Raw genomic sequence first — 107,820 nt, forward strand, 5'->3', positions numbered from 1 at the left:
ACAGAGCTTGCAGAGTCATTGTGTGGTGGGCTCCTGCTCTTTTCCCTCTGCCAGGAGAACATGTTTCCCAGAGAGGGGCTGTTCCTTCAGCCTGGCTGCCGGATGCTAAGACACGTGGAGCAGAGCTAAAGCAGCTGGCCTGCAGCCACTGACTAACATGAATGAGAAAGAAATGTTTGTTGTAGTAATAAGCACTGAGATTTGGGGGTTGTTTGTTACTAGCAAAGCTAACTAATACATCATTAAACTGAAACCAGCTGCTGTCCTTAAGATAGACTCCTTTGGGGTTTGGTGCTGTGTCTTTGAAGGGCAATTTGCTGTGGAATACTCACAGAGAACCAGGCAGCTTTTCTTCCAGGTGCAGGCCCCTGCCTGTGGCCGGGAAGCTGAAGTCCAGCCTCCATCCTAAGCCTGGCTTAGGCCATGCTGAGGCCATCCTCTCTCACTTACCAGCTAGACTCGGCACTTTGTGCAAGAGGCTCACGTTTGGCTCACAGCAATCATGACAGGTGCTGCAGGTTTTCCTGCAGCAGCCACCACGCTCCCATGGGACAAAGCAGGTTCCAAGTTGCCGCCATATTCATCTGCAACACAGACTAGTTACCCTGCCCCCTTCTGGACACTGTGAGCTGGGGTGAGATGTCAGATGAGGGCAAATTGTACGTTCAAAACTATATGCACCTGAGAGTGGTCCTTATGTGACTTTCCTCCCCGTCACCCAGCCCTTTCTTAAGACTCCTGGCAGCCAGGTCCTCAGCCGCTTCTGCTCCGCCTTCTCTTCAGGCCCTGCCCCGCTCTGGCTGGGGTGGGATAGAGGAGGAAGGGACTTGGAATGGCAGTCTGTTAGACCACAGGTAGGATCCTGGTGATGCTGACTTGCTTTGACTGTGAGTGAGGGACTGTGTGCAGAGCCTACTCCATCTGTAAAATGATTCCCTGTTCCCCTCTCAGGTGTCTGAAGCCCTTTTATGCAGATACTGTGTGCAAAGTGCTCAGTGCAGTGCCCGGCATGTAATTATTCAATAACCAGGTCTTAACTCAGCTATACCCAGGGGCACACCCACGCAGACTGGTAGCACTAGACCAGTGACTCTCAACCGAGTGTAGCTCTGCACCCAAGGGGACACTTGCCATTATCTGGAGACATTTTTAGTTGTCACAACTTGGTGGAGTGCTACAGACACCTAGTCGGTACAGGCCAGGGATGCTGCTGACCATCCTACAGTGCACAGAACTGTCCCCACAACACAGAATTGTCTGGCCCCAACTGTCACTAATGCTGCGTTAGAGAGAGGCTGCAGTAAATCTTCCAGAGGGCGAGCTCTTAGTAGGCAGGGGCCAGGTGGGGACTCAGTGTCCAGGCCTGACACACAGTGGGAACTCAGGGTGTGTGCTGATGAGTGGATGGAAGAATGAAGGAGGAAACTAATGAATGAGAAAAAAAGAAGAAAAAAGCCACAGCCATAAAAAAGAATGAAATAATGCCATTATAGCAATATGGATGGACCTAGAGATTATCATACTAAGTGAAGTAACTCAGAAAGACAAATACCATATGATATCACTTATAATATGGAATCTAAAATAAGAAACAAATGCACTTATTTACAAAACAGAAACAAACTCACAAAGAAAACACGGTTACCAAAGGGGAAAGAGGGTGGGAGAGGGAGAAATTAACAGCTTGGGATTAGCAGAGACACACAACTATATATAAAGTAGATAAACAACAAGGTCTTAACTGTATAGCACAGGGAACTATACTCAGTATCCTGTAATAAACCACAATGCAAAAAAAATGTGTGTGTCTGTATAAAACTGAATCACTTTGCTGTACACCAGAAACTAACACTATTGTAAATCAACTATACTTCAATTTTTTAAAATTAGGGGAAAAAAAAAAAAGGAAAGCCAGAGTCCTGTCCCAGGGCCCCACTTGCACAGGCACAAGCATCAGCAAAGGCGTTCCCAGGCTCATGCCCAACATGGCCACCTTATACCTCCTCCAGGAAGTCTCCTGGCCTCCCCAGCCTATGGCTCTGCCATCATCTATGGGTTGCCAGGAGCGTGGATCTGGCTCAGACTTAGGAGTGGCCCATGGAAGTTAGGATAAGTTGGCTGGGGTGAGGAGCAGGGGGCCCTGTGGGGCCCACAGGCCTGGCACTTGTGCCTACACCCCCTTGTGGAGTGCAAGGCCAGGTCCAGCCTTGCCTGCCTGCAGTGGTGGGCGGCCCAGCCCAGCTGAGCACAGCCAGGAGCATGGGGGGAGGGCCCTAGACACTCTTCTTAGGGCGGGGCCTGAGGGCTTGGGGACAGGTGGCCCTGGAGGTGGATGTGTGTAGTGGGGCCTGTGGGCCTGGCCCTCATGCAATGCCTCTGTGGCCACCTGCCCGAGCATGGAACTCTAGCAGAGCCAAGTCAGAGCTCCCCACAAGGACTTAACCCTCCCCCACCTCATTTTACAGATGAGGAAACTTAGGCCCAGAGAAGGGGAGACAAGGGCACAGCCAAGAAACCAGCATCCTAGGCATCCTGGACTTGAGGCGGAGCCTTTCACACCATCCCAGGGCCCCTCCTCCCCTGCAAGAGGAGTGTGGACCTTCCCAAGGCCAGGGTCAGGGATGGAGGAGACCCTCCACTCTGGTTACCTCTGGATTTGGGGTGGCAGCTGGAGAATTGAGTGAAGGGACAAAACCCCCTTAAGCCACCCTGATGAAACACTGCTGGCAGGCGCACAAGAACAGGCAGGGAGATGACTGGCTGTCAACACCGAGTTCTGGCACTGCGCAAACCGTGTACCTGAATTCTCATTTCACTTAGCAGCCACATTTTCAGGTCTATGACCTGATTTTATAAATAAGGAGATGGGGGCAGGTAGCCTCACCAGTGAGTGTCAGAGCCAGGATCTGAACCCAAGCATCTCCCTCCAGAGCCCACCTGCCTCCTCTCCTGTGTTCCTTTTATTCTGTTTGCTTTACAAACATTTAACTGGCACCAAGGGCAGGGCATCAAGGCCAAAGAGCATCAGGCAGCCCCTGCCTTCAGGGTCATGCTGTTGAGTAGGCGTCATAAACCTAAGTCTGGGCTGGAACTGCTCCAGCGAAGAGAAACCAGCCACAACAAGCAAGTCTGTCCACACCTTCTCTCCCCGTTCCCTCATAACACTCTTGGTGTGGCATTCAAGGCCCTTCAGAGTCAAGCCCCCTACCACCTCCTCGGCTCCCTCCATTTCCAGGCTCCTTAGCCCAGCCATCCTGGACACAGTTCCGCTGTGGGGCAGGCGGGTGCAGTGGCGAGACCATCAGCTCTGGAGCCAGGCTGCCTGCCTTCCAACTCCAGCCCCACAACTCACTAGCTGAGTGGCCCCGGGCACTGTGCCTTAGTGTCCCCGTCTGCAACATAAGGAGCAAAACAGCACCTACTTTACGCAGGTGCTGTGAGGATTAAATGAATTAATCTATGTGTAGCAATGGAACACAGCCTGTCTCAAACCAAATGTTTAATCTATGACACTTACTTTTTATTCTCCAATCTTGCCATGCTCTTCGCTTTGGGCCTTTGCACATTCTGTTCCCTCTGTCTAGAAGATTTACTCCCACTTGTTCCCATTCCTCCACCCTCAAGGTTCCCCCCTTTACTACATCACACCTAGTTTTCAATCAGGCCTGGCTGCCTCCTCCAGTGAGTCCTCCTGGCCCCTTATCCACACGTCCCATGACACCTGCAATCCCTACACTTAGCACACTGCACTGTGATTGATTACCTGATGGTTGCTCCTGCTTCTCTGAAAACTGGGTCAGGGACCCTGAACTGTGCATTTTGTACTGCCAGGACCTAGCACAGCACCTGCGCAGCATATAGTTGGTGCACAACAATTACTGACTATGACACAGAGGAATGATGAATTCTGAACAGATCGGGGGTGGGGGGAGCCACCACACATGATGGATGTGGGCCATGAAGCTGAAGAAGGGACTGGTGGGGGGTGGGGTGAGGTGCGAGGGCCTTCGAGCAAAGGCGAGGAACCTTGAAAGGGCGTCTTTCACGGGTAGTGCACATGCTGGCCTGGCTTGGAGTAACAGCCGTCACCTTTGGAGCACTTGGGCAGTGCCAGGTAGCATTCCAGGTGTTTCACGTGGACTGGCTCACTTAATCCTCGCAACACCTCTGGAGGTGAGCAGCTTCACAGCACCACTTTACTGATAAAAAAAGTGACATTAAAGAGGGTAACTTGCAACATCAGCTAACTAGAGAAGCATGGGGCCAGAATTTGAGCTCAGAATCTCCCTGAAGCCCCTCAGACAGCAATAGTAACAGGTTGGCAATAAATCCAAAGGCCCTTGCCGGCTCACTCCGAGGTTATGGTGGACTTGGCGCTCACTGTGACCTGCAACGTCCTGGACCTGTCTGCCTGGGCAGAGGATCCAGTCTGTAGAAACCCCTGCTAGGGCCCACAGATGGATCCCCACAGTGCCCGATACCCTGCCCATGGCGCTCCCGTCAGCCCCGAGCTTTCTGGGTGTGCTGGACAAGTCCTATCCTTGGACATGAGGCGTCCTCAGTTACCACTAATGGGTAAGCACCGCCACCTCACTCTCCCAGCTGACACGGTTTTAATTAGCCAAAGGCAATTAAGCTTTAACCATGGAAGCTCACTAGCAGTCTTGGGAGCTGCCAGCTTAACAGGAGTGGACACCATCCCCACACTGAGATGGTGCCTGAACGAGGGAGCCCAAAGATGCCACCCTGCTGTGTTGGCTCATGTGCACCACCCACCCACTTGCTGTGTGCAGGGGGCTAACTGGCCCTCTATAACGGCAGCTGCCACTTCCCAGGCACCTCTGTGAGCAGGCACTGCTGTCCCCGTTTTACCGATGAGGAAGCACAAGGGGTGTGAAAAGTATCTTGCACAAGGTCACATAGCTACCAAGTGGCCCAGGCAGTCTGACGCCAGAGTCTCTAGTCCGGGTCACTATGATGTAAGTCATTATTTTAAATTAAGTGAAATACCTTGATTTTTTTTTTCAAATGTTCCCAAAGTCTGCAATAACATCATAAAAATCTTTATTTTCCCATTTTCACATTATAGAAAACTTAAAAAAAAAATCCTTCTCCTAACTCTAAAACAAAGCCGTGTGTGCCCTTAAATGTGTGACAATCCTTTCTAAAAAGCAACTGGCACCTCGCTGTAGAAATGGATGGTGGGAACTCCTTGAAGAGGCCTAGCACTCAAGTAGTTAAGGAAATGACAATTTCAACAGATTTCTGCAAAGCTCCTTTATTGACAGCCCAGCAGGTGTTTATTCCATTAAAACACCGAATATTAATGGAGCCCTTGATTTACATTCTAAGCTTGATTTACATGATGGTTTTGTTATGCACCAGACTTTGTCCCCAAGTATTAATTCTGCCAAATATTTCCCAGCCAGTTGCTGCTCCGACTCCCTGAGGAATGAGCAATGATAACACAGCCTGTACCTGTTATTTTGCCAGCAACCCCATTTCATCAATTTATGGTGAGAGGTAACATGGGAAAGTTTAGAAAGGAAAGAGGAAGGTACAAGATTTGAATATTGTCTCTACAGAGATGGAACCATTCCACAGGCGATACCTAATTCTTGCTCGTGGCATTCTCCAGGAAGGCTGTGAAGCATCATTTCCAGAAAACGTTAACAGCGGGACCTGAGTTCCCCATGGGGGTGTTTACTAAGTTGTCCCATGTAAGGGAAGGGTTTCCTGAGAGCACACTAAAGGTTAAGCATTTCATGTAAGTCAGCTCAGCCAACCCCAGACAACCCTAGGAGGTGGGTACCACTATCCTGAGTGCATCTTATAGATGAAGAATCTGAGATGCACAAGTTATTCGTCTAAGGTCATATTCCTGCTAACTGGTGGATTTAGGATTGTCTCTTCAAGGTTGTGATCTCTCCACCAAATTATACTGTCCCTGGCTAATGGAAGGAACACTGGCTAAGTAGTCAGGACTCCCGGGTTTCAGTTCAGCTTGGCCTTGGGCAAATCACTGAGCTCCCTGTATCTGTCTCCCTTGGAAAATAGAGGGCATGTATTTGTTTTAAACCTGTAGGGCTTTTTGCAGCTCAAAGGCTGATCCAGCCAGACATCTCTCCCTGCAAAAAGATCGACCTGAGGTAGCCTAATTTAGGGGACGTAGCACCTGGCCTGCAATCAGGCATTTTGCCAGTCTGATGGGATGCAGCAGGTTAATTCCCACTCCAGGCCTGTCTCCCATCTGTGAAAGGAGGGTTGGACAGGCAGGCTCCAATTCTAACGGTCCACAGTTCTACATCACCGTCAAATCACTCTATAATGTACACATTTATGAAGAGTTTTAAATTAATTGGTTCTCGATTCCTTGAATCTGGTTTTTAAAAGCGCTTACATTAGGCTAGCCTTCTATAAATACGTAAACTATGGAGCAAAAATTTAAAATAAAAAAAAAGAACTTCGTTTGCATAAATACTAATTTCTCAGCTATTTTAGGCCAACTTGAATTAGACAGATGTAAATAATCCGGTTTTATTTATTGGAATCATTTCGCCTAGGCAGAGGCCAAGCAGTATAGTGGGAAGGGCACAGGTTTGGTCAATACTCAGATTCCAGCTCTGATGAAAACAGCTGTGCATCCTTGATGACGTTGCTCAAATGGAGCTTCAGGTCTCCTCATCTGTAAAATGAGAATTTCACAGCACCTACCTTGTACAGTTTGAAGGTCTAAACATAGTATATAAAAGTACCTCACAGACAATGGCACATGCAGGCCCTCAACAAATAACTGACCGACCACTGAAAGCAGAGAACTCACATCAATCTAACGCACAACCGAAACCGCTCAAACAGTCGCCTGCAACGGAGGCTCAGAAGGCGGCCACCCGTACCTTGAGCTCTCCATTGACTTCATGCATTAGAATCATCTGGGGAGCTTTAAAACTGCTGATGCCCAGGCCACAGCCTGGAAGAGAACCTTGGAGTGGGACCCATGGGATTCCCACTGTGCAGCCAAGGGTAAGATCCCTGCCTTATAATCCAGCCTTTCTAGGTCCGCTCTCAGAATCCCGCCTCCTGGCCTGAATGCTGGCTCAGAGCCCAGCGGCAGGCCTGGGAGTCATTAGGGCTTGGTGTCTACATTCACTAAGAAACCCGATGGTGTGTGCTGGGGGCAAGGTTACTCTGGCAGGTACAGCAGTCACCAGCTACTGGGAAGCTGTTTGGAAGGCAGAGAAAAGAACTTCAGTGCACTAGGAATCAGCCTAGGGCCCTGGCCTCAGGGAGCTGATCATCCCATCAGCGACAAGAAGCTGGACCACCCCACAGCAACCTGTGCGCCAAGCAAGAAGTGAGGCTGACTGTGCTGAGCAAGGGACAGCGCCAGGAGCTGGAGGGGGAAGGCTGCCAGGAATGTCGGACATGTTACAGGAGGCAGTCGCTTTGAGCTTGGCCCTGATACTCTTGTTAGGTTGGACTCTTGTTAGGCGACCCTAGGGGCCAAGGACAGAGAACCTGATTCTGTTCCTAACCTGGGGGGCAGGAGCAATGAAAGCTCAAGCCTGCTCCCAGTTCTCCCCAGGACTCAGGCAGAGACCTTCTCTTAATATTCACCGCTGTGGTGCATGGCTCTAGGCTCCAACTCTGCACCCAGGACAAGGTCGCTACGGCACTTGAAGCCTGCTGCCCCTGATACTTGTGGGAAGAAATGGTTTAAAACACATTTTCCCAGCCACCCAATTTTCTTTTTTGAGTGGAGAAACGATAGAAAAGGAAACAGTCTCCAGGCAGGAAGTCCTGCGCTGGTAAAATGTTACCACTGGTTCCAATTAACACGCAAGGCTCATCCCAATAGTTTGACTTTATTCAATCAATACAACATGATCTCAGTGCTAAGCCGCCTCAATAGGGCCATGTCTCTGGAGGTGGTTTTGAGCCATTAGCTAATTGTATTAACTTTCTGGGTAGCTTAGATGATGGTGGAACAGAGGGACCAGATCTGCCTGTCACAAACCTCTCAGGGAACCAGCCAGTCACACCTGTGAGGGTCTTACAGATCTAGTTCCATTTTCTCACATCACAGATGGGGAAACTGAAGCCCCAGCAGGGGAGGGTCCAAGTCACCAGTCAGTCGGTGGCAGTCAGGTGTCCTGATTCTTCTCCCCAGACCCTCAGCCCAGCTTCTTAATGGAGGAGAGCTGGACTGAAGGCAAGAGGCCCATGGTCAGACTTCCGGAGCCAGAAGGGCCTCAGCCGTCGGCCACTCCCATCCTACACGTGGGAAACTCCACTGAGAGAAGGGAAGTGACTCGCCTGAGGGCCCAGATGGCAGCTTGGCTCCTTCTTGCCACTGTACCTCGAAACAGAAGCTTCCACAATGGAATATCAAAGGAATGGCATGTGGCAGCTGGCCAGTGCAGACAAAGGGGTCAAGTTAGCAACTTTAAATACAAATAGTCCAAACAAATGACTGAGTAACAACTGGTTTTCCTAACTTAGTCTCACCTTCCAGGAGCGGTCCTGTTTCTGGAGAGGACCAGCCCCAGAAAGCAGTATAAGAAATGCAGCATTAGAACGAACACCAAGGCTGCAAGATGGAGTGGGACAGGCCTGGGGTGGGGGTGGGGGCGTTCAGATAACCTGCACTTGGCTCAGCAATTCCAGGACTCCCTCTCTGGTGAGGAAGACCACCTCTCCGGTGTTCTGGCACCAAACCTCAAAGTGTGCAGGGTTGTCCAGGGCCCTTCTGCCCACAATGATCACAAAGGGGTAGCCGAACTTGTTGGCATCCTTCAGTCTGTTTCCGATGGTCAGATGGGTCCTGTCGTCCAGCAGGACCTCCCCGCGGAGTTGCGGCACTGCTTCTGTGATGTGGTCATACAGGTGCCCCGTGAGCTCTGTGGCCGCCTCCTCCTTACTGCCCTTCTTGGGAGGGATGAGGCAGACTTGGTAAGGGGCCAGGAGGCCGGGCCAGCGGATGCAGTCTTCTGTAGAGAGAACTTCAATGGCAGCAGCCAAGATCCGTGTCACACCCAAGCCATAACACCCCATTTCAGCTAGGGATGGTCTGCCGTGGACATTGGTGAACTGGGAATTGAAAATGGAGGAGTACTTGGTGCCAAGGTAAAACGTGTGCCCCACCTCGATGCCTTTTGTTTCGGTCAGTGGTCCCTGGCAAGCAGGGCAGTTTGTCTGTGCCGAGCCCAGAGTCTCCATGTTGGCTGCGAAGTTGCAGCTGGGACAGATTGCAAGCCGGTCCTCCCCGACGTCCACCGGCAGCTGGAACTCGTGAGACATGGTGCCCCCGATGCTGCCCACGTCTGCCTGGACCTTGACGCAGCGCAGCCCCAGCCTGTGGAACAGGCTGTCGTAGGCCCCACACACCAGGTGGTAGGTCTGCCGGGCGGCCTCAGGGGAGCAGTCAAAGGTGTACATGTCCTTCATGTAAAATTCTCGGCCACGGAGAAGACCAAAGCGGGGCCTGGGCTCATCCCGAAACTTCCTCGTCACCTGGTACAGCAGGAACGGGAGCTGCTTGTAGGACAGTGTCTTCTGGGAGGCGACCAGGGCTGTAATGGCCTCCTCGTGAGTTGGTCCTAGGCAGTATTCCTTGCCGTGTCTGTCTCTCAGTCTCAGCAGCTCCTTGCCCATCAAGTCCCACCGGTTGGTGGCTCGCCAGAGCTCTGCTGGGCTGAGGCTGGGCATGTTGACCTTCTGCCCCCCAATGGCCTGCATCTCCTGGTCTATCAGCCGCACGAGCTTCTCCATGGCTCGGACAGTGTAAGGCAGGAGGTGGTAACAGCCGGAGCTTGCCGGGTAGATCAGGCCCACCTGCAGCATCAGCCGCTGGCTCTTACAGGTCAGGTCGCCAGATCTGCCCTCGAGAGAGAGCACCTGGTCTTCCCGAAGGTTCTGGGGCTGGAACATGCGGGACAGCACCAAGCGCTCCCTTCTCCCTGGGGTGCGGTGGTGAAACCTGTGAGGGACGTACCCAGAGAGCTGGTGGCTGCAGGTGGCCAGGGCGGGCAGCGCTCTGCATCTTGTCAGCAGCCCTTCCATGATACCCGGCACAGGGAGGCTCTTGTGTCTGAAGAAAAACGAGCTGTGCAGAACTAAGTGTTAACTGTGATCGACACCATGAAGGAGCCAGCACAGGCTGGTCTCCAACAGGCTTCGATGGCAGCTAATGATTTTGCAGATGCAAATCCTTTCTTTTCTGATATCCTAACAGATCCAAGTACGACTTCTCTCACCTCTTACCGCTGTTTAACAAAAATCAGTATTTTCCCATTTATAAAAATACAACAGCATAGTGTGGAGACACCAACGCATGATGACCCCACAGGCTCAGGCTTCCCACCGACTGCACCCTGTGTAGCTTGAGACATATGACTTAACCCCTCTGTGCTGTTTCTTCATCCATAAAATGCTATTACAGCAGGACCCACCATGTAGATTTATTGTGGGAGTTCAGAGAAAAGTTATAAAACGTTATCAGAACAGTATCTGGCACATTCTGTGAGCTGAATCCATGTTTGCTAGGAAAAACAGAAACAAATAAAAAAGGAAATCAACTACAATCTCTCGGCCCAGAGACAATCGCTGCTGATGATCCCTTGTCTCTTTTGCCAACCTTGTCTGTCCACGTACCCCACCCCACCCACGTTTTCAACGTCCTTAAATGCTGTGTGCCTCATCCCCCCTCACAGCACACAGTACCTGGCACGACCAGATGCTCATGACTCCTAGTCAACATCTCCATTCTGTATGTGCCTCTTAAGCTTCAGACCTACCCATCCGACTGCCTCCTGGAGAACACCCCAGAAGGAGCTCAGCATCTTCCCCTCAAACCCGCTCCCCCTCCAGTGCTGCCTATCACTCTGAATGGCACTACAAGCCACCCTTTGTCCAGACCAGAAACCCGGGTTCATCCATGCTGAGCTTACCCTGCCATGCACCACCTTCACCAACCCACTGGCCCCGGCATTCCTACCTCTTCACTTGCTGCTGACTCTGTCCCTTCTCTCCACCTCCACAGCCTCTACCCAGGTCTAGGCCACAATCATCTTTCACCTGGGCTATTGCAACAGCCTCCTCACTTGGACTCCTAGCTTCCAGGCCCACCCCATTCTCCACGCTGCAGCCACAGGCAATACTTCCAAGACACACTTGACAACAGCTGCGGTCCCTGCTGGCCTCCTCTCACCATTACCCTCTCCGGCTTCAGCAAGGTCACTATTAAAACACACTGTCCCCTTTGCATAGAATGCACCTCTCCCCTTCACATACCAACATCTACTCATCCTCCAGGCCTCAGGATTGCCACCCTGTCCTCTAGGAGGCCTTCCTCGTCCCCCACCCCATACTCCAAAGACCAGCTTTCCTGCAGCAGCCCCTATCAAATACCAATCATTCTTTGGAGTTACTGCTCATTTGGCTGCAGGTCTTCCCCCAAGCACTCAGCTCTGCATAGGCAAGGACTAGATCTAACTTGCTCATCACTCTGCATGTAGCAGAGGCTTACTACACATTGTCTCATGAATGAGCATGATGCTTTCAGTATGATTTTATAAAATATTCACACATTCCTAAGGGCAGTACAACATTCCACTGATTGACTAGATTAAAAACGATTCTCCAGAGAGCTGTCAATTTTCTGCTATACGTAATCTACAATAAATTTTCAGGAGATTTTCAGGAATGGAATTACTGAGTCAAAGGGTATAAACTCTTTCATGGTTCTTAATTTATCCTGCCAGACTTTGTAAGCACCTCAAATCTTCAGCATATCGCATGGGGGTGCTCCCCGGCAGTACACTGAGAATGGGTTACTGACTCCTCTCAGTTCTAGGAAGCTGGAATCCCCCAGGTGGCTCCCGCCAGCTTTCAGTAGCCTCACAGCCTCCAGCTGGTCCCCTCCAACCTCAAGCAGCGTCAGCCCTTTCTCCAGGGCACTGTACAAATATAATTATTTCCTATGTGGCCTGTGACCTGAAAAAGGGTGGAAGGCACAGCCACAGAGCCCTGATGTGACTGCGTGGAAAAGTGCAGGTTCACATTTGGTGCCATTACTTAAGGTCCCACCTCAGGCCCATGGCCCAGGCCAGAAACTCCTTCATCCTTGACTCCTCCTAAAACGAATAAGTTTGTCTCCAAGATTTCTCTCAGGTCCACCCTATCCTTTCTGTCCCTTACCTTCTCCACTTGGGTTGAAAAGCTCCATTACAGCAGCCCAGTGGTTCTGAAATTTAAGCAAGCATCAGAATTGCCCAGAGGGCTTAACACACTGACTGCGGGGCCTTACCCTCAGAGTTTCTGATTCAGTAGGTCTGAGTGTGGGCAGAAAACTTGTATTTCTAAAAAGTTCCCAGTCACAACGACCCGAGGCAACAAGGGAAGTCCTGCACTCATTTCACAACGTTAAGGAAACAGACTAGGAGACGAGTGTTATCCAAGAGTTTGTGATTGAGACCCCTCCCCAATACCAGGACAGGATGCACATGGGAAAACGGACACCAGGGTCCTCGGTCTCTGCGCCCAGAACCAAGCCCTCCTTCACGCCGCAGTCTCCCGCCAGCCCCTCAACCCTCACTGTCACCCACGCTCACCGACTACAGCGCCAGCCAACGCCAACCGCGCTCCGACTTCCGCGTCGGACCAGTGCGCTTGCGCCAGGGGTGTGCCCGCAACAAGCCCCGCCCACTGCCCTCCCTGCCAATCACAAAGCCGCACTCACTGGGACTGGCCCCACCCCTCTCTGCACGCAAGTGAGAGGTTTGCCGGAAACAGCCAAGAAGAGAGAACGTGATCATAGATTGGTCTGGCAGCCTTGAGTAAATCACCGTCCCGGAAGTGCCCTCTAGGATTTAGGGAGGTTTAACTCTATGATCAAGGCCGATCTCCTGGGTTTTGAAGCTGGTGTTCCGTCTCACTGCCAGGGCCCTGCCCACTCTTCAATAGGTAAATAGATGGTGATAGGGTAACTATGACAACGATAGGCAATGCCGTTTAGAATCTACCCTATGATTTTACAGGCTTTCAATTTAAATAAATTTTAAAAATTTAAACAGTTGAAATAGGGCACCTTTCTTTAGTCTTTAAGACACTAAATCAAACTTTAATTCACAAAATATTTTTTTGAGCAGCTACTACTACCAGCTCCTTGTAGATAGTCAGATGGTGAACAAAATAGACAAAGTTCCTTAGATTTAGCGTAGCTTACATTCTAGTCAATAAACCAATACAGTGAAATTTAAAGGGAGGCCAAAGATCAAGGTAAATGATATTTTAATGCAATTAAAAATTTTTAAATAAAAAATAAAATCATACAAAAACTCCATGGTGAACAAATTAATCAAAATTTTATATAGGGGGTGGGTAGGTATAGCTCAATGGTAGAGTGAATGCTTAGCATGCAAGCATGCATGAGGTCCTGGGTTCAATCCCCAGTACCTCCATTAATTAATTAATTAATTAATTAATTTAAAAATTTAAAAAATTTTATATAGACAGGATCTATTAAACAGTGTTAAATGCTATGGAGAAAAATTAATTAGGGAAGGGATGGGGTTGGAGGTCAAGTGGTTGCCGTTTAAAATAGAAGGATCAGGTAAAACCTGGTGGAGAAGGTGACATTTTAGCAAAGACCAGAAAGATATGAGAGAGCCTTGAGGGAAGAATGTTCCAGACACAGAGAACAACAAATGGGAGTGCCCTGAGGTGGGAGCTGCATATCATATAACTCTACCTAACTGATAACATCCATAGTTTATGCAGCACCTAAAGTGTACCAAACCCAGTGCAAGACACTGGGGATTCAGATACTGACCCCAAGAGGCTCTCAGCCTTGCAGGATCTGCCAGGAACAACACTGTGTGATCAGCGATGTACTGGAGGCTGAGAACAGTCCTGTGGGAGTGTAGGGAAGGAGGGTTTCCCCAAGGAGGAAGCTGATCCTGAAGGATGAGTGGGGTTTCAGCACAAGAATGGCAGGGGGAGTGGGGTGGAATGTCCAGGACACTCACAGACATAAAATTAGGAAGCAATGAGCCTGTGTGTGGGAACCATGGGGTGTAGTAGGATTTACATCTTGATTTCCCACAGCTCCCAAAACAGTGCCTGACATACAGGCCAAAGCAGCAGTTCTCAACCTTGACTGCACTAGGAATCATCATATGCGCCCCCTCCTCCAGCCCCAGCTTCGAGATACTGGTCATTGATCTGGGGTGGGGCTGGGCATCAGCACTTTGTAGTCCCTCAGTGATTCTATCGTGCAGCCTGGGCTAGATTTGCTGAGCTGGAGGAAGGGCACCAGGCAACCTGGTGGGAAGCGGGGGGATGATAGATGCATGTCATCATCATCCCAGTCCTACAGTTGAGAGAAATACAGCTTGATGGGCCCCACAAGGGGCATCCGCTCATCAGCTGGAAGGCCAGGCAGACCTGGGCTGGACTGGAGCCCTTTTGCTCTAAGAACATCGCTCGGCCTCTGCAGCCCAGCACTGTGGTTGGGGCTTTCTCCGAAGAGTGCAATCCCAAAGGTTTTACTGGGGCAATAGTCTCCATGCTTCCTCTCTAGGGGCAGAACGTGAATAATCATCAATGTATTTCGGGATCCAAAGTAGCCCTTACATTTCTCCCTGCTCTCCCTGCACGTTATTACATCCCTTCCAATCCTGGAAAAGCCAGGCATCCGTCCTCTGCACCCTGAGGTGTTAATTATTTCTCAATTAGCAGTTCCTGGCTGTAGAGCAGAGTGGTGTGGAGAGGCCTAATGACTTGCCATGTTTATATACCCCCACATCTTCAGAGCACTTTACCAATGGTAACTAATTAATGCTCACAACCCCCTTGGGAGGCAGGCCGAGAGCTGCTGCCTTTTACTGCGAATTTGCAGGAGACTCTGCAGCCAGGAGCTTCAGGGTCTGCTCAAAGCAGCCATGGTCAGGGTAGATTTGCTCCCCATTGAGAAAGTCCAGGGTGGTGGAGACCAGAATATAGCCCTATTGCTGCTACCAACTTCTTGAGTGACATTTCAATCAATTAATTGATCAGTCATTTATTGGGTGCCTTGTTTTAGAGTTCATTCAAGGTTAAAACCTCACAAGTTTCCTAGAATAGAAAAAGAAAACTTCATTCATTCATTCACTCATTCATTCATTCATTATCATCTGCAACAAAGCAAAAGCAAAGCACCCCACCCTTGCCTTGGCACCCAGTCCCCCGGACTCACTATGCTCTTGGTGGTTTCCACCGGCCACTGGCCAGACTGGGAGTCCCTTGAGGGCAGGCACAGGTCTGGCTCTTTCCTGGATCCTCAGCCCTAAGCAGAGGGCCTGGCCCAGTCGAGGCTCAGCTAAAGGTTTTGCTTTTTGTTTGTTTTAATGTATCAATCAATAAATGAATGGATGGTTTGTCTCTCTTTCTGGTCAGAATGCCTCTGAGGACACGTTGAGTCATCCCTGTACCCAGAACCCATGGTCTGGCACAGAGAGGGGCTCCGAGTGTGTGTTGAATGAATAGTGGAGGCTGAGGTCATGGTGAACTCCCTGACCCTAACTTACTCATAACCTCCTAGAGAGGCCATCTCTCAAAGTGCTGGTCCCAGCAGCCTGTGGTAAGAAGCTGTGCAGAGGGGAGAGCAAGATGCCAAGTGAGCAGCATTACAAGGAAGGGGTGGGATCAGGGAGGGCTTCTAGGAGGAGGGGACATGAAATTGAGTGGGTATAGCTCTGTGGTAGAGCACATGCTTAGCATGCATGAGGTCCTGGGTTCAATCTCCAGTACCTCCATTAAAAAAAAAGAAAGATTACGAGGAGATTTCTAGGCTAAAAATGGAGAAGGGAAAGACATTCTAGTCAGAAAGGCAGTAAGTCACACTGGCTATAAGGAAGACTTCAAGACAGTTATGGCTGGAGCACAGAGCACACCCAGGCATCTGGGGAGCACAGCTGGAAAGGCAGCGGGTGCCAGTGTGCCAGGGTTAGCTGGCTTAGCCCCAAACAGCTCCTTCTCTGAGAAAAATCCCTGGACATTTTACATTCCAGTCTTCAGCATATATGTGTTATAATTTGAAAATAAGTGTAATTGTCACTGCAGGAAGATGGCTGCCTCCTCTGCTGAGGGCACTGGCCAGTGTGAGAGCAGGCCTGTGGGCAATGGAAGGCTTTTACCCCAGGGAAGGACACGGCCAATTTCCCTGGTGTGTCTTCGCCTGAGTGAGGTGTGAACTGAGACTGGAGGAAGGGGATGGGGAGAGAGGCCGGATGGGAGACTCCTGCAAGGGCTCAGAGTTGGGCAGTGAGTGGGAGAGGAGAGGACAGACTCCAGAGAACCACTGAGATAGTCTGCCCATTGGACTCCTGAGCCGACCCCTTAACCTGTTAGTCCAGCCCGGCCCAGACACTGGACTGGAGGGAAAGGGGGCCTTGCCTCAGAGTCCTGCCCAGCCAATTCCCAGCTCTGCAACCTTGGGCCAGTTACTTCCTTGCTTCCTCATCAGTAACACGGAACTCGTAACACACCACATGGGGCTGCTGTAAAGGGTCTGCGAGAGATGTAACCAAAGCATTGGCTCACCCTTCAACCCATTCCGACTCTGGGGACCCCAGGACTGCCCTCGCTCACCACAAGGAAACAACCAACCAGCATTCTGTTGCAGCCTCTGTTTCCTACACACTCCCCACTCCAGCCACTGTGTGGGATGCCACTACCCTTTGGTCTTCAGGGCCCTCTTCCCTGGGGCCCAGAGTGCCCACTGGTTCAGTTGTTCAGTGCTCAATCTAGGATGATTAGAGCCCAGAGAGGGCTGGGAAGGTGGACCTCTTTTTTAAATCAAGATTCCTCAGAATTGAAGAGTGTGGCACCGATCATCATCACCATCACCACTGTTCACATCTGTAGAGCCCTTGCTGTGTGCCGGGGAACAGTGTTAAACATTTTACACACATGTCTGATGAAATCCTTGCAATAAAACCCCATGAGGTAAAATATCACTGTTATGTCCATTTTACAGATGAGGCAACCAAGGCTAGGAAAAGGTTACCTTGTGCATGGTCAACACAACTAGTAACAGGGGCAGAAAAGATTCATCTCCAGGTCTGTTTGATTCCCAGCCTGATCTCCCCACTGGGAGCCTCCAATGGCAACTTTTTTGTATCAAACATACAACCAAAGTTGTGGGAGCTGTCACCCAAAGAGACCTTTTCTGTGTGTTGGGGTCCCTTCTGCTGGAGGCCTGCTTTCCAGGGGCTACCTCAATGGCATCTTCTTGAGGAACCCTTCCTGGAAGCCCCCACTAGCAAGGCCTGCCCTTATCTTGAGACCCCTCCGAATTCTGTCTGGGTCTCTCCTCTGGCCATTTCTCTCTCCCAGGTGTGTCACAGCTGAGTGTGTACAAGCGGCAGGGCAAACAGACCTGAGTACAAATCCTTGCTTTGTCACCCACTGAGGATGTGCCTGTGGGTGAGATACTCGACCGCCCTGAGGCTCGGATGCCTCATCCTGAAGATGGTAGTGACATCTTCCCCGTGAAGTTGTTATGAAGATACCAAGGAGTTAGCCCAGGTCAACGGCTTAGCCTGGTGTCCGGCACACAGTCAGGGTTCAAAAATGTTTGCTATCATTACTATTATTTTTAATGATGAAAGTGCCCGGCTGGCACAGTGCCTGGCACACAGTCGGTGATCAACCACATGCAAAATGTCAGTCTCCTCACCGCAGTAGAGACTTTGAGCTCCCAGAGCAGGGAAGGCCCATGTCCCATTCATCTCTAGTCCTGCTGTAGTAAATCTGCTCACTATGTAGAAAAGTTTTGCACATAGTAAATCTCAATTTGTTTGCACATTGTAATTCTCAGTACGTATTTGCTGAATTAATGTCTTTCTGAAGAATTCCCTCCATTCATAAGAAAGGCTTGCTAAACTGCAACAAAACAAAATCTCAGCAATAGCTGATCTGCCAAACACTCTCTTTTGAGCTTCTGCTTTGGGTTTGCTCTGAAGAGCACTGGCATAGCCAGAAGCAGCCTGGGGCACAGTGTAAATGCCCCAGGACAGAGGGAATGACATGTCTGTGAATTCCAGGTGTGACTGGAGCAGTTCATCTGGTCACTCTCACCTGGAAGGATGATGGCAATCTAGTTCCTTCCAACAAGCCTTTGCATTTACTGACTGTGTGACCTGGGGCCAGGGACTTACTTGACCTTTCTGGTCTTCAGCTGCCCTACAGTGGGGTCGGTAATCTCAAAATGCTATGAAGAGCAAGCAAACATTACGAAACAACTTTGTAAACTGAAAGTTCTGTGTTAATATTAACAATGGAAATATATCCAGATCATTCTTTTGTAAGATTAAGTGTGTAATGAGAGGATGACTTGTAAGTAATTAAATGAGATTATGTATGTAAAGCATTTGAAGGGCACCGGGTACCTAGCACTCAATATAGGATGAACTATTGTTAATCCTCCAGTTCGGGCTCCCGCCTGCTGCTCCACTTCCTGGTGGCTCTTCCTGGCCAAGTCCACATGGCTCACTCCACCTCCTTCATGTCTTTGCTCGAATGTCACCTTCATAGGACTTCCTGACACCCTAAGTTTCACCACAGTCCACACCCCTACACCACAGCACTCCTGATACCCTCTCTCCCTACTTTCTTTTCTCCATAGCATTTAGCACCATTTAACATATTAAATATCTAGTTTTTGGTTTATTGTGTTATGTTACCTCAACCAACCCCTGACTCCACCCCAGTAGAATGTAAGCTCCATCCAGGAGGGCAAGGGTCTTTGTTTGTTTTGTTCACTGTGGCATCGCCAGTGCCTATCCTAAGGGGCACCAAACTTTTTCTGCACAGGGACAGTCAATATTTTATGCTCTGCATTCCATATGGTCTCTGTCACAACTACTCAATCTGTTGTTGTAACATGAAAACAGCCATAAAAATATGTAAACAAGTGACCATGGCTGTGTTCCAATAAAACTTTATTTACAAAAACAGGCAGTGGGCCTAATTTGGGCTGTGGACCATAGTTTGCCAACCCCTGGCCTAGATCATTGTCTGGTACATTGTAAATGCTCAATAAATATTTGTTGAATGAATTAATTAGTGAATAAATGAATGAATGAGCACCTGGTACATTGCCTGGTGCACAGCTGGTACTCAATAAATGCTTATTCCTTTCTATTTTATATGTAATAAATACAAGGTAGGCCCTGATGTATTGTGTTAGAGGCATAAACAAGGTCCCATGGAAGTACTGGAAGGTGGCAAAGTCCTCCTCTTGGGATGAGGGAGGACTTCAAGTGTGTCTAAAGCCGGCCTCCTTGAGAGGCAGACCTCAAAGCAAGGATTCAAGGGCAAGCAGTTTATTTTGGAGGCGATCTCAGGAAACACTAGTAGGAGAGTAGGGAAGTGAGAGAGAGAAGGGGCAGGAAATGAATAGAAGGTGTGATAATGAATGAGCAGATTCCTACTATAGGCCACTGGACCTCAGTCTCACATTCCTCTGAATTATCCTACACCCCCACCCCACCCCTGCTTATGAGGCTTGGGTATTTATCCTCCAATTTCCACTTCCCCTTGGTTGAAGTCTACTCCTGAGGGCGTCAACTACCCAGTGCTTCCAGCCAGGTGGAGAGTGGCAGGTGCTTGCAGCAGGATGACCTTAGCAGGTACCCAGTGGGTGAAGGGAGAGGGGACATGGCGGGCATGGAGGTGATACTTGAGCTGGCCTTGCAAGATAAGCACACACCATCTTGTCTGAGATACTGTTTTCAGGTCTCTGATGCCCACAGCTAAGCCTAATCCTAACAGGGATGGTCACTAATAGCTGTTCCAGCAGACAGACAGAGAGCATCTTCTGTCCCTTGCATCTAGTTGGGAAACTCTCCGGAAAGGACGCTGATTGGCCCAACCTGGGTCATATGTCAGCATCTGCAGTCAGGGGGCGGGGTATTATGATTGGCAGCCCTCTGCCACCGCTCGGACTAGGGAAGGAGCATAGAAGAGGTGCCATTCCCCACAGGGAGAGGTGCTGGGCAGATGGAAGCAATAGCTCACCACCACAGTAAGGGTTCTTCTGTTTGTTTCTTTTACTTTGTGGGTGACAAGTAAAATTCACAGTGGAGCTGCAGTTTAATGAAACAGTTTACATGCCAAAATAGAACAAGCCCCATCACAAAGCTCTTAACTGGTTTGGAAACAGAAAAATGAAAAGTGCATTCAGATCTTCTAAGCGTGCAGTTTATAGAGCAACATACGTGAAAGAAGAGAAAGTAATCTAAACCCCAAATAGTTAAAAAGCCATTCACTACTACTCTTTAGCCTGCTAGCCACTCAGGGCAGTGGAAGGACCCTGGGAAAGTTATTTAACCTCTCTGAGCCTCAGTTTCCTCAACTGTAAAATGGAGACAATGCTGATACATAGCTCCTGGGCTTGTGAAGATTAAAGAGAGTGAGGTGTTTGAAACATGGGCCATGGGGACTGGCCCATGGCGAGTTCTCAGTAAATAGTTTTGATGATGATAATGATGATGATGATATTCTTTGACTTCCCTGTGGAATCCTGCCTGCTCAAATTGTTCTTCTGTGGCCACCTAGAGGCCGGCTGGAACTTTTCCCAAGCTCCACGGGAGTTTTTGCTCACCACTGTCTCTCCAAGCACAACCCCCACCTCCACTCCCCCTCATCTCCAAACTAGGGGAGGTCATATTCTAAACAGACCTGGGGGGATAGGAAAGGTGCTCCATGTAGGTGGAACAGGGTAAGGAGGGGCAAGAAGCAAGAAGTGGGGATGTGCAGTAAAGATGTGCAGCCCGGAGTGGCTGCCCATGGGAAGAGCGGGGGCAGGAGGGATCTGGCTGTGTCCCTAACCCCATCAGCAAGACTTGCCAGTGATTTCAGCCCCCTGGAGCCAGAGCCAGAGCTGGGGAGGGTTTATTGCTGGAAGCATGCCCACGATGCCGGGGATCTGTTTCCATCTGCTCATTTTACTGCTGAGTTGTAAAGTGCTAAATGTCATTATCCTCCCCTTCCTTAAACAAGAAAAAAAGTTAACAGCCTGAGAAAAGGAGATATTTCACTTCATTTGGCATCCAGCCACCATCATCCACACAGGGTGCTCCCCTGGGGCCTGATTAGGGACGGGGAGAAGCCCTGTTTTGTTCAGCTTTCAGCTGCTGGCACTCACTCTGTGCAGGCTCCAGGCTGGGCCCCGGCAGAGCTCAGCCTGGCTGCAGGCAGAGTAGCCAGCCATCCTCTGAATACTCGAACGCTGTAATAGGTGCCATGACAGAAAAAGAGAATGAGGGCCAAAGTGACTTATTCAAGGTCACTCTGCTTATTGGGGTCTGCTCTGTGTGGCGAAGGTGAACTTGAGTCGACATAGAAATCATATAAAAGAACGTTTCAATTTAATAGAAAGACAAACTCAGAAGACTTAGACTGCTAAAAAATGGATGGATTCCTTCAATAGGTAGTGAGCTTCCTGTCTGCCTGAGGCATGCAAGTGGTTTAGATACTCCTTTCAGAAGACTCACCGTGGAGAGGAGTTCTGACTTAGATGGAGAGGCTGGAAGAGGTGAAGACTAAGCGTCTTTTCAATACTGAAATTCTACAAACCGAAAACTGAAAAATCTCACTTGTTTTCATGATCTTTAACATGCCTTGCTCATGCTGGCCAAACAGGAGTTTCTAACTAACTGATGTTGGCTTCTAGACACAGAGGAAGGAATAGGCAGGCAGCACAAGGTGTGATTCATCTTCATCACTCTGATTATGGGGTCATTAGGGCTTTTTACACAGCAGTGCTCCCCTAAGGAACTACTGCTGCGTAGCTGTGTGACAGACATTGTCCCCCCAGCCGCCCAGTAGGCAGGGGTATTCCACAGGACTCAAAGCTGGAATTAAACAACAATCACCCAGCCCCTAGCCTTCCCCTACCATGGTCCTGGGGGACTGCCTGGCCTGGCCTCAGCAGCGGTTTGCTGAAGAGGAGTGGCCAAGGCCAGGTCCCAAGCCCCAGGGACAGCCATTTTCTCCTCCCCACCGGGCTGGGAAAAGGCCACTAACACAGTGTGAGAGTGACTGCTGTAGAGGGTGGGGTAGCCAGCTCTGAGAGCTAACACCTCCAGAACTCCCCATTGGGCTTCCCAAGTCCCTACTGTCCCCACGAGGCCCTGCATAACCCGCTCTGCATGCTCTAGCCTGGGAGCTCCCTGAAGGCGAAGGGCAGGGTTATTTCCTTCTCCATGGTAGCCCCACAGCTTGGCACTAAGCTTGGCACTCGGCTGGGGCTCAATAAATGTTTGTTGAGTGAGTGACTGAAAGGCCTATGGCCCTCCTGGAGTTGGCAGAAGTAAACTTGGCAAAGGAGAAGTAATCTCTATCCAAAAGTGCAGAGAACACTGACCCAAGAGTCTGGAGGTGGGGTTCAAGTTTGTAACTGTCATCGATTCATTGCTTGACCTTGGCCAAGTCCCTCTCTTGTCTCAGTTTCCCTACCTGGGCCTCAGTGTCCCAGCTGCAAAACTGGGGACTTGACCTAAGGCTGGAGAGGAGGTGGAAAGAAAGCGCATGCTTTCTGGTTGAGGGCTCTGCTGCAAAGGCCCCTGGATGGCAGACCTGGCCCCACCCTCAGCCCTTGGGGACCTGGTGATGGAGTCACCTGCTTGGGACTGAGGCAGCCATGCCCCTGCTTTGAGTTCCCTCAGTTCAACAACCAAAACTGAGTCTGCCTGTGTGCCAAGCTCTGTGCAGTATCATGGGGCTGAATCAGATGTGGTCTCTGTTGAAAAGAACCAGAGTTGGGTGGGGACAACAGACATGCTGACATCATTATGATACAAGGACAAGGGACTACATGCAACGTGGTGAGACACAATGCCCCAAGAGGGACCTGTGCACAAAACAAAGTGATTAATGACTGCTGGAGATTTGGCAAGTCTTTCTGGAGGAAGCACCTTTGAGCTGAGCACTTGGGATAGAAATTATAGGAAAAAAGCCAGCAGAGGAACAGGATGCACAAAGGCACAGAGGTAAGGCGGTTTGGGAGCACAGAGACTAGTACACTGGGGGCAAGAAGCGGGGTCGTGCTGTGTTGGTGATCACAGGCCCAACTCCAGACTACCCGTGACACATCTCCCAGGAAGCGCTGTGTCCCAGGAGGCTGCACACAATGGGGCAGGTCTGGTTCAAATCCTGGCTTTTCCCATGTTTATCTGTGACCTCATTCAGTGTCTCAGTGTCCGCACCTATAAAATGAGGATCACGATGCCGACTCTTCAGCACTGGTGAGAATATTGAATGAGTTTCCATGTATGAAGTGCCTTGCACATGGGAGGCAGTCCTGGAAATGGGGTTTCCTTTCTCTTTTCAGCTCCTGGCCAGCATGCAGAAACCCCTGAGAGAAGCTCTAGTGGGTGGTGGTTAGTCGTTCATACAATTAATGTGAATGAGATTATCAGAAAGAAAGTTTATTGAAAAGGTCTGGCAGGAGTAGGAGGCAATGGAAGGGGAATTGCATGACTCTGAGGGCAGGGAAAAGCAAGGAAGGAAAGAAACTGGGAAGCCTGGGGAAGGGACAAACATCAACAACTTTCCAACTTCGCCAGCAAACCACATTGAATTCAGTTTGTCTGGGAAAGCAGAAGAAAGAGATGGATTCCTGTCCTCAGGGAGGTCACAGGTCACAGTCACGGGTGGAGAAGGGATGGGGGAGAAGCGGACAGGGCCGTGTATGCTGCGTGCTGTCCAGTCACCTCCTGGCTTCTGCTGGAATGGAGATGAGAGGAAGGAAGGAGGCAGAGATCACACCCAAAGTGATGAGCCATGATGAGCTGTAAGGTGGAATTCAGGGGCCTAAGGGTGGTCTCACTGCCCAGGTTTCACAGGTGCCTGGAATACCAGCATTATCCCAGTGGATGTCAGCGTGCTCCAGGTGACAGGTGACACACAAACCCTTAATACATAAACACTTAATGCTTTAGTGTTTCCAGTTTATTAGCATTTTTCCAAACCTGAAAAGTGCTGAAAATTGGAGGGACGGGGGAGGGAGGCTAGGAAGTGTGACTCTGAGCAAGCCACTTTCATTCCACCGCTCTCAGCTTCTCCATGTGCACAGTGAGGGATTGGAGTGCGTGATCTCCAAGGACTGCACTTCTCAAGTCTGTTCTCCATCTGTCACTTGGGACATGAGAAGTGATGCAGGGAAGCTGGCCTACCCCTAGTACAGTCTGAGCATCAGGAAAATGAGCAAAGCAGTGAGTATAACTCTTAAAAAAAAAGTCGGGGGAGGAGAGTGCAAAATAAACCACAAACCATTACTGCAGCAAGGAGTCTTGCCATTGCGGTTATGTACAACCAGCATTCCTGCAGTCTGGAAAGAACTTAATCTGGAGTTTCAGGTTAAGTTCGCTCTTGTAAGTAGGGCCACAAGAATCCAGCTTGGCCATTCTAAGATTTGCTGGCAATCAAAGCCTAAGTCTTTGACAATAAAATCCCACATCTAAAATTCTATAACTACGATTCCAAGGGTGTAAAATGCCAAGATTTTCTTCATTCTCTTGTAGGTTTGAGACTGGCTGCAGGTGACACTTCCTGCTGGGTGGGGCCTCTAGGTTCTGCCAAGAACAGGGAAGTCAAGCAAAGTTTCTATTGATAGGCTTTATTTAAGGGAGTTTGGGGGCCTTTCAGTCTAAGCTGACCGAGGATGAGGCCTGCTGGAAGTGCTAGAGAGGCAGGAAAGGGCCCTGAGCAGCCAGGTGTAGACCACTGCCCTGCCCTTACCTGCTCACTGATGGCTGTGCCCTCTGCTCTAGCCACAGCTTCTTCGGCTGCAGGACTTGACACCTACTCCACTCAACTTAAGTAAAGGGAGTCTTATGGTAAGGATGGAGAATGACTCACGGGAATCCAAAGACGGGCACTCGAGGACTAGAAAGTTGCCAAAATGGAGCCAATTATCTTCTGTATCTTCTGAGAGACTCGCAGCCATCTTGTTTTTTCTGCGTATTTGCACAGTTTAGTCCTTCAATTTGGCAGTTTCCCAGTGGCCCCTCGCATCTGCCTCCAGCCTCCCTTGCTCTCCTGAATCAGGCCCTTTCGCCTCTGTGATGACGTCAAACCGCCCCAATGTCTCAACTTCCCGGTTCCAATTCTCGAATCTGATTGGCTCCACCTACCTGCCAGCCTATGGCAGCGAGAGCCGGTTTCCAGCTCCCAGACCAGGTCCAATCATTTGTGGGCGGGGCCCCGGCGGGGCGGGGCCTCAGAAGGAGTAGGCACGGCGGCCCCGCTGCGGGTCTGTGCTTTCGCCCTTGCGCTCCATGGTCTCGAAGAGCAGCCGCACCAGCGCTGGCCGTCCCTGAGCCACCAAGGCCCGGGCCAGGCCCAGCACCTCGCCCGTGTGGCCGCGCCACACGCGCTGCAGCTCCTGGCGCAGGCGCGCCGCCGGGTACTTGTCCTGGGCACGGCGCAGCCACGCGTCCACCTCGTGGCCCAGCTCGGCGTCGCTGAGCTGCGCCTGGCTCCACTGCGCCAGCAGCGCCTCGAGCAGGCAGCCGAAGCCGTCGGTGTGGCTGGAGCCCGCGTCGTCCAGCTCCACGGCGCGCTTGAAGCAGGCCGCCGCGTTGGCCTCCTCTCCCTTGATGCGCAGGCACTTGCCGCGCAGCAGCTGCAGCTCCGGCAGCATGGCGCCCAGCTCCGACTCGCCGGCCTTGGCCAGGAAGACCAGCGCCTGGTTCAGCGCCGCCTCGTCCACCGCCAGCAGCTCCTGCACGGCGTCCACGCCCATGTAGTAGTAGACCTGGGGTAGCAGCGGCGGGGTGAGCCTTTCTCCCCTGCCATCGCTGCTCCCCGCTCATTCCATTCCCACACTTGCTGTTTCAAAATTTCCATGCATTCATTCCCACCCTCCTTCCTTCGACAGTTACTCATCATAAATGTTGGTACTGCTGTCCTGGAGAAGGAGACAGTACTCCAATTCCAGTTCCAGCCCCATGGCTCTTGGCATTATAACCTTGAGCAGGGCAATTTCTGGGCCTCAGTTTTTTCATACCTAAGATATTGTCATCTCTTGATAATCATTCCCTGTACACAGAAGGCACTTCTGGATACGGAATAATGGTCCACCCTTTCTGAGTGCTTAGAAAGAACCGGTCCCTGTTCTGGATGCTCTAGGTGTATTATATCCTATAATCCTCACCATGGCTGCAGGAGGTGGGTACTATCCGGTATTCCTCCCTGTGTCCTCAGTGCCCAGGCCTGGCCTGGCAGAGAGTTAATAGGTTTTTTTAGTAAGCCATGACTATCCAAGCCAAGAGGCTGCCTTACCTGCCCAATGTCCAGGTAGGTCCTGAAGCCTGGGCACACCTTGACCACTTCCTCGAGGTCGGCCTTGGCGCAGGCCAGATGGTTCCTGTCAGGTATGCCTCCAAGCCCCATCTTGCCTCGCTCCAAGTCGTGCAAGTAGGCTCTGATGTGGATCTGCCCAAAGAGTGTCTGCTCAGAGAGGATGCTCCAAGCAAGGACCCCTGCCCTCCTTTCTACCTCCCACCCCAAAAAGCCTGTTTTTTCCTCAGCAGCAATCAGGGAGGTTCTATGGTGCAGTGGAAAGCCCCTGAGACTGGGACTTGGGAGTCCTAGGTCCTAGTCATGCGCCAACTTGGGCTAGCCACTCCCCTTTCTGGGCCTTAGTTTCCCTCTCTGTATGAGGAGGGGGTTGGATGAAGTAAGAGCCTTTCATTCACTCACTCATTCATTCAACAAATGTGTATTGAGTGCCCACCATAAGCCAGGCCCTGTGCTAGGTATTGGGGTGCAGTGGTGACAAGGCAGATGAGGTCCCTGTCCCTGGCAGAACTTAACCTTCTAATCAGGGAGATGATCATAAACAAGTAAACAGTACCATTTCAAGTGGTGACAAGTGCTGTGAAAAAATAAATAGGGTGATGGGATAGAGGGCACTGGGGGAGAGGGGTTATTTGAGATGAGATGGCAGCACTGATTTTGTGGGAGTCTACATAAGCAAGCAGTGTGAGAAGAATGGCAGGGGGCCCCAGCTTACAAGCATCACGTTACAAATGATCCTAGATCTTTGCTTTCATCACCACTTCCTCCCTTTTCCTCACATTTATTTGAAGCATTCAGAAAATCTAGAGATTCAGGAGGGATTGTGAAGAGGTGGAGAAGGAGAAAGGAAAATCGGGTCATTCTGTCCTTTATGATTGGATAACTACATTCTGTTGATTCTTATTTTGTGGTTGGCTATATTCCTTTGATAACTATGTAAGTTTAAAAAGCTAAAGCTCTAATCTGTTCTTAGAAACAATGATAAGTACACATATGTAAACTAAAAAAAAAGTGCAGTATATTGTATATATGTATTTACATGCAATATATATGTACAGTCAAACTGTAATAATTCTACCTAATAAAACTGAAAAAGGAAAAAAGATGAAAAAAAAATTTTTTAAATAAACAAAGAAAAAAAGAAAAAAGAGGTCATTGTTGAAGGTATTAGTGCTTTATAGTCATCTGGGGGCTCTGGTTCTAAGACAGCTTCATGGGGCGGGGGTGGGGTGTGAGTGGGACACTCTGGCTTTGGAGCCAGTTGGACTTGGCTGAATTCCAGCTCCTCCCTCTCTTTATTAGCTTGACCTCTGTGAGCCTCATTTCCCACATCTGAAAAATAAGTACACTAAAATCTTCCTTGAGAGTTACCATGATGTTGGAGAGAACATATTCTAGAAAGGACCTAGCACACGATAGGTGCTCAATTCCTTCATTCATTCATTCAACAAATAAGTCATCGAGAGCCTGCTGTGTGCCAGTTTCTGTTCCAGTTACTGAGGCTGGAGTAGAGAGCAAAACAACAAAATCCCCTGTCCTTACGGAGCATGTATTTTAGCTGAGGGGAGAGACCATAAACATGCTGAATCAGCAAGTTGTATGTTAGGGAATGATAAGTGCTACGAATGAAAAATCAACCAAGACAGGAGGACATGAAGTGTTGGCGAGAGGTTGACATTTTCGGTAAGATGGCTGCTAGGAGCTGCCTTTTCTTCAAGCCCTCAAGAAGGGAGGGAGGAATTGGATATTTGGGAGAAGAGGTTCTAGGCCCTGAGGCCTTAGGAACAGCAAGGACCCCCATGGGACTGGGAGAGAGGGCGCTGAGCCAAGGGTGGCTAGAGGTAGTGGGCAAGGTAGGGCCTTAGGGTCACAACAGGGATTGAGGCTTTTACACAGAGCTCCCTTCCCTTCTGTTCCTTCCTTCTCACTATCCCCTGCCACCATCCCGGTGCTAGTCTGGTCATCTGAGTAGTAAGCATGACCTTTGGAGGTACAGGGAGGCAGTGAGTGTAAGATACAAGCCAACCTATGATGGGGGGGAGGAGAGTGAGGTCTGAGTTCCCACTAACTAAATGCAGGACCCGGGGAAGGTCACTGCCTCTCCGAGCCTCTGTGCCCTCCTTAGTAGAATGACATACATCTGGCCTCTCACAGGGTCTTGTGAGGATTAAATCAGACCACAAACGTGAAAGTGCTGGGTGAAATGCAGAGTGTTATGGAAAAGTGTTATTAGTTACTAGTAGGAGTAATATTACTATTGATAATGATCACATCAACTACAATGAGAGAATTGACGGCCTAGTACCTGCTGGTAAAGTGATTGTGTCATATGGACCAAGACCAGGAGAGCAGATTCACCACCATGTCTCATGAAAGGGAGTGGAGAAGACTGTTTAGCCTGGAGCAAAGTAAACTCAGAGCTCCAGGGCTCCATCCCCAAGCAGATGGGAACTGTGGGGGCTCCAGAGGGCAGATGTGGGACCAGTTGGGGGCAGCCAGAGGGAGGCAGCTCTCAGTTAAGTTAGTAATCTGCAGAACTGAGCGACCATAGTGGACACCTTGAGAGACAGTGAATCAGTTACAAATACACCTAATAATAGTACTAAACTGCTTATGAACTCTATGTGCTTAGTGCAGAGTTTTACACACAGATTCTAATTTAATTCTCTTAACAACTCTGTGAAGCAGGTACAATCACCTCCAGTCTACAGATGAAGAAACTGAGGCTCGGAGTTTGGGCAAGAGTATTTTGTCTATGGTCTGGTAGCATGTAAGTGGTGATGTGAACCAAGACCAACAGTGTTCAGAGCCAGAGCTCTGATCTACGACATTAGACCACCTCTAACACACCCTGTGCCTTTCACAAGCACTTCCCGTGCTCTAGGCACATGCTTTAGATGTTACTTCACTTAGTCTTCCAATAACTTTTTAAGATAGATGTTATTATTTGTATCTTTGGGAATGGAGGTTTGGAGGGGTAAGTGGCTTGCCCCAGTCCCACAGCAGTAAGTGGAGAGGCAAGAATTCCACCGGGTTAGTCTGACTGCCCTGGCTGCTAATCCAGGACGAGGCTGGCGGGCCGCTGGCCAGGTCATTGTGGAAGGGATGTGCAGTGGGTGGAAGCTCCTTCGTTCTCTCACTCAGCAATCTTAGAGAACACAAACTGTGAGCCTTCCGACGCCTAAGCCCCCTTCCACCATGAAGGCTCTGTGACCCATGGGCTCTGGCCACAGGGTCTCAGCCCCTAGCCCCTGTTGTCCGATTCTTGATGGCAGGGTGAGGTGGAGCTGTGGGTCCACTCACCTTGGCCCTTGTGCAGTATGCCTGCCAGTTGAGCTCTGGATCTCGTAGGATGTCCAGGGCCATGTTGCAGGTGCCAATGGCCATGTCTTGCTTTCCGAGGAAGTGGAAGATTTTGGCCAGGCGATTCAGGATAAGGGGTTGGTCCTTGGCAATCTCGATGGCCTGGGTAAGGGAGGAGGGTAAGAGCAAACCATTCGTCAGGTTTGCCAAAACTGGAACCTGGTCTCTGGGTAAAGCCATATCACCCCAAGGCTCTTATTCCTCAAATCCACCTGCCAGTATGTTGGGTCATATCATCGGACCCAACATTTGGGAGTACAACTCACTGGCACTTAGCTCCTAAGTCCCTGATTCACTGCTATGCTCTCTGCCAAGTTCATGGGACATGGCCAGTGAATCCCTCCAGACCCCAGGCAAACCCCTCTTCCTCACACACATCTGGTGCATGTCCCCCTCATTTTCCCAGGGCAGGTGGGAAGAGGGGCGAGAATCAGCCTCTACCTCCCCCATCCTCACACAGCACAGTGTTTCTTCTGGACACACAGCACTTCTCCCCCCAACACTGTATTGTTACTGACAGCTGCCTGCCTTGTGTTCGTTGCTGCCCCTGAGATGGTGAATTCCTGCAGGGCAGGGGCCCCATCTTCCACCAAGGAGGGGCAGAGGCAGTGTGTTAAACTGGACACAGCTCTCGGAACACACTTGAACCAGCATTTATGCTCTGCTCTGTTCTAAGATCTCTCATCAAGAAATTGCTCACTATTCACCAGCAAACACTAGGGGCATGCCCCATGCAGGGCATCATGCTGAAAGTACAGGGGAGTGAAAATGACAGGGTTCTTGGCCTCCAGGAAAGACTTCAAAACTGAGAAAAGAGTGGAAACTGCCACATAAACATGGTGCCAAGAATAAGGCTTGAACAGCTCTTTATAGTTTACAGTGAACAGTTTCATCCACCACATCCTTTGAGTCTCTCAATGTCCTACAAGGTAGACAGATCACATAATAGATAAGGAGGTTCGGAGATGGAAGTGATTTGTCTTAGGGTCTTGTGACCTTTGGGTAGAGCTGGCATCTGGACCCCAGTTAAACCCATCTTCTTTCCACTGTGCTCCTGGGGATGGGGAGGGACATGTGAACAAAGACCTGAAGGAGAAGAGCCTGAGGATATATCAGGGAAGTTATGAATAGTTTAAAAGTAAAAGCCTCGAAAAATGGGCTGGGGCCAGACTGGGTGTGGGGAAGAGCTGATTCATAGGCAAAGAGGACAAGGGAGCACTTTGGTTTTGTTTGGGCGGATAGAAAGGTCTGGAGTAAGAGCACTTTCGGAGTAGGGGATGGGTGCGGGGATGACACTCAGAGAGGCAGCCGGTTCTGGGAGAGGAGGCTGGGGTCCGTCCTGGTTTGGAGAGTGGGTGTGGCTGGGGGCAAATACCTTGCCAAAGCAGTCCAGGGGGTCGGTCCCTGAGAAGCCGCAATCGTGGATGCCCATGGGGGTGGTGGAGAAGGTGTCCTTCCTCTCTAGCAGCATCCCGAGGTAGCACCAGGCCAGAGCTGGGGGCGAGGGCAGGAGAGGGGCCTCAGGAAGCAGCGGGGTGGAGAAAGGGAGGGGAGCCACAAGGAGGGAGGGGCCGGCTCCCCTCCCGGGGTCAGCCCCCTGGAAGACAAAGGGAGGCTCAGTAGCCCGAAATCACCACGGGCCACCCAGGGATCGAGAAAAACAAAGGTGGGGAGAGGATGAACCATTTCAGTGCTTATTCTGTGTTTACTGTGTCACTTAGGGGACCTCACTTAGGATGCCTCCCTTTCTCCTGCCTCCAACTCTCCCCCAGCTCTGCAGTTCTAATCCCTGTGAGAAAATGACTCCTCTCCAACACAGCCTTCATTCCCCCAAACACAAAATGGGGAGAAGAGACTGGAAGAGGGAGAACTCTCTCTCTTACCCTCTAGGTCACAGACACAGACAGGCCTGGACACATGCGCTTGTAGTCAGCGTATTCTGCAGTCGGCACGCTCACCTGTACCAGATGTGTGCGCTCCTTGAGATGAACAAGTGAGTACAAGAGATAGAGGGTGCGGAGAGAGAGAAACAGGGTCCAAAAAAGGGAGACAGTGCTAGAGTTGGGGACAATGACAAGACCGGCAGGGCTAGTGACGGAAACAGGGAGTGCCGGGCAGAGGCTGCCCACCTACCAGTCCCCATGGGCCCTACCTCGGTGGTGGGGTTCCGAGGACTTGAGGACTTGGCGGAGCAGGGCCACCGTGCGGTTGAAGGCCGGCAGCCTCTTCTGCTCCTCACTGCCCAGCTCCAGGAAGATGCCATCTAACCTGTGGTGGAGAAGGGGATTCGGCTGGTCAGCACCCTTCCAGCTGTCCCCAGCAGGGCTGCAAGTCCTCCCCAGGCCGACGTAGGGAGGGGAACTTGGGGAGCCCTTGCCATGAAGATGGGCTCAGTCATTTCTCCCCTGGGTTCCAGGCCCCACCTCTCCCCCTCTCCCTCCCCACCTTCCATCCCCACCCCCCAGCCTGACCTGATGAAGAGCGTTGCCATGGTGAAGTACCAGCCCCTTTTCTCCTCCATTGGGATCTAGGGAAGCAGAGAATGGCTCGTACTGCTGTTATTAGGGCATTTGGGACATTGTTCATAGATCCCCACCCTTTCTGTGAACCCTGTGTAGCAGCAAGTATACCCTTGATCATAGTCCTGGCTCTACCACTGGCTGTCTGGGTGACCTTGGATAAGTTACTTCACTTCTCTGGTCACAGAGGATTTGACAAGATGACCTGAGTAAATGCTCTGAGCAAGGTGCCCATTACCAAGCAGGCATGGGTTACATCTCCTCCTTCTCCCGTCTTGCTTTCCAGGCTAAGGCTCCCCTCCCCTTGGCTCCCAGACCTGTGCTCTGGATCCCCCGACCACAGGGCCCCTACTCCAAGGGTCACTCTCTTTCTCCCCCAACCATCTACCCGCTTCTTCCCTTTGGCGCCATCCCTTAGCTTCTGCCTTCCTGAGAAAGCCCCTTTGGGCCTGTGAGTGAGTTCGGCTGAAGCCCAGGACCGCCCTGAACTGTTTTCCCATTGTTATTCTTGCCAACTTTGCTGTGCATTTAGACTGACTGGGGCACCAGATAAAATATTTATGCCGTTATTTATGGGAGTAGCTGCTCCTGCCTCGGGAAGGAATTTTAATGAAAACCAATAAAACCCCCAGTGCATCTCAGCGGCTCTGCCTCAGGCTCCAGCCCCTCCCTCCGCATTCATCTCCCTGGTTGATCTCTGTCTCCATTCTGCACTCACCCCACCCCCAACCCGTAATGGCCTCCTCAGCTCAGGGACCCCATTTTCCCTCCACCCCCACCCTCAGCAGCTAGGATGAAGCCTTCAGTCCAGCCAGCACTTCTGGGCATCTGTGCTGTGCAGCCCTGTGTTGGGTGTTCTGGGGCAGTGGTACTGAATGGGTCCTGCACCCTAGCCCACATGGGCTCACAGTCGGGCTGGGGAGACAGACTTAGGCATAAATCACAGGGTTTGACAGAGTGTCTGCCACTTGCCAGGATCCTGACACCCATCATCTCAGTCTCACCACAACTTATGAGGCAGGTGTCATCCCATTTTACAGGCACATAGGTTCAGAGAGGTAAATTGACTTGCCCAAGGTCACATAGCATGCACAAGTCTGAGCTGGGATTTGAACTCCATTTATTAGTTTCCAGAGCTCAAGCACCCCTCATGGCACTGGCTTATCAATAACCATAGTATGAAGCAGAGTTTGATCAAGGCCACGAGGGAGATGCAGACAAATGCCACAGGACAGAGATGCCACTTCCAGCCAGAAGACTCTCAGGAGGTCTCACAGAGGATAGGCTGTAAGGTGGGTCTTGGACAGCAGTGGTAGTTCAGAGGATGGGGTGGGGGACAGGGACATTCCAGACGAGGGCTCAGCATGGCGACGTGTGGGCAGCTGGTGAGCATGGAGCACGGTGAGTAGGAATGGGGGCACATACTGTGAGCAGGTGGGGGGATCTAATGCTGGCAAGTTAGGCTGCGGCTGCTCTGGGGCGGCCTTGGATGGTTCAGAGGAAGAGAGGAAGGGAGACCTGTAAGTAGATCCCACTGAGTGGTGTGACTGCCCATAGGGGCAAAGTCTTGAATCCAGGCCCAAGCCTGGTCTGGAGGGAAAGCCAGCTGAAAGACACAGAGCAGAAGGAACACCAGGAGCTATGGGAGAAGGTTTCCTGCATGATCCGGGGGGGGGGCCCCCCCAAGGCTTCCAGAGGAGGAGGACGTACTGGAGCAGGGTTCTCAAGGGCAAGTAGGAACCACCCAGGTGGATACAGTGAGAGGTGGCATCAGATGGAGGGCACATCATGTGCAAAAGCTCAGAGATGAGCGAGCAGGTGTGTCGGGGCTGTAAGGGGTGGGGGATGAGCCAGCAGGGGCACATCAGGAGGGGCCCCTGAGTGGCAGGGTCAGGACCGGGAGGTCATCTGCAAGGCAGTGGGGAGCCACAGAAGGGGTTAGAGCTGGGGAGTGCTAAGATCCAGTGTGTTTTTGCAACCACACCACCTTGAAGAGTTGTCCTCTTACTTAGGCGGCAATATGTATATGGGGGCTTTAGCTGGGAACAGGGCTGTCTGGAGGGGAGAGCGGCGGGTCCTAAGGATCAAAGGGCACCCTTGAGAGCTCAGTGGGGAACATCGGCCAAGGCAAAAGGCTGGGATGGGCTGCCAGATAACCTTACCTGCTATACCTACACAGGGCCTGGGATGTGGGAAAGGGACTCAGATTCATGGGGCAACTACTGTGGGCCAAGCTGGCCAAAGACCTTGATATAAAGTCAGGACCTGACTGTGAAGGACCAAAGGCATGTGTGCCTCAGGCTCCCTGGCCGCCTGTAGGTGTGATCTCATGACCTCTGGCCCCCTGCCTGCTTTGAGGTTGGCCAAACTGAGTCATAGTGGAGAGACACAGAACCTGCTTCCCCTTTCAGGCTCCTGAAGAAGAGGTGTGGCCACAAGGACAGCAGGTGTACTAGACCAGGGCGGGCTGCAACGCACACAGCAGAGGCTTGGGTGGCCAACAGGCCTGGCCACATGAGGCAGGTGACCCTGGGCAGATGCACTGCCCCTCAGATGCTGTGTCCTTATTGGCAAAGGGGCATTGTGAGTAGTGCGCTACAAATGTTGCCCCCTTTCTCCTAGTTTGAGTCAGAGCCAAGAGGGCTTATGGGGTCTAGGAGGCTGCTTTGCCCTGTTTCAGTTCAAGGTGGGGCAACAAGGTCTCAGGCCCTGGAATCAGAGCCACCCTGCCTCACCCTGATCTCCAACCTCTGCTGTGCTCCCAGGGCCTCAGGTCTTCTGTGGGGCCCCAGGACCCTGCACCCTTCTCGTCTCCATAAGTTCCCAGTGTTGGAGAGCAACGTGGTGTCCAGGGCTGTCCCTGGTTCATAGCCACTCCCTTGTTTCGTATTCAAGATGCAAGAAATTCTGTGTCCAAACCACACATTTAGTACATGACAGAGCTGGGATGTACAAACACATGCCTTTGTAGTCCTAGCCCCAAGCCTTGTCCATAGCACTCAGTTATCTTGATCAGTCTCCCTGTTGTATCTCTGAGAACACTGAGACTGCAGAGGTGAAGCAACTTCCTAGGGCACACACTAGTTAGTACCAGGACTTAAAACCCAGTGGTTTCACCACCACTCTTGAGTCTTGAGTAATTCAAGAGGTGGTTAGGATTTGCACTAAGCGAGCAATACTACCACCTGGTGGCAAAGTGCCTGAATTGCAGGGGCAACCCGTATAGGTTAACTCTCCTTCCCTTCATCTTGAAGACGAAAACTGTTTTTGGAGAAGTAGCTACCTGAGTGACATCTCCATGATTATTCCCAAGTGTGGCCCCTCCTCAGATCCCACTTTAGAGTACCGTTTTCAGGAGGGCTTATGAGGTTGCAGCTTCAGAATGGAGTTAATGGTATAAACAGACCTGGTTTGAGGCCTCACTGTGCTTGAGTTCTAATCCTCTATCCCTGTGATGAAGCTGGTGGAGACCATTCACTCCGCTGTGCAATTCTGGTCCTCAGATGGGCTGTCTCTTTAAAAATCCGTCTGGTTGTAACTGAAGCAGTAGCTGTAGCTGTTACCAGGGGCAACCTGGCAAGCCACAGTGCATTAAATTAAATTAAACAGGACTCTGACTGCCCCCTCCCTTCCTAGAGAAGGGAGGGGCTGTTTCTCCCCTCTCCTAGAGAATGAAGTTGCTGTGAAACCTCTTACTGCTGCAAGGAATTCACTTCCAGAGTTGATGACTCCCAGAGGCAATCTGTTTGGAGGCAGCACGGGAGGGGCTGACAGGACCACTGCCCGGAGAGGGATGTGGACTGAAGGCCTGCCCTGTGTGGGCTCAGGCAGGACACCCCACCCTTTCTCTTGTTCATCCTCATCAGGACCGTGAGCCGGGGGCTCCGGGTCTGTGAGGGGCACTGGCCAGCATGTGAGTCAGCCCAGGGTCCAAGCTGGAGGGGCTCACATTCGGCTGCTGCTCCATGGGAGCTCTGTGGGAGGGGGCGGGGCAAGACCCAGGCACCAGCACTGACCTTGACTGGCTGGCTACATCCTGGTGCTGGCTGAGGGGGATGGTGAGGCACAGACCTCAGGTGAGGGTTCTCAGGACATTTCCCAGCTCCTCTGAGGCCCTGACTAGGCATACCCTCATTTTAGAAATGGGGAGACTGAGGCTCAAAGAGGCAGAGACATGCCAACTTCACCTGATATTTCAGGCCAGGTCTCTCTGACTTCATGTTATTTCCCCAAAACTTTGCTGCAGGTGTTTGCACAGCACTTGCCACAGACAAAGTGCACTCACACAGATGCCATGATTCTGACAGCCCTGCGTGGAATGTAAAGTGGGTTCTCATCTCTGTCTTAATACAGATGGGAACACTGAGGCGAGATGATGTCCTCAAAGTCACATGGCCAGTGTTAAAGCCCAGAATGAAACCTGGAAGTGCTACCATTGTTTTTTTTTTTTTTGCTGTACTAATAATAGCACATTTTATTGAGCACTTACTATGCACCAGGCACGTAGTTTACAAGTGTTAACTCCAGGGTTACCTAAGAGGTGGGGGTTATGATTATCCCAATTTTACAGAAGAGGCAACTGTGGCCTGGAGGGGCACAGCTAGAAGGTAGCAGAGCTGGGAAGCCAGCAGCTTAGCCTCAGGGTCCCTGCACTGAACTACCCTAGACGAGTGGTTCTCAAAGTGGGGTCCCCCTACCAGCAGCAGCAGCATCACCTGGGAATTTGGTAGAACCGTGGCTCTTGGACTGTGGAGAGCTGAGTGAAAATGGCAGGCCAGTGTATCTCTTTTTAAAAGAGTGAAAGGATCAGCAGTTGTGATCCTCGGGGAAGACTGAAGATCCAAGCTGCTACAGCTGGAAGGGTAATTCACAAAGGTGGGTGAGCTGGCAGAGCCTGCAGAGAATACTGGGATCAGGACTGGACATTACAGAGAGGTCTGTGCTAACTCGGCAGATAAAAGGATGGGTCTCGGCTGGCTACTCCACTTACTTCAAGAGGTGGTCCCCAAAAAAGGAAATGTTGTGGGGGCTTGGCTATTTTAGAAGATTTCAGTGGAAGATCTCTTACTATACTAATGGCTTACAAATCTCTGTGTCTGCCATACAGAGTCCTTATTGGTTCTTAAGGAAAATATTCGCCTTGCAGTTCAAACTTTGCCCCTGGTGACATTGTACTTTGCCTTTCAGAATCAGTTGCTGAGAGCTGACTAATTGTCTTTCAGGGGAAGGGGGAAGAGAAGGAGGAAAGAGAATGAACATTTCTCGAGCATGGACTGCCTGCTGGGCACTTTACTGCATCGTGATACTGAATCAGCACAGCGGCCGTCAAGGAGTAATGCGCCCTCCTCCTTCCATAGGTGAGGAAACAGCGGCCAAGAAAAAAGCTGCACAGCCAGCCCCACAGCCCAGGGGGAGGTGCCAGGATTCAAGTTCAGATCTGCCTCCCCTCAACATCCTTGCTCTTTCCACTTCATCACACGACCCTGTGACTGGCTGATGCTGCAGAAACAAAAGTCACCAGGTGGCAGGGCCTCAGGAATATGTTCTTCCTGCGTAACTGGAATGTCCTCTGATGACACAGAGCAGCCTCTAGGCTCTGCACACGGAGCCCCACCCACTCCCCACCTGGCTGGCCTGCCAACCGTGGGGGCAGGCACCAGAAAGGCTGGGCAGGGGTTTCTCTTCCCCCATCCAGCTCCTGCTTGGCTGGGGGTGGGGAGTAAACAGAGGGAAGGGATTGGAGTTCCACCCCTGCCTCTACCTCCCCCAGGGACCCAGGAAAGACCACAGGACCAGCCTGGACCTCAGCTTCTGCATCTACAAGTGGGGATGATCCCCTTGGCCTGCCTGTGTCACAGGCTTGTTGATGGGAGTGGTCAGTGCGACTGGGCAGAGGGCATTGTGGGGACGGGTGATGTGCCATGGAGGTGAGTCAGCTATTCAGCTCCAGCTCGGTTCCCTGAATGGTCTTCAAAGATTTTAAGATTGGAGAAGATCGACTGCAGCTCCCCTTTGTCACCCCTTTTCTGGTCCTAGGTCTGATCAGACACACTCATGGCTGTGTGCCCTTGAGCAAGTCATTATACCTCTCTGAGCCTCAGTTTACTCATCTGTAAGATGGGGTTAATAACAGTTCTGATTCCCTAGCATTTCTATGAGGATCAAGGGAGATAATCTGAGAAAAGCAGCACATGAGTGCACAGGGCCGAGCTCATCGTCCAATGTCACCCAGCTCCTTTCCTAGCTGAACCGAATCAAACCACTCAGATTTGTGTTTTGTGTGTGTGTGTGTGTGCATGCATTTGCAAGCACCATGGAAGGATAAACCCTGCCAATGATCTCAAAAGTTGGAGATCAACTCCAAAGCCCTCAAAACACTGTCCCCAACATTCATTCCCCAAGTGGTGATTTCCCACCTCCCTATGTGTGTTTATGTGTTTTCTTCTGTCAGAATGTTCGTTCCTTCTCCCATTTCTCTGCTCTCAAAGTCCTTCCTGAACCTGAAATCACTCCAGCCACCACTTTAGTCCAATAACAGAGGAGAAAATGGGTAACAGGGAGGGGAGGTGACTTGCCCAGTGTCCCACAGCCAGTTGGGGCAGGGCTAGGAAGGAACCCAAATCCTAGTCCTCAAGGAATTCCCAGGTTCTGGAGCTGGCCTCCCTGCTGGTGACAGAGCTGTGTGTGTGTATGCCGGGGACCCTGGGGTGCTGACCAGTGGTGAGCCCTTCCTGCTAGGTCCCCACCCACTGGGTGCGGCAATTGCTTGGAATGTCCACACCTTTGTTTGTGAGGCTGGCTGCCGCCTCCCAGCACTGCCTCCCTCCCCGCCCGCCCCAGCTGACCAGCTGAAATCTAGATGGCCTGTGTGTACTGGGTCACCTTGGGCAAGTCGCTTCCCCTCCCTGAGCCCCATTCTGTCCTCTGTGCAACAGGGAATCACAATACCCAACAGCAGCCAGTGTGTGAGGTTGGAATAAAAATCAAATGCACTAATGAACGTAAATCTCTGATCTCTGTGTCTCGTGCACAGGCTGGATAAGTGGGCACTCACTGTGGTGGTGGTTCCTATTGTTGCCCAGGGTATGCCCCAGACCAGGAGCAGGGGTGAAGGAGCTGCATGTGTGTGTGTGTATGAGTGTGCTTGTGTGTACAGTGCATGTGTGTGAAGCCACCAGCATTCCGGGTAAAGGGAGAGACACTCAAATAACTGAGTTAGTGTGGGACAGAGATACTGTTTCTTAGAGAAATATAAGTTTGAGTTACCTTATTTTAGAAAAATAGTGAGGGGGGAGGGTACAGCTCAGTGGTAGAGAGCATGCTTAGCATGTACGAGGTCCTGGGTTCCATCCCCAGTACCTCCGTTAAATAAATAAATAAATAAAACCACCCCGCACGAAAGTCAAACAAACAAAAAATAATAGGGATTTTAAAACTAAAAAAACAAATTAAATTTAGCAATAGTCACAGACTCCTCTTGGGTGTCCAACACCGTGGCGGACACTGCTTGGTAGAGACAGAGGAACGCCCAGGACAGACAGCTCCCCTGCTAGGGGGCAACACAGCATCCCTTGGAGACAAGTCAGAGGCTGAGAACAGCTCTGCTAAAGAGGGAAGCTGAGTTCACTGGGGCGGAGGGAGGGTGGGGCAAAGGGTGGACCCCAGCGTGGTCTGCACCCTGCCTGGAGCCTTCTGTGGTCTCTGGCTTAATCCTCACAGCAACCCTGTGAGATGATGTGAGAATCCCATCTTGCAGATGAGGAAACTGAGGCTCAGAGAAGTGAAGTGACTTGCCCAAAGCCACCTGGTGATGGAGGCGGAATTTTAACCGAGTCTATCTAATGCCAAAGTGTTTGCTCTTAATACCCACTCAGCCTTGAGACTCCACCAAGAATCCATCTGTGAGTGTGTGTAGAGGGGGGCTGGGGGGACGGGAGGAGTGACCGATAAAGCAACCTGCCTCATCGTATTTTTGTAACTTGAGGACGGGGAAGGGAGGGAGTGAAGGCTGAGGAAGGAAGTCACAGATACTCTCCCACGCGCACGCAAACTCGCTGCTTATTTTTGGATCGTGGTCTGAATGACTAGCTGCTGTGATGTTTTCTCTTGTAACTTTAGTTGGCAGATGAGCAGCTGTCATTGACTCTTTGGCTGCTCTTAATTCTTTGCACTCTGGGAGCTCCTCCCTGCCTGGGATGGTCCCAGCCCCCTCGGGATGGAGAATCTTTTGGAGCTGCAGCATCTGGTGGGTCAGAGCCCCGACCGCCACACCTCAAGCTGTGCTCCTGTGGGTGGCGACTGGGGGATCCCGTGGCTGTGACTTCACTGTCCTGACTCCTCCTTCCCCAGCCTGACTCTGACTTCACCTCTGCCCTCATCCTTCCCAACCCCCTAATACATGGCGACCCTCTCGCCATTTCTTCACATCTTCCACCCTAGATTTCCAGGAGACTGCCTGTGTCGGGGCTCCCCTCACCACCCCGCCAGACATCTGCACTCCACTGACCGCACCCCACTTCTCCGACCTCCCAGAAAGAGCAAAGGCTTTGAAATCAGTCGGAGTGGCGTAGAATCAACTGCCACTTACTGGCTCTGTGATCAAGTTACTTAGCCTTGCTATGCCTCAGTTCCCACATCTGTAAAATAGGATCAGAGGGTTCTTGTGAGGACCAGGATAAAGTCTGGAAGGCACCCAGAGAAGAATGTTCATGAATATTACTATGTGATGGTGTGTGCTGTATGAAGGAAGGTTTCAAGGGGGAGGTGATATTTGAGCTGAGTTTTGATGGATGGAGTTTGCTTTCTAGGCAGAGGGGAGGGTACATGCATAGGAAACAGCACGGCATGTTTGGAGACGTATGGGTAGTTCAGAGTTGCTGGGATGTAAGGCTCAAGGGAAGTAAGAGGAAGTGCGGCTGAGAGAGGGCAGGACCAGACTTCAGAGACTCCATCAGCAGTTCTTCAGGGCTACCCTGTGCTCCTCCCCGTGAAGCTTCCAGCTGCCCTCTCTCCAGGCCTCGTCCTTTGCTCCAGTTCTGCTGTCACTAAAACCCTCAGGCTCTGCAGGCCCCCACTGCAGGACCTTCACACACACCACGCCCCGGCTGGGACTGTCCTTGCCCCATTCTTGCCAGTACACTCCTGCCTCTCCCAGAAGCCTCCCTTAGTCACTTGTGCTGGAAGGAAGTGTTCCCTCTCTGAAGCTCCGTTACTGTCATTCTATCCCCAGGACCTGGACTTGCCAGGTCACTGCTGATGCCAACATTGGTCCTGATGCCTCTGAAGTGCACTTCCCTTGTCAGCCTCTGGGGGTCCTGTTTTTGGTTTGGAAGCTACAGTCTCTGGTGTACAGCACTCAGAGATGACTGTCACCTGTCACAGGCCAAGTAATGAATGCCTGTGGCCTCAGCCAGTCATAGCACACCACTCCACGAGAGGGGGCTCAGGGAAGGCTAGTTAATGAAGGAACGAGCGTTTGTTCCTCCCTCTGTCCATGAGCTTCTAAAAGGAAAGAGTTCTTAAAGATAGGGCCTGACACAAAGTAGGTGCTCAATAAATGTTAAGATGCTGAGCATGTGCCTCTTGGACACGCCCAGAATTTACCAGTTTATGCACTTTTACCTCAAGATTTGATTGTATAATTGCAGTAAGCTGAGGCAGAGGTCACCACTGTTGACTGTTTGTAAAGCAGATACTGAGAACAGGGGTGGAAGGTGACTTGCCCAAAGCCACACAGCAAAATATAAGAGAGCTGGGAGCTTGAACCCAAGCCTCCTGCTCTAACTAAACAAAATCATCGCTGTCATTCTGATTGTGACTATTTCCTGAGCATCTACTTTGTATCAGTTACTTCATAAGTATGATCTCTCCTAATCCTCAGATGATGACATGGGGGGCTCAAATCTCCAACTTTCTCCTGGGATTTGAGGAGCCAATCAGTGCAGACCTGGGGAGCAGCCGCTGGGCCAGACTCAAGGACACGGCACAGGGCCTGGCAGCCACCTCCCACATAAGGCAATTAATAGTTCCCTCCCTGGAGTGCCAGGTAGTGCCCTGCTTGACACTCTCTCCTCTAAGTGGCGACTAGTGGGGAGGGTGTGGCCCCGTTGTGGCTGGGCAGACCAGCGGCAGGGAGGGAGGAATCCATTCTACCCCTACTGCCTCCCTGCTCACCTCCTCCAGGAAGCCTTCCCCCTGTGAGTCCCCTCCTGAGAGCAGTAAGGGACCTCAGAGACCATCCAGTCTCCGTGACCACCCCCCACTTCACAGATGGGGAACCCTCAGCCCAGACAGGAGCAGGCCCCGCGGCAAGTGGCACTGCAGCTGAGATGAGAACCCCTGCCTCCTGGCCCCTAGTCCTGGACTCTTCAGGCCCCGCTCTGAGGCTGTGACCAACATATACTAAGCCAGCCATGCCTTCCACTGAGGGCAGCTGCATTCAGGGCCTTGGGTTCAGGCTCTGAAACAGGAGACCTGGGTCCCTGTTGGCCCCACGTGATGGCCACAGCTACACCCAGCCTGGGGTGGAGGCGGCTCTCCCAGGCCGGGAGAGGCAGGGGTCATCTGTGACCCTGCTGTCTCTGCGCAGGCTCTATTCTATAGAGGTGCTTTCCCCAAATATCAGCTCTTAGTTATGATTTCAACCAAATGATGATGTCCCCATTTTACAGATGAGGAATCCTAGGATACATGTATCACTATTATTCCCATTTCATAGAAAGGGAAGCTCAGCAATGCTAAGGACTGATTAGAGGTGAGAGCATGGGGGACTGGGGTTTGGACCTGGACTGTCTGACACAAAGCCTACTGTCTTAACCTGCACCCTGCACTGTTCCGCTTAAGTCAAGTCTGTGCCCTCCACTCAGCACTCCCTGAGGTCTTGACTCCACATTTCCTCTTTCAGGGGAGCCGAAAGCTTTGGTGGAAAAGGTTCCAAGGGGATGTGCAGACACTTTGTGAATGGAGCCATCCTACCCGCATGTGAAGGCTTGTCATTTATACATCACAAATCTACACCATTATTAAATGTTATTATTATCAGCTCAATTTTGCCTGTGCTGTGCCTTCAAGGAAAAGTTACGGTATCTCTCTGAACTGTGGTTTCCTTTTCCGTAACAGGAGGATAATGCCCTCTACATCATTTGTCTGTCATCCAATGCAAGCAGCCTTTGGGATGGCCCCTAGTCATTACCCACTGCCTGGTATCCATGCCCTTGTGTAATCCCCTCCCTTTGCATGTGGGTGAGACCTAGTGACTTGCTTCTAATGAACAAAATGTAGCAAAAGTGATGGAAGGACCTGAGGGAGGCCTCTGGCCAACAGCCAGTGAGAAACTGAATCCTGCCAACAGCCATGTGCATGAGCTTGGAAGCGGATCCCCCGCAGCTGAGCAAGCCTTCAGACAAGAACACAGCCTAGAGGTACCCAGCTAAGCCACGCCTAGATTCTTGACCACAAAAACTCTGAGATAATAAATGCTTATTGTTCTAAGCTGCTAAGTTTTAGGGGGCATTTGTTATACAGCAGTAGGTAACTCACAACCTAGTATTTGCCTACACTGCACATACATTCATTCAAGATACATTTGTTGAGTGCCACTGTGTCCAAGCACTGTGCCAGCTATTGGGTTTACAGTGGTAAACCACATAGATGTCCCCACTCTCAAAGACTGACCTCAGGGTTGATGTGGGGAGACACACTTGTAAGTGGACAGTGTGAGCAGTGCTATGGGTGCCCAGGGGTGGTGCCTGACCCAGCCTGAAGTCAGTGGAGGGGATGTGTGAGAGAAGAACCTTCTAGGCAAGGGTGGAGCAAAAGGCACCTCAGAAAGAGGCCAAGAGAATGGCAAGGCGGGCTGTAAGGAGCCCTGGCCCACGAAGGAGCAAGGGGAAGTAGACTGTGGCAAAGGCCTGGCTGGAGCGGGGAACATGGCAGAGGGAGGGAAGAGAGCAAGATCACAGAGGGTCTCCAGTGCCCACCAGAGAGCCTTGGACTTCTCTGCCAGGCAGTGGGGAGTCACTGGGGGTTGTAAGCAGCCAAGGGACACAGCCAGCAAGACTGAGCAACATGACACTGGCAGCAGGGTGGAGGAGGAGGCAGAAGGGTCAAGCGAGAGGACAGGAATCCAGGCAGGATGATGGTGACCACACCAGTACCGGCAGGGAATGATGGAGGCTGGAGAGGAGTGGATGGACCTTAGCAGTAAGAGGAAGCAGAATGGATGCGATCTGGGGTCTGAGAGGACAGGGGTGGGAGATGAGGGAGAGAGAGGAGGTAAGAATGCTGCCTGTTTCTGCCCGGTTGGAGGCTGTGCCTTTTACTTAAGTGGGTGTGCACAGGTGCAGGGACAGGTACTTGCTCGGAGGAGCAAGATGAGAGAGATGAGTTGGCCTGTTGAGTTTGCGGTGTTGTCAGAAAAGAAACTTAGGCAGGTTAACCCGCTAGGAAAGGGCCGCCCCTAGCCCAGCTGAGAAAAGCTACAGTCGTGGTCTGAGACCCAAGGAGGGATGCTGGAGAGGAGAGGCACACTGGAAAGTTATTCTGGTAGCCAACGGGGCAGGGTTTGGGGATAACCTGGGGGCCGGGGGCGTCCCTGCAGACGTTAGGAGCCATGACCCCGGACCCCTCAGCCTGAGGAGGGGTCACCCACCTGCTGTGCGTAGCCCAGCGCCTTGTCATAGAGCGCGATGCTGGCCTCCAGCACTCGAGCGCGCTCCTCCGCGGTGGCGCAGCCTACGTCGAAGCCGTGCGCATAGCCCTGCTCCGCCAGGCAGCGCGCCGCGCGGAGCTGGGGGACCCCGGCGGCCCCCTGGTCCCCCGCCAGGCCCATGAGTCCAGCCAGCCTCCCGGCGCACGCCTCCTCCTCTTCCTCCTGCCCTAGCCGCCCATACAAGTGCGCCAGATTGGCCCAGGCGTTGAGGTTTCCGGGGTCTTCGCGGGCCACCTCGAGGAAGCACTCGCGGGCCTCGTCCAGCTCCTCCAGGTAGAAGGCGAAGGCGCCCAGGAGGTGGCGCACAGCGAGGCGCTGGGGGGCTGCCGCCAGCTCCAGCTCCTGTCGCAGGCCGTCCCGCTGCAGCTTCAGGTCCCTGGCGCGGAGCGAGGCCGGCGAGCGCGGCTCGAAGTTCAGCTGCATCTCCAGGTGGAAGTGGCCCGGGAAGTAGTCCAGGTCGTTGATGAGGGCGTCCAGGTTCTCGGCCGCCGCCTCAGGCTCCCCCATGGCTGCCCCGCGGTTCCCCGGGCCTCGCGCTGGCCCCGGAGCCTGCCTTGGATGGGGGCGCCCCTCAAGCAAGCCCGGCGCGGGAGGCGAGTGTCAGCGCGTGGAGGCCCGCTGAGGCCCGCTGAGGCCCGCGGAGGCCCTCGGAGGCCCCAACGGCGCCGCCCGCCGGTGGGTGGGTCAGAGCGTCGACTCCGGAGCGTCCTGCGGGTGTTTCAGCTTCCGCTGCTCAGCGACTTTTAGACGCCCGCATTGCACAACCAGGTGTGCCAGAAAAACAGGTGTAGTGCCAAATACGCGGCGCGCAAACCCCGTACATGGCAAAAGGAGTGCTTTTTTTTTTTTTTTTTACTCTCTCTGCTCAGCAGTTGAGGAAACTGAAGCTCAGACGAGGAACAGGACTTGCCCAGGTCACAGAATTGGGTGTGCCCAAGTAGGCCTGGAATCCAGTTTGCTGAACCCAAGCCAAGCGCTGCTCCACCCTCCCTGTGAGCCCGCTGACTCAGACAGTCAGGACTGGCCCTTCCAGCCGCGCACAGAAGCCACCCTCACTCCTGCTGCTGTCCCATCTTCTCCGCAGTCCCTCAGGGTTCTCCTACCTCTGAATGGAGCCTGCCATCTCCTGCGGCTCTTCCTTGGCCATTGTTTATCAGGCTTCCCCACTTGGGATTTCTCTGCTTCCTCTCTGCCCTGCACTGGGTCCCAGTGGAAAGACTATGGGGCTCCATGTGCTGGTTCTAATCCCCAATCATGTGTGACCTTGAATGAGTCACTGCATTATCTCACACTTCATTCTTTCCTCATCTGTGACCTGAGGGTGCTATTCCCTCCTCCACGACTGGGATAGATGTCACGGATAAACCTGGTAAATGTCACTCTGGATGACTATGGCCTCGCACTCTTCCTGCACTCCACCTGGGGCTCAGTTTCCTTGCTCTGGCATCAGTCCCCTACCCTCTGGAAGACTGGACCATGCTCTCTGCCACAAGGCTTCTAGTCCTCCAGGACCTGGGCTCTGTAGCAGGTCTGAACTCTGGAGTCCCTCCCGCCTCTCATTCCACTGGGGCTGAGCTCCTGAGAGCTTGGTGCTTCATCTTCTTAAAAAACAGACTAGCATTTTCAGAAGAGGAAATAGAGCCAATTCATAAACTTGGGAAAAAATATTTGACTTGAGCAATTAAAAGGTAAATTAAAACAACAGTCTGGAGCTCTTTTTCACCTGTAATTTTAAATGTAAAATTTAATAAAAATTGTTACTATAAATTGCTTGTGGTCATGAGATGAAACTTGGGCTCTGACCTGCTTAGGAGGATTGGGGATGGAGTCCCAGGGTGTTTGGCCTTTTTTTTCTTTTTGTCATAACATATATTTTACATCAAATTTACCATTTTAACCTTTTTTGGGGGGGTAATTAAGTTTGTTTATTTATTTTTAGAGGAGATCCTGGGGATTGAACCCAGAACCTCATGCATAATAAGCATGCAGCGCTACCACTTGAGCTATACCCTCTCCCTCCCTGCTTTCACTTCTTTTGAGTATATACCCAGAATGGGATTGCTGGATCATATGGCAATTCTATGTTTGTTTTTTTTAAACTACTATACTTTTTTTTCCACAGGAGCTGCACCATTTTATATTCCCATCAACAATGCACAAAAGTTCCAATTTTTCTATATCCTTGCCAACACTTGTAATTTGTTTCTGCTTTTGCTTGTTTGTTTTCTGTTTTTGTTTCTTTGTTTTTTATAATGGCCAACCTAATGGATGGCTTTGACTTTTGATCTGACTCTGAGGAGATGAATAGGAGTTGGATGGGGAGGATAGGTTTATTTCAGCAGCAGGAAAGGCATATGAAATTGCTAGATCTTTGCCAGTGCAGGGTATGCCTAGGGGCAGAGCAGCCCCCTAAGGCTGAAACTTACAGAGCATGGAGAAGAGATGGCAGTGGATGAGGGCTGAAGGCAGTGACCACAGTCCCATCACAGAGGCCTGAATCCTGGCTGAGAAGCCTGACTTGACTTTGTTGAAATAACATATGGCTCCAGAATCTGGATGGGTTAGAAATTCTTGCAGACTTAGTTATGAGCTTCATATCTGCAGTGGGATGCTTACTAGATGTGACCAGGGCAAGTTACTCTCCCTATCTGATCCTTAGTGTCCTCTTCCATATAGTAGGGGTTGGAGAAAATTGCAATGGTACCTACAAGAGAGAGTCGGTTGCTGTGATTAGTAAGTTGCTGTGATGGGGAGGCTTTGGGCTGTTAGAGCAGACTGCTTTGCTGCAGAGCTGACACACCCTGGCCTGCTCTGGCCTGCCTGGCAGCAGAACTCCCAGCCCAATGGACCTTGGCCCTTGGCCTATATCCTGTGGTTATTCCTCCATGAATCTCAGAGCCACTCATACTGGGAGAAAAGCAAAGCAGCCCCAGGCAGGGCTGGGCCTGAGAACCCCTGAGCAGACCCAGAGCTGGTTGCAGGGCCTCCCCAGTGCACTGGATGTGGTAGTGTACACAGCCACATCTCACTGATTCCTCAATACGGCATCTCCAGGAGACCACAGTCACATGTCACAGACAAGGAAATTGAGGCGTGGCCAAGGTAACTTGCCCAAGGCCACCAGCTAGGAAGCAGCAGGGCCAGGATCCAAACATGATTCTCTTTGAGGACTTATGCATTACTGGAAAGTTGGACTAGATTCATTTATTTGTTCACTTGTCACTGAACAAATATTTACTGAGCATATACTATGTGCCATGTACGGTACCAGGAGTGAATGAGACAGTCTCTGTCCCTGGACCTTCTTTAAGGCCCTTTTCCAAGGACTGGGAATGATCTCTTCTTGTCCTTCTGCTCTGTGCCAGGAGCATACCTAAATTAAGTCATTTAATCTTCACAGCAATCTGGAGATATAGAGATTATTATCTTTATTGTTTTGTATTTTTAAATCCTATTTCTCTATTTTCTCCTTTAAAATTTTTTTTTTTTTTTAATTTAATGGAGGTATTGGCCATTGAACCCAGGACCTCCTGCATGCTAAGAATGTGCTCTGCCTCTGAGCACCCTCTCCCTCCATTAGGTCTATTTCACAGATAAGAAAGCTGAGACTGAGAAAAGGAAGTGACTTGCCCAAGGGTGCACTGCTGGGAAGGGGTGCGGCCTGTGCTTGGCTGACCTGGGGTGGCTGTTCTGTATGTGTCCCCAAAGCCTGACACCTCTAACCTTCAGCTCAGCAGTGCAGGGTGGATGCTCTGCCAGCCATGGCCATGTGCCCGCCCAGCCTGTGACCCGTGAGTCCGGCTCATTCTCTCAACTCTTTTCTTTACTTAGCAAGTCATACACACTCTTCAGTGTTGAAGTTTGGAATTCTCCTCCACCAGGAAGCCTTCCCTAACCTACCCACCTACAGCCTAGGACAGAGGCCTCCTTATCTCATAGACCTGGCCACTGTGTATCTTTGTTTTCCCCCACTAGACTCTCAGCAAAAGTTCCACATGTGGGTCCCAGGCATCTGCACAGTGTCTGCGAGGAGTGGGTGTGGGGGTATCTGGGGGAGGAAGGAGTCCAGACTCCATCCCTGGAACCCTCCCTCCTTCCTGGCCTCCTTATTCCTGCCCTCCATGCTCTGGCACTCTGGCTCTCCTTGCCGGTTCCCTCTTTCTCCTCCTTCCCTCCTCAGTCGACAAAGAACGGGATGCCCTTTGCCCAAGTCAAGCCCTCTCTGTGGACCTCAGTGCTCCCACCAGCATAAGGTGCACATTAAGAGGCCTTTCCGCTCTACCAAGCCCCATGCCGAGCGCTGGGATAAAGCAAGAAATCAGAAACAGTTCCTCAGCAAATGATATAAAACCCGATCAAATGGCATCCGTATTAACCACCATGGGGGCCATTAAGTCTGCAAGCCTCAGGGAGATTTCTGGCAACGGTAGCGGTGAAAATTTGCATAGCCAAATGGAAAAGTCCAGGGATCCTGCCGCGCACTAGCAGGGACGCCAGGAGGGCAGGTACGCAGCGCACGGTCCTCTGGAGGGTCACAAATCACAAGGCCCTGGTTGCCGTGGCAGCGGTAGCAAGGTGGCGGTGGGGCAGCGGCCAGCCCGCCCTGCGGGCGCGGAGGAGTCTGGAATCCCCCAGTCGGAGTCCCCCAGTCGGAGTCCCGCGAGGACCACGCTGCGGTGGGACCGGCGAGCGCCATGGCCACCAAGTGGTTCACTGGGGCGCCCTTCGGGGTGCAGAGCCACAGGTAGGGTGCGGCGGGGGTGGGGGGTGGGGAGAGAGCGCCCACCGATGCGGGGGCTGCAGCCTAGGGAAGGGGGAGCCAAGGGAGGGGGAGGGCTGGCAGTGAGGAGTGCGGGGGCAGGTCTTTCTCTGCCCCTCCTGCCTGCTGCACTTCCCTGCCCAGAGTACTTTTACCATCGTTATTAAGTTATTTAAAACCATTTTAGGAGCACCTACTATGTGCTGCTCAGAGAGGCCAAGAGGCCTGGCCTATAGGAGGTCACTCAGCTCGAAAGTCATGCGCAGGATTTCAGCCCAGGTGTCTGTCTTCATTCATACATACAAATGATACACATCCTGTATATGTATACCACCTGCGATATACATATAATCACCTACTGTGTGCCAGGCACAGCTCCACCATCTGGGAATAGAACAGTGAACAAAACAGCAAAACCCTTGTTCATGAGCTTGCATTCTTGTGGGAGGGGTGCTTGGAGTAGATAATAAAAAAGAAAAGTATATAAAATGTTGGATAGTGATGAGGGCTATGGAGGAAAAGGAAACTGGGAGGAGGAGCTGGCAAGTGCTGGAGGGCAAGGTGGGGGCTGCACTGAGAAGGTGACTTTTGAGTCAAGGCTGCCAGCAGGGGGTGACGTGACCAGGCAAGGGTGGAATCTAGGGAGAGGGAACCTGGAAGGATGAAGACCCCAGGGTGGAAGCAGCCCTGCTTATCCTTCATGGGCCAGCTCCAGAGTCACCTGCCCTAGAATGCCAACTCCCCCACCCGCCAGAACTGCCCACGCCAGGGCTGGGTGCCAAGCATTGCCCTCTCACGGGGTGTCCTTCCATCCCAGGTTTGATGTCTCCGCTGTTTATCCCAACCAGAAGAAGTTCAGCACCTTCACAGAGGCCCCGTACTCCAGGGCTTATTCCATAGACGTGGTGAGTTTGTGGACCTCCCCTGACTCTCCCAGTGCTCTGGCCACTGCCCCTCTAAGTGCCCCCCACCATGGTGGATGAGCCATGCCCCACACCCCTCTGTGCCCTCAGTCCACAGCCCAGAGCTTGTGGCCTTGACGTGTTTGATAAACGCAAAACTGCCGTGAAAACAGCATGGGTCGGGGCCACAGAGACCAGGGCTCCATTTCCAGCTCTTGCACTGACTGGCTCTAGGCCCTTGAATGGGTTAGTACCCCTCTGTGAAATGGAAGGTGCCCAAGGATAGGGGAAGTCATGGTTGCACCTTGAGTGCCATGCCCTTCGGTGCCAGGCTTGGTGCTGGGGGATGGGATCCCAGAGGGGCATTGCCTGTCCATCCCCAGGCCAGGGTGACAGCTTGGTAGGGACTTGCTCTGTAGGTGGGCTGGTGGGTGTGGCTGGTCCCCGCTCTGACTGTGCTCTGACGCAGTCCCACATAGGACCTGGGTCCTATGGCTGCAAGGAGACCTGCTTCAGCAAGAAGAAGCTGAAGAAGGAGGTGGGCACAGGCTGGGCCAGGGCCCAGGAAGCCACCCGGCTGACCCAGCTGCCCCACTTCCAGTACCAGACCATCATGAGAGAGAAGCAGCTGCAGGTGAGGCCCCCGGGACCATGCCCCACCCCACCTCTGGTGCCAGATCCTTCTGTCCAGTCCTAGCTGCCCCCAAGGTGGCCTGCAGTGCCCTCCCAGGTCCAGGTAGAGCTCATCCTTTAAGGAACACATCATCCCCTGGGCTCTTCCCCACATGGGCATTCCTAAGTTTAAAGTTTTCACCTCTGCTCTCTTCTCTTGGGGCAGAAAGAGAAGCTGGGGCCTGGCTCCTACAACTTCAAAGACTTCTTAGAACAGCTGCAGCAGAAACCGGGCAGCACTCGGGGGCTGCTCAGCTCTGGGGAGATTCGCTTCCGAGGACTCATTGGGGTAGGTGGTCTCATACACGGACTGGAACCCCTGCCCTACTGCCACTCTCTGTCCCAGGAGCATGCAGCCTGGGTGGTACTGGAAGCACCCTTCCTCGTGCTGTCTCCCTCCCAGTCTTGGCCTAGGCTCTCCTCTGGGACTCCACAGCCCCCTGCTTTCCAGGGCCACAACTTTGAGCCCACTGGCTGTTCCTGCATCTCCTCTACCAGACCAGGACTCACTGCTGGCAGCGATGGATCTGGTTCATCTTTGAGTCCCTAGTACAGAGCCCAGCATGCATTAGGTGCTCAACATACTCATCCATCTATATAGCCATCCATTTAGGCAGCAGATAATGGTTGAGCGCCCCCTAGTGCCATGTACCAGGCCCTGGGGATCCTGCAGTGACAAAGACAAAGTCTCTGCCCTCAGGGAGCTGTGGTCCTCATGGTAGAAACAAGAGCACAAAGAAGCAACTCGAATATAATCAGGGCCATGAGGAAAAATGAGACAGGGAGAGATGGTGAAGGATGGTGGTGCTATTTACAGAGTATTCAGGGAAGACCTCTGGGAGGAGGTGGCATTTGAGCAAAACCAGTGGTAGGTGAGCCACAGAGACTCAGAATCTGAGGGTGAGGGCAGGAAGAGGAGAGAGCAGAGAAGTGTGGACCAGGGCACGAGGACATTCGGACAAGGTGGGAGCCTCGGGTTGGATGCCAAGTGCTGTGGGAGGACAGTGGAGGGTTTTGACACGGGGAGGGCTGACATACGCGCTTGTGGAGGTAGGGGTTGGAGACGTCCAGATGGGAGGCAATAGTGCTGAGAGGGACTGCAGTGGCATTGGTGTGGGTCAGGATGGTCGTCCTGTGTGTGGAGGGCACTGAGTGAGTTTCAAGCTCAGTAAGGTCACGGGGAAGGGGGCAGGACTCACACCCACATGGAACAAGCTCTGCTGTTTGCTGACTGCCCCTCCTCCCCTGGCCCTGGTGCTCTCCACCGGACAGCCTTGTCCTCCTACTCCTCAAATGCGCCCTCAGTGCCTTCAGTGGGAGCTTTGCTCCTGCTGTTCCTTCTTACCAGGAATGCCACTCCTCCCTCGGTGACCCCTTCACCTAAGGACCTACTCATCCCTCGGCTCTCAGCTCCAAGGTCTGACCTGACCCCATAAGGTGACACCTCCCTTCCCAGGAGTCCCGATTGTGGTTGTGTGTTTGGTGTCTCTCCCTGACGGCACAGAAGCCCCTGAGGGTGGACCACACCTGCCCGGTTCGCTCACTGCAAAATTCCCAGGTCTTAGCAATGTGCCTGGCACAGAGCAGAGTCTCCGTGGACCAAGTGCAGGCCTGCCTCCTAAGTACCAGGTATTCCAAAACATTCTAACTTTTTACAGCCACTCCAGACAAGGCCCTGGAGCTCAGAGAAGATAAACATCTTGCCCCAGTGGAACATCCTACCCAAAACCAGGGCCTTTCTCCTACACCTCACCACCTCCAAACCTTCAATGAAACCTGGAAATTACTCCTTGCCATGTTCGGGGGACAGGCGCAGGCATCCTCAGGTGCAGAAGCTGTAACTGCGCTGTAGCAGGGAGTGCCTGGAGGCATTTAAAGATGAGTCATGACAGCTAAAGTAATGACAGCTGACACTTAGCACCTACCATGTGCCAGACACCCTTCTAAGCACTTGAGTGTACTAATTAATGTAATCCTCACAACCTAACCCCCTGAAGCAGGCACTATCAGCCCCACTTCACAGACGAGAAAACAAGCACAGAGAGGTTTAGTGACTGCCTAAGGTCACAGAGCTACTAAGTGGCAGAGGACGGATTTGAATCCAAGTTGTCCACACATAACCATTATGTTTCACCCATAGGCTTGACTCACTTGGATTTTGTTCCTTGACAGTCTGTGGGGGGGCAGGGTCTAAGGTCAGGCCCAGCCCCGCTGATGGTGGAGGGGTTCAGGGAACAAATCAGATGCTGTCTGTTTCCTCGTGTGCCCCGACCCCCAGCTCTGGGGCATCAGTGAGTGTTGGCTGTGCAGAATGAAGGTCCCATGGCCTGTCTCTCCTTTCCAGCTCTCTTCTCCCCTCTGGTCCCCATATCTGCCCCTGCAGTAACCTCACTGGGCCCTGCGGGATTTCTCCAAGCCACTCTCCCAGGCTCAGGGCTGGACGGTAAGTTCAAGGAGGTGGCACTGCCCTTGTGGGCAGAAGACAGCCGCTGGGGAGGTCACAGCCAAGGCCTGGTTTTCTCAGCCGCCATCTTGCTGTGAGACCTGGGCTGGGAACTTGATGGCCTCCTCTGGTCTCTGCTCCCTCCAGTTGTCCCCCTTGCTGCTGGGACAGGCCTACAAATGCCACCTGCGTGGGGTGCTGACTTCTCCTTGGGAGTCTCCCCAGTGCCAATGCCAAAGCTGTGGGTGCCTGCTCCTGGGCTTGGTGAATCCTTCCCCAGGGAGGAGGGGGCTGTTGAACCACACCCTTGCAAAGCCAGTGCCCTCTCCTCTGGCACTGGGCTCTGCCTCCACTCCCTCCCTAGTGCCCTCTGCCTTCTCTTGGCTCTGAGGATGCTGGGCTCTGCAGCCCTGGAGTTCCTCTGCCAGTCTCCCTCCAGGGCTCCTCTCTCCCAGCCCCGTCTTCCCTGCCACTCTTTGGGGGGGATCTCTCTTGCCCAGCCAGGCTCCATGCGCAGAGCTCCAGATCCCTACCCCAGGGCCCCCCAGGACCCTCAAACTCTGCCTGCCTCCCTGCCCCCAGGTCAGCGTCTCCCTCAGGCCTGCTCTTCCCAGGGAATGGCACCACCCAGTGGCCAGAGCCAGAAACCCAGCGGCACCTTGTTCCCGCAGTCGTGGGGATCTGCCTCCTGTCCTCCTTCCATTCCCATGGCCTCCACCCAGGCCTAGGCAATGCTCCCCTCCCCACTTCCAGCCCAGCCTCATGACTGATTTCCTGGTCGCCTACCATTGCCCAAGTCACCTTCCTTAGCACCCGCACATCTCAGAATCAGGTCTGGACTCCCCAGTGCAGCCTTCAGGGTCTTCCTAACTCCTTCCCACCAAACCTGTCTCAAGGGTGCTGCTGTTCTGGCCCCCTTGCCTTTGCCCCTCTACCAGGGGGGACCTGCCTCTCTCTCACCTGTCTTCTGGGATCCTTGTCTTTCTTCAGAGTCCTGTTAAAACAATATCTTATGCTTTGTTGACAGAGCGCCCAGCACTGGGCTCCACCTGGTCTGTGAGCTCCGCAGGGAGCAGCGGCTGCTCTCACCCCTTTGTTATAATCCTCACCTCTAAGGTCTCCGGAGATGAGCTCATTGCCCTCCGGCCCCCAGTGCCTGCACAATGCCTGGCAATCAGTAGAGGCTCAGAAAACTCATGCAGGGATTTTGCAGTTGGAACCCTTGTGCTGCCCTTTTCTGGAGGTGGGACCTTGACCGGAGGTTTGCCTCTCTGAGACTCAGTTTTTCCATCTGTTGATTGCGAATGGCACTGATTTGATCTCATCAGGTAGCCTCCAGGACAAAGATGTTAAGTAACGCTTGTGAAGCACCTGACACCTGATGCCCGGACCCACCTTCCTACATTGGGGCTTTTCTCCTGAACACACCTGGATATCTCAGGCCCTGGAAGGAGGCAAGGGAAGCCTTCTTCCTCTGAGAGCAAGCAAATCTGATGCCTGCAGTAGCCTGACTCTCCCCACCTCAGAGTTCCATGCCTCTTCCTGCAGTCCTGGGCAGCTTCTGGAGGTGGGCAGGGTTGAGCCATCCATGGAGAGGCAGCGACCCCATGTGGCTAAAAGGTGCAAAGCAACAGCAAACATCCTACCAGGTCTTGACCCAAAGACCCACCCACCCACCCAGCTACAGTGCAGGGTGGAAATCCTTACCCCACGTACAAAGGCTAGATTTCTGACCCTGGCAGTTGAGGCCCCAGGTGATCATTCCAGCCACAGTTCTCAACCTCTCTTACTTCCTTCTTCTGCCCCCTCCCACAAAGACAGCCACCCCACCCTAACTTATCTGGCATTGGTGCCCACTATGGACTGGGCACATGCAGGCAGCTTTATAACATTATTTCATTTCAGCCTCATTACCCTGGGAAAGTACAGCTATCCCTATGCTAAATATATGGACCCATGGGGCTAAGAAAAATTAGGTGGTGTGCCTGAGGCCACTCAGCTAGGAAGAAGCAGAGTCAGGATTTGAATCTGGGACTTCAGATCCCTCCAGGCCACAAGCACTGCTCACAGCACAGGGAGAAACCCATTCATGTAAATGCAGGGCTGTGACACAGGGGTGTCGTGGATGGGGTTTCTGAGACCACCAAAGTAAGCAGCTGTCTGGAGTGAGAGGGGAAGGAGGACTTCATTCCCAGGAGAGATGACATTCACGCTGGTGTTGCAGGGTTAGCAGAATTTTCCAAGGTCAAGAAGGCAGGAAGGGCATTTTGGGTGGCAGTAATGGCAGAAGCAAAGGCAAGGAGGTTGGCAGAATGGCATGTGTTTGGGGACCAGCATGGAGCCCACTTTGGCTGAAGTGTCAGATGTAGGAAGGGAGCAGGTGGGATAAGTTGGGCAGACAGGTGGGGCCCCAGTAAAGAGTCTGAACCTGGGACTGAAGGTCTGAGCAGCGGTGGAGGCTCAGAGGCCAACAGTGCAGTGCTGGGGGCTCTGACAGTCCCAGTCCCCTCTGCAGGGCATCTCTTCCTCAGGTGCACTCAGCAGCACAAGGAGTGGGACTAATGGCCTTTATGTCCCTTCCTTCCCCGGCCAGAACTACTATCCAGGCCCTGGAAATTACGGGGAGAAGGGCAACCCCTACACGAAACTGGAGGAGAGTGCCTGGAACCGGTCTCATTCTGAGGGCCTCATGTGCAGGATGACCAACAAGCCACCCCCCTTGGCTCACCAGGTATCACCCTACCTGGCCAGGCCTCACCTGCCTTCCTGTGAAGCCTTGAGGGGAGACTCCCAGGGCGCATGGGGACCCCGCAGCCCTGAGGAGGGGGCGACGGACCTGCAGGGATTGTCCTCTGTGCTCCCTTCCAGGGGAGTGGTCTGGCCCCTGGCACCTACACCATCAAAAGTGGCATCGAGGCGTACCTGGCACAATCCACGGGCACCCGAAGCCTCTATGACACGTTCTCTGGTGACCGAAGCAAGCCCCAGCCTTTTGGATATCACTCTGTGCAGGTGTGTACCCGGGGGGCTGTGGGAGTGCATTCCCCAAAGGAAGATGGGCCTCTCTTTTCCGCACCACCCTGTGTGCTAGGCTTTGCGCAGGGCCCTGGACAGAGCCGGGACTTGAACCCCAGGGTGTCTGCATGACTTCACTGCCAGTTCTCTCTCCTGTGCACCAGCATGAACTGCAGAGAAGCTGCAGGTGGCCGCAGTGTGAGGCCTGGAGGGGAGACTGGCCGCCAGGCCTGCAGGGACCTCTGCAGCGCAGGCCTGGGCATCCTGCTGTTTTGGAGACACTTCCCAGGCACCGCAGACCCAGCTAAGCTGTCTGGGTTAGTGGCAGTGCTGTTAACGAGGCAGAGAACTGGAGGGCCGGGAGGGGTCCAATTTTAGCTCAATGCCCCCTTTCCTGCACCCATCAAGTTTCTGTTATGTGATCTCTAGCACTTTGTGCTTTGCCTTCATAGCAATGGAACTTTAAGTATTTATCTCACTACCCGTCTGTCTCCACTCTGCATTCGCTCATGTATACCTTGGGCCAGATCATTGTCCAGGTGCAGGGGAACCTGCCCCCGTGGTGCTTACATTCTAGTGGAAAGGTAAACATAAACATGAATGAAAACAATATAGAGTGTTAACAGGGAGTTGGTGCTACGGTAAAGGGCATTGGGAGTGCTAGGAAATGGGGAGGTAGAATGTTGAAATACTTCTGGACCAGCTGGTAAAATGCCATTGAATGAGTCCTACAACCTGGCTCCTCCCCGGGGCCTCCCAGGCCTCCTCATGACCAGCTACTAAGGTGTCCTGCCCAGCATAGCAGGGGCCTTGGACCCTCCTCAAGCCCTACAGCCAATGCCCAGGCCATATGGTAATTTGTGTTATCTAAAACTTAATAGACTTTTTTTTTTTTTTAAGAGCAGTTTTAGGTTCACAGCAAAATTGAGCAGAAAGTAGAGTTCCCATGCATCCTCTGTCCTCGCTACACACCCAGCCTCCCCACTGTCAATCATCCGCCCCAGAGCGGAACATTTGTTACAGTCGATGAATCTGCATCATTACTGTCCAAAGCCCATCATTTACATTAGGGTTCATTCCTGGTGGTGTACGTTCTGTGGGTCTGGACAAATGTAAAATAACAAGTCCCAACCAGTATGGTATCACACAGAGTAGTTTCACTGCCCTAAGTATCCTGTGGGTTCCTGCATCATTCTGGTTTTTAAATATTTGGACTATCGTGCTCCTGCTTAGAACAGCACCCGGCTCAGTAAATGTCCATGAAACGAGAGAAAGAAACAAGAAGTAGATGAAGCAAGCTGGTTGCAGGGTGTGGCACGCAGAAGGGGCTGTTAGAGATGCTGTCAGACTGGCCCCACCCCTTCCTGGGGGGCTGTATCTCCGTCGCCCAGGTTGGGCTGGGCTGGCCTGGCCATGGGACACTGGCAGACAGGAGAGGTTGATGCCTCACTGGACGACCTGCCTGTCTGATTGCTGGTGAGGGTCCAGAAACTCGGCTCTGCTCTTGCTTTTCCTGGCATAACAGATACCTTTTTTTCCTCTGTTTCTCAGAAAAAAAAGCCCAGGGAACTGATGAATTTCAAGAGCTTCGTGGAAGAACTGAACTCACGTCACAATAAGAAGCGTGGAGTTTTTTCAAAACTTCCCCGCAACCCAGAAACCCCTACAGAAAGAATTTACTGGGCCACCCTTAGCCAGTGTCCCCGAAAGCTAGTTAGTGCCCCCCAACCATGGCCTGCCTTCCTTATTCTCTTGGAAGAGGGCTCTCCTGCAGGGGCAGGGTTGGGGGGTGGCTATTTCAGGGGAAAGCTCCGCCTTGGGTGTCAGACCTACCTGCTTCCCAGTTCTGGTCTTGCACTTACTGGTCACACTGGGTCAGTCTCTCTTACTCTCTGAACCTCAGTTCACACGCTTGTCCCAGGAGCGAAACCTGGTGTCTGTGAGAATTCAGTGAGGTTAAGTCCTAGAGCCTGTGGCATGGAGCCTGGCACCAGGGGAGAGTCCAGCCGCCACTAATCTCTGCCCCCGCCCCCTCCCCCGCAGAGAGGCCAAGGGGAAGACTGCTGCAGGGCGGAGTGTGGATAAGGTGCATGCCCGGACAGAGGGACACACACCTGCTCTGTCCATGGGACTGGTGGGCTCCTCTCTGGGGGCTCGGCAGCCAGTGGTCTGAGTAGGCCCTGGGCTTTTAGTCGGCCCTTCAAGCAGGGTCTGCCCCACCTCCTCGGGAAGGGGAGTGGGGAGCTGCTAAGGGCTTGGGAAGGGGTTGGGTCCAGAAGAATGAAAAAGGGTTCCAACGTTTCCTGAATGCCTGCTCTGGGCCACTGAGGAAGGGATCATCATTTGCATTTCACAAAAGGAAACTGAGGCCCAGGGATAGGAAGGGATTTGCCCAGGCTCCCCAAGGGGGAGAAGGAGGCAAGATTAGAACCCAGCTCTTCCAGCTCCTAAGCCTGTGTGGCTTCTGCTCCTCAGGATGGGGTCTGGAGCATTTCTCTGGACCCTGACACACTGGGAGGGCCCTTGGAAACCTGGAAAGAGGTGTCAGGCTGATGGGTGGGGGACAGAGTGGGTGGCATGGGTCCTGAGGGCACCTCTGGGCCCCTTCATCCCTGGAGAATGGGCTCCTGGTGAGTTGGGAGGTGGCTGAGTACCTTCCCCAGTCCTTGGCTCAAGACCCAGGGCTGCCAGGTGGGTGAGGTCAGCTGCCTGGAGCCCTCACCTGCCCTGGCCCCAGACTGACCATCAAGACCTCTCCAGCTTTCAGCCTTCGTTCCTTACCCCTAGGCCACGTCTGGTCCAGGTATGTGGCTTCCTCCAGAGAAGGAATGCAGACACATCAAGCAGCCACCATTCCTGCTGTCCTCCAAGCGGATAGGCATACAGGACTATCAGATGATTTTGGGAAGCTGGGTGAGTGGGTCTGGGTGGGGCATACATGGTGATGAGCAGGAAGTTGTCTCTTGCCTCTGCAGGCAGCTCCCAGGCCTCCTTCTCCCTGGGAACTGATGCTCTCAGGGAGTCGGATCCCACCTCCTTTCTCTGCTGGGGACTAACACCCACTCCCGCTGTCTCGTTTCTCTAAGGCAGTGGTTTTCAAACTTGAGCAGGCATGAGCATCATCTGGAGGGCTTGCTAGAACACAGGTGGCCGGGCTCCATGCCAGAGCTTCTGATTCAGTACGCCTGGAGTGAGGCCTGGAATTTGCATTTGTAACGAGTTCCCAGGTGATGTGGATACTGCTGTTCCAGGGACCACAATTTGAAAATCACTGTGCTAAAGGGACATCACCCCAGAGCCCTTCCACGCTCTTATTTTCCTAGGGGAGTGCTCCCTCCATTCTCTTTGTGTTTGTCTTGGGGCCTCAGGGGCAGCGGGGAGAGTTGGCCCATTCCTCATCCCTGGTTGAGCAAGGACTCCTCTGTCTCTTCCCCTCTTCCCCACTCCCCAGAGGCAGCCATCCATCCTGAGTGTGTAATGCAATCTTCAGTTTGTTGGTGTTCTTGTAAGACACCAAGTTCTTGGGTTCCTGTGTCTGCCTTCTTCATTCACCAAATGGCACAGGGCATCAGCCTCATCCTGTTTCTTATTCCTACCCTTCAGTTTGTAAGCACATCTTTTATTGCGGTCTAATAACCACACAGAAATGTTTGTGAGTTCTAAGTGAACAGCTTCATGAATTATCACAAAATGGGCCCACAGTGGAACCACCCCCAGAGCACTGAAGAGCACATTTCTGGCACCCTAGGGCCACCCCCGACCTCTCTCCCTGTCCTGACTTCCAGTAACACAGGTTTGTTTTGCCTGGTTTTGAACAGCTGTGTAGTTTTAAGCTGTGTATTTCTCCTGAGTTCCCTAGGAACATCTTGCTTATAACCTGACTGCCTTCCCACGAAGCTCCCCCTGCCCTACCCCCCCCCCACCCCGAGCTCTTTCCATTCCATTCCACTTCCTCGCTTCCCGAGCAATGACTTGGCCCCAGTGTGCCCACACCCTGCCTGCCCTACTCGGTTCTTATGAGGTCCAGCTGCTCAAGTCTCCCGTACCTTCCCTTTTCCTGCCTCCAGCCTGTACCTGCTGCAGGGGAGAGGATCTTCGCTTGGGGACCCCAAATAAGATGTTTAGACAAGAGCCAAATGACCATGTCGCTACCACAGGGCTAGCCACTCCAAAGTGGGAGGGCCGATGTGAGGTCCGGTCCAGAGGCTGAGTTCGCCCTATTCCAGGGCAGGAGTGTCCCTCTGCCTGCACACCCTGGCCAGGAGCCTGCTCCCTGGCAAGACAGGTCTTTCCCTTGTTGGTGGCAAGTCTGGCTTCACATTGGACTAGTGCCTGATTTCTAACGTCTCCCAGTCTACCCTTGGGACAGATCCTGTGCAGATGGCCGGTTCCTGCATCCTGTCACTCTCCTGTCTTCACTGGTCACCCTGGGCAGGCTACATCTCCTCTCTGGGCCCCTCCGTTGGTGCCTCTCATATGCACCACCTGGGTTTCTGGGTGGGCTGGTGTATTGATTTTCTAGAGCTGTCACTCGTTACACTGGTTACATTGGATTAAGGGCCCACCCTACTCCACTATGACCTCATCTCAACTGATTACATCTGCAGCTATTTCCAAACAAGTCCATTCTCTGAGGTACTGGGGGTTAGGACTTCCATATATCTCTTTGGGGAACATAATTCAACCTTTAACAGATAGAGCAGGGAGGAGTCTGTGAGGAGGCAAGGAGGCTGAGATCAAGTCTCCAAGCCAGGCATCTGGTTTGCTAATGTCCTGTCTCCTCTTCCGGTGCAGAACCCCGTAGGTGTGGGTCGCTACCTCAACACCAGGCTGTTAGAGACAAAGGACCATCGGCAGCGGTACCGGTCCCTGTTCATGGGCGGATCCAAGCGCTACCCCTCGGACCCTGCCCGGGACAGGTTCATGCAGTGAGTGCCGCTGGAGCTCCAGCAGAGGGGCGAGGGCACAGAGGGGCTCACTCTGGGCTGGGCTGGGGAATCCCCCATCTTGTGCTTGGTTCCCGTGGGAACACAGATGCTGCCCCTAGTGCCAGCCAAACACCTGTCTGTAGGAAGAGTTCAGATCCTGGCTCTGATGCTTACTGGCTGTGTGAGGTGGGGCACGTTACTTAACCTCTCTAAGCCTCACTTCCCTTAACTGTCAAATGAGCAGAGGACTGTGGAGACCCAAATGAGATACTCTTGTTTAAAGCTGATGGTAAAGAGAAAAGGAACTCAATAAATGCTAACACCTCTACCCACAACCCACACAGTCTAGGATTGCCTCGTGTGGCTTCATCACAGGGGATCTGTTTCTTGGCATTCAAAACAGGGTTGGTAAAACTCATCTTATAGGGTTGCTGTGAAGCCTAAAGAAAAAATACGTGGAATTCTGTGGCTAAAACAGCACGCAAAAATTAGCTGTGCCATGTTTTATTGACCTAAGTTGCCATCAGTTGCCATATAATCTCAATTTCAGAAATGTTAAAATGCGAATAAGCACGCACTATAGAATGGGAAACTCTGTCATTCCGTCACTGGAAATTCTGGTGAGGGCCTGGAGACCAGATTCTGGGGGCCAGATCTCTCAGGGAAAACCAGCTTTTAAATATGTTTTATCAAAGTAGTCCTGTATCTTCTTTCTTGATCAACACCTTTGTTCTGGTGGATTCCTTAGGAGGTAACGTTTTTGATAGACAGCAAGCCAGAAAAAGATTCTTTTTTCTCCCTGCACAGCTGATCAGTAGTCTGGTTGGAAATAATATTTTAGTTGGAAATAATTTTCCCTGGGAATTTTGAAGGCTTTGCTGCATTGCCTTCAAGCCTCAAGCATGGTTGTTTGAGAATTCTGATGCTATCTTAGTTTCCTGTCCTTTGTATATAAACTGCACCTTCCTCTCTGGAAGCTTGTAGGATCTTCTCTGTGTCCCTTGTGTTCTGAAATTTCATGACGATGGGTGTTACTGTGAGTCTGCTTTCCTCCATTGTTTTGGGTACTTAATGGATTCCTTCCTTCTGGAGACTCAGGACCTTCTATTCTGGGAAAATTTTTTGTGTTCTTGTGCTTGGTGGCTTCCTCCTGTCTGTTTTCACTCCTCTCTTTGGTTGGTAGACATTCTGGTTTGATGCTCTGGTTTTCTTTTTTTTCCCCTTCTTTCCTATTTCTGCTTTTTCTATCCTACTTTCTGGTAAATCTTCCTCGTCCTTTTATTCGAACCCTGCTATTGTCTTTTGAAAATTTGGCTTTCATCTTTTTTAGTTTCTGAGAGTTCTTTTGTGTTGTGGAGTGCATTTCCCCCGCTTAACTAGCCTCCAGTTCCGTGCCATGTGTGCACTGTGTTCATTCATCTAGGGATGGCAGTGACAGTCTTCCTTCAGTTTCCTTCCACTTCCCTGCATTACCTCCACTTCTTCCCTGTTCCTTTTCTTCTTTCACTTGTTCATATTTGAGAGGAAATCACTAAAAAATGCTATGAGTCTGGGTAGGCCTTCACTGGTGATGAAGGAAAAATGGATGTGGGGCTTGTGGGGGGCCATGTCCCAGGTCTTGAGTCCCTGGGATGTGCCCCACCAAGTGTGGGTCCTTGGCTTCGTGCAGGAAAGAATTCAAGTGTGAGCCACAGTTGAGTACAGGTAGATTTATTTAGAGAGATACATACTGCATAGGGTGTAGGCTGTTTCAAAAGGCAAGAGAAAGGCCACGAGGTGTGGGGGTTGGGTGCTCGGGTTAAAGTAAAAGTAGGTACACACTCCATAGACAGAGTACGGGGCCGTCTCCAAAGAGGAGGGAGTGAAAAAGGGCTGCTAGGTGTGGTGTTGCCAGTTTTTATGGGCTCAGTAGCTTCACCCCCCTGCAGGTGGGACCCTTCCAACTACCCTGGGGGAAGGGGCTGAGATTCCCAGGAACTGGGCTACCACCCACTCTGACCTTTTGTGGCTAGCCTTGGGACTGTCATGGCACCTGCGGGCATGTTATTCACCATGCTAATATGTTACAATGAGCATATAATGAAGCTCAAGGTCTATTAGAAGTCAAACCTCCTGCTATCTTAATCCTCAAGGCCAACTGGGAGTTGACTCTTCCACCATTTTGGTGTTAATTGCTGTCATTCCTTGAATGGCTGTGCCCTGCCCCCTTCTGTCCTGTCTCACTGGGAGTGAGGGGATGGGGATTCTGTTGGGAGACCCTCAATGTCAATGTTTCTAGGTATTTTCTCTGGGACCATTCAACTTCTCTAGAAAAGGATCCTGCATCCTGGGGGGTAGGGGATGGTGGTGAGTGGGGTTGCTGGTGTTTAGGGGAAGGAGGTTGGGAGTCTCCATCAGTATAGGGACTTCCACCTCCTCCCTCTATTCTCACTATGGTGCCTGTCTGCCCACCTTCCACTGAGCTGGTCTCCCCACCCCCAGCCTCTCTGAATACTAGTCTCCTGCTGGGTGGGTGAAGAGTGTGTGGTGGGGAGTGTCTAAGTTTCCCCTTGTTTTCAGTCATCAGTCTTGTGCCTGCTTTTTGAGATACTGGTGTCTCTACTCCAATTCCTGGGCCTTCCCTGGGGCTTGTGGCAGGAGCTGGCAAGCTTCTCTTTGGCTCCCCTACTGCAGGCAGCTTGCTCTTTGACTCTCTCAGCTCTGCTGACGGCTCCCTGCACTTTGCATTTCCCCTAAATATGTTAACACCCTTGTCCTTTGATATTTCCCCTCCTTTTCTTGTGTGTCTATTTAAAAAGAATTCCTTTATAGTGCTTTTACTGAATTACAGGAAGGAATAGAGGGAACAGAGGTAAATGCACGAATTCATCTGCCTTGTTTGATTGAAAACCATATGGACCACTTTTAGTGTGCAAAAGCATGTTCTTTGCCTTTTGAGCCCAAGGTGGTTAGCCTTCTTGACTAGTGTTCAACCAGGACCAGAGAGAGGAGCAGCTTGCCGCAGGTCACACGGCTGGTAGTGGCAGAGCTGGAACTAGAATCCCCTAGAACTTCCCCTCCTAGAGCAGGGGGCTTTCCCCACACCAATGCCCACGTGAGGATTTGGAAGGTTGCTGGGAAGAGTGCCATGCTCTGATTCCTGCAGGGCCACCCCTCCCCAGCCACCCTGTCAGCAAAGCCCCATCCTATATACTGTTTGCTCAGTGAAGGGCTCTAGGGAAGGGAAGGATGCCCCACCCACATTGGACCTTCAACTTCCTCCCCCTGAACATCTTACTCCCCCTTGGGTCCAAACTGCCCCTTTCACTGCTGTTAAAACATCCAACACTCAGGCTTGTGAGAGTTACAGGATTTCTCTTGTGACCTGGCTTAGAATTCTGTGTCTCCTACTTAGCTGTGTGACCTGGGGCAGGTTGCTTGGAGACAGATTTTCTCCTGAAAAGTGAGAGTAAACAAAGTAACCACCTTGTAGAGTCTGCTTTGAGGACTAAAGGAGATTATGCATGTAAATGTGCTCTTTCCTGTGGATGGTGTTTTGTAGGTATGTTGTACATGCTGGCTCCCTGACCCTTTAGCAGCTGCTATGCCTTGGCAGAATTCTGTCTCATTAATATAAGGGATAAGTTCTTTCCAGAGGCTTAAAATGCACATCATCCAGGAAAGAAAATATATTGGCTTAAATCACACTTTGTTGTCAAAGACTCAAGGAAAAGCCTCTACTAAGATGGAGATTCAAAGACTCAAGGAAAAGCCTCTACTAAGATGGAGATTTGATAGGGACAGGGGAGAAAGAGGAGGGCATTTGAATCCTGAGGGAGGGTGGGAGCTTTGAAAGAGGAGGCCCAAAACAAAATGTGATAGTGAAATACTAAAGGTTTTTCATGAAGTCAAGAACAAAACAGGTATGCCTATATCACGGGCATTATTCAGCTAGCAAATGCAGTAAGACAAGAAATTAAAATGTTGGTAAGGAAGAGCAAAATCATCACAATTTATAACGATATGTGTGTTTACCTAAAGAAATCCAAGAAGTTTCATTTTAAAACTGTAAAGCTAAGGAAGTGAGTACAGTGAAGTGTGTTAAAAAAAAAAAAAGTTTCCTCTGACACTGCAGCCACAACAAATAGATAACTTCATTGAGAAAAAGAAAAAGATTCCATTCTTAGCCACACAAACAATAAAATACATTGGGATAAACTTAATAAGGTGTATTTAAGGCATAAATGAAGAAAAATATAAACCTTTACTAAAAGGTGTTAAAGAAGGCCCAAATAACTGGAGAGAATACTATGTTCATGGATGGAAAGACTCAGTGATCTTCCTCATCAGTATACACATTTAGTGCCATTTTTATCAAATTGTAAGGGGGCTGGTGGGGGAATCTGATACATTTATTATAAACGTTGTCTGAAAGAATAAATACATATTAATATTAAAAATAGAATAACAATACATTAAAAATACATAGCCATATGCATGGACAACACACTATGGAAGACTAGGCTGCACACTGTTGACCATGGTTACACCTGGGGGGTTACCAAGGTCTTTTGCATTTACCTGGTTTTATTTCTTAAATGTTTGAATTTTTCAAAATAAACATATTATTTTTATAATCAGAAAAAAAAAGCAAATAAAAAAGGACAAGACAGACTGCACAAATTATAGGTTCTCCTTGTACACCCACCTCCAGCCAAGAGTCACCCTTTGTCTTCCAGACCTCAGGTTTCCCATCTGTAAAGGGGGAATAATGTATACCCTGCAGAGACATGGACATATATAATTAAGGCTTATGAATGATACTGAATGGAAGCTAACCACAGGTGCCTGTGGTTGTCTGTTGGTCAGGCTGGTGCATGATTCTCCCTGGGGCTGAGGTTCCTTGTTCATGAAGCCCTGATTCAACTGGGCCCTTGGGTCAGGAGGACTGTGCCGCGAGGCACAGAAGGTGGGTCATAAGTTGGGAAGGATTTCCTTATACACTCTTTCATTGATCGATTCATTTGAGAGACCTGTTCTGTGCTTGGTTCTGCCCTCGGTACTGCTGAGCTGCTGATCGTTTTTAGGTGAAGAGGAATGTTCTCTCATTCACTGAGTTATTCATTTCTGGGCTCATATTTTATTTTCTAAGACTTATTTTTTGTTTTCTGAATGTTCCTTTTAGTAACAACGTGCTCCTATTTCATGGATACAGTGCTTCCTCATCCTTTGAAGGTATTATTAGACAAGCTTGCCTGACATTGTCCTTTCCCCCCTCAAGATTTCCTTTGTGTGTGTATGTGTTTGTTTTGGCCTCAATCTTCCGTATTAGCAATTTTTCTCAAATATCTAGTGATCTTTGACTACGTATTCATGTCCAACTAAAAATCCCACTAAAGGCCCTGGGACACTTACTGACCACGGGCTTCAGCATAGGATGACCAAGCTGGGTGTTTTCCCTGGGGGAATTTGATGTCAGTGATGTTAGATATTTTTCTCTTGGCCTTGTTGTGGAGAATGCTCTTCTGGGGGTTGCAAGCCTGACTGCTGGGGCTGTAAGGGTAGGAGAAGAACCTAGAGGTCTCCATATTTAGGGACTGAACTCCCATTTGATTCCCTGCTTTTTGTCTTTAAATTTTTTTTTAATGGAGATACTGGACATTGAACCCAGGACCTTGTGCATGCTAAGCATGCACCCTACCACTGAGCTATACCCTCCCCAAACCTATGCAGTATTCATAGTTTTAATTGCTTTAAATATTAAACAAGACAGATTGAAACCAAAAGAAGCAATCATTCAACTCTAGAAGTTTTTTAAAAATCAAAATAAAGGTTTTAAAAAGCAGGAGTGAAGAGTTAATAAGAACAGTTGGAGTCTGGAGGGATGAAGGCGTTCTCATTGGAGCCTCACAATTCCTCCTTGTTGACGTGCTATTTTTAATCCCTGCCTTGGGCTTCAGGGTGGTGGCCACGATCCAGTGTGGCTGTGGATGGAAAAGTGCAGAGTCCGCAAGGTGTAGAATACTAGCGTCACCTCCAAAAGTTTCCTTGTGCCATTTGTAGTCAGTCTCCACCCCCTCCCCCTGCCCCTGGCAACTACTGATGTGATCAGCACCCCTATAGTGTTGCCTCTTCCAGAATGTCATATAAATGGAATCATGCCGTATGTAGAATTATGTGCGTTTCATTTTGCATGGTGTTCTTGAGATTCATCCAGGTTGCTGCTTGTATCAGCAATTTGCTCCTTTCTAGTGCTGACTTGTCTTCTGTTGAATGAATGTACCATGGTTTATCCAGTTCCAAGGAAAAGGACATTTGGGTTGTTCCCAGCCTGGGCAATTCTGAATAAATTGGCTATAAGCAGCCACACGCTGGTCTTTGTGTAGACATATGCTTTTGTTTTTCTTTGGCAAATATCTAGAGTAGAATTTCTAGGGCGCTTGGTATGTGTGTGTTTAGCTTTACAAGAAAGTGCCAAGTTATTTTCTGAAATGGCTGTACGAGGTTATAGTCCCACCGGCAATGTATTTGGGGTCTAATTGCTTCACATCTTTGTCAGCATTGGTGCTATTAGGTTTTTTTCCTTCCAACTTTAGCCATCCTAATAAGTGTATTTCCTTGTGGTTTGGATTTGCATTTCTCCAACGACAAAATGTGGGGCATCTTTTCATGTACTTCCTCTGTGTCTCTTCTTCTGCACATTAAAAAAAATGGTTGCTTGTTCTCTTCTATTAAGTTTTGAGAGTTTGTTATATATTCAAGGCATCTATCCTTTATCAGAGATATGTTTTGCAAACATTTTCTTGCAGACACTCAGAAAGGTTTAACGGGAAGTAACTCTTGTGTTTTAAGGACGTGTTCTGTGGCATTGTAAGGTAGGGGTATGGGGTGGGGCCAGATAGAGACCAGGAGGCTGTCTTGGTGTCAAGTGAGAGCGGAGGCTTTGAGCCAGGCCAGGGGCAGTGGACTGGGGAGGAGTGAAGGGCAGAAGGCATGGAGATCCAGCAGATGGCACTGAAGGGCTCTTTTGCCTTGTGAGCCCTCCCTCCTGCCTGCCTTCTTTTGACAGATACTTGTGAACACCACCTTCCAAGCACAGGGACAGTCTAGGTAAAGGGGAGATATCAATAAATAAACCAAAGTCTTGTTTAAAAGGCAGGCAATGAACAAACACATAAATATGTGCAACATAACGGCTGGTAGATGCTGTTGGACACACAAAGCAAAGGGGTTTTTATGAAATGCCATCTTCCAAATGGCTCCTGAGATGGAAGCTAGAATCCTCACATGTCCCACTCTTAGGAAAGAATCAGAGCAATGGGAGGGACACCAGACTGTGGGCAGGGGCTCTGGGCTGGAGTTCTGGTCATCGGGGTGACCTCAGGCAAGTTCCCTCCTTTTTCTGGTCCTCAGTACCCCTCACAGGGTGGCTAGGTGATCTTTCAGGTGCTAGGATTTTGTATTCAAAGCTCTTTCAAACCAATGTGGGGGCTCTGATGAGTCAAACCAGGTGCAAAGTAGAGGAATCTCCTCTTTAGAACCAGGCTGTTTTGTTGGGAAAGCTCTGCAAGTCACCCATTTTGGCCTCTCACCCAGTGTAGGACCCCTAGGAAGCACAGCCAAGCAGTACCCGCTCACCCCCGACAGGCGCTCCGCCAAGGAGGGAAGCTTACTCCCTTCCAAGGCACCAGGTCCATTTTCTCTCTCTCTGTTTTTTTAAGGGAAAGAATCACACCTTTTACTAAGGGGAAGTGCCCTCCAACTGTGGATCATAATTCAGATCCTATTCCCTAAAGCCGCGCATGAAGGACAGCCTGCAGTGACCGGAGGACCCAAAGGCCTGAAGACAAATCTAGGAATGGGAGGATAAAAGTGGGGATGGGGGGTGGTCTTGGAGAAGGGACACATGGGACGCCTGGGAGAGGGCAGAGGGGTGGTGGGATGACATTTACTGGCGACATCAACCCAGAAGTCACCATGTCTACTGTGACAGCTGGGGACCAGATATCTTTTGATACAAGAGATCAGTTATCCTGAGAATTCAAATCAGCCCATGAGATGAACATGGAAGCCAGACAGCAGATGGACTAAAGGGGTGGAATGTGGTTGACACTCTTGGAACCCCTTCTATTCTAAAGCCAAATTGCTTGACTCTCTGTTCATTAAAATCCAAAGAGAGTTGGGAGAGTGTAGTATATGTCATAAGGCAACTGTAGGGCCTCTCCAGGAACACACTGTCTCCATCCCAGGATGCTTCTGGGAGCTCAGCAGGACCAAAATTCTATGAGGAGGCTGCTGACCACCAGGCAAGGTGCAGCCATTGGGAACAATCAGTTCCACCCCCAAGTCTAGCCCAGATGTGGGTCTGTGGGGGTTGGTCTCAATGCCCTGAGCTTCCCTCACTGTTTATGGACAATAAGAGATTGGGTGGGATGGAGGAGTGTGTCGTCCCTATAGAAAAAGAAACTGAGACAAAAATACTTCAACAGTCGTCAGAGTATTAGTGCCTTGCAGAAAGCAGTTACTTCCTCATTCATGTTGAAATGATGCTTTGGAAGAAAGCTGTCTTTATTCACAAGCATGTTGTCAATTGAAAAAAAATCCTATCAAATTCTCACCTAGTTGATAAGCCAAACTAGGGGCAAACTAGATCTAATAAGTCAGCAAGGTTTCAGGAAATAAGATCAATATAACCAAATCAACTATTTGTATATACTAGCAATAAAAAATCAAAAATTTAAAATTTAAAATGCCATTTATAATAGCATCAAAAACTATGAAATACTTAGGTATAAATTTGACAAAAGATGTGAAAGATCTGTGTACTGAAAACTGTAAAATATTGCAGAGATAAATTAATAAAGACCTATAAAGGGAGAGATATACCATGATCATGGATCAAAAGAATATTGTTAAGATGTCAGTTCCCCAAAGTTGATCTATAGATTCAACGCAGTATCAATCAAACCCCCAGCAAACATTTTTAAAGTGACAAGCTGATCCTAAAACTTACATGGAAATACAAAAACATAAAATAGCTAAGACAACTTTGAAAAAGAGGAGCAAAGCTGGAGGATTAACATTACCTTATTCTATGATGTGGATTTGGTGTCAGGATAGACAGATAAATTAAAGGAATGGGATGGAGAATCCAGAAACAGACCCACATTTCTATGGACAATTGATTCTCAACAAAGGTGCAAAGACAATTCATTTGGAAGAAGAATAGTTTTTTCAATAAATGATGCTGAAACTATCAAATGTCAATATGCAAAAAAATGAGCTGTGATCAATGATTCACATCACAAAAAAATGAACTCAAAATGAATCATAGGCCTAAATGTAAACCCTAAACTATAAAACTTCTAGATTAAAAACATATAGGAAGGAAATCTTTGGCCTTTGAATGAGGCAGAAATTTCCTAGATACAAATTTAATTACAGTTGACCCTTGAACAACACGGGTTTGAACTGTGTGAGTCCACTTACATGTGGATTTTTTTCACTAAATATGTGCTGCAGTACTACACGATCTGCAGATACCGAGGGCCACCTGTAAAGTTATACACTGATTTTAAACTGCACAGAGGGTCAGTACCCCTAACCCTGTGTTGTTCAAGGGTCAACTATATTTGTTCTTTTATAGAGCATACTTTGGAATGGTATGAACAAATTGTTAAACTGGACTAAATAAAATTTAAATTTGTTTATTCTGTCAAAGACACTATTAAGAGAATAGAAACACAAGCTGAAGACTGAGAGAAAATATTTGCCAATCATATATCTGACAAAGGACTTATATCCATATATATGTATATGATGACTGTGTGTGTGTGTGTGTGTGTGTGTAAGTCATTAAGGAACTGCACATTAAAACCACAATGAGATACCACTATCCAGCTATTAAGATGGCTAAATTACAAAGACTGACCATACCCAGTGCTGGTGAGGATATGAAACAATTGGAACTCTCATACACTGATGGTGAAAATGTAAAATGGTACAATCACTTTGGAAAATAGTTTGGCAGGTTAAAAATTTAACCATACACCTACCATAAAATGCAGCCATTCCTCTCCTATTTACCCAAGAGAAAGGTGAGCACGTGTCCATGCAAAGGCTGTACAGAAATACTCCTTGCCACTTTTTTCGTGGTAGCCCAAATGTCCATCAACAGGCAAATAAACAAACAGCTGTGGTATACCCATACAAAAGTCAAGACTAACCAAACTGAGCACTTTAAATATGTGCAGTTTACTGTATGTTAATTACATCCTGATAAACTGTTACAGTTTGGAAGAAACTAATGAAAAATAACAACTAAATGCAATGTAGGACTCTAGGTGGGATTCTGGAAAGAACAGAAACATTAGTGTTAAAACTGGTGAAATTCAAATAAAGTCTGTGCTTTAGTTACTATTATGCCAATGTTAATTTCTTGTTTTTGATAATTTTACTATGGTCATACAGAAGATGTTAACATCAGAGGAAGCTGGGGCAGAGGGATGTAGAAACTCTGCACTATCATTGCAACTTTCTGTAAGTCTAAAATTAGTTCAAAATAACAAGTTAAAAATGTATGCAATAAAACTACTTGAAAAACCTGCTTTACCATATAGGGTAAATACATTTTCAAAGATATCTATTGTCTATCACATTACTCACAGCCATGTCACATAGAGGAAGCCAGCAAACTAGGAATGCTTGCCTTTTGTAAGAAAAACCTGTGAAACAACTTTAAATCAGGCAGTTCTTTTAAGTACTTTGCCATGAGGTCCCAGTGAACTTCTGCATGTTACAAAAGTCATGCATGCTGAGAGGGGACATCCACCTGTAATAGTGGAAGGTTCTCCAGCCACCATGGAAGGCTTCCTTCCATGGAAGGTTGGATGGGCCATGGACTTAATCCCCTTCAGGAGATGCCCTGAGCTTTGACTAATGGAAGTTGGAGTGTAGACCCTTAGCTCCCTCACCCTTGTGGAATATAACTTTAGGTGTAGTTTTACACTGGCTTCTAGTTTTCCCAGTGCAAGTTAAACTCCAGTTGCCCACAGTGATAACCTGTTGATAATGCAGACTTCATTGGCTATTACCCCTTCTCCAGCCCCCTACTGGTATTTTCTTCACCTCCCAAATAATCTACTTGCACTCAAATCCTTGTCTCAGGGTCCGCTTCTAGGGAAACCCAAACCAAAACAAACACTAATATTTTTCCAGCAACCCAGTGTGTCAACTTGCCCACCCCTGGTGTGGACATCTCACTTTGGGGACCACTGCTCTATCCCACGCCAATAACTCCATGTCTGTCCAGCCTCTCCCTGCACACCTTCAGCACTGATAGATTATGCAGTTTAGAGCTCAAGCCCCAACTTACCAGGGAGCTTTCAGGCGCCAGCCCAGATAGTAGGTGCTTGTATTAGAAAAACCCAATCTTTCCTCGTCTATATCTCCTTTACTGTCACACAGAACCCTCATACTTCTGACACCAGATGTATGTGAGATTTTTCCTATACCAAGCAATTCTCTGCAACACGTGCTGGGTGTCCTATAATTTAACTCAGTTCTGACACTATCCACCTGGAGATAGCGTCAGATCCCACAGGTTAAGGACTCAGTCCCACAAGGCTGCCCCTGACTTCAAATGCTGATTGCAAGTAGTAGGCCCCCAAGTTACCCACAGCTTCTATACAACTTGGCAATTAATTGGAGGTTCCCATGACCTACTCCCCCTTGGATCCCATTACTTGCTAGAGTGGCTCACAGAACTCAGGGAAACACATTTACCAGTTTATTAAAGGATATGATAAAGGATACAGATGAACAACCAGATGAAGAGATAAACAGGGCATGGTCTGGGAGGGTTCTGAGTGCAGGACTTCTGTTCCTGTGGAGTTGTAATGTGTCCCCCTCCAAGTATGTGGTTGTATTCACCAACCCAAAAGCTCTCCAAACCCCATAATATTGGGATTTTTATGGCAGCTTCTTCATGTAGGTATGATCAATTATTTATTTCATTTCCAGCCCCTCTCCCCTCCCTGGAGGATGGGGGTAATGTGGCGGCTGAAATTTCCCAGCTTCTAATCATGGCTTGGTCTTTCTGGTGACCGGCCCCATCCAAGAGCCAGAGTCGCCTCACTAGAACAAGATATATACACACACACACACACACACACACACACACACATACACACACACACACACATATATATATATATATATATTCTATTACCTCTCAATGCCCCAGTTTTCCCCTTTGTCATTCCTTGGATCTGTCCCCTAGAGAACTCTATGGGGAGGAGGGGTGATGGGCAGAGCAGGATTCAGCTATTTCTGGGTTCCTTGGTTCAACTATCTTCAAACCATCTGTCATCAGCAGTTCAGACTGCTATAATAAATTACCATAGATTGGGTGCCTTATACAACAAACATTCATTTCACATGCTTCTGGAGGCTGGGAAGTCCAAGATCAAGGTATGGGAAGATCTAATGAGAGCCTTCATCTTGGTGGGCAGATGGACATCTTGTACCCTCACACAGAGAGGGCTGGCTGTCTCATGTCTCTTCTCAGGACACTACTTCCATCACAAGGGCTCCACCCTCATGACCTAAGTACCTCCAATGGCCCTGTCTCCCAATACCACAACATTAGGACATCAACATACAAATTTGGGAGGGGACAGGACACAAATATTCAGTCCATAGCACCATCAAAATACCATCCCCTAGACCTCAACAAAGCCTCCCTATCTTTCTCCAGGTAGCATGCCAGGCAGTCACCTGCAATGATTAGAGTGGTCCTGCAGGATGAAACCTGTGGGCCATCTTAACACCAGGACATAACTAAAAAGTGTATTTTTGAAATACATCTACAATTAACTTATGCAGTGGCTGTGTGTGTGATTTTTCTTATATAAGCCAAATTTGGAAAACCAGTTGTTGAACTCTGGCATGAGTGTTGGTGTCTAGACACCACCCACCCTGGGCTGAGGGTCTGATTGGGCAAGATGGGCTGCTGAACAAACTGCTCTGGGTCAAAGCAGAACCCTCTGCTGACCCCCGACGTCTTCCTTCCTGAGCTGCGTTCATATAGAGAACCCTCACCCCCCACTACATGTGGGGCTCAGCCAAGGGTCTCGTTTCACTGTTTCTGTATCGGGAGCTCCCATCTCAGCTGGCTCCAGCCAAGAATCTAGAAGCATTTTGGTGTCTTAAGACTAGATGATAGCCTGCATCTTTGTTTAAACCATTAGTCATTTCAGTGTGCCCTTCAGGCAGGTACTCGATGTTTCTAGAGCTTCACTTTCCTCATCTGTAAAATGGGGATAAAAACTGACCTGCTTTTGTTATAGGACTGAGGATTCAAGAAGATACTGTTGTGTGCTATTCAAATGTAAGGTGATATTTAAGGCTTAAACTACAAAATCAGTTTCAAGGAACATGAAGAAGTCCTGATTGGGGAAACTGAACTGGAAAAGGAATTTCCTAAAGGGTTCCTCTCAAATGATTTTAGGACGGAACCCCTACATCACACACATTTTAGGGAAATGTCCATCATGTATAGCTATGTATTTGCATAAAACTTTATTGCACTAAACTCAAGTCCTATCTCTGCTCATGTAAGCCTGACAACCTGTAGCAATTAGGGTGAGTTAAACTGCTCTAACAAATCATCCCAGATATGCAATGACTCAGCTACAGTAAAGGTTTATTTCTTGTTCCCTTAACAGACCAAGCCAAAGTTCAGGTTGATAGGCAGTTCTCTATACAGTGATTCAGGGATCCAGCCTCCTTCCAATTTGTGATTCTGCCACCATCTATGGCCTGGTTATCATCTGCATCGAAATAATAGAAGGGGAAAGAGCCACACAGGAGATTTTTACCACTTCTGTTCACATGGAGAACTCTGACACAAAGATACACTTGGATGGTCAGGGAGCCTGGGAAACGTAGTCCAGCAGTGTGCTCAAAGAAGGGAGGAATGGGTTTTACTGGACAGTCAGTGGTGGGAAAATAGCTCAATAGGATTAACTCATTTGCCAAAAGCTAGGTCATCCAAGTGACAAAGCCAGACCTGCAGCCCAGAGCTTCCAACAGTCATGTCTGGTGCCTTAAGGAGCACAGACCCACCCTGACCTGACACCACCACCTCTCACCTGAGCTCTTCTACTGCTCTCCACCTTGCAGATAGAGGAATATTATGAACACCTATGCCAGATCATTGTGACGATGAGAGAAATTAAAAAACTGGGCAGAAAATCACCCCCAGCCCCGCTGCCCTAATACACCTGTCACCTGCCTATCCCACACCATGTTTCAGAGCTCGCTCCTGGGCACACAGGTTCAGGGAGAAGCTGGCCTGTTAAGTGGCAGAGCCAGCACTTGAGCCAGGTCTGCCTCTACATTGTGGTCCCCAGAGCAAGAAACGACAGAGGCTACTTTCCAGGTCACACTTTAATTTTTACAGAAGCAGCGGCCACACAGCCACAGGGATACAAAGTATTCCAGACAGTAGGCACAGTGCCTGCAGCTGCAACAGCCTGCTGGGGGAACCATGCCTTTCTCCATGGTCCCTTTGATTAAGGAAAAAGTAAAAAATCACACACCGTACACTGCCACACCCACTCCCTCCCCAACTCCCTTCCCTTTTAGTAATAGCCAATTAAATTACGCATCCTTCCAGCCAGAGAAACTGGCTACAATCCCAATTTCACAGAAAACCATGCAGCCAAGAAACTCGGGGCTCTGGAGGGGACAGGCCTCTTCCTGTACTTTCCACACGCACTGGCCTCTCCGCATCCCCACTCCCCACACCATGTGCTAAGTTTAATTTCACCTGAAACCACCACTTGGACGGAGAGTGACAGGACTGGCTACAGGAAAGAGCAGGTAACTCAGCTCAGCATGCTTGGAAGACTGTCCCTTTCCAGGCAAGATATTACTGAAGCAAAAGACTAACCTGAGGCTAGTGTGACACCAAGACCCTCCCTTCCAAGCCCCAGGTTCCAGGTGAGGTCTGTGAAGGGCAGGATTTTGGTTTCTGGGACTGAGGACAACAGAGGCTGCTGGCATCTCTGGCCACACTCCTGGAGGCCCAGGGATGGAGGCCCCACTGGTGACACCACGGGCCTTATCTGTTGGGCTAGCCTAGCTCGGGTTAACCGTTCCTCTACAGCAAGCAGGATCATCAGCTTAGTGCCGAGCGAGAAGCATATGGGCCCACTAGGAGAGCTTACGCCAGAATTCACATGCTTTGCATACAAGGGAGAGAATGAGGTTTCTTATTTTTTCTTATGCCCCCTCCAGAGGCCAAATGGGTAAGAGTGGTTCCTCTGCCTTCTGAGTGCCCTGAATGTGCCAGGCTGCCTAGGCTCACAGGGAGACACCACAGTGGGCCAAGCCCAGGGGGGGGATGGGAAGCCTCGTCAGCCAGAGCGGGACTCTGTGAGGGCTGTAGCAACCTGCAGTGCCAAGTCTGATGCCTCGTTCCAGACCACAGGTGCGCCTTTCTGAAAATGAGATGAGAGCTGGCCCTGGCTTGACCTTAAATGACAAACAACGCCCAAGTGTCCACTGGCATCATTTACGTTCCCTCTGACTTTCCACACAAACCAGGCTTTTCATGGGTTTTGCAACCCTGGTGTCTAAGACAGCCGTGCACTTCTAAAGCAGAAGGGCCTTGGATTGCCCTGTTTACACTGATGTGACAGATGAGGAGACTGTAGTTCAGACGGACAAATGACTTGCCCATGGGTGGACAATACAGCAGGGACTGAAACCCAGGCCTCCTGGCTCCCAGGGCAGGGATCCCTCTCTCTTTCTGAATGTCACTGCCTGTCACAGCTCACTTAACTCACTTAATCCCAGCTTCCTTACACAGTTCTGATTCTGGGTTCTCAGCTGAGGCTGGGCAGTTCTTGAGATGGAGTTGCATAAACAACCAAGCTTTAACGGGTGGGCAGGGACCTAGGAAGCTTCCCTTCCCTTTGGAACGGAAATGGAGGGAACTTTTCTCTGAGTTTAGGATTTATAAGGCACTAAAATTAACTACAGCTGAGGGTGGGGGGAGAAAGAAAAAACAGGGATGAGTGGTTGGAGAAATCAAGTCAATGTTCTTTTCTTCAGCCCCGCGGTCAGCAGTGAGGATCCTCACGAAACCTTTAAGAACGGTGGGCTCCATTTCCCTGCTTGGTGTGGTCCACCCCCCGACTCCCACCCCCACTGCGGAGCAGAGGACACACCCAACCACACACAACAAGGCAGGTCCTAGGGACAAGAGGCATCGAGGGTGAAGAGCCAAGGAGCCCAGGTCTTCTGGATTCAATTCAGAGCAGAAACCACTCACTCTACCTGGGCAGGTGTCCCAGACCTAGGCGGGGACAGAAGTCAACCCTGAAGTGTCCTCTCCAAGGACTTGATCCTCTCTGATAGACTCAGGCAATGGCCGCGGGGAGCCTGCAGGCCTGAGCGTGAAGGAGGAAGGGGTAGGACGCCACCAAGGACGACAGAGAGAACTTTGGAATCGGACCTGGCTTTGGCACAGCATATCTTGGGCCCGCCCACCCCATCTGCTGCCCTCCCGAGACCCCAGGGTTGAAGAGGAACCTTCCTTCCTTCTCTCCATGAGGAGCTCTTCTGGCTGTCGGGCAATGGCAGCGCAAGCCCAGGGCACCCTCTTCATTCCAGCCAAACCTGAGTCCAGCTGACCTAACACAGAGCCTTCCTGGACTCAACTGCTGAATCCCAAGCACCGTGGTCAGATGTGTTGCTGAGCAGGAAGCCGTGATGACAGCCAACAGGCAGATAGCATTACTCCTCTTTCAACAGAAGAGGAGCCGGGCTCAGAGGGGTTGAGTGACCGCCCACAGTCACAGAGCTAATGAGTGGCTGAACTGGGAAGTGGACTCAGGTTTCTCTGACTCTAAATCCCATGTCCTTCCCACCACACCTGGCTGCCCCGGAAGCTGGGAGCAAGCCAGTGGGGCTGTCTGGGCGGGATTCCTGGAGGGGTTTCTTTCTGAAAGTGTGGATCTGACAGAGCAGCTAAGCTTGAGAGCAGGGAGGATGCCTCCTGGCCCTGGGGACCAGGTGCGCCCGCAGGCCCGCCCCCTTCCGGGCGGGCTCGGCTCAGTGCCTGGCCGCCTTGCAGATCTTGTCGTACACCTCGGGGAAGGCGTCTTGGCAGCCGAGCTGCTTCCGCAGCCTGTGGTATAGGGAGCCGTCGAACATCTCCCAGAACTCCTCCCGGTCCATGTAGCAGTCGGCGTACAGCATCTGGAACCTGCGGAGGAGACACAGGGGTGAGGACTCGGGGGTGGGGGTCAGAGGGGCAGAGAGGCGAAAGGGACACAGAGAACCCCAACTGTCCCTAACACAGCCCTAAAGCGCTGCACGCTCTGCAGGGCAGGACGCGCTTTTGGAAGACTTCTCTCACTTAGTCCCCCTAACTAGCGAGTGGCTGAGGTTGGCGCAGGAATTCTTATTCCCATTTGCAGATGGGGAATCTGGGCTTGGGGTGCCGAGTGGCGGCAGAGGCAGAGTCAGGAGGACAACGTGGTGCACGACATGCCTGCCTCCCTGATGGGGTCACCAGGCTGCTTTCTTTCCCTTTTTTGACATTCAGTAAACTGCACATATGGAAAATGTACAACTTCCTAAGTTTGACATACATATAAAACCTTGAAACAGTTACCTCGATGTAATAACAGCCATATCCATCACCCCCAAACTTTCCTAATGCCCTTAACTCCCCTGTGTTATCCATCACCCTCTGCCATCCCAGGTAGACCTGCCTTCTGCCACCACAGATTCATCTGCATTTTCCAGAATTTTATGTAAATGGAATACATACATATATATAATCATACAGTACTCTTTTTTTCCTGGCTTCTTTCTGTCAGCATAATTATTTTGAGATTTGCCCACGTTATGCACATCCAGTTTTTTCCAGGACACTTTCTCAGCAATGCTCTGTCCAGGGCGTCTGTGTGGCTTTTGTGGTCGTGAATCCCTCCCTCCTCAGCTTTGGTCTCCCACCTGCAGTGGGAGCTCCTGAACAAGTCTAAACCACCCCTATCGCCTGCCCTGGGGTGGGGAGTGGGCTGACCCTGGGTTTCTGGCTCAGGCAGCTGGGGGACTGTGAATGCGCTCCCTGGAGGAGGAACAGCAGGGTGTGGGAAGAGGACGGGCGAGGATTCCTGCAATTCCACCTCCACAGAATCTCTCCCAACTCCCTCCTGAATCAGTGTTGTCGCTCAGTGCCCGCAGGTCTGGCTGTGGAGCTAGCCGCCCTGGCCTTCCCCACATCACCCCCAGAGCAGTGCTTGGGGGCCTGCGGCCCCACCCTGGGTTCTCACTCACCCATGCACACTTCGGACGAATTTCTCCAACTGCCTCATGCAGGACCTGGCTTCAAAGTGTTTCACACGCGGCTCACCGTAGGCACCAATGTCGACATAGAGCTCGGTCTCGTCTCCCTTGGGGTGCACCAGGCCGGGCTGGCTGGGAAGGATGAACGGGCACAGCCATATGGGGTAGACCTGAAGGACCAGAGAAGCTGCGTTGGTGCTTTTCCTCCAGCAGGTGGCAGGCTCGTGGCTGGTCCATCAGCACCCACCCCAAGGCAGGCTCTGCAGTGCTCTCCTGGCCCACGCGCTGCTGCTCAGTCACCCCACCCCCAAGCCCTGGCTGAGTGCCCTCCCGGCTCACGTGGATGTCGCTGTGGAAGGTCTGCAGAGCCTGAGGCAGGCACTTCATGGGCACCAGCATGTCCTGCACCACGTGGTGCTGCTCGTACAGCTTGCGCAGCGTCTCGCCCTGGGTCAGCTTCAGGAGGGAGATCTTGGGAGGCACCATCCAACCAAAGAGGTAGCGAAAGATGGGATTGTTGCCAAAGGGGATGATGTCCTGAAAGACAAAGGCTGGGGATTGAGAGAAGGAACCCAGCAGGGCCGAGTGTCCCCACGTGCCAGGGACAGGGGCCTCCTTTGGTGTTTGACAGAAGTACGACGGGGTCCACTCCCATCTGGAGGGGTGTGGGGGTACCCAAGACTTTACCCAGTCAGCTCTGGGTTTGATTCTCAGCTCTGGCATATACCAACTGTGATGTCCTTGGGCTAGTGACTTAACCTCTCTGAGCTCAGTTTCCTTATCTGTAAAATGGGACTTGTGGGAATGGTGAGATACCAAAAAGAAGGCACTCAACCCAGTGCTTGGAGCAAAATAACAAGGTAGCTATCCTTGTGGTCTAGTTGTTGAGGTCAGTGGGGCTGGCACAGAGCAGGCATTCCATAAATGTTTGAGAAATAAATGCTGCTGAATGAGAAGAGGGATACTCAGAGAGCGTAAGCAATTCCCCAAAGGTCACACAGCCAAGGATGGCTCCACTGAGGTGGGGAAGGTCTGGCTCAGGTTCAACAATGAGCCCTTTGGTTTACAGCATCTGCTGAGAGGCCTTCTCTGATGCTCCTATTTAAAATGTCACTGCTCCCTATCCCTCTATACACAGAGCAGAAAATTCTTGCCTATCTGTTAAGGCCAAGTTTGATGCTACCTCCAACCGTAGGTTGAACTAGCCACCTCCTCTTCTTGTTCCTGTGGTCCTTCACAGGGCCACCCTGCCCAAGTCAGCCTCCTGGGAAACCCCGTGAGCAGGGCTGTGAGCAGGGCTTCCTCTTCCACGCCTCCCACTGCCAGGAGGGAGGAGCCCCCACTCTCGATCTTCCTCCCTGCTCCTAGTCTGCCATCTTCCTGAGGGGTACCAGTGTCCACCTGATACCCCATCCTCACAGCTCCTGGGCCCTCAAAAGTCAAGGACATTCCTTCATTCATTAGACAATTACAAGCTGCCTGTGAGCTCAGGAGCCAGGTTCTGTGCTGGGGATACCCACATAACTGAGATGTGGTCCCCAGCCTCAGGTGTGGAAGAGTGGGGCCACAGGACCACTGTGTGGGAAGAGCTGAGACAGAGATGCAGAGGCAGCTCCTAAGAGGGGCCACATCAGACTAGGGTCAGGAGTGGCTTCTCAAAGAAGCCACCATGCTAAGCTTCGGAGGCTGCGTGCTCCTCCATTCCACTCCCCTGAAATTGCCTCCTCTGATCGCCAGCCCACTCCATGAGGGAGGCAGGTCGGGGTCTGTCTGCTGTCTCTTCTGTTAGATCCTGGCTCCTACATCAATGCCTGGCACACAACAGGAGCTCAGTAAATAGCTTGGCTTTTATTGTTCCTTTGGTTGTCTTTGGAAAAGCCACATATGCCCATAGCGGAAATCCCAACAATACAAACTTGTGTGACTCAGTTTGTTGTGATATTCACTTTATTGTCGTGGGTTTGGAACCCAACGCGCTATATCTCTCAGGTCTGCCTGTACTGCAGGGATCCACCAACTAGGGCTCCTGGCCCACACTCTGGTTTTGTAAATAAAAGTTTTATTGGAACACATCCATGCCCATTCATTTACATAGTGCCTATGGCTGTTTTCAGGCTTCAAGGGCAGAGGAGTTCCTAGTGAGGCCTCATGGTCCACAAAACCTCAACTATCACATGACCCTTTACAGACAATGTTTGCTGACCTCTGCTCTGCTGTATGGATATACCCTAATTAATTTAGTGTTCTGCACGGATGGGCATTTAGATTATTTCCATACTATTCATTTCAAAGACTGTCTTTTGCATACATGTCTTTGACCATTTATGCCTACATTTATCTATAAGATAAATTTCTAGAAGTGGAAAATTCTGGCTTAAACAGTGTGTGCAATTTTAATGGATATTATTTCAAGTGCTTATACCATTTTATATTCTCGCAAACAACACAGGACAACACCGTTTCCCCAACCCTCACCAGTCAGCACAGTGTGTATCAAACTTCTGCATCTCTGTCACTCTAAGAAGTGAAAAATGAGACTTGTGTAGTTTTATTTCACCTGTTGTTGGTTCTAAATGAGACTGCATTTCCTTATGTTTAAAAGCCACTTGCATTTTTTGTCCCCTAAAAACAGTCCACTATTAGCCACAAGTATCAGCTGGAACCATTCTTTTTCCAAAGTGTCAACCTCAAAAAGTTTTAAACACCGCCCTGCCCTTCTGCTTTCCTGTCTTTGTCGACCCCATTATTCACCCTTCTGCTGCTGAGTGACCTCGGGTCCCACGTCCCTGGCTTCACTTCTGGTCCTCCCGGGCAGCGGGCTAAGGTCAGTTACTCTAGGGATCATCATGGCAACCCCTCCGCTCTTCGGGCCCCTGCTCTCTGGCTGCCCTTGGCCTCTACCTGTGTCCAGCCTGCTGCCAGCCTCCTCTGCTCTGCTGGGCTGCAGGGCCTCCTTCAGGTCCAAGGGGTTCAGCCTGAGCCAGGACCCCCAACCCCAGAGGCAGGCCCTGGGACAAAAGCATTCTAAGAAACATGAACAACCAAGGACCTATCTCTCCTTTCTTACTAGTATTACTGCCCTGTGTTAGCCAACCACTTATACAGGCAGAAGACGGTGACATAACAGGGAAGGGGAAGACAGGGCCACCTGGAGTCCCTTTTCTAGAAAGTCCTTCCTTCTTCACCAGTAAGCCCAGGCAGAGTGTGTGTAAAATGTGAATGTTATCAGGAAGGGAAGTAAAAACAGGTGAGTTAGTTCTGTGCAGCATTTCCAGTGGCCCATTAAGAATGACTACATATGCATGAAGAGTTAAACACCCTAGGGGATAAGGGTATAGCTCAGCGGTAGGGTACATGCTTCGCATGCACAAGGTACTGGGTTCAAGTCCCAGTACCTCCGGTAGTAAATAAACAAACCTAATTACCACCAGCCCCAACCAAAAAAGAGTTAAACACTCTAATACTGAGTTTAAAAGATGACAGTAAAACTCTTGCTAATAATTTAAATTCAAAATTTTTCTTTACTTAGAACAAAATTTAGTAGCAAATATTTTTGATAGGAGGGACCATGAAGAAAGGAAAAACCTTTAGGATTTAGTATCTCTGACAGCAATTTTTTTCCTGCTTTTTTCCCTGGGCCCTGCAAGTTATACAGCCAGCTGGCCTTGGCCCTGGCCCCGAGTCCTGCTGACTGACCAAGCTGGGCTTGGGGGCAGGACTGCAGCAGTAAGGCTTGGCCCATGTAGAATGAGGATGGGATGGACTATGGACCAGAACGTGGCTTTTTAAGAGGTTCAGCATCCAGGCCATGTCACACTGGTTCATTGAAGGGTCCAGTGGAGCAGAGGGACCCGGGAGAGGGCTGCCAATGAAAGGAGAAGGCTTTGACCCCAGCACTTGAAAAAGCACTTGAAAAAGGCATGCACTTGAAATGATTACTCCTTTCTAGAAGCGTCTTGGCTTCTGCAATTCTATATAGCAGATGCTGTGCTGCTGCACCCAGATGCCCCGTTGAGGGAGACACCCATCCCCTCCAGCTGTAGGATGTTGGCTGCTGACACACAGCTAAGCCTCTCTCTGGGGCATTGCCCTTGGCGGAAAGGGAGCTTCACCTCCAAGGTGAGGCCACTTCTCCAAGGGCAGTCCAACAGCTGGTCCATGGGATGGGGGTATAAAGTCCCAGCCCCCTGGCCTCAAGGCGGGAGGGGCCACCCAATGCCAGAGCTCCCTATGGGTTGGCTGAAGTCTTTGCTGTGACTGCCTCACACCTCAATTTTTCCCTCTGCTGGACCCTGCTTCTCCTTTCCTTGCAGCTGAAGATCACCAGAGTTCTCCCAAATAAACTTCCTGTGTGCAAATCTTGGGCACAGAACACCTAACCTTCCAGATTCTTCCTTTAACTTCAGGCAGTACAGGCTGGTGTTTAACAGCACAAAAATATAAAGTGAACCTCGTTTTGAAACCCAGCTCTGTGGTTTTAAAAACTGCCCAGTTCCTTGCTATTTCTTTCTTCTCCCACCTTGGGCTGGACTTGGGCCAGACTTGGTGACTCTGTTCTAACAGAGCATACGGCGGGAGTGGCGGGGAGAGGAGACGGGGTCAGTCTCCCCCGTGAGAAGTGCAGTGAGGACTCCCCCTTGGTCTCTCTCTTGGATCACCTGTTCTGGGGAAAGCCAGCTGCCTGTGGTGAGGACAGTTGAGCAGCCCATGTGGCAAGGGACTAAGGCCTTGTGTAAAAAGCCGTGTGAGGGAGCCTTCCAGGAGGCAGACCCTCCAGTCCCAAGAAAGCCGCCCCAAGACCAGCCCCAGCTGACACCTTGACTGCAACTTTGAACCAGAGCTGCCCACAGTATCACTCTTCAACCTGACCCTCGAAATTGTGAAATAACAGGCGTCAGTTGTTCTAATCCTCTAAACGTGGGTTTAATTCATTATACAGCAAAAGATAGTTAACACACTCTACTTCTTACTGAGTTGTGTTACTCTGGATAACCTAAACCAGTTTCTTAATCTGTGAGACGGAGATGACACTAGGACCTACCCTCAGAGGGTTGTTAGGAAGACTGAGAGAATGCATGTAAAGTGTTCACGTACCAACTAGCACGTAAGGAAGGATTAATGTTAACTACTGGGGTTATCTTTCTGATGCGCACTCAGCGTACTCTGTGGTCTCCTCTTTCTTTTCCTGTCTCCTAAATATCTCTCTTCGTGACAAAACCACACCTCCCAAAACCTTAACACTACTCTTGGCAGGGACAAAGAAGGACTTGGGGTCCTTTGGTGAAACTTTCCGTCAACTTCTCTGCGCCTGAAAATTGCCCAAAGTAGCAGTAACGGGGATGGTGGAACCTCAGAGCTCCCCGGACCTTGATGAACCCTCCACTCCCTCCTCCTCCACCCCTTACCATTGTCCTCTCACGCTCTGCCTGAGAGACCTAGCACATGATTAGAACTGACCCGACACCTCCTCCTAGGAGACCACTGGGGGTAACTGCTTCATGTCTGACATCCCTATTTATCTTAATCACCACGGACTTCTAGGTGCCTGCTACTAGCACCCTTAATGCTCCAGCAATGCAACATCCTTTAATCTGACCCCTCTGACTGCTGTCCTCCAATCTCCCAGACCTCTCCCCTGTGCTCTCTCATGGTCCAACAAAGCCCCTCCATCCTCAAGCTCTCCTCTCTCTTAGCCTTGCTCCTAGCTGGCCCCTGCAGCCCTCTGAGGTGGTATCACTTTCTATCCGTGCCCCTCTGGGGTCAGTGGAGGGGAAGTGGGCTCCTCCTGGCCCCTCATTCCTGCTTCTAGATCTCTGCTCCTCTCTTTCTCTGAAAACCTCCAGCAACTCTGCAGCACACACCCCATTACCTCCCCGCATTCTCAGATCACTGCCACCTTCAACACAGACCTTATCACTGATGTGATTTAACATCCACAGAGATGATCTTTCCCACCTGACTTTGGTGAAGGGCACATGTAGTCAGGCACACAGCTCGGTCGAAGGTTGCTGCTAATTATGAGGAACAGATGTCTCACTTAATGGTTTTAGTGCTTTCCTAAGTGGGGAATGTGCAAGGATTTGGGTTCATAAAATATTCTCCTAAAAATATCTAAGTATCTGAAGGCCTGTTCTGCCAGCTTTCCCAGAGCACAGGGCGCCTCCTTCCTCACTGTTGACCGGAATTCCTCTCAGGGAGTGTGGGAGATCAGGTACTGCGGTGGCTGATGACTTCAGCCTTGCAGAACTGGATGCTGGGACACATGCTTCAGTTGGAATCTCTATAGTTTCAATTCTGAGCATTTGCCTCTGACCACCACCAACTCTCCTGCTGCTCAGGCCCTCCGGTGCTCTGACTTCAATTCTTCACCCCAAGGGGCACCCAAGTCACCATATCAGTTCCTTCAGCCCCGAGAGCCTCACACAGCCTCACTGCCCACCCAATCTGGCTCAGATTTCCTCACGATCATGTCCCAGCTTCCTCCCACCCTGCCCCACTTGTCATACTCATCTGAAAAACCTCCACCGTGGTTAAATCTAACCTTCTCCCTATTCTGTGCCCCGTCCATACAGCTGAATGTGTGAAAACCCACACAACCACCAAGGCCAGGCTCAATGTAAATTCTTGACCATGAACCCTCAGGGGGCCCGGTGTTGCCCAGCAATCCCGCAGTGTTTCCCTAGTTAATCTGCTTCCCGCTCTCAAGAGACTATTCATATCTCCTCTCTCCTCCGTCCTTCAACAACCCCTCACCTCCTCATCTCGGCTGAAACCCTCACTTCCTACTTCATTGAGAAAATAGAAGCAATTGAAGAGAACTCCCACACACTCCCACCACCAAATGGTCCTCCTGTTTGTAGCAACTGTACCATGAACACTTCCTCCCTCCCGTCCAGCGGGTGAATTTCCATGCTCTCACCTGCAGGTGTCCTCTCCACCCTAGCGCAGGATGCACTCATGTTCCTCAAGTGCAACCCCCGTGCACCCCTCTCTCCTGCATCATCGTACATCCATATGCTGTCATCTCTCCCTTCTTAAAAGTCACCCAAAATATCTTCTCTCCATCCTATCTCCCCCTCCAGCTACCACCCTATTTCTCTGCTGTCCTTTATACAGAGCCTTCTCAGATTTTCATCTCCACTGTCTCCACTCCGGCATCTACGTTCTCTCTTGAGTCCACTGATCAGGCTTTCAGCCCCATGGCTCCAGGTCATCAGTAACCCTCCCACAACCAAGACTAGTGGTCGGTTCTCACTCAGGGGCACTGGACACAGTTGTTCATCTTCCTTCTTGACACACTGTCCTCACTGTGGCTCCTGGGATGACAGCTCTCCTGGGTTTCCTCTCCCCTCTGACTGATGGAGGCCTTTTCATCTCCTGGGCTGGTTTCTCCTTTCCTGATCTGCAGGGCTTGGCTCAGGGACATCTCTTCTCCAACCTCTATCCCTCGTCTAGTCCCAAGGCCTTAGTTAACATTTTTCTGCTGATGATACCCGCAGTGGTATGTGTTCCCTCCACCTTTGCCCCAAAGTCCTGACATATCAGTGAGTCAGCTGCCTACCTGACATCCCACCTGGATGCCTGAAAAGTATCTCATGCTGACAGGTCCCAGACCAAACTTCTGATTTTCCTTCCCAGACCCCTCCCCCATGCTGCCCATGGCAATCAATGGCACCTCGGGTCACCCAGTTGCTCAGGCCCCTAACCTGGCGAGTCATATCCATGGCCAATCTGTTCAGAAATCCTGTTGGTTGATTCAACCCTCACAGTATCTCCCAGATCGGAGACTTCTTTCCTCCTCCATGGCTCCCACTCTGGACAGTAGAAATCTTCTTTCTTCTAGTCCTGCACTCTTTTTGTTTGTTTGTTTGTTTGTTTGTTGTTTGTTTGTTTTATGAGGGGGAGGTAATTAGATTTATTTATATTTGGAGGAGGGACTGGGGATTGAACCCAGGACCCCGTGTATGCTTCCACTCTTGCCCCATCTACTCTCCATCTAGTTGTCAAAATTATTCTTTTAAAACAAAAATCAGGTCATGTCACTTTTCTGCACAAAGCCCTCCACTGGCTTCTTTATCACAAAGTAAAATATAAAGTCCTCCTTTGACCTACAAGGACCCACACGATCTGGGCTCTGGCTGCTGTTTGACCTCATTCCCCACCACCGGTCTAGCTCACGGGCAATTCCTGCTTTTTTCAAAACCATGCAGCCTTGCTGTGACAACTGGGTAACCTAAACACACACAAAACATGGAGTTGGACCCCCACGTTACACCACATGCAAAACTCAACTTAAAATGGATCAAGAACCTAAATACAAGAACTAAAACCATAAAGCTTTTAGTAGAAGACATAGGGGTAAATCTTCATGACTTTGCATTTAGCAATGGATTCTCAGATACGACACTAAAAGCACCGGTAACAAAAGAAAAAATAAACTGGACTCATCAAAACTAAAGCCTCTTTTGCAGCAAAAGACATTATCAAGAAAGTGAAAGACAATCTACAGAATGGGAGGAAATATTTGCAGATCATGTATTTGATACAGGTCTGGTATCCAGAATATATATGGAACTCTTACAACTCAACAACAAAGATGAACAATCCAATTAAAACTGGGCAAAGGATCTGAATAGACACTTCTCCAAAAATAGACACATGGCCAACAGGCATGTGAAAGGATACTCAACATCATTAGTCATTAGGAAAAATACAAGTCAAAATCACCATGAGATTCCACCTCTCACCCACTAGGATGGCTGTAATCAAAACCCAGAAAATAACATGCATAGGTGAGAATGCAGAGAAATGGAAGCTTCATGCACTGCTGGTGGGAATGTCAAATGACTCAGCCACCATAGAAAATAGTTTGGTGGTTCCTCAACAAGTTAGACATAGAATTACCACACTACCCAGCAGTTCCACTCCTAGGCACGTATCACCCCCACAAACTGAAAACTAGTACTCAAATTCCTATACATGAATATTTACAGCAGCATTATTCACAGTGTCAATGGGTGGAAACAACCCAAATGTTTACCAGTAGATGAGTTGAAAAACAAACCATGGTCTATCCACACTCAGCCACAAAAAGGAATGATGTTGTACTGACAAATGATACAACATGGATGAACCTTGAAAACATGCTTCATGAAAGAAGCCAGGCACAAAAGGCCACATACTGTATGATTCTATTTATATAAAGTGTCTAGAATGGGGGGAAGGTATAGCTCAATGGCAGAGTGCATGCTTAGCACACACAAGATCTTGGGTTCAGTCCCCAGTACTGCCATATAAACAAACAAATAAATAAACCTAATTATCTCCCCTCCCCCAAAATTAAAAAAAAAAGTCTAGAATACATAAACCCCCAGAGACAGAACACAGACTGCTGGTTGCCAGAGTCTGGGGAAAGGGAATGGGGAGCAACTGCTTAATAGGTACAAGGCTTCCTTTTAGGGTGATGACAATGTTTTGGAACTAGATACTGCACAGTACCATGAATGTACCAAATACCACTGCATTGTATAATTTAAAATGGTTAATTTTATGTTGCATGATTTCACTTCAATTAAAAAAAGAGGAAAGAAAAGCAACCCACCCAGCCCATTTGAGGACCCATGCTCTGGCTCCTCCTCTGCCTGGAGTGTTTTTCCCCTGAGCTCTGCCTGGCTTGTCCCCACTATGTTTAGGTCCCTGCTCAGAAGGCATCTCCTAGAGATTGTCCCTGACCCCCTATTTACAATGTCACTGCTTCCCCTCCCTTCACCCACAACAGCAAATTCTCACTCACATGTCTAGGCCACGCTTGACAGCTACCTCTAACCCTTGGTCAGACTAGCCACTTCCTTGTCTTGTCCCTGTGGCCCTTCACAGGGCCAGAGTCTGTCTGCTTGGCGAGGCTACAGGTGCTCAAGGATGGAACAGGTCTGTGTTCCCCAAAGCCCCTGGCCCTGCGCCCCACTCTCCGGCACCAGGCAGGTGCTTGGTGAGAGCCTGCTGCTTTATGTGAAGGTGGCCGCTCCTGCAGAAGGAGACACCGTGCTGCCGGGTAAGAGGCTGTTCCAGTTCCCTCGGACAAAGGCACTCTCTCCCTCTAGAGACAGAAGTGTGGCTACAATGTTAACCACCCTGGTTCCCTGCCCGGAGGCCGGGAGGAGCCGCGACTCCTGGGAAACCCGAGCCTCACCTGGAGCTCCCAGAAGATGCTGCGTGTGTGGCGGTGGTAGTAGTGTCTCAGGGGGACGTACTCCAGGCCCTCTCGGTGCGTCTTCAGGTAGTTCTCCACGTGCTTGAAGAACCACGGCTTGTAGTAGTTGCCAATGCTATTCAGCTGAAATGACAGAGGGCACTGTGTCAGGCCACAGACAAGCACCAGATGCCACCAGGGCGTAACAGTGATACCCAGCTTCTGTTCAGCATGTCTGGCCTTTCCAGAGCTCTTTCTGCTGTCTGTTACCACCTTTGAGGCTCTTAAAAGCCTGGTGAGGTGAAGCACAGAGGATATTCTCTTGCAGAGAGAGCAGAGGCTCAAAGAGGTTAAGTGGTGTGCCCAGGGCCCAATAGCTAGCTTTTGACAGTCTCGAGAGCTTAGCTCATGGTCCTTCTCAGCCAGAGAACGGAAGTGCCAGTGTTTAGCAGTGACGGCCACAAGACAGTGCTCTACACAGACGTGCCCTTCCCTGCTCCCTCCCATGAGGCCAGTGTTGGCATAAACACTGAGTGGGGTCATCCTCCTCTCCCCGTGGGGCCGTGTTGGTCCCACAGCTGACAGCTCTCCCCACCACCCTGGACCATGCTCCACACCTTCTGGGTACAGCAGTCCCCCTAGGTAACCATCATCAGCAGAGAAAGCTCACAGAGCAAAGCTATGTGCTTCCCCGGCGCTGGTCCCCCACGGTCTCCAAGCCTAAATCTTGCATTTAGCTAGTGTCTCCTTCAGTCCTAAATGGTTCAGGACTTTACCTACTGTGTGCCCTAGGATGACTCAGCTTCTCTGGGCCCCAGCTTCCCCATCCATGCAAGGACTAGTGGGCAGATTCTTTCGGAGGGAGGCAGGGCAGCAGCCTGGAAGGATCACAGGCTCTAAATGGGGCGGCTGGGGCCGGACCCTGGCCCGGTCACCCACTAGCTATGTGACCCCGGGCAGGTCACTCTGAGCTTGTTTCTCCACATATAAAATGGCAATAGAAACAGAAACTTTGTGGGAGTTTTTCGTGCCTATTGGAAACAGCATACATTCACAGGCCCATGTTAGGCCAAGCAGCTTCTCTGGGGAGCAGGTGCGATCACACTCAGCTAGGGCTCAGCAAAAGGATATAAGGAAGCAGAGAGTGGAAGCCACGTGGGAGAGGCAGAATGTTGCCAGGGGACCATCAGGGAGGGAAGGACAGGAGCAGAGGCAAGAAGCAAGCAAGCCCAGGGTAGCTGGAGAACAGGCTGAGTGCCCATGCTCCAGGCGGGCGTCACCAGCACCCGAGGTGTCCATTCTTTATCCCCTCCATGCCTTTGCACGGCAGGGCTGTCCCTGATTCACTGACAAGGAGAAAGAATCATCAAGGTGAAAGAGACTGTCAGAGGCCCCAGGGCTGGCGAGAGGCAGGGTGAGGACTCAAGCCCATCCCCTGCTGCAAACCAAGGGCAGGGCCAGGTGGCAGAGAGCCCTGAATGGCACGCTCTGGAATGTGGGCGTTATTAGGAAAAAATCCATAAATTTCTTCCCCTGATTCCAAAAGCAACATACACAACTTGTGAAAATGTTAGACACTGCAGAGATATGTACCTGAAATAGTGAGGTCCTGTAGCCTCATGCCAGAGGCGTACACACACACACACACACACACGCACACGCACACACACTGGTTTATAACAGTAGGACTACCTGTGCCAATGGTTTGCTGAAATTGGCAATTTGCTTTTTCCACTTTTAACGCACCAGGCTGATCCTGGCAGGTTATGTAGCCTCTCTGAGCCTTGTTTTCAGTACAGGCAAAATGGAGACATTATTCCCCCATTCAGAGGGGAGGAAAAACTAAATAAAAAGATAATGTAGAAAGTACCAAGCATGGTGCCTGCCCCAAGTAGGGGGGATAGTATTCAGTTCCCGGCCCGCTCACTGGTCCTCTGCACCCCCAGCCCCTTGCCTGCCCCCTCCACCCTGGAGCAAGGCAACCTCTGCACCTCATCTCTGGCAGCTTATCTGGGTGTTACCCCCTTGTGCAGTCCCACTCTGCTGGAAGGACCATTCTGCAGGGAGGAAACCAGGGCCACAGAGTGCCAGGAAACAGGCTAGAGAGTCTGTTTGTCCAAGTCAGTCTGAGTGTAGATAGTGTGGGGCAGGGCAAAAGTCACCACCTGCTCATGCACAGGAAAGTCAGGCCCAATGGGAGCAGAGCAACCTGCCCTTTCCCCAGGTGGGCCTGGCCACATACCTGGCAGTGGCACCAGCTGCATGATGAGACCGAGGTTTGGAGGCACATGGTGCTCATTGACTCATCAGGAACTCTGTGCCAGAGAAGCCCAAGATACGATAAAGAACCCAAGGTGGTGCATCTCGCTTGGGGCACATGTCAGCCAGGGCGGCCAGGCAGTGGCATGAGTTCCAGTTCCAGCCCTAGCACTGAGATAGTAAGCCAATTCCTGTCTCTGGGCCTCCCCTGTAAAATGCAGGTGGGCTGCCTCCTCCCAGGGGCACAGTGAGCCTCCCACCAGACAGTGGCTGACGTGCAGAGACAAATTCCTGAGCAGCAGTTTTAGACAAAACACTCCTCAGATGAAATATGAACACGTCTAAAACATCTACCATTCTCCTCCCAGCCCTGCTCCTGCCCGGCATCAGGGTCTTGCTCATGGGGAGTCTGCAAGAGTCTGTGGCCGGAGGCCTGGCCCGTCTGCCATGGATACCAGGTGTGCTCTGTGTAAGACCATATCTTCTTCAGAAATAAGGGAATTGGTCAGAGTGTTCAAACATTTTAAGAGCTGTACAACCCCCTCTGCCCAATTATAACCTTAGGCAGAACCTAATACATCAGAGAGATGACTTTTGCTGCCCTCAGCTTATTGCCACGGGCTTCATCTAGGGGAATGTTTCTGAGAAGTCAGAAAACCTCTGGACTAGACATTCCTTGCCAGGTGATGAGATGCAGGGTGACATGCTGACTGACCTGGCCCGACCTAGGAGGGAGGGCCAGGGGGGCATCAGGGCATTTGGGCTGGATGTCCGCAGTCCCACTCCTGCTCCAGGACCCCGACTATCCAGGGCTCACTGGTGGCCCACAAGGAATGGTGTTCAATCAATGTTTGCAGATGATGCTAAATTCTAGAAGCGGAAGTGGAGGGGAACGAACACCGAACTAGGAGTCAGAGACCCAAATTTAAATTGCCCATGCTTGCTGTGTGTCCTCAGAGGAGTCTCTTTCCCCCAGAGGCCTCGTATTTATTTCCTTATTTAGAGAGGTAATTGTACCAGATGATTTTAGAGTCCCTTCCAATTTTAAAACGTTTTAAGTATATAGAGATAGATCAAGAGCCTTAAGAGTGCCTATTCTTTGATGTACTAATTCTACTTTAAGGTATTATTCAAATTACAAACAAAAAGATGTCCATTGCTACATTAATCAAAATAATGAAAAACTGGATGCAACTGTAATTTACAACTCTGGGGTAGCAGATGACAGGGCATTTGCTCCCTGCAACGTTTCTGCAGTCATTAAATATGAAGGCAATGTAACAACATGGGGAAATGCTTATTACACTAAACCAGAAATTACCAATTTGAACTGGCTGATCACAGCTGAAGACAGAAAAACCGAAAAATTGTGCAGAGATGCTCAACCTCGAAAGTGACTAAGAACTGCAAAATAAAACGAGCTACTATTTTTAACCCTATCAGATGGGCAAAAATGAAAGAGTGATGCTATCCAGCATTGGCAAGAAGTCTGGGGAAAGGCATTCTTACATGGCGTCGTGTTGCTGGAAGGGGACAGAGCACCCATTTCTCGAGGGCCGTTTGGCCATACCTACTGATATTTAATGTGCTCAAACCCTTGGGTCAGAAATTCTTTTTTGGGGACTCATTCCTACAGAAATGCTTTTACAAGAGGTCAAGGATAGATGTGGGAGAATCTGCAATGCAATCTTATTTGTGAGAGTAAAACATTTTAAGCAACATAAATGCTCATCGGGAAGCAATGAGTTAGGTCAATTATTTACCAGCCACAACGGGATACCATGGGATAAAATGAAGGCATGTGTATGTGTGTGCATATGCACACACTCACTCACACACATATGTACACACAGGCCTCAAAGACTGTGTTACAAGTGGTCATCCTGGGAGCAAGTCTGGGTGAAAGGATTCACTTTAACTTTTTCTCTATGTATCTCAACATTGTTGTATATACTCTTTTTAAAAAAGCTTTAAAAAAATCTATGCATCGAAAAGAGGAAATAAATCTATCAAACATGTTAGCAAGTGCTGGCTTGGGTCATGTATACAGGTGGAGTCTTTTCCCTTTTACTTCTGTACCCTTTCCAAGTTTCTCATAATAAACACAAATCCTTTCTCAATAGAGAAAAAATGGCTATTAAAAATTACATAGTGTACATTGAAGGGGTGTCAATCTGGATTCTGAGGCATCAAATCAATTCCTCAAATCTTGGTTTTGTCATCTCATGGAAGTTTACATGACTTCTTGGAATCTTGGTTTTCTTATCTATAAAATGGGGTTGCTGGAGGATCAAAGACTATGCCTATTGAGAGATGCCCATGTACCTGGCAGGTGGTAGGGGCAGAGTAAATGGATGTTTTTGTCACTGCCTAAGACCACTGACTATTGATCCTGTTGTCCAAACTCCAGGTGGGCTGACCCTGGTTGCAGCCTCGCAGATCAGGGGTCAGGCTCAGTCCCAGCCCACCCAGGCCCTCCTTCCTGGCCTACCTTGCTGGGCTCTATATCGTCCGTCATGACTCCCGTCATGATGACAGCCTCATCCAGGGAATAGAGCAGCCCTTCCACAAAGTGGTTCTCCAGCCGCTGGGACTCGCGGGTGAACTTGTCACAGATGGCCTCCAGGCCGTACACCGGCTCAAACCGCAACTTGACATACTTCTTGGCAGGGATGATACGGATCTCGGCGGCCACCAGGAAGCCCAGAGTCCCACAGGACCAGGGCACAGCGTAGAACAGGTCTGAGTTTTCTGACTGAGAAGCAGAGTGGACACATGCTGAGTTTGAACCCAGACCCTACACTGCAGCACGCTGTCAACAAGGCACTGAACCCGGGGCCTGGGCTAAATCCTTGTCCTGGCACTATCTGTGTCAGCCTCAACAAGGACCTTCAAGACTCTACTTTTTGGGTCTCAGTCCTCCCTCTGCAGCTTCAGTGTGAGATTTGACCTTACACTGCCCTCTGTATCAGGGATGATCACAGAGAGGGCATCTTTCCTCCACCTGGGCACAGTCCCTGGACCACAGGCTATCCAGGAAGAGGCCAGGACCAGCACTTCCTAGAGTTCCAAAATGAGGGACTAAGGGCCAGGGGTCCCAGGCCAGGCTAAAGAGGATAAAGGTGGCCAGGGGACCTTAAAATGGGCTACTACTCAAATTTATAAAGCCTTTCCTGGTCGATTAGCTATGAAATTCCACCCCATCCCCCAGACCAGGGAGAGCATTAACATTCGCACTTGTAAAGAAAGTGAGACTCCTAGAGGTGACGTGGCCCACCCATGGTTCCCCTAAGTCAGTGCAGCGATGCTGGGGCTCGGGCAAGATTCCCTAATGCCCAGTCCTGCGTTCCTCCTGCCACACCTCATCTGGTTCTGCGACTCTGCTCCTAACCACGTCATTTCTTGTTTTGGCATTTGTCTTGGAGACGGACAGCTTTTCATCCAGCTATTCTAACTCAGCTTCTTTGATTCTAATAGAGCTCCTTGTGAAGAAGTCCAGCCTTGTCCGGGCTGCACGGAGAGGACAGGCCTGTGTGGTCTCTGCTCATGCTGAATGCCTTTGGTGTGGGTGTGGTGGGGTGCAGCGGGGCAGGGGGCCGGGGATAGACTGGCAGAAGTCTGGAACAGCAGAAGTGGGCCAACCAATCCCCTTCTGGGCCACCACCTAATCACATTGTCAGCCAGTAGCAGTAAAAACCGGGCATCTGCCACATGCCCAAATCTGTGCTAGGAGCTTAACACATGGCATCTACTTTCTCGTCCTGACGATAAGGAAATTGGACTAATTCATGATCGTTTGCCTCCTTTCTCTGCTGGTAATGAGTAGGTTAGATGGCAGGGCCCAGGCGAGTGTTTAAAGAAACGTGCTGAATTAGTGTGAATCCTGGAAGAGGTCTGTCTTGTCCAGACCAGAGCTCTTAAGCTTGGAGTCCTGCCCTGGACTCTATTCTGTGAAGCCAGCCAACTCTGGTGGCTCTCTAAAACATTCACTTTTAAGGGTCACACTGTCCCTCCTACCCTAGAGGCCCCTTAGATACACTCAGAAAGATGTGAGTTTATTTGAAGTTTCAACCCTGTCCTGCTTCTTAACTGTCTATATCTCACTTTAGGCAGTGGAACTGCCTTTTATTTCTCCAAACCAGCCTCTCTTATTGCTTTTGGTTACACCTCACAACATCTGACACAGAGCGTTGATGCTTGGGCCTGGCTTTGAGGCAGTGTGGTGTCATGAATGGCTAAGGTCGTTGAATCCCAGCTGTGTGTGTGATCTTGGGCAAGTTTATTAACCTCTCTGTACTTTAGTTTCCTAGCTCTGTAAAATATGGCTAAGAATAGTGTTCACCTCACAAAGCTGTTGAAGGATTAAATGCCTTAATATATATGAAGCATTTGTAACAGTGTCTGAGCACATATCAGAGGCTATAAAAATCTTTGTTATTGTTATGGATACAGATCCAGACTGGACAGATGTATTTGAAATGAAGCACCCCCAGGGGAGCCACCTCTCGGGGTCCTTAATGTCCAGGGCAGGCTGGTGGGGACATTCCCCAATCTCTGAACTCACCGGTGTGCATCGGACAAAGCTGCCATCGGCCAGGACCAGCTCGTAGGCTGTGCAGATGTGTTGGAACAGGCCATACTTGTGCGATGAAGACTCGATGCCCGTGCCCATGATCAACCCCCCTGCAGAGACATGTGCATTAGCCAGGCAGAGCTGGGGGTAGAGGGGAAGAGTCAGGGGAGGGCTGGGTAAAGGGCACCTTGCAGGAGCTGGGGAAGCTCAGAGCATGCGGGAGGCATGACAGGTGGGCAGAACTTAGGGGAGATTTCCCATCTCTGTGGATGTGGAGAGCAGGAGAGAAGAGGAGGGGCTCAGATATGAGCATGAGGGCTTCCACAGAGGTGGGGGAAGGATACGAGACCCCAGCAAGGGCACTCACTCCATCACCTCTGGCCTAGATCCAACATAGAAACCTGTGTATATTCACAGGGACCTTGATGAAAGGGGGTTGGGTGGGGTTGTGTGTGGGGGGGAGAAGCTGTGGCCCATGGGAACAGTTAAAGGACCTGTAGGTTTCTCCCCTAAAGAAGAAAAGGCTTGGGGACCTGGAACCTTGTAGAAGGAGAGAGAGACTAGACTTATTCTGTGTGTTTCATGAGGCTGACCTGGAGCAATGGGTACAAAATTACAGGGAAGCAGGTTCAAACCAGAGATTGAAAAGTGCTGCCCCGTCGGGGAGGGTATAGCTCAAGTGGTACCCCGCATGCTTAGCACGGATGAGGTTCTGGGTTCAATTCCCAGTACCTCCTCTAAAAAATAATAAATAAACCTAATTACCCACCCACCTCCTCAAAAAAAAGAAAAGAAAAACGCTGTCTGAAAACATTTAGAAATGGACTGGCAGGCAATGAGCACCCTGGCTTTGGAGCTGGGTGAGCAGACTCAGGGTGACTTCTGTCACAGATGGAACAGTGGCAACTCCTGAGCCTGACGGAAGGTGGGCCCTCAGCTCTGATGTTAGGACTGTCTGAGTCCTCACCCACTGTAAGGTCATCCAGTTCCGGCAACACAGGCAGAGTCCAGCCAATGGAGGTCAGCAGAGCGGTCACCTGACCCATGGTCACCAAGGGCTCCACGCGGACAATCTGTTGACACAAGAAGAGAGACCCTGGGTCACAGGAGGCTGTAAGGAGGCTGCCAGGGGGCTTCTCTCTGCAGAAGGTGTTGCCCCAAAGCTTCCCAAAAAAATCAACACATGGATTCCTACATTATAGACTCTTTCTAGAACATTCCACCGCCTTTAATTACAGTGACTGGGGTTTCTGGCACTGGGTTTGCTAGTATTTAATCTTGTCCTTTCAAATATCTTTACACTTAATACTTAGTTTATTTTTTTTCTGGAAGAAGAAATACTCATTTATTTGGAAGAAACCGCATATGAAGAAGACAAAAATCATCCATCCAAGTTTTCCCAAGTTACCAATATTAATACCGGAGTATATCTACTTTCAGTCTTTTTCTATGCAGACCTATATTGCAATTTTTTTATGTTTTAATACAACACACACATTACACACACTTTTCTCTCTTTTTAGAATTTAACACTGTGCTATGATCATCATCCGTTGCCATTAAATGTTCTTGGAAAATATGATTTTTAATGGATATGTGGACTTTGCTTCTAGCCAAGATGGAGCAAAAAGAATCAGATTTACCCTGCTACCTGGAGGAAAAAAAAAGACAAAATATATGAGACAGGAGTTTTCAATACAGTGGACCTCAGGCAACGAAGTTAATGATTACTGAGAGACAGGAAATAAGCAAGGTGAGCTCTTTGGACGCCCCGGCTAACTGCCTGGAGTTAGGCAGTGCAGGGAAGGGGAGCCCAGTGGACTCTGAGTTGAGATCCCAGAAGATCAAGGTGAATAGACTTTGCAGGACAAAGTACTGGCGAGGGGAGAACTTTCCAGAGAGAAAACTCTGAAGTGCTGCAAAGGGTGTCTGTTGAGTATTCAACTGAGTACTGCTCAGTGTCTACACATGAGGAAACTACCTGAGGCTGGGGTGACTGGGAAGAGCCCCTGGAAAGGATAACAGGTAACAGCGCCAGGGGCTCAAACAGGGCAGGGAACAAGCCAGCTGGGAAAAGCTCATGATTCACAGGGCACTGGGTAATGTAATGACTCAGAATGGTCCTGCTGCAGTAGCAGGGAATAATTGTGCCTAGATCACACGCTGCCCTGGCCCCACTTGAAAAATCATGACCGCTCCTCCCTTCCTTTTTCCTCTTCCAATGACAGTATCTAGAGACATTCAGAATGATCCAGCGTTTGACATACTTTCATAGGCTGTCTTGCAATACAGCCTCTTAACAAAACTAGGCTGTCCCGAACCCCTGGTAATAGAATTGTGTAACTTTTATAACAAGAAAGTTGGGAAAGCACGAAAATCCGGATGTGGCGTGTGCCCAGGCCGACTTCGAGGAGTTCGTGCTGTGACACCTAAAGTTCTTAAGAGACTGTCTAAAACAAAAAACACGTCGGCCGGGCTCATGGTGGCTCCTTGTGTGCTGCATGTGTCGGTGACAGGATCAAGCGTGCTTTCCTGATTGAGGAACAGAAAATCATTGTCAATTTGTTGAAAGCACAAGCCCAGACTCAGAAAGCTAAATAAAAAAAAGGAAGCATTGTTGAGTAAAAAAGTGAAAAGCCTTGTTCTGTTAATTTCTGTTGTGATCTGTTAGTGTACAGGTTTGGTTTCTGGGGTAACTAGAGACCCCCGTGACTTTAGTTGATTACTTTTTCTTAAGTAATTGGAGGTCAGTGATTGGAGAATTTTTGGATGGCAAGCTCTAGACAACAGTAAAATAGGGTCCTTAATACATTTTCTCTTAGGAACTATGTTGTATTTTTCCTGACACCCCTTCATAATGCAAAAGTATGTAAAGATTTTAATAAAAGCTTATTCTTACAGGGCTGAAAAAAAAAGACCTAACAGGATCAAACTATTTTCCATTAACTCAGCTCTACGTCAGAAGAAACTGCAGGAAGATTTACAGGGATACAAAAATATGCAGCAACCAGGGGGAGGATATGGCTTAGTGCTAGAGCACATGCTTAGCATGCAGGAGGTCCTGGGTTCAATTCCCAGTACCTCCATTAAAAAAAAAAGTAAATAAATAAATAAACCTAATTACCTCTCCCTCTTAAGAAAAAATATCCAGCACCCAACAAGGTAAAATTCCTGATGTCTAGAATCCAATCAAAGTTTACCAGGCATGAATAGAGGCGGGAAGATTCAACCCATAACGTGGAGAAAAAAGTCAATCAATCTGTTTTGATAAAACAGACCCATAGACATAGATATTAAACTCAGCGCACAAGGACATTAAAATAATTGTTACTGTATTCCCTATGTTCAAAAAGTTAGGCAAAGACATTTAAAAGACACTAAAAAGATCCAAATCAAACTTCTAGAAATGAAAATCACTACGTCAGAGATGAAAAACACACTGGTTGGGATTGACGGCACATTAGACACTGTGGAAAAAGTGTAGTGAATTTAAATACACAGCAAAGAAACTATTCAAAATGAAGCATACGTAGAAAAAAAATTAATGATCAGTGTATCAGTGAGCTGAGGTGTGGAACAATTTCAAGTGGCCTAATGCATGTGTAACAGCAGTCCTCAAAGGAGAGAGAGGAGGGGAACAGAAAAAATATTTGAAGAAATAATGATCCCAAATTTTCAAATTTGATGAAAAATTATATGACTCCCAAGAACAAGAATTATACAGAACACTATACCACAGCATATCATCATAATTGCTCAAAACTAGTTAAAAGGAGAAAATCTTAAAAGCACCTCAAGAAAAAAGACATGTTACACACAGAGGAACAAAGATAAGGATGAGAGATTTCTTATTAGAAATAATGCAAGCAAGATAGTGAAGCATCTTTAAAGCACCGAAGGAAGGAAAAAAAACTGTCAACTGGGGATTCCATACCCGTTGAAAGTATCTTTCAAAACTGAAGGCAACCTCATACCCACTAGAATGGTTTATTAAAAAAAAAATTTTTTTTAAATCCAGAAAATAACAAGTGTTGGTGAGAATGTGGAGAAATTAAAACCCCTGTGCACTGTTGGTGGGGATCTAAAATGGTATAGCCACTTAGAAGCCAATATGGCTGTTCCTCAAAAAATTAAAAATGGAAGTAACATGTGATCTAACAATTCCAATTCTGGGTATATACCCAAAATAACTGAAAGCAAGGTCTCGAAAAGATATTTGTACACTGTGTTCATAGCAGCATTGTTCACAATAGCTAAAACATAGAAGTAACCCAAGTGTCCATGGATGAATTAATGAATAAGCAAATGTGGTACATACATACAAAGGAATATTATTCAGCCTTAAAAAGGAAGGAAATTCTGACACATGCTACAACATGGATGAACCTTGAGGACATTATGCTAAGTGGAATAAATCAGTCACAGAAAGACAAATGCTGTATGATTCTACCCGTATGACGTACTTGGAGTAGTGAAAAATCATAGAAACAAAAAGTGGTTGCCAGGGTCTCGGTGGAGGGGAGAATGGGGAGTTATCATTTAATGGGATAGTTTCAGTTTTATAAGATAACAAGAGTTATATGGTGATGGTAATTGCTGAATGACAATACGCATGTATTTAATACCACTGAGCTGCACACTTAAAGGTGGGTAAGATGGTAATTGTTACACGTATCTTACCACAACACAAATTGGAAAAGACATGAAGGCAAAATAAATGTTTTCTGACATACAACGACTGAAAGATTCATCACCAGCAAAATCACCATACAAGAAATGTCAAAGGAGGTTCTTCAGGCAGAAGGAATATGAAACAGATGGAAATACAGATCTACACAGCGGAATGAAGAAATGGTAATTGCATGGGTAAGTACATGAGGTTTTTCTTATTAAATGTCTTTAAAAGATAACTATTAATAATAATAATGTAGTGTGGAATTTATAACATATATAAAAGTGAAGGGATGACAACAATAGCACAAAGGTGGGGAGGAGAGAAATGGAAGCATGTTATTGTAAGAGTCTTATCCTATACCTGAAATGGGATACTATGACTTGAAGGTAGACTGTTATAAGTGTACGTCATAAATCTTTAAACAACTGCTAAAACAGCAAAGGACTTTAGTCAGTCAATAAACAAGCTAAAATAGACTCCAAAATTATTCAGTAGTCCAAAAGAAGACATAAAAAAAAAAAAAGGAACAAAGAACAAATGGGACAAATAGAAAATAAAGAGCAAGGAGAACAGATTTAAACTGAAACTTGTCAATAATAACATTCAAGGTAAGTGGTCTTAAATCCGAATTAAAAGGCAGAAATTGTCAGATAGGATAAGAAAACAAGACCTAATTATATGCTGCCTACAAGGAACACACTTCAAATATAAAGATACAAATAGTTTAAAAGGAAAAGGATGGAGAAAGATACACCATGCTGCCACTTAGTCGAAAGAGTGCCTGTATTAATATCAAAGTAGATTTCCCAGCAAAGACTGTAACTAGGAATAAAAAAGGTCATTTTATAATGATAAAGGGATGAATTAATCAAGAGAACATAAAACCCCTAAACGTTTATATACCTAATAACAGAGCTTCGAATGGTACAAAGCAAAAACTGAAGGAAGTGCAAGAGATATAAACAAATCCAGTGACAGGCAGAGATTTCAATATTCTTTCAATAACTGATAGAATAAGCAGAGAGAAAATTCATAAGGATACAGAAGGCTTGAACAACACCATCAACCAACTTGCCTTAATTGATGCTTATAGTACACATCACCCCAAGACAGCAAAATACACACTTTTTTTTTTAAAGCACAAGGAACATTTACCAAGTCAACCATATTCTGGGCTATAAAGTAAGCCTCAATAAGTTGAAAAGCATTCTAATCATATGAATTATGCTTTCTGACAACAACTGAATCAAATTAGGAATGTGGGGGGAAGAGGCAGGGAGGAGCCTGAGGGAGGGATTAAAAAATGGCATGAAGAAACTTCTGGGGTGATGGTTATCTTGACAGTGGTAATGGTTTTACAGGTGCAGATATGTATCAAAATTTATTATCAATTATACACTTTATGTGCAGTTTACTGTATGTCAAGAATGTTAATAACATGGTTAAGAAAAAAAAAAAAGGCACAGGGAAATTAAGTAACTTGGCCAAGACTTCAAAACAAAATGCCATCATGTGGATAGACCATATTTAACAACTCCCTATTATTGCATATTGTTTTGTCTCTGACTAAAAGTAAATCTGTGATACAACCCCTCTGTATTCTTTCTTTGATTTAAGTTTGCTTTCTTTGATTTAAGTTTGCTTCCTTTTTTTTGAGCCAGGTTTCAAGAAGTAGAATTATCAGACAGGCCAAAGAGTATGCACACATCTAAGGCTATTAACAAGTGGGTCCCCAGAAAACTTGGAACAAGGCCCACACTCTGAGCCACCTCCACAGCCCTATTTTTACCAGCATACCTCCTTACTGGGAAGGGGTAAATAGGTTCCCTTTTGTCTCTCATTTTTGTCCATCATTTCCCCACCTGTCTTCCTGTGGAACTGCAGACAATCAAAGAATCCCTGAGCTCTCGGTTTGTCCACCTGTGAGATGGGGCTATGACCAATCTCTTCCAAAGCTGTGAGGCTCTAGAGGAAGGCAATGGTGGGCAAAGCCTTCTTTGATGACCAGGGGCCTTGGTCCTGCCCACCCTGGGATGCCCTTGGGTAAAATCATCTCCTGGTGAGCCATCTGCAGTAGGGGCAGTGCCCCCATGTACTCCCAGAGCCAGGGAACCATGCCACTCTCACCTGTTTCTTGGTGTCCACCTCTAGAATGTCCATCAGGTTGATCATGATGTTTTTGTGTGTCTTCTTGTACTTTCCAACCCGCAGTGAGACAGTGAGCCAGCCAGGGCGTCCTGTGCACATGAAGGTCTTGCTGCCCTGCTCCTTCCATTCCCGTACCTGCAGCCACGAGACAGAGACTGAGCTAGCCCCGCCAGGGATCCCCGCAGCAGCTCACAGCCCTGGTCTCAGGCGAGGGAGCTAGGAATGATGCCTTTGCTTGTCAGCAGACATTTACCAAGGCCCTGAGTCCATCCAGGCACTGGGAGGAGCAAGATGATGAAAGGCCCACTGGCCTTATCCTCTGGATTCTCCCTGGCTAGTGAAGCTGACAGAAGAGCCAAGGTGATGCCACATCATGAAGCAGAAGAAAGGAAGAGCAAGAAGACAGGATCAAAGTACTTGGGAAACATTAATTCTAACTGGAAATTTTAGAATAGGTTATGTAATGGTAATAACAGCAACCATACAAATGATAAGCATTTACTAGCTGCCTCCACTGTGCCAGGCACCTGTTAAACATTGTCTTATTTCATGCTCACAACTCCAGAGGGTTGGGATGACCAGCCTCCTTTTGCAGGTGAAGAATCTTAAAGGCAAAATAACTCAGAGTCAAATAACCAGGGAAGGGTAGAGCCCAGATTCACATCCAGGGCTATCCGACCTCAGGCCTGGAAGGGTAAGTGGGCACATATAAATAGTCAGCAGAATAACAGCTAACACTTACTGAGGCTTATGATGTCCCAAACCCTGTGCTAAGCGTTTGTGTGTGTTAACTCGTATCACTCGGAGCGGGGAGAGAATGGGCAGAGGAGGCCCACCAAGCCAATGGAAGAAGGAACTTTTGCAAAACCTCCGCTGTAAGTGACCAGAGCACAAAGCACAGAGAACAAATGGCCCAGGAGATGACAAGGAACATGGGAGGAGGCGTGAGATGGACAAGGGCAAGGAGGTGAGTATCTGTTCCTGTGACCTACGACCACCAATTTCCTCTGCCTCTGCTCTGACACTCCCATCTTCCTTTGGTCCAGGTGACGCTGATTCTCCCTCTGCCTCAGGAGGTGGACATATGACTGAGGTCTGACTCCATCCTCCTGGCCACAGTGACCGGTTCAGGTATGGGCCTCTGATCCAAGTCAAGCCAATAAGACTGATTCCAGGAGAGGCCCTCTCACTTTACTGGGGTTGCTAGGCTCACTGGATGTAAGCCAGAAACTGCTGGGGCCTCTGTAGGGAGACAGCCTCCCTGAGAATGAAGTCAACTCAGAGGAAAGCAGAGCCAAGAGATGGCAGATGGTGGAAAGATGGAGACAGATCCTGGATCCAGGCATGCCTGAGTAAATGACCTGGGTCAATAAAGTCCCTTTTTGCTCAAGCCAGTTTGAGTTGAGTTTCTATCACTTGCAAGCAAGAGTCCTGGAAGAGGATGCACTGAAGCTGGTCAGGCAAACAGTGGAACAAGGGGAAGAACCTCCCGCCTTCTGGAGAGGCCAGGGTGCCATATGAAGTAGAGGCATTCAAGCAGAGGGGAGATGTTGAGGAAGGGATTCCTGTGAGTAGGGGGTGAAGGGATGGCAGGTGGAATTCCATGACCAAGCAGACCTTGCCCCTGCCCAGCTCTGCAGTCCCATGGCTTAAAACAAGCGCAGAGGTATGGGGAATGGATTGGGAGAGCTGCATGCAGCCCGGAAGGTAGGGGGCATGTGAAGTGAATGTGGATGCCATCAAGCCTGAAGCATTGGTTCAGCTGGATCCTGACAGGAGCCAGCCAAGATTCTAGACATCGAGGCAATCCTGTGGGGAGTCATCCTTAGGACTAAGTGCAGGCAGAAAAGAGATGGGGAGGGGCCAGGAAATGGGCAACTGGTCAGGTAGCTCTTACAACACCCCAGAAGTGAGGCAACAGAAACAGACCTCCAGGGTGGAATGGAAAAGGTTGGGAAAGAAGAAACATGAGCGTTCTGGCTCTGAAATCAAGCTGATCTGGGTTCCAGCCCCATCGACTAGCTCTGTCATCTTGGGCAGTGTGACTTACAGTTTGAGCCTCAATATTTCCCATCTGTACCGCAGGTATAAGACCTACCAGGGTTGCTGTGAGGATTAGAAATAATGGACATCAGTGGCCTGGGGTGAGGCATGTGGAAGGTCTGGGGCAGTGGGCTGGACTGGCAGAGCCCCCATCTTCCTGTCCATAGTGAGCCCTCAGGTTTAGCTTAGGTTCCTAAGTGCTCACTGAGCTGCTCTGACCCAGGCCCTCTGGGGCAGAATTGAGTCAGACAACAGTCTCTGCCTTCAAGGAGCTCACACTCTTGAGAGACAAGCAGGTAACGGAGAATCTGAACACATGGAAAGAGTTGGGAAAGAGGGTGCATTTAGGAGGGAAGGTAGGCAGGCCTCTGGATCTGTGACTGTGACCAGCAAAGCCCACGAAAGCCAGAGTAAAGCACTTTCAGACGCTGCCTACTCCCTTCTGGCCAAAGGTCTAACCCTCACAGGGATGTTTCTCCACATCCATCTTCATGATCTTGCCTGCAGCACCTGGCCAGCAACAAACAGAGAATGGAGGCTGCCACATCTGGGGCAAGCGTGGCTGCAAGAAACAGAAGCTCTTTGCAATATGATGCCAGTAAGCGAGGAATATAAGGAGAGGCAGAGGGAGCCAAGAAACTGCCTAGACCTGATGCCCAAGCCAGCGGTGGAGTAGAAGGCTCACTGTGAGTAGCAGCAGAGGTGCTGGCTCTGTGGGCACTGACACAGGGAAGACATACAGAGTTCCTGGGAGGTGGACACTGCCTTGTCAAGAGCGAGCGCCTAGCTCAGGATCTGCGAGGCTGCCCACCCTGGCCTGGTGCTGCCTTCCCACTTTAGTCCTCTATTCTCAACACGTGGAAAGCTGCTTGTTGCTACAGAGTAAACTTTAAATTGAAGGCCCCTCCCAATCTAGCTTCAAACTGACTTTCCGACCTTCCTCCTCGTCTCTTCCGCTCACACCTTCCCCCAGTCATTCTCCCTACTTCCCAGTCTCTAGTGCCAGCTGCACCTCCTTGAAGCCACCCCTCCCCTTGAAATTGCTTGGGCCCGGTGAGAGCTACCTGGGCAAGGCTTACCTACCCCATCTTACGATTCTTTACATGCCTCCAGGTACCCGCACGTACTCTGCACATAGTAGGCACTCCATAAACGTCGGAGCAAGGTTCTGTTCAACCCCTTTGCTTACTCTGTTCCCTCTCCGGAAGCCCCCACTACCACATGTTTACTTCAAATCCCGTCCACACCAGACCTCCTCGGTGAAGCCCTGGCTCCCCCGCGCGGTGCACCACTTTGCTCCTGGCTCTCGCCCCACCCGGCGCCGCTCACCTGCTTCTGGATGTCCCGCACACGCTGCTCGTGCAGCCGCGGCGCGCTGCTGAGCTTGAACACCACCCAGGCGCGCACATAGTAGTAGATGTCGAAGATGAGCGAGAGCGGCAGGAGGAAGAGGCACACGAACACCCAGCGCTGGTGGATGAGCACGAACTCCAGCCCCTTCACGCGGATCCAGAGCAGGAAGAGGAGCGCGCACACGGCCAGCGACACGGCGGGTTCCATGGTGGAGCCGGCGGCGCGCCGCACAGGGGAGGGGATGTCAGCTTGCGTCGCCTGTCACGGCCACCCGCTCTGCACTGGCCTGAGCTCACTGCCGCCAGCTGCCCGCTCCCCGGGAGCCAGAGGAATGCTTCGCCTCCTCGCGATTGGCTCGGGTCGCAAAGGTTCGGTGGGCCGAGACCCGGGTGGCGACCAATGGCGAGCCTCGCCAGGGATCGGACCAGGAACCCGCTGCTTTTATTGGCTGTGGGAGTCAGGCCGCTCCACCCTCTTCTCCTCGCCAGCGCGCGGGGTGGGGGTGGCCTGGGACTTGGGGGTTGGCGGGGTGTACCGCGCTCTGCTGCGCCCGCGGCTGCGGGATTCGGGTGTCAT

General features: G+C 50.1%; 5 protein-coding genes and 1 pseudogene across 7 annotated transcripts in view; 3 read left to right on the top strand and 3 right to left on the bottom strand.

Annotated features, from left to right (window-relative positions):
- The window catches only part of TTC4 (tetratricopeptide repeat domain 4), a 22,847-nt gene extending 22,577 nt beyond the window's left edge, over nt 1-270 (top strand). For both annotated transcript variants that reach the window (XM_032494363.1, XM_006180123.3), the window contains one exon: nt 1-270. This exon is cut by the window's left edge and continues 943 nt beyond it. The gene's annotated coding sequence lies outside the window, so the exon portion shown is untranslated.
- Nucleotides 271-5,262: 4,992 nt separating this feature from the next.
- On the bottom strand, nt 5,263-12,668 carry PARS2 (prolyl-tRNA synthetase 2, mitochondrial). The gene is made up of 2 exons (XM_014555420.2): nt 12,612-12,668; nt 5,263-10,541 (listed from the first exon to the last, which is right to left on the bottom strand). The coding sequence occupies exon 2, from the start codon at nt 10,060-10,062 to the stop codon at nt 8,635-8,637; it is 1,428 nt and encodes a 475-aa protein (XP_014410906.2). The 5' UTR covers nt 10,063-10,541; nt 12,612-12,668; the 3' UTR covers nt 5,263-8,634.
- Nucleotides 12,669-23,979: 11,311 nt separating this feature from the next.
- Nucleotides 23,980-45,946, bottom strand: TTC22 (tetratricopeptide repeat domain 22). Its single transcript, XM_032494374.1, has 7 exons — nt 44,881-45,946; nt 32,184-32,239; nt 31,865-31,980; nt 31,088-31,206; nt 29,653-29,814; nt 26,332-26,484; nt 23,980-25,804 (listed from the first exon to the last, which is right to left on the bottom strand). Exons 1-7 carry the CDS (start codon nt 45,445-45,447, stop codon nt 25,268-25,270), a joined length of 1,710 nt encoding a protein of 569 aa, XP_032350265.1. The 5' UTR covers nt 45,448-45,946; the 3' UTR covers nt 23,980-25,267.
- Nucleotides 45,947-49,485: 3,539 nt separating this feature from the next.
- On the top strand, nt 49,486-69,660 carry LEXM (lymphocyte expansion molecule). 2 transcript variants are annotated; one of them, XM_032494779.1, is made up of 10 exons: nt 49,486-49,684; nt 50,517-50,604; nt 51,071-51,235; nt 51,440-51,562; nt 56,310-56,447; nt 56,585-56,728; nt 58,283-58,444; nt 59,519-59,644; nt 61,526-61,659; nt 69,360-69,660. In XM_032494779.1, the coding sequence occupies exons 1-10, from the start codon at nt 49,635-49,637 to the stop codon at nt 69,430-69,432; spliced, it is 1,203 nt and encodes a 400-aa protein (XP_032350670.1). In that variant the 5' UTR covers nt 49,486-49,634; the 3' UTR covers nt 69,433-69,660. The 2 variants fall into 2 exon arrangements, with proteins under 2 accessions (XP_032350670.1, XP_032350671.1); XM_032494780.1 differs by lacking the exons at nt 49,486-49,684; nt 51,440-51,562; nt 56,310-56,447 and having other exon boundaries at nt 50,396-50,604.
- A 6,411-nt stretch (nt 69,661-76,071) lies between these two features.
- On the bottom strand, nt 76,072-107,451 carry DHCR24 (24-dehydrocholesterol reductase). Its single transcript, XM_006180121.3, has 9 exons — nt 107,221-107,451; nt 103,828-103,983; nt 97,993-98,098; nt 97,017-97,135; nt 94,944-95,207; nt 90,194-90,337; nt 80,344-80,541; nt 79,996-80,174; nt 76,072-78,916 (listed from the first exon to the last, which is right to left on the bottom strand). Exons 1-9 carry the CDS (start codon nt 107,449-107,451, stop codon nt 78,763-78,765), a joined length of 1,551 nt encoding a protein of 516 aa, XP_006180183.1. The 3' UTR covers nt 76,072-78,762.
- LOC102513812 lies at nt 99,030-99,907 on the top strand (annotated as a pseudogene).
- Nucleotides 107,452-107,820: the final 369 nt, after the last annotated feature.

Source organism: Camelus ferus, chromosome 13 (genome assembly GCF_009834535.1).
Source record: "Camelus ferus isolate YT-003-E chromosome 13, BCGSAC_Cfer_1.0, whole genome shotgun sequence".
Taxonomy (NCBI): Eukaryota; Metazoa; Chordata; class Mammalia; order Artiodactyla; family Camelidae; genus Camelus; species Camelus ferus.

What these genes read in the sequence shown, in the direction of transcription:
- LEXM (XM_032494779.1), top strand. Translation starts at nt 49,635, where the DNA reads ATGGCCACCAAGTGGTTCACTGGGGCGCCCTTCGGGGTGCAGAGCCAC. An exon ending in GCTTCCGAGGACTCATTGGG is followed by an intron (nt 51,563 to 56,309) that starts GTAGGTGGTCTC and finishes TTCCCCGGCCAG; the next exon opens with AACTACTATCCAGGCCCTGG. An exon ending in GCCCGGGACAGGTTCATGCA is followed by an intron (nt 61,660 to 69,359) that starts GTGAGTGCCGCT and finishes TGTTTTTTTAAG; the next exon opens with GGAAAGAATCACACCTTTTA.
- DHCR24 (XM_006180121.3), bottom strand. Translation starts at nt 107,451, where the DNA reads ATGGAACCCGCCGTGTCGCTGGCCGTGTGCGCGCTCCTCTTCCTGCTC. An exon ending in ACTGGATGACCTTACAGTGG is followed by an intron (nt 97,136 to 97,992) that starts GTGAGGACTCAG and finishes ATGTCTCTGCAG; the next exon opens with GGGGGTTGATCATGGGCACG. An exon ending in TTCGTCCGAAGTGTGCATGG is followed by an intron (nt 78,917 to 79,995) that starts GTGAGTGAGAAC and finishes TCTCCTCCGCAG; the next exon opens with GTTCCAGATGCTGTACGCCG.
- PARS2 (XM_014555420.2), bottom strand. Translation starts at nt 10,062, where the DNA reads ATGGAAGGGCTGCTGACAAGATGCAGAGCGCTGCCCGCCCTGGCCACC.
- TTC22 (XM_032494374.1), bottom strand. Translation starts at nt 45,447, where the DNA reads ATGGGGGAGCCTGAGGCGGCGGCCGAGAACCTGGACGCCCTCATCAAC. An exon ending in CTCGGAACCCCACCACCGAG is followed by an intron (nt 31,207 to 31,864) that starts GTAGGGCCCATG and finishes CCTCGCCCCCAG; the next exon opens with CTCTGGCCTGGTGCTACCTC. An exon ending in CCTACCTGGACATTGGGCAG is followed by an intron (nt 25,805 to 26,331) that starts GTAAGGCAGCCT and finishes CTGCTACCCCAG; the next exon opens with GTCTACTACTACATGGGCGT.